Below are 144,179 nucleotides of genomic sequence, written 5' to 3'. Positions count from 1 at the left end.
TGCCATGCACCTGGCCGAAAATGGGAGACAGCTATACAGACCTGACACACACACACACACACACACACACACACACACACACACACACACACACAGTGCGAGCGAGAGAAAGGGGCATCATCTCTGCTCTGCACCAATTAACCTGAAATGTAAAGTAACACCATGAAGTTCAAAGTTCAAATTGAACCGCAGGACCACCCCTTTCTTCACATTCTCTTCACTTTCTTTACAAAATAAAAAAAACAATGAAATAGCATAAAATAAACCACACACATATAAAACAAGTTATTTCAAAAAGCACAGATCCAAAATGACATATTATAAAGGGACTGCCATCAGCGCTCAGACTGTCACTAAAAAATATAAAAGAAAATCGCATCTGTTCCTGAAGAATCTTGATGCATTTTGCTACAATCTTCCTTCTTTCAGTTTGCCAGTAAGGTTGAGTGTATAAACGCAGGTTAAACTGTGAGTGAAAGTGTGCTGGCGAAGCTGTTGTGCGATCTGAGGCCCTTGACAGTCCGTCATCTGTCATCACTAGTCATCAAGAGCACTGCAAAAACAACCACAGACACACACTCAGGCTCGACGTGAGGAGGGAAGAGTGTAACTGGAGACGCAACTCTGCCTCAACATTGTGTTTATCTGCTGTTATAATATATAGTTACAGTGCCTGTAAAAAAAAAAGGCCAAAGAAATAAGATTCTTCCATAGATATTTTACTTTATTCACCCCAATTTTCTTAAATCAGCAGTGCTAGAATGTAACAACTATATATTTACTCACTTACATGGGCAGCTTTGACATGCCTGTCCAGAATTTCCATTTTTAAACTTTCACATTCCACTTCATCACATTTTAAAGGGATAAACGGAGATTTTTACTTCAATTCTCTTATTTCACCAATTAAGAAGAGCATAATCGCAACATTATTGATCAAAATGTGTAGCGCACTCTTCATTGCTCCTACATCGGAGCATCTCCTGCCTTCCCCCCACCTCATTTGGGACGGTTACTAACCTTTCTTTGTGGTTGTTGTGGATATTCTCTTTTACACAGCCTTTTCAGAGTGGGAATATTTTGCCACTGTGGAGGTGAAATGGGTGGAACAGATCATTCTGCCTCTGATCTGGCAAAGGGCAGTAGAAGTAACAGAACCCAATCAGTGACTGTGTAAAATAGAAAGTCAGAGAGAGCAGCTCTTGCTGATGCTGCCAGCATTCTTTCTCACTGGGTAAACATGTATTCAAATGACTGTTTTTACTTTTTACTTTATTTACATACATATTTTTCACATTATTTACGTTTATACATCGGATAAAGGATGCAGCTCAATTTACATTTTGCGAACAGATTCATGACAAATTTTTGATGCAGAGTAAAGGGAAAGATAAGGGCATCTTAATGTCAGCATGTTTGTTCTTTAAATGATGAACCCTCAGATTTTGCCTCTTGTAGTTGCTCAAGGTGATTAAAGGACCCTTTTCCTGAAATTAACATTGAAAGAAGATTCTCCTCTAACATCGATGCTCCTTGTAGCAGCCCGTTTCAGCTCGAACTTTGAAGCTCATCTCTTTGATTCAGAGCAAGTGTTTACTTGTACTTCACTCCCCTCTCGCTCTTTTGTTATTCCTCCCTTCCCTCTCCTCCTCATCCCTCTCCCTCTTTTCTGAGCATGTGCATGTGTATTTCAGCACATGCTTCTTCATGTCTGTGTGTGCACGTGCAGGTGTGTTTTTGTATACGCATGTGTATGTGTGTGCAGTTGCTGGAATGTTGACCCACGCGGAAAGAAGGTGAAAGACTTCCCAGACATCAAAGTCAAGGTAGCTGACAAGGAGAAGGAGGGCCGATAAGTCCAGTTGGATGATAATAGACCCCAACGCACACCTGGACTGTATGGAGGGGCAGTGACATGGAGAGAACTGCATACACGCGCACATACACATGCGCGCGCGCACACACGCACACACACACACACACACACACACACACACACACACACACAAAAAGCGACATATTCAACATGTTCTCATTCACTTCCCTGTCTATATGCTTCAAACACACACACATCCTCCTAAGCACCTTCAAGCACTTAGCTCGTTTACCATGCATGTCTCCGAAACATTTAGCCTACACGCTTCCTTCAGCCTACTTGTAACCCACCCATATAGACCCCCACTCCATCCCCCGACCTCTGCACCTGCAGGTGTTGGGGTCTTTGTCCTTGGACATGTGTGAGCAGCCCGGTGTTGTGACGAGCCCTCAGCCACCCTGACGTCTCCTCTCTCAGGTGCAGCAGGGTCTCTGCTAAGCCTGGGGGCGGGGGGGCATATATATGAACTTGACTCCTGACAAGACTTTTAGTTTGTGCGCTCAGACAAACAGAGTTTTTTTCAAAGCTTAAACTCTCTTTTAAGATTGTTTTAAACATTCAATTGTCCATGTTTGCCGTGATAAATGAAAGTATTTTGACTATTTACCTCCTATTAGCACGTGTCACATCCCATCTGACGCCTGATGTCAATATAAAATATCATCCACTACACGTTGGCCTGTTTCATTGTTTCACCTCCTATCACATCACGATAGTGCGATACAATGCTAATTCTCAAATGAACAGGTGAAACTTTGTTACACAGAACTGTCTGGAAAGTCCAGAAAGTTCAGTTTGAAAGACAGCAAACATCTTCAAGAGATAGTCAGCAGGTGTTTGTAAATGCTAGCCTCACCAGCAGCCATTATTTGTGGGGACAATTCTTTCCTGAGTGATTGCAATTGATCAAACAATTTCACCAGTTAGCCATTGATGACTGTTTGGTGCAACAAATGTCAAATTTCAAGTTATTTTTATGACACTAAAACTATTACAACCGGGGAATAAAAAATAGTGTGATTACAAAATGGGCTTGAAACTAAGGGGAACCTCTTTTGGAAGATCTCATGTGAGTGTGCATACATTTTCCTGAAAATGATTAAATGTACAGCTTGTGGCCAATCTTAAACTAGCATGTCATTTTTTCACAGATGTCCAAAATTAAAATGCTGACTTCTTTTTTTCCGCATGAACTAAAGGTTAGATGCTGAATTTACCAGCAAAGCTACAGTGATACAATGTCGTGACTGACAACCTCTTGAGAGATCAGCTGTAGATTTGTTGGTCCTTGATGCCGTTGCGTCAAAGCATTATAAGTTAAATATGGACCATTGCTTGCTTGGTTAGGGTTCCAAAATTTACAAACAGTACCAATAAGTGCATTACAAAATGTGTTTGTGGGCACACAATTTAAATGGCATCTTTGTTTCCAGAGCAATTCTGTATAACTACCTCCACGCATGTCAAACGCACATTAGACGTGCATCACAACGACTTCCACAAAGATTGAGACTAATGACTGACGTGACCAGAAGAAAATGTCATCATGAAAACGTCTATTCACATTGAAAAAGACGAGCAGAGTCAGAATGGCCTCAAACAGGCCGAGAGGTACACAACTCTTTTTGGTTTTGACTAAATACTTCAGCTAATTTTAGATGTTTCTAGTAAAACAACAGAAACGTGCTCATCTTGTGCATAACATTGGATATAGAGTACTTTCACTGTTTTGATTTCAAAAACTGCGTGATCCTGAGAGTTGGTCTTCTGTATGTGCAGACAGGTGTTTTGTCTGATAACGACTAGGCGGGGAGGAAGAGAGGGAGATAATGCAGATGATAGAGAAAGTTGGATTAACAGTGACCTTCTCCAGCCCTATCATTGTGGAGTGGACCGGAGTGGGAGGTGGGGGGGGGGGGGGATCAGACACAGCTGGACTTGTCTAGTCTTGATTTCAAAATGCTATCATAAGTGTTAATATACAGCAGGAGGAATAAGTTTTCAGTGGATGCATATGTATGGCTGTCAAATGTGCACTGAGATGCAATGCCTGTTTGTTTGGAGTGACACAGTCCCATTAACGCTCATACCAAAACTGAAAGAGGGGAAAGGGGCGGAGCTGCCACCAGCCTCTCAGTACCTTTCTTATCTGAGTGCACGCGAGTAAGGAGGGGTCTAATCAGAGTCGCTCCTTACCCTCTTTTCCTGTTTTTCCTGCCGGGATGTCCCGTCACCTTGGCGACCCAGTGGCACACGCAGCCTCTCAGTACCCCCCTTCATCAAAGGAGACGGCTGGCCTCAGGAAATTGGTTTAAGGTCTCTGAGAGAGAATCAGTCCATTTCCTAATGGGTACTCATTAGAACAATGGCCAACAGCCAAGTCCACGCTGACTTCAGTGTGACGTGTTTTCCTTCTCCTCGTTGATTGTATTTGATTCCCCACCTATTGCGTGTCCCTTTGTTTTCCCCAACATCCTCACTGACAAGCAAAACTCTCATGAGACTGAAACATCTTATTTTGCCTTTATTGGATGATCTGTGAACAGCTTCAATGTATTCTTGTAATCTAGAAATTATTGCTGCGATGGTTTCTTTTTAAAGTAAAGGGCACACAAATTGAGCGTTGGTGGAAGTAAAGCTAGGAATGCTTAAATCTAGTGGGCAACTTACAAATTCAGTAAATTATTTTTTTGTTTGTGACTGTGGAAATGATTTTAATTATATCAGTGCATTATATCTTCAGTAACTCAACAAAAACAATTCATCGTTGTAAGTGAAGAAAAATAAATTAAATGGAATCTATATGCTATAATCTTAGAAACAGCCAGTGTGTGTTACATGACTCCAGACAAATCTGGCATTCCGCAAAGTACCTTATTGGGCTTCTCTGTATTTTTTGGGAGAGGGAGCAGAAGTTCAGAGAGCACAGCAACTACTAAGGGTAACAAGTCTGTGAAAGAGCTAATATCAGAAGCAACCTGGTTGAATCAGCTTGAGATAACTTTGTATTGGAGTTTTTCCAAGTTTAAGGTTATAATACCTCCATTTGATCACTTGCAGTTACTAGGGATGGAAAGAGATTTGTGTTTATATTTGAATATAAGTGGAAATAGATGTACATAACAATCAGTTTTTTTCTTTTAATTTCACTTAATATTAAAATGTATGTATGGTGGGGTTTTTTTTGTTATTTTTCTTTGTTTTTAAAAAGACACCACCCACCTCCCTTAGAGCCAACTGGATGGGAGCCATTGATTTACTGAGGGAAGTTTAAAATGGAGGAATGACATGAAATATTTATGTATAAAATCATCACGAAAAGTCTGCAAGAAAACGGTGCTCATCTGTTCATGCTGAGATATTCTGACGACTGATGTGTCATGTTTTTCATTACTGAAACTCACTCGAAGCAGAAAATCTCAGGAAATGTGATGTTTTAATGAACTCCAGACTGAGGATCTGTAAAAACAGACATCTGAAAAACAAACGATGCACATCCTGCAAGTGAAACATAGTAAACACTCTGTTTGGGAAAGTAATTGAGAACAGGTCACTACTGACTAAACATGTGACCGTTTATGCTGATTTGTTAGGAAAGTAGGAGCAAAGGCAGACTTGATCACTGAGCTACTCAGCGATGCACGTGCTTCCTGCGCATGTTAAGCAAGCGATGCTAAAGATTCAATATCAACTCATTTAAAAAGTACAGTTGTACTAAAAAACATGTGTTTGTCAGTACAATTGTACTTTTGTAAATGATTGGAGGTGGGGTTGAGTTGGACAGCGAGTAAACCTGCCTCCTGGTCGTTTCCCCAGGGAGGTGTTGTAGGCTGCAAGGAGGAGGCCACGGTGCAGACTGAGGTTACCTTGCAAATCAACTGGATTTGCAGGATCACGAGGTCACACAAGATTCCATCTAACCGGCATTCAGTGTGTGCATTAGTGCTCTCAGTGAGCGGTTCTGCCAATCAGTGTCCTTTGAGGAGAAAGTGTTGTTGCTTAGGTTTGATGACTGCCCGCTCAAAACAGCAGCGGTGGTTCCTGAAGAGATTAGCTGGATGCGAATGTGGCATCAGTTAAATCAGAAATTCAAGAATTTGTCTTCTTTAAAAGAAGAGGAAAGAATGCAACCGAAGACTTCTCTCTATCAGCTCTTGGGTGAGTTCGTTGATCTGAATGGTTGAACTTAACTTGATAGATGGCAGGTTAAGACTGAGGGCCAGTATAGCGCCACACTGCCCTCTCTCTGGGTCCCTGTTTTCAAAAAGTTCATACAAAATAATGATTCATACAAAATTAAGTACCAGGTACAGATCTGGCTTCAGGACGTGACAGCTTTTGTCAGCGTCAAACACAGGTGTGCAAGAACGTGGTTGTTCCCTGGAAGCAACATGTACTTTTGCAGTAAATACCAAACTCAAATACTAAACTGTTTCATCTTCCTCTTTTTCTTAAGAAGGACCCTAAATCCCCCCATGTACCCCCGAGACTTTTGTCTTGGATACTGCCCGTTCTGTCAACACATATTGTGGCCATATGCTTGTCTGAATTAGGTATGACTGACCTCACATTGCACATGTAACATCTGTCAGTGACTCAGTCTGGCTGAGATTTCTGACTTTGTAGCTGGTAAAGCATTAAATTGAAAGGACACATTGGTCTTATATATGTGTTCCATGGCACTTATGGGTTCCTTTAAGGTCATTTCAAATGTTTCACGTGAAATTTCAAGTTTTGATCAGAAATCTATAACTGATTGCTAGTCATGTTGTGTTAAATGTCTGAGTTTAACCTCAGGGAGTCATTTAGACTTCCTCCCCCTTTCATTCATAATGAGGTTAACAAGATCTGTCACCACCTCTCCCTGCGTTTATTATGAGTGGACTCTTTCCTGTGTCAGGTAAAAATAATCCAGTACGACCAGTGATGCATTCGGCCATTTGGGTTCCCTGATGGCTGATTTGTTTTTATTGTAGATTCTCCAGGGGCAAACGGGCTGGATGGAGTAGAGAACAGAGAGGAAGTGACTTTAACTTTTAGGTCTGTAGTGAGGAATGTTGCCACCACCTCCTCAGGTTTCTCATCTTACCTGCTTAATTTAAACACACTGAAAAAATGTATAAGTTTGTGGTCACTTTGTTAAAATTCAGAGACCATCCTTCTCTGAAAAATGACAAGGTAAATGCAGGCTGGAAAAAGTGATCTATATTTATGTTTCAGTGACAGATTTCCTCAAGTGTCTTTAGTAGAAACTGATCTCACAGAAATTACTTTCTAACACCAAATTATGCGCTGGTGGCAGCGGCACAGACACGAGGCTGACCAAAATTCAATTAGGACCCATGAAAAACCCTCTGGGTCAACAACGTGACTCTATACAGGCAGTGGTTAATGCATTGTAGTTTAGAAAGCAAGGTTTTATTTTTATTTACTGACAAAAACCTCTTAAAATGAAATTTTCTATTGGGAAATGTCAGTCGAGTCAGGTGCTGCTTGGGTTTAGGAAAGCATTGTGACTTGGACCTGAACACCTGTCCTCTGTCAACCCCCGGATCTTAACATGGATGTCCTTGTGCTTTAATTAATACGTTATTATTTGCGTGCACTATACGACCTTGGTGAGTCAGGGGGAAACGGTCACGACTGATTTTCACTTCATTAGCGCGGTCACGTGCCGCCACCAACACCTGATGCAGTGTTAATATTTGACATGTTGTAAGTGAGTCAACTGACTTTTGTAATTATAACCAGAACAAAGAAGGAGAAAGCTCTGATGTCTAAACACTAGTGATCTCCGTTTGATGTCGTGCACATTGGAAATAAAAAAAAGACGCTGGTGCATCATCAAGTGTGCACCATCAAGACAGCCAGTGGTGGTAGGGGTTTAGTCTGATATGACCCAACACTGGAAACGTCCTGCCCAGCCTCACTACAACAATGTCAATCCCTCATTTACCAGATGCCTACAAGATGCGCTGTGTCTCTACTCTGTAATTCTGTCAGAAATAATCTGACTCCGTTCCCACCAAATGCTTTGATTCATAAGCCTCCTCGACCAGCAACACACACTCATACAGCCAAGAATGCCTGAGCTGATTATTTAACGCACCTGTCAGCAAATTACAACACCTACGAGAATTCAGACTCACACACACACACACACACACACACACACACACACACACACACACACACTACACACAGAAGCTGTTTATCCCTACAGACGGAGCGATGTCAGCCCATGTAGGCCAATGTCAGCATTAGGGGAAACAAAATATTTTCATTGCCAGGGTATCTGTTTGTGTCAACAATCTGATAGGACACTGGGTCGAGATAGGTGGTTCCCATGAGGCCCGTGGCCTCGACTGCAAAGAAGAAGGGGGAGCGGGGGAGTATTTAGGGTGACGAGGGGGGTGGTGGGATTGGTTGTACCCAGCTATCAGGAACACAGTGAGTGTCAACACCTCCAGAGGGACAGATAAAGTTAGGTCAGGACGTAACAGACGAGCGATAGCCGCTGTGATACAGGTGATTGTGTAACTCCTTTCTACTTGAGCAATATTTATAATAAAAAAAATTATCTTACAAGGTAACATAATTTGAATATCTTTGACAAAACAAAACAAAAGCATTATAGAATTTTTGCAGTTTAAAAAAAAAAAACCTCTGGTGACTCACTTCTTTTGTTTTCCTGTCTAGTGTTTCGCTACACAACACAATTTTTGTGTTGTTTTTCTGCATCACTATCTCATTTCGTCCTTCGCAATTTTATTGTCTTCTGCCTTAATCCGTCTTCTCTCATTCCAATTCACAGCCCACCTTCAGTTGCCCTTGTACATAAAAAAATGTCTTCTTTAATGGCCTGACTGCAGAAGTGAAGGACAACTGAAATGTATTTGTTTAACAGCTTAAAGTGTTTTCATAACAATCTCTGGAAAAGTGGCCCAGGAGTGTATCACACACTCTCCGAGCATCCGTCTGATTCATTTCTTCTGATTATATAACAAACTCATCCACACATGAAGGTCGACATCATGTAAATTGATTGGAACGGCAAATCTACCTTCTCTATCCCATTACCACGGATGTGTCTTTTAAACACTCCATTGCGCTGTCATAATATTGGTGTTACTTCTGTCATAACATGCGGCAGCGTATTATGCCTAAGGCGGTCTTGGAAAGTAAAAAAAAAAAAGGATTATCCTGGTAATCATTCCTTCAACTTTTAAAAACAATAATCTTCGCTATGGTTGGGCTTCAAGAGTAAAGCGCGGTAGAGGTATCCTTTATTCAGAATCACACTCGAGGCTGTTTGTTTTTACATGTTCCCCTTATTTTCTTCAACCAGATTCACAAAACAGTAAATGAGTACTGTAACTTATCAAAATTTATAATAAATTACTTCTCTATATTTAAGGGACAATTAATGGTGAGTTAAGGAGGCTTTTTTGAATCCAAAAATAAATAAAAAAATGCATTGAACTCGTGATCATGAACACCGTAAGGTAATTTCTTCAAATTTGACACTCATGTCCACTGGGTCACAAAGATGAACTGGAAAGATTTTGCTGGTCAAACGTCAAGGTTGGGCAGTGCAGTGGTCAGCACTGTCGCCTCACAGCAAGAAATTTCCGGGTTCAAGCTCCAGCTTGAACACAGGATCTTTCTGTGTGGAGTCTCCATGTTCTCCCTGTTCCTGTGTGGGTTCTCTCTGGTCCTCCAGCTTCCTCCCACAGTCCAAAGACATCAAGAGGGGACGAGGCTGATTGATACTCTAAATTGACTGTAGGTGTGACTGTGAGTGTGGATGGTTGTCTGTCTGTATGTGTTGGCTCTGTGATGGACTGGCGACCTGTCCAGGGTGAACCCCGCCTCTCGCCCGTAGCTGCTGGGATAGGCTCCAGCCCCCCCGCGACCCTTAACAGGATAAGCGGAAGACAATGGATGGATGGAGGGATGGATGGAAATGTCAAGGTCAATGTCCCCACAAATTTGCACAATGTAATTCTCATTCTCATTTGCGTAATGCTTTAGGAATATCTCGAGGGATATTTTTCTCAAATTTAGCACAAATGTCCACTGGTACACAAGGACGAACTTGAACTATATTGGTGATTAAAGGTCAGTGTGCCCTATTAATGATGTCATTCCAATTAGAATGATATCTAAGGAGGTCTTGAGGGATTTTTTTTTTTAATTTGACAGAAAATATCCACTAAAATGCACATTACAGATTATAGGTTAAGGTCGCTGTCCCCTCAAATTCACACAATATCTCATGAACCCCTTCTGACAATTCGGTGCAAACATCCAAAGGGACAAAAGACCAAACTGAAATTATTTTGGTGGACAAAAATCGAAGGTACCTGGACAGGCAAACACTGCAGAGGCAAACAACTGCAAATCTCGTATTTCCAGCTCTTCTTATGTAAGTGGGAGTTTCCAGGCTGCCTCAATTGCATCCATACTGAGATCACCTTTTATTTGACCAAAACAAATTTAGGCCCTTTGCTACTCACCACGGACTGAAGCACTTTTCACACCTGATTTTATGGTTCAGCCAAACTGAAAACTCAGTTGATCTGCACCAAACTGGGAAGGATCCCGTAGTTTAAATGTGACCCGATGTAGTGACCCGACGACTGAAGTCATCAGTCCTTCCAGAAAAATGCAGTTCTTTTTGTGATTGTCACAGGGAATCCTTGATTATGCGGCACGTTTTCTAAAAAAATTCAATGGAACATCCAGGATATTTATGCAATTTATGCAATGAAATTGCGGGACTTTGCAATAAATTTGATGAATGAGGAAAACAAAGTGATTCCCCCAACATTCGGTTCTCACTAGGTGACTACCTTAATGTAAGGAGTGCTTATAATGACTTCCTACGAGAAGCAAGCATACTGTATCACAGAAAGTGCTGGGAAATATTAAGTTCCCATCTTGTTTTATTTCAGACCTAAAGAAACACAAGGCTCAAACCTACAAAATGTTGACCAGTCAAAGAAGTTCCAAGCTTATTTTCGTTGGGAAACGAAACAGATTTGCAGACTTCATCATGTCTTCTTTGCAGCTTTTCGATGATGTCACTTCACAACGTTCCCAAGGCAACAGGAGGAAAATGTCTGTTCTTGTGTGAAGTAAATGCAACATTTTTCAACTTTCTGCAAAAATGTGTGACTTTTTTGCGAGAATTATGAAATCATGCAAGCCCCGCATATTTTGTGCATTTTGGGTGGAAATCGGCTATTTATGCGGGCAAAGTGCGCCATCTTTGGAAAAAAAAACGTGGCCCCCCATAGTTGTGTGGACTTTGGCTGATTATGCATTTAATTATGGGATCCCATAATGGCGTTTTTCTGCAGGGACTGAGTAATCTTCTAATAAGCATATGTGAAAGTGCAGACAGCAGTGCAGCAAACCAAGGTTTTACCCTTGAGGTTCATTTGGAGAACAGCCGGTTCCTCTTTGATCTGATGTCTGTGACAGTCTCGGTCACACCGCTGGTCCATCACATGACACACCAACCTAGCTGATGGCCTTCAATGAGGAATGTTTAGCCTTAACTGAGTAGCAACAATGTCTAGAGGAAATATTTGTGTGTTTAAACAAAGCCTTCATCACAAAAATTGGTGCAAAGGTCAGAATTAATTTTGATTAGCAGGTTGCAAATAATTACAGAACACTGTTATTTCACTATTGTCAATCACTGGTTAAGTGAGCCTATGGAGGTTTTACCGAACAGCAGCAGTTACTAGGGCTGACAACCATCGCTTAAATAAAGACTTCTTCCGTATTTTAAAACTCAAAGACATAAACCCTTAACAGGATAAGCGGGAGAAAATGGATGGATGGATGGATAGATGGGTGGAATTCAACATAATGAACAGTTGAGCCGTTATTTTGCACTGACCAAATAAACTGACTGAATGATAAACAGTTACACAAATATTTCTATAGTTCAAAAACACAAAACAAATAAATCTCATGTGTATTTGTCCTTGACCATGAGCCTAAATACCATACGTATCTGGTAAGTTATTAAGGGCATGGCATTCCCTTCATGTGATAGTGGTATAAGTAGCATGTATAAATAGCACATCTTACATCCGTTTATGTGTATTTACATATTTACATATAGCGAGTGTAGTAATAACACAGTAATGCAGGTCTGGAGTCGTCAAACTTTCATGCATATGCCCTTTCCAGCAACAACCTCTATGGGGGGTGCAGACAATATATTGTAGGTGCATATAATAATAAAAGAAGCCCATGGCTATCAATTCTTTTAGTCACAGCTAAGAGAGAGTTGAGGTCTGAATGCACCAGAGATGAATCAAGGTTACATGAAGATAACAAACTATTTTAGATGTGTGCACATAAACATGTGCAGGGCCACACAGAAGGACCGCCAACAGAAATGTCATTCTCTGGTTTTCTTGGATGAAAGCAAGGAATACACCCATTCTGTATTGTTTTGATTTCTTCTTCCTTTGATTTATTTCAACAGCACCAGGAAAACATGGCAGCATCCCCCCCATTTAAACAACACATTTGGTCTTCACTGGAGACAAGTTTTTATTTGTGTACAGATACAATCACCCTAATGCCAGGTGTGAATAGATGTACTGCATCTGCTAATGATCGGATCACATGAGGAGCACGTTAATGTCAGGTCTGAACACAGCCTGCACTGCAACTGGGAACGGAGTAGAGTGGAGCTGGGATGGTGGGGTATATCTTCAGAGATATACACATTTTGTTTGATAATCTCCACTGCTGAGCACCACGTTTATGTTTTTTGAAACATGAATGTAATCATTCTAAGTACAAAGCTAACGTTAAAGTATGGACAAACTACACTATGAACGGCACGATTTCAACAATACCATGTCTGACTGTAGCCACTCGTTAGCAACTGCCACTCTTAATACATATTCACACCCTGAATTTCACAAGAAAGGAATTAACTCTTGGGGGGTGTTGTTGTTTTTTTCATGTCGAATGAAATGTAAAAATACCCTAAGCTGGTAGGAGCTTCAGATTTTATGTCAGTTATTTATTAAAAAAAACTTACTATGAAATGAGGGAACTCGACGTTCAACAATGCCAACTGCTACATCACCTGGTAATATCATATGGGCAAGCGTATCGCACAACTCTCTACAGGCAGACAAGTGCATCAGTTAAACAACAGTATCTAACAGCTATAACCAATATGCTAATGCTAATGCTAATATGCGGTCAATTCCACTGATGAGACCTGCGTGCGATTATTGAGCATACTTTAACTTTGCATTTTTTACAAGAATGCAAAATGTCTATAAAAAACAAACAAATGTAAAACTGGCTGAGCTACATCTTGTAACAGGATAGCGCCACAACACTTAAGGTGCCAGCTGCACATGCGAGTTAAAAATGTCAGTCTCAGTTAAACATCATTAATGAACCCAAATGGCCCGAGGCAGCTGCACGGACAGACTAATGTATAATCTGCACAATAAGGTTTAGAGTTGGGTGTAATTTTGCTCTTGAGGTTTTGTAAGATAGATGAATAGGACTTCAGACAGACGTTCCATGTCACTGCACCCAAACAGCAAGTTTGAATGCTTTAACAACCAGCTTCCCTCCACAGAACTCTTTGATAAAGTCACTGTGCTGATGTGAATGTGTGCCCATAGAGAAGCAACGCATACTTCAACGGTGTGTTATCCTAAACAATGTCTCCAAAAACGATGAGGCCGATTTTTACCAAATTTGGTGCGGGGATGCTGAAAAGGCCAAGGAGGAACCAAATAAATTTGGGGCCAGACAACCTGGTGGCACCATGAAATTTTGTTTGGGGACTTTTATGCTCTCTTCCTAGTTGGTTGACCAGATCCAACCCAAATTTGGTCAGAGGAACCTTGTGCTAGGTTACCTGCATGACTGTGAGTTTTCATTAACCAGTGCTACGATTGCAAGGGGACCTGTTTTACTATAAAACACCAAACTGTAGTATTTGGACTCTACATGGTACATTTTCCTTGTTTCCCACATTTGATGTAAGTCCAGACCTGAAGGCATTTACAGATTGTATTTAAATCTCTGTTGTCCCAATGTGATGTGCGGAGATAGAATATACGGTGAATGTGTGTTCTCTGGCGCCAACTATGTGCACACATTGCTTGCTTCGTGCAAAAGCAACGGACAAAAACAAAGTATTGCAAGAGTTACACCACCCTCTCATTCTATGGATCTCCCACACTGCAACAAACGCAGGGGTGCAAGGGCCCGCTCATCACTGCTTGGGACTTTAATTACGGCCAGAACGATAGGCTCATGCAGAAAGTTTGCTTTGGCAAAGATATGTACTCTCTGATGCCTTCTAGTGTGGGTGTCATTTCAGAAACTGAAAGAAACTAAAGAGGTATTTGTATTTTCTGCGCATTATGTCTGAAGTATGTGATTTCATGGATATTTTCACGTGTCTTTCATTCCCTTTTCATTTTTGTTACCCTGAGCTGAAATATAGAAAGAGTTCATACCAAGTGAAAGAAAAAGATTGACAAAGAGGGAAAGAAAGAAAGGGTAAAGGAGAGGTTAGCTGGGAGGCAGACATAGGAAGGAGGAAGTCCATCCACCTGTATCTGATTTACAGCAGTCGGATATAATCTCCCTGACCAGAGAGAGATACAACTCTCTCTTTTTTTTATTCAAGCGCTCAAACGGGACTACATAGGATGAGGCCTGTTCTTGATATCCGACAACAGATATGAGACAAAGGAGGTAATAGCATTGCGCTACAAGAACCGTATGGCTGCCCCATTGAGAGATCAAAGAAGTGAGAATTCAGCTGGCTGAGATTTGTTTTGTTTATCTAAAAGATAAAATATATCGAGAGATAATGTACAAAGATTTACGCAGTAATCCATACTGTCAACATGCCTCAGGCCCATGACTTATCACATCAAAATGTAAACTAGCTTAATTCAAATGTAAAGTGACGTTTTGGAAGACGTTGAATTTAATTGTTGCCAAGATGTTTCCTACTTGCCTTCCTAGCTTCAGCAGAGGTCAAAGGTCAGATTCAATAATTCATTTTCTTGCTCATGGGCAGCAAAGCATGAAGCTGGCAGTCAAATCATTCGATCCCAAACTTTACCTTCTTAGGGATATTTGTGTAGTCTAAGCTCTTCTTGGAGTTATTCTGAAAAAAATGGACCTTCCTGTCACCTCTCATGTGTTGGTCTTTTTTTGTTTGTTTGTTTATGAAAGAATCCTTCAGCAGTTCTATTTTGCTCTCGTGGACAATAAACAACTTTTAAAAACCCAAAAATGTAATATTATTATTATTATTATAAGAAACTGTTAGGGCAAGAGTTAGATAAATCCCTCTCATTTTAGCTCTTTAGTCCACCAAACACTCTGTAGTCATTAGGTGTGCATTGTATTGATCCGCTGCCTATTGTGTTGTCAGGATATCAACACAAAAGGCGTATTGAATGACTGAAATTGACTAAAACCAGCATGTAAAACTTTTGCAGCAGTGAAGAAAAGCTGAGCTACTTTTCTCTCGAGGTTCATCGTGAGGGACTCCTTTCCCTTAACGGTGAAAAAACAAAGAGCTGCAGCTGTAACTAGCATGCCATCTTGTACTACCGCTGTTTACCTAAGTAGGCGATAGTGAGGCAGAACTGACTCTGCACGGAACGCCAGGGTTAAGCTAAACCATCAACTCCACCACCACCACCATTTCAAGAGAAATTTGCATTTATCTGCCATGATGATGCCAAACAAATTTTCTACCTCACCCTTTTTACCACCATCATGAACAGGTTCCTGAACCATTTGACCCCATGTAATTTTAATGTAATTTTCATCCCATATTGACTTGTGATTAATGAGAAGAGTGTGGTTTTCGTTCCTCTTCCGAGCTGTTTGTGCACATGATTTGAAGAGACAGTCCGTGAAACTCTCCCTTGTAGTACTGTATTATCCTTAAATACAATACCTAAATGCAACCTTTCAGCCCTACATCATTTACAAGTTTAATCAGCAGCTGCTTGTCAAAATCAGATACCAATTTCAAGATAAGACTTTAACCATGAATTGAAGTGCACGCAAGAGCAGGCTACACGTCAAAACTGAGAGATTAATGAGTCACGGATGAATCCTTTTATGAGTAGACTTGGATTTTTGAAGTTTGTTCTTTTCAAGTTAAAGGCCTTCTCCATCTCCAGCAGATATCTATGCACGGAAGAACTAATCAGCAATTAGAGCTTAGCAATGTCGTGCCACCGTCGTAACCCCACCACAGTGACATTTCCTGGCGGCTGGGTCTCTGCTGACTGACACCCTCCGGTTGTTTCACTGTTACACATCAGATGAAGCAAATATGGCTGTTCACGATGTCGTCTGTGCATCCGTGGCCTCCTCTTCCCTCGCTCTTTCTCTAATCACGAACCTCAGCTCTCAGAACAAAGGGCAGTGTTTGTTTTTTTGCAAGCCTTTTATTTCAGGCGTGTTCCTCCATTTGCGTGCGCTGGTCTTTGATGTATAACACAGCAGCGTTGGGCTCAGTGAATGATCCAGGCCCTCGACAAACCTCGCAGAGCCGAAACAAGGCATACAAAGGAGAGGAGAAGTGTTTTCTTTCCTTCTCAATCACTACTAAACTTTTATACTATTGTATGTTTTACCCTTTCATTTAGCTCCACTCTGCTTCCACGACAATGAACTTTTCAACTGCAGCAGAGCAGACCTGATGTGGGCCATAGCTAAATATAGCTCAAACAAGTTAAACTTGATGGCTCTGGTTTTATATTTGTTTTTCCCTTGTTCACTAAAAAAAACTTTTAAGGCATGAACTTGATTGACCCCAATTTCAGAATATCTGTGAAATACTTTTATGTTTTATTGTATTAGTCTAGACAGAGTTGTTCATGATTCCTGTAAGAGCAAAACAATGCAAGCAAGTTATGACAAATGTCGCTAAAACTCACCCAGAGCTCGATCACGCTGATCGTTTGATAGTAGGGAGTCCCCCTTGCTGCTAGAGATAGACAAACACATGACAGATAAGGTGGTGTTACATGATGAGTCCCCCCAAACACACACACTCACAGTCACACACACACACACACACACACATACACACACACCTCTTCATAGTCTGCTGGATATTACGCTTGAGCAAACATGGAGAATGCCTGTGTTTTGTGTGTCTATCTGTGTGTGTGTGTGTGTGTGTGTGTCTGTGTGTGTGTGTGTGTGTGTGTGTGTCTGTGTGTCTGTGTGTGTGTGTGGCAGCAAATCAGAGAAGGTGTGAAAAGTCTGACTCCTAATTCACCTCCCTCTGCATAGGGGCTCCTTCTTCCTTTCCATCCGGCTTACTGGAGATTTAAGGAAAAGGGGTCTGAAGCGGCAACAGATGTGTAAATGCCTGTATTTCTGATTGTTTGTTTGCTGTTGTTTGTTTGTTTGTTTGTTTCTGTGTTTTGATGGGGAGAGTTACCTTTCTCAAATGGTCTTACTAAATCCCTCTGTAACTGAAGTTGTCTTAGTTGCATAAGCATTTCAAGCACAAACATGCATCTCTCTATCTGAAGAGAGCATACATTCACGAGGTCTTGCAGCCCAGTTTTCTGAAGACAGGAGCAGTTCATTATAACACGTCTATAAATATGGCTCCTTATTACATTGTCATGCCAAACAACTGTCAAAAAGCTCTGTCTCTAAAGCTGTTTAGATGCACTGTTCCACAAGGGGGCAACATTTGTAGGCCAAATGTGTGACATACTGTAATTATTATGTCCTGGGTTGTTTTTATTTTGACCCCAATGACTAAAATGCCCTCTGCTTGGAAGCAGATTTTGACAGAGGTGCTTTGATACCCTTTGGAGGTAAGCAGAAACACAGGAAAGTTAGCGTTCACATTAAAATGATTTTGATAGTACTCTGAAACTAGAGCACGCAACTGTTCTGCAATGGACAAAAGAAATAAATGATTCATGAAAATAGAAAATGACCCGCTTGATATTTAGAAGCCTTTTTTCTTTTGCAGAAGCAACTTGTTTGGTGCATATTTCCAGTACATAAATAATAAAAATAATAAAGTATGACTCAGTAGGCAACATAATATTCGTGTTCCAGTGTGTCAGAGAGAACTGGGATGCTCCACAATAATTCATGCTGAGTATTACAGGTCACACATCTTGTTGGTAGATCTTTCCATCTATGGACATGTGGAAGTTTGTGTCATACACAGGAAATCCAGTTCATTAAACCTTTGTGATTTACAATTTGTTTGCAAACCTCCTCCTTCCACTTCTTTTCAGTAGGCTATCTGGGATAAAGTGAAAATTGTGTGCTTTTTGTTGCAGATGTCGGATTGACTTTTGATTTGTGTGCTAGCAAAAACAAGCTAACAGGCTACAAGTCAGCTCCATCACTGGCTTTTGCTGTCTCTGCTGTTCCATGAAGTCCATTCATTCCTACAGAAATCTTTGAGATCTCTGATGTGTGAGCCAAGTATGTTGATAAAATGTTAACTTTTGCTGCTGATTCTGGAGAGACCAGAGATGAAGTGCTGGCAAAAAACAACGATGAGTCAGCAAACAGGCTTGTCATACTTAATTTCAATTGCGTGTGACGACTTTTTTAAAATACAGACTGTGATTTGTGTAATGTTAATGTTACGACTTGTTTTTTTTTTTATCTAGCCGTATATATAATATTTCTTTGCTCTATGAAACATAATCTGTGATTTATACAAAATGAAACACCCATATTTTGTAACTATTTTAGAATTAATATCAGAGAATATAAGTATAGCTTATTCTTTCAATTTTTTTTGTTCAAACTGCAGTTGTTGTGATTCAGACAGCAGCCATAATACTTTACATTACTTTCCTGGGTGGCTTTAGATCGTTTTGGGCGAAACAAATGTGTTTTAGAAGTAGAATCATCGTACAGTAGCATGGAACCGTGACGCTGATCAGCTGATGCCTCTCTGAGCTCAACGTTGTGGCCCAACATCTATGAAAGGAAGGGCGGCATGCTGGAATTATACAAATCTTAAAACCTCTAACTCCAACATGATTTGATATCAAACTCCCTCCATCTCGCTGTGCTGGTAGCCGCTCTGGTAATACCATACATGCCCTGTAAAGGCTCATAATTGCCAAGCGCTATTAGATGGCCAAACAGGATTATTTCTTCAAAAGAAACATTAGCTGCCTTTAGGAAGGGGTGTGAGGGATTGGATCTAACTCCCCTCTCCCCCAGCCCTAATCTAGCAGGGGACCCCCCCAGTCACACTTCTCCACCTGGCTCCCATTACCCCTCCTCAAATCCCTAATCCCTCCGTTTGTTTTCCCGGATAGAGACTCAGAAGAATGGAGGAGCGAACAGGCCGAGGAGGAAAGGGAAGGCAGGATTTGGGGTCATGAGTGTGATTTGACAGCTATTTGGCAGTGTTGATTTACAGCTGCTTAATCTGTGCGTTAATAACTCATAAACGTTGCTCCCATTTATTTAAAGGGAAGACATTTTCTGCTCATGTGCTTCTCTCGTGTGTGATTGTGTGTGTGTATATGTGTGCGGCTGGACTCAGCGGTTTCTTCCCTTTAATAAAAGTTTTGTTTGTGTTTCTCCTGATTGGGAACACATTGGGCTTGGGTCGGGCCCTGTTAGGGCTGGGGTCCAGGGTCTGGGGCAATCCAGGGGTCCTGTTCTCCGGGGGTCTCTCCTCTGGTCCTTCCTCTTCTCTCCTCAGAAGTCCTGTCTGCTCGGGGGGCCACGAGGGGCGACGGGGTCGCCCCTGAGAGGTGTCCTGCCGCGGGATGACCCCTCACTGCCTCTATCGGGGGGTAACCTTAGTCCCCTCCTAACGGACCCCCTCCCCTCCCTGCAGGGATGTAACACACACACGCACACAAGCCAGCCACCAAACAGCCACACAGGGTGATGAAATACACGTGCCTCACCAAAATCGCATACCCAGCCATTGTTCTCTTTGTGCCAGACAGTGAAACACACACACACACACACACACACACACACACACACACACACACACACACACACACACACACACACACACACACACACATCACACCTTTCTACTCTCCCAGGCCCAGAACAGACAATTTTCAAAAACATCACCAAAGACACCATCATGCAGGTTGAACTCGGCTGCTTGTGTGGCTTCAGCTTTGTTGTCTTGACGACGCGCTGTGTTTGAGATCCCCACATCTGATAGCGTTAACATGATCAAATTCAAGCTGAAGGAAGGACAGCAGTGAAAGATAACAGAAAAAAAGCATTCAAATGTCCCAAATGATTCATCACGAGAGCGTCACGGCACATGGAGAAACAAGGTGGGAGAAAATGGTCATTAAAGGAGAAAGAAATCGAAGTAAGGGATGCAGAAAGAATCCCAACACATGGAGTCTATATTAGCTCATGGAGTTAACAGGCAGGAGCGGCGCTCTGGCATGAGCTCATGTGTTTGGACAGATCTGCTGAAGTTTTAAGACCAGTACCAAAGCCTTATCTGATCCAGAGATAAGGTCTCACACTAAGAATGAGAGGAAAACGCACACAGAGGCAGTCAGTGTGGATGAATGGCCACAGAGAGAGAGAGAGAGAGAGAGAGAAATGCGTCTGGAGAGGGAGAGAACGATGAGGGGAAAGAGCGGAGACTCACAGAGGGTCCTGGGAGACCCTCAGACATCGAATGAACGCTGGGTGTGTGTTGATGATGATGTCAGTGTGAATTACTAAAGTGAGGATGGATATGAGAACAAAAGTCACCGAGAGCCTCAGCGTGTGTGTATATGTGCATTCTTGTGTGTTATTTGAAGGTGCCAAATTTTATGAATGAATGTCGCACTTGGATGAGTGCGTGATACACAGTGTGTCCTGTATTGTATTGTTCTATTTACTATCATTTCTGAATAGTAACTCAAATTGGATTACTGACACTATGACACGTTCCAGATTGTGTCATTAGGATGAAATAAGCTCATTCATTTCTGGTGCATTTAGCAATTTGGGTGTGTGGACTACACCTCAGCTGACGTTAACCCTTAAACAACTGTAACTTAACTTTACTGTGCGCTTGCACCGTAATGAACACGTCAGTTATAGTCACTGCATACGGACACTAAAACTAAAGGTATTTCTCCTGACACTTCGGTGTCACTTTTTTCAAATGCAAATGTTTAATTGCAAACAAATATTACTTCTGTCCAGAAAGTGTGTTTGTATCTAATTTTGGATTTGTTTGTTGGTTTCTGGAGATCAAGATTTAAAACAAGGGACTGTGGCACATTACCTGTGTATGGAGAACTTGTATCGCCCTGTTTACATGTTCTGTAGTGACATGCGTGTAAAATTGAAATTGAGGGGGGGAAAAAAGCTTTAAAATATATTTTCATTTTTCTGTTCTTTCTTCGATACAACGACAAAATCAAAAAGTGTTTTTAAAAAAGAAAATCTAAAATAGCCGACTCTGGTACTACAAAAGAATTAGATCATTCATTTTAATCTTTTCATACATGTTCATAACAGTACTATTTCTGCTTTCTTACAAAATTCAACAACTTAACAGTGTCCACAACTTGCAGGGCTTCTTCCAAGTCTCCTGTCAATTAGACATTTTGCACATCTGTATTGTTCCATTAGACAGCGCACATCATCAGATCTGAGTAGCTTGCGCTTGCCAAGGCTTTGGTGCCCAGCGTGATGTTGCTTCCTGCAGGAAGAGGGAGAGCAAAGGAAAAGCAAAACAGGACATCTTCAGATGTGTCAGGGGAGCAGCCCCTCTCCTCCTCTCTGCCCTCGGGGGACAGCGCACCAAAGGAAGTGCTCACTCCCTCCTTTTATCCCCCTTTTTCTGCCCTTGCCTTGCTCCGCTCTCCCTGGGATGTGCTGTCCCTTCTAGTACTCCTCTTTTCCTGTGAGAGTCTAGATTAGACAGAGAGATGTCACTACATGATCTGCAGCTATGACACACACCATTTCTCACTCTACCTCTTCATCACTAGTGGTCATACTTCCTTGGATGGCTTTTCAGTATTTTTTACACCACAATGAATGAAACAAGTTTTATTATTATTATTATTATTATTATTATTGGTTTTGTTGTTGTTATGTAGTTGTTGTGATCCCTTCTTACTGTGATAGTTGCCAGCTGTCATCTGATACCAGTGTTTGTATGTGTGTGTGTGTGTGTGTGTGTGTGTGCATGTGTATTTGCGTAAAACTTTATTTGCATTTTTTATCTCCTTTGATTTGTTTGCAAATATGTATGTAAATTTAAGATCAATTGATCAATATATCCCTATTACCACTATTATAACATCACCATTAATAATAATAAGAAGAAGAAGAAGAAGAGGAATATAAGAATAATTGGTCAAAGCAGAATACTGAAAAATGACTGTCTTTGGAACTGCCTCTGGTGTCACAGCTCATAGCTACATGCCTCAAACTCAAACGAAGACCAAAAAAACTGTCCAGATCACACACTTGTGATACACAGAGAAGCTCAAGGAACTATAACTAAAGCACATTGTTCCATGGAATGGAAGACTATGAGGATAGCTGAAAAGAACAAATAGCTCACATAGTTGGATCAATAGTCCTACTACCTGGATCTCTTTTTATGGACATTTTGGGGAACATTTTTCAGCAGTAGTTTGGTGATTATGACGGGTCCAAGTGGAGCCAGAGGGGATTCTGCAGTGTTCCAGTTGGAAAGAGTAACCCTAAACTCTCATCCCCAGCTTCTGGCTAGCCCACTCTATAACCACTGTCAAGGATACCGCAGCCACTGTGTGTGTCTGTGTGTGCGTTCGTGAGTGTGTACGCGCATGCATGTTTTTCAAATGTCAGTGATTTTTGTCCCTTCGTGCCTGTGTGTTCTGTTGCCTGGTTTTCCTGTTTGTTATTGCGGTCCTGACAGAGGCAGGAGAGCTGGAATTGAGGAGGTTTGTGTGGTGTGCTGCGTGGAAGCTGATCCTACAGAGAATGACACACTGTTGGCTGCACACAGTGTGTTTTAGTGGTGTGTGTGGTTTTCAGATCTCATCTTTATACTATGTTTACTGAGTCTGTAGGCTCTGTATGAAGTCAGCAGTGGTGACCTCTAACATGATGACTGCCAACTGCAAAATTTCTGTCTGAATCTGTGATCGACTTGGTGTTTTATAAGTTTGTTTGCTTTATTACCGTTAAAACTTTATTTCTGCGCAAGTATATGATTCTCCACCATCACCCTCATACTCGGTTGAAACCCTTTAGTCTGGCAGAATGAAGACAGTTTCGCATTTCACAATTTTACAGTCAGTCTCATTTCACTTCTTTTCTTTGCTTGTTTGCTTCTCTCTTTTATGTTCAACCATCACAAACACTGCTGGTATGGTAGCACAATTGTACCTGTATTGTGCGGTGGAGAAAAAAAGATACAATGTAATAACAAGTGAAATTAATTTGACATTTTAAATGTACTCTGTGCATCAAGCCCTACTCAAGACTCCACTCACAGCAAGCAAAACTTTTGAATTTGCAAGAAGAAACCTTTGAACTTTTTAAAACCCAACTTTTGATTTGCCAGCAAAGCATTTTAATTGGCAAACAAAGCCAATAAATTTGCAATCAAAAATCAAAATGTGAATTTGTAAGCATAACTTGGATTTCCTAAACAAATCTTTTAAATTTGCAAGCAAAACTTTTGAATTTGTCAAAAGAATATTTTAATTTTATAAACAAAACTCTTTTTTTTTTAATTTTCCAATTGCAAGGTTTCATTTTGCAAACAAAATATTCAAATTTGCATTCAAGGCTTTTTAATTTGCATACAAAAGAAATTGTAAATAAATTCTATGAATTTAAGTGTAAAATATTTCAACATTTCCCTAACAAAGCTATAGAATTTGCAAATAAAATGTTTCGATTTTCAAAGCAAACATTGGGAGCACAAAGAAAAGTTCTGCGTTTGCATCAATTTATCCATTACTTATTCATCTGCATTACGACATCAAACAATGGCCTTGGCGTTTGGCCTTGAAATGTATTTCTTGCTCGCAAAACTATTGGGCTTGATTGCGCAGGTAAAGATTGTGTAGCAGCACATTAAGCTGTAGTGAAGCAATCTCTTGCAACATCTTCTGTGGCACCAGTGAGGAAGACTGTCATTAGCAAAGTAGCATAGCATGGAGCTCGAGGTATATGTATAATCAAGTGATGGGGAGATAAAAGAGCCACACAAGAACAATATGAAGCACTGATGAGAAAGGGAACGTAATAGACAGCTGGTGTTCAGAGGAGACTGTCTGGCTTCCCGTTGCTCTCGTTCCATGTGGTGATTAGATAACATCTCTTACCTTATTCACCGAAACCCACATACACTCTGCTCTATTATACACTGGTAGGCTGGCATGTTAGGTGAAGGAAGAATAACCTTGCCTGGTCGCCCTGACAACATAGTTTTCCAAGGTAGGCCGAAGGTTGTGTGAGAAAGAGCACCAGGAGGAGCGACATCGAATGTGTTTCATAAGGGGCTTTGCTGCAGAATTGGCCTGAATCAGTTAGAGGGAATGGGAAGGTGTTTATAATATTAATTTCAAAATGTTATTGCCGTAAAAAGAGATGTTTATTTTGTCATGCACCCTTGCTGAGAAAGGTTACAGCGGCAAAGTTAAGATGACGTGAAACTAGGAGCAGGTAAAGCAAGAACAAAATAGATCAACAATGACGGATAACACATCCACCACGTCTCATCGTTCCTCACCAGGCTGACACATAGACCACCAAAGCAGGGTTGCCCTCCCACCACACACACACACACACACACACACACTGTCTACTGTTATGCTACATTAACACATACAGTGTTAAATACAGTTGAACTGTAAAACTCACTTTATTCATGTCTGATTCACCTGCCTCTATTAAAGGGGCATGAGCACACAACCAACCACCCCCCCCCCACACACACACACACACATGTTTGCATGCTCCAATAAACACACATAAGAGAAAATGAGTGTTTAACAAGCCGCTGTTTGAATGTTCTGTTCCAGCTCCTTGTCAAGCCTGAGCTTTGATCTGTCTTCAGCGTGTCAGCTGGCAGCCATGTTTGTTTGCCCAGCGAGGTAGGCTACCTGTGTAATTACTTCTAACGAAGTGACTTGTTTTGATTTGGCCTGAAATCTAATCCCCAGAGCTGGGATAAGGATGTGAATGGGTTTGGGGTTACTCAGGGATTTTGAAGTGTGAGTTTTACTGCGGCTGTAATGATTAAGTTGTTTCATAGGGGAAAAAAAAGGTTTGTGGAAGTTTATAGAAGAACACTTTGGCTGTAGAGCTTGGCTTGTTACTGACTTTTTTTTTTTATTCACACACACCCAGAGTTTTAACTAAATGGCACATCTTCTCTTTCTCCTATTATTTCCTCTTTTTCTATTGCTGACATGTGCAGAGACACACAAGAATCTAAACACACTTACATGTTGACACAAAAGTTCTCCCTCAGCTCAGACACAGTACACTCGTATATCTGCTCCTGTGAATCATTTAAGTCTTGGCTGCAGTTCAAGAAAACCTCAAAGAGAATCTTGTTGGCAGGAGGCTGCAGCACTTCAACCCTCACTAGAACACAATGTGGCTCCTCTGTTTTCACCTCGCTCCTCACCTCCTTCTGACTTTTCCTTTGCAGACGTTCTTTTCTTCTACATTCATCCGTAACTTCAAAATCCTATTTGTCTTTTTGCACAGAAGTGATCACCGCAGTTGTCACCTATAGGTGCACGTAAAAAAAAAAAAATGTTTTGCTCACTTGTTGAGGAGGGTCAATAAACCGCAGCCATGACTGTTGGATTTTTAATGTCCTTGTCACAAAATGACACTAAGCTGTAGAGCTTCCTGTAGGATTGGAGCCAACAAGAAACTCACTGCGCCACCAAAATACAGGTCACCCTCCACGCTGGAGCTAATAAAGGGTGATGGGGTGGGTGGGATCTCCTCTCACACAATGATCTGTGTGTTTGAAGGCAAGAGGATGGACTGTACAAAGTAAGGAAGTGTCCCTCACACACCACCCGCTGAACATCCCCTTTAATAAGATATTTTCCTCATGGAAGCACATGAATGTACATACAACACCTCAAAAGTGATACCATGTGTCAATATATGTGTTTATAAATGTGAGTATCCCACCACCACCCAGATCCAGCATCCCTCCCCCAACCTTAATCCAAATGGGTGGGGATGCAAAGGAGGTGGAGGGAATCTGGTGGTCATTGTTTATTTGCTCTATCTTCTCTCTTCTCTCGGAAAGGAACAAGAGCCATGTTGGAGGCGCTGCATGAGGGCTAAGGGTACATCCTTCTTCTTAGCCTTTGCCTCATCCCTCTGTTCATCCATCCATCCCTCCTCCTCTTCCTCCACCCTGCCACCCCCCCTCACCTCATAAGGATTCCATTGAGGAGAGCTGATGTTTAATCACGCAGGCAAGCCAGATGCTAATGAACCAAAGATCGGCCCAATGAGATGGGACAGCGTTTTCCTATCAAGCTTGAACAATATGAGTAGTGTTGCAGTCGACACACACTGAGCCGTACACTCACAAAATCAAGCTGCTGGCCGGAAACAAAAATAGTCCTTCAAGAGGTTCTTAAGACTTTTACGGACTAGAAAAACATAATTTCTCTGTGTGTACATGTCACATCTGTCCTTAAAACTGTTAAACGTTACAAAAATCCTGGAGGCAGCCTCTTGATCGCTGTGTGTGCTGGTCCACATCACTGCATCTCACATGAAGGAAGTGCTTCATGTGCCACAATGACTGCTGGCAACACCTTAATGTCCATGTCACTGTTCGTATACTGATGAGAACATGTAGTTGATAATTGATGCCATGATGTGTTTGATTTTTACTGTAAAGTTTTTCCCCGTTTAGCACGTGTTCATATAACATATATACGTGTTCAAAATTATATATATATATATATATTTATATATATATAATTTTAAAAAATTATTTATTCCAATTCAAGTCATTTGGTAAATAAGCTGCTGCTGTAAGACTGCAGCTGCACTAGCACCACAACTACGATTACTGCTTTTATACTACTACAACTACTATTATGACAACTACTACTGCTACTACTATGAAAAAATATTTTTACTCATGTGTGCGCCTCCAACTTAATCAAAAAATAATGTGTAATGTAATATATTTTACACCATGTAGATGTCAGTATTTTATTATCTAGCTTGTATTAAATAATACATGTCATTATTATTATTATTATTATTATTATTATTATTATTATTATTATTATTATTATCATTATTATTATGTTTTAGTATACTAATAAAAGATTACTTCTAATAATATGCCACAACATATTAATGTTATAACGGATTGGTGTAGGCAGAGATTATTATTATTGTTATTATTATTATTATTATTATTATTATTATTATTATTATTATTATTAAATGTAGGCAAACTCTTACGCACACATAGATACGTTAAATCTTACCTGACCTGGGTTACTTTGCCGTTGCCAGAGCCGGACTGAAACCACTCCAACTTGGGTGGTTGTTCTCCGGTCCCGACCTGACCCGGCGGATCCGTCCGTCACATTCCACCCGCACGCGCTCTCATAAACATCCTAGTCCCGGACCTGCAAGGGCAGGAAGTGCGCGAGGACAGGAATTCCACTCTTTCAAATTACATTACGTCCCGTTACAATGATGTCTCTCCAGATTGGTGCAGGCCTGTGACACGTTCACATGTAGGAAAGACTGGCGCGACTGATAGAGGACAAATATCACAACAAGCGTCACGTCACACACTGTAAAAAAAAAAAAAAAAAAAAAAATTAAAATAAATAAAAGTCTTACACATTGTGACGTCATCCAGTCTTTCCATTGAACGTAAACTCTGATTGCGGCCACATGTCAAATACGAGTACGACCACAGTGAAAGACATTCGTGGTGACGTGAAGCGGCGAACATGCAAGTCCATGAACTGATGTGCACGAGCTGATCCTTGTGATCGAGCGATAACTTGAGAGGGATTTTTAGAGGATGTGCATTTATCCCAAAAAGAAAAGAGAAAAAAACACGGCCTCCTGTCTGCCTGTGATACCAACAACAGTTATTTCATTTAGCCTGCAATATACAGGTCGAACACGGCGGTGGAAATGACATACATTTAAAACAAAAATTTAAATAAATTGAATCAAACACATTTCCCGAGGCCTTGTTTAGGCTAGTTTAGCTAGGAAAACTGGGCTTTTCGGGTTTTTCTCATCTCGTGAGCTCATTTTAATTATAATCAATCGATGGTTTTATCATTCGATAAGTTTGGAAATTGTGAGTTACTTATAAATTGACAAAAAAAAAGGTGAGAACAAATACCATATTGTGCATTTATACATATATGAGCCTGGGCTTATGATTGCGTTTCACAGTCATCACTGCACCCACTTTTTTTAAATTTGATGCCCCATGTATTATTCTATATGCCAATTTGACTTCTGCCATTCAATATTTGTTTTATGTGTTGGCTATCAAAGCTCTTTCATAGGGGAAACAAGCTCTTCTATCAAATTAACATTCCTCAGCGCCTCGCCGAATCCTATAATCAGTTCAAATTTCAGGGACTTTGTTTTGTTTACAGATTGTTGACATGCTGCTTTGTTGTGACGTGACGCGCGTGACTACTGGAGCTCTAACCCGGGAATGACACACACACACACACACACACACACACACACACACACGCGCGCACACAAACACACACACGCGCACACACACCCACACACAAACACACAGGCCCACGGGTAGGTTGAAGGCAAGTAAAACAGTTTTTAATGAGAGCAAATATTTCTAACTAAACTTACGTAGCATATAGCGGACGAGTGAAATGAATGCGTCACGTTCTGTTTGACCCTGCTACAGGGCCTGTAGCCTCGCTGCTCTTGCACAAATTTGCTCAAATCCGTTTACAAACCAGTCTGTTGCCTCTAATGCGAGGCGAACTGTTCCTGGATACATCTTTGCCATTTTAGTTCTAATGATGATGTCAGCTGACATCCGGGCGTCTTAGAGGGGCTTCCGCTGCAAAATGTGATGTAACATAATGACATTTATGAACAGAAATAAATGACTGGCAGTACTGATAAAGGCCAGTCTGCTGTAGAGAATTTTTTTTTTTTTTTTACTTTCCGTTTATTTTATATTTTCGTCATGTTCATATGTTTTATATATAAACGTTGACGGTTTGTGCTGAAGGAATATTTAAAAATGCAATATCGTAACTTCAAAATTGATATTGTATTCAATTTCATTTTTTTTGAATGCAAAACCTTTAACATTTAAGAGGGAAAAAAAATACAGGAATCGTAAAGTACGTATTTTGTGAGAGCAAAGTACTCCGCAGAGGAGACTCCTATCCGCTGCGTGGAGATGAGAAATAAACGCCTTTAGTTGAAATCAGACTTGAGGGGGGAATAGAAAAAAAAAAAAACGCGATCGTAGTCTTTGCAGTACTAAATAACAGAAAACTGATATCATAAACAAGCGTGATAATACAGGCTGAAAATATCTCGGAATATCTCAGAGGTTATTCCTGCTCCAGTTGGAATACTGGTCATTTTACTGATCCACTGTGCTCATCACAGTAACTCGTGCAATTTGATAGGTGCATAAATGAATAATCAGAATGACATAAGGTTATTGTTGTTGTTTTTTTTCCTCTCTAATCAAGCCAAATACAAAGCAATGGGTGTTGTTATTATCGGAAAGATCTTCCTATTTAAAACAAAAATTAAAAAAAACCGCTGTGACAAGGAATAACGTGGCGTTGGTAACGTTTGAAAGTGTGCGCCCGAGATAATTGCACGTTGAGAGACGGTTGGCTCTCTCCGCGGTTCAGCTGCTGGCCAGGCTGCAGACTGGCTGCAGGGTGATGACACACATGCCAATGCTGCTCCACCTGCACAGACTCCCATAGCACGGAAATACACTCCTAGAGAAAGCCGATGGGACCCTCATGGGTGGCCGAGGGAAATGTATACCTCTCCCTGCACTTCCCTCTTGATGTGAGCTAATTAAGCAGCACCGCTGTGCAAAGTTTGCATCCTTGTGCAAATACAAGGAGCTTCATCAATTTTCGCTATATTTTTGAATCGAGTTGTGAGGAATTTTTTAAAAGCATGTCCAGACTGGGAATGAGTATTCTTTCTTTCTTTTTCTTTCTTTCTTTCTTTCTTTCTTTCTTTCTTTCTTTCTTTCTTTCTTTCTTTCTTTCTTTCTTTCTTTCTGTCTGTGTCTAATAAAGAAACCCGGCTCCTATTCCAATTGCTGCATTACTGAATCCTGTTTAGAAATAATATTCTGCTTTCACAGATGACATCCTTCACTGACGTCCATCGTTTACAGTTAATGTCAACTTTGACTGTGAGAAGGTGTTTAATAAGAATCACCGTGTGCTATAAAAATGCTTTCAATGTGTAACAAGTTGGTGGTTATTATTTCATTCACCGCACCACCGGAGGCGGAACTCTAAGGCGCACAAATCACGAGGAACTACGTCGCTCCACGAAGAGAGCGCTGGAGCAAAAACAGCCTGTCAGTGGACTTTGTGGGGAAAAAAAGAGAAAAGGGTTGGGCTTGTTGAGTCACAAACCACAACCTGGGTTGCCCCTCCATCAGAAACCAGTTTAGAAAAATCCTCGTTGAAGAGCGAAGACGGTCTTGTGCATGTCACCTACTGAGCCGCAAAATAAAGATTTCCCAGCGCGCAGTTTGGACTTAAACTTCGCTGTGCATCCGAGAGTTCTGCAGCGCGTCATTCCGTCGTGCGCAGTAATACGCACCAAGAGAGTTTTGCTTACAACATTTGGACTGGATTTGTTTTGTTTTGGTGCGCACAATGATGGCCACTTACCAAAGCCCGGAGGATGACGCAATAGCCTTAATGATCCACGACACGAACACAAGTAAGGAGAAAGAGCGACCGAAAGAGGAGCCGGTCCAGGACAAAGTGGCGGAGAAGCCGGATCCGTCTCAGAAACCGCCGTACTCCTATGTCGCTCTCATAGCCATGGCAATCCGGGAGAGCTCCGAGAAGCGCCTGACTCTGTCTGGTATCTACCAGTACATCATCAGCAAGTTTCCCTTCTATGAGAAGAATAAAAAAGGCTGGCAGAACAGCATCAGACACAACCTGAGCCTCAACGAATGCTTCATCAAGGTTCCTCGGGAGGGCGGCGGGGAGAGGAAGGGGAATTACTGGACGCTGGACCCGGCCTGTGAGGACATGTTTGAGAAGGGGAACTATCGGAGACGCCGCCGAATGAAACGGCCGTTCAGACCCCCGCCGACGCACTTCCAGCCGGGGAAGTCCTTGTTCGGTGGTGACGGCTACGGTTACCTGTCCCCGCCCAAGTACCTGCAGTCTAGCTTCATGAATAACTCTTGGTCGCTAGGCCAGCCGCCAACTCCCATGTCCTACACGTCTTGTCAGATGGCCAGCGGCAACGTGAGTCCCGTGAACGTGAAGGGGCTGTCCGCCCCCTCGTCTTATAACCCCTACTCCCGAGTGCAGAGCATGGCGCTCCCCAGCATGGTAAACTCTTACAACAGCATGAGCCACCATCACCACCCTGCGCATCCCCATCATGCCCAGCAGCTGAGCCCGGCCACTGCTGCACCGCCTCCGGTCTCCTCCAATAACGGAGCGGGCCTTCAGTTCGCCTGCTCCCGCCAGCCAGCGGAGCTCTCCATGATGCACTGCTCTTACTGGGAACACGAGACCAAACACTCGGCGTTACACACGAGGATTGATATTTAAAGTTTACCGAATGCGTAAATGTAGGACTCTTTGGGGGTGACAGTTCATTCCTGTGATTTCAAAGCAGAACCACCGTGAGTATTTTTGAAGAGACCATCTTGACGCGCTGTTTGGGTCCAGCTGACATCCACAATGCCCATGGAGAGGTATGCTCGAGAAACTATCATAAAATGGAACCTGGAGGTTAATGGGTTACCAGGACAAATCAGGTAGCGGAACTCGAGGCCCCTTTCACGCGCCTGCATTACACTTGGACTCAAAAACTCATGAAAATCATTTCCATTTTCACGGAGATGATAGACGTCTCTGACGCTTCAGTTGTGTGTTAATTGCGTAACGGTGACTCTCATCTTTACGCACGTCTTATCCTAACGTTTGCCAAATGAAACGTCAACGCAAAGTGTCCTAATTTAATCCGTGCTTTAACATGTAACTGAATCTGAGCTAATTTTGGCTTCCACACCGAGCCAGGCCTGCACGGTGGAACTTCATGGTTGTGGACTTTGTTCAGGTAGAAGTGTGGCTAGAGAGATACATTGCCAAAGATACCATTCAGGGTGTTTCATATTTCTTGATTCTATATGTATGTATGACATAATTTCCAATAATATGACTCCAGCCAGTGCCAGGTTTTGTTTATCTTTCTATTTTTTTTATATAAACGTGATTAGTTGTCTCAGTCATGTTGGGGCCATGTCTCATTTTAATTAGCACTTTTCCCTATTTCTAGGTTTTGTGAATTTCTTAATAAACTTGTATTTGTTAAAACAATACAGTGGTCATGGAACAATCTGTTTTTGTACTTTAGAGAATGAAAACCACTGTTGGCAAACTTTAAATTTACCTCTAGACTAAAAAAACAGTTAAGAGATTCGTAGAAATGCCCGGGTTTATTTCGGTTTAACCAAAATTGAGGGCGAGTGAGATTAACTGCGTATAAGGAACTCCTATTTAGGTGCACGTTTATTTGAAAAAGAAACGTGTGTGAAATGTCAGTTTGACATTATTTATTTCCATTGCAACCTGAGGGCCAGTTTACTCCAATATGTGTAAAAATTGACAAGATTTCACCTTTAATAATAATAATAATAATGATAACGATAATGATAATGATAATGATAATGATAATAATAATAAAAATGATAATGATAATGATAATGATAATGATGATGATGCATTTACTGTGCCAGGAATTCTTTGCTTTACAAATCTGATATTAATAAGTTTCGAGTATCAGGGCTGTGCAGAAAAAAAATCCATGTATACAACTGAGACGTATCTTGCGCTGCTCAGTACCACAGTGTAATATTTTGTACTTCAGACATTATTCTATTTCTCGTGCGTCGTTCTATCACAGTAGAACTAACAATTAATAATTCATCTAAAGTTTAAAAACTTCTGGTTTTTTTTCCCCCTTCGCGTTGATTTTACGATTCCGAAAAATATGAAACTAACATAATGTATTTTAACCAAAAGCAGCCTACTTTCTTCCTCCAGGTACAATTCCAACATGTAATTATCTCCTCTTTTGATTTAAATGAAGAGTTTGAAATAACATGGACGCTAAGACCTACAGTCAAACAGTAGATAATCGTTTGAGCCTACAATGACAGGAACCGGGGTTGGTAAACTTCGCTCGTATAGTTTCAAACGGTGACGTCACTGATGAAGATGAATTCGCCCATCCCATGTTGTCCTGTCAGAAATATTGCCGTTTGCTGACAGTGAGTCTCCTCGGGGGATGAAAGTATAACATCTAGGCAAACAGCTCATTTTTCTTCGCTGTGTTTTCGTCTGAGAATGTTGAATTACCCCGGAGGATCATCTCTGCCCCGCAGGCCAGCATCCACTTATACTCGAACAGACATGTTGACGTGAAAAACCTCCTCCACACACCGACTGATCTCAACCTCGTCCCCCCATTACCATGATCATATTATCATAACCGGGACATGAGTACGTGCGTCTGTGCGTGCGCGTGTGTACGTGCGTCTGTGTGTGTGTGTGTGTGTGTGTGTGTGTGTGTGTGTGTGATAGAGAGAGTGTGTGTGTGAGTGTGTGAGCCAGCTGGGTCTGACTTTAGGGGATGCACCACTATAAATGCGCTCATCGCATTTATCAAGCGCGTGTAATCATTGTTTGAAAAGAATCCGACCCAATGCGGGATATGACTTCTTCCCTCGTCACAGCTCGTTGTAAATTAGGTTACGGACTCACCCTTCTAAGATCACACGTATTTGGCGCCGGAGATGACGAAGAAGCACAGCGCAGTCCTGTGTTTCTAGTCTGGGGGTGTGTGCACACACTCACCGCCCTATGTGCCACACTACGACTGTCAAACACACACTCATCACCCAAGTCCATAAAAAAGCCTGTATGCACTCGCGAGTTTTGTGCTGCAAAAAAAAAAAAAAAAAAAGAAGTCAGATCTAACAAATTCAACACGTAGTTATGATATTGGTTTGCATTTGCATTAAGTTTGCAAATTAAGTTTGATTCAGCATGAAGTTCTGCATGAGGTTTTACTCAGCCAATCAAATACTGCAGCTGACTCTTATGTGAATGGGATCATGAATGTAGTGCGGGGATGTCCTAATGAGCTAATGAGTGGTGAACACGGGTCTAGTTATTATACTTGCAAATATAGACTCAAGCTAAAATTCAAATCCAAGGTTTTTTGGTCACATAAATCACAGTGTTCAGTGAAATGCCTGTAAATTACACAGTTATGATATTTTTTAACAGAAAGCACACATTTGTGTGCATATATATATATATATATGTATATATATATATATATATATATATATATATATATATAGAGAGAGAGAGAGAGAGAGAGAGAGAGAGAGAGAGAGAGAAGTGAAGTGGATAAAGGTTGAAAAACAAAACAATTAATGTGCTGACCAATAGAGGTAGAACTGAATTAAATTGTGACTAATCGCGTTAATTTATGAACATATAACATAACATATTACTGGAGATGTACACACCAAAGAAATGTCATACAAATACAAACCTGCCTTTTTTTACAGGGTTTTGTTGACTAACTGTTCTCAATTCAAGTTTTTATTATCATTATTATTATTATCATCATTATTATTATATTATTTAAATTATATTATTTCAAGGATTTCCATTGAGAAAAACTGTACAAAACTTTGTAGAAAAACTACGACACTGCTTATCGCCCAACTCTTTTATTGTGTTTGGTTTCTTTAGGACTTAAACATCATTTGCCTTCACCCCCCCCCCCCCCCCCACCCCACAACCTATTCCTTGTGATGCAGTAGTAATACGACTGATGGTCTGCTGATCCCGATATGACCAAAGCGCAGGATCTTGGTTCGCTTAATGGCAAGAGGCTGTTGTATTATTTTATTTCATTCTATTTTATTTTAGTCCAGCTATATGTCTGGGACTGACTGAAGACCGTACTCCGTTGTGATCGTGGGTTGTGCAGGTCAACCAGCGTCGGTGCCGCTCACCGGACCTCCGACTCTTCTCCAGCTTCACGTCTGTGAGCACACGGAGCGTCCAAGCGAGCCTGAAATGTAGCTGTGTGCGATTTCTGCTTCCTCACATTAATGTTTTGTAAACATTTAGGAGATAAGGGTGCGTTTGAAAGGCAATTGTATTCTAAACACCCGCCTAAAAATAATAAATACATGTGTTTTACCAAAAAAAAATGTCTTGGCGTGCGTAACTTTACGTAAACTGTTATACAACCACGCAAACACTGAATGAACTCAAAGTCCTTCTAGATGGTTGAATAAAACAGATTAATATCTAAGTACATCGATTCATCAAACCTCCATCACGGTCCACAGCAAAACCTATTTTGAGGTAAGGCATATAGATTCAAAATAATTATTATTTTATGTGATAAAAATAGGAATCGATTTATTATGGGTGCTACCTTGAGATTAAAGAACTCGCTGTATTCAAAACATACTGAAGGTTAATTAGTTGCTTTTTTCAGTTCTTTTTCCAGCAAATTTGTTAACTATCTCCCTTTAAGAAGAGCCTGTGCAAAACACACACACACACACACACACACACACACACACACACACACACACACACACACACTTGAAAAACACACAGACTTTGGGTTTTATACTCTCCCACGTGTATCTACCCATCACTATTTGACGTGAATCTGCCGACACACACGGCAGGTGTGCATTCGCTCAGAAAGGGTTGACAGCTGAGCCTGGCGGCCGGGAACAATGGGCCTGCATACAGGATGTCGCAGGGGCTGAGAGAGAGATAAGGCCGAGGTTCATGCTCCTGCACAGGCCGAGCTGCTTTAAAGTCTTCCTTTACACTGATGATAAAGTCAGATCATCAAGCGCAGCCATACTTGTTTGTGGAGAAAAAAAAATCAAAACTCGGTATATTTATTGGAGCAGGAGTTTTAGAAACACTGCAGCTTCATTTTCTTCAAAGGTTTTAGATTACAATAAATATATGTATACTTTTCCTTCTTTTCTACAAACCGAACACACAAACTTTCTCGGAGATGTTTTGTTTGATTTCAGAAGTGGAGAAAAAAAAAAGAAAGGCTCATTCCATGAAGAAGAAGAAGAAGAAGAAGAAGAAGAAGAAGAAGAAGAAGAAGAAGAAGAAGAAGGCATGTTGGTGTCAGCTTGTGCACACATGGACTTTACGCGAATCATTAGACGAACAAAACCCTATGAGGTCAATTGTATTTCCTAAAGCCAACAACCTTTTTGCGCGAGGAGGTAATAAATGGGTGAATTATCCCTCTTGAATTAAAAGGGTAGAAAATGAAATGATTTTTTTTCCCCCTGCGAGGTGAAAAGGTTTCTGGCGATGCGTACTTTTGTTTTCATGCGTCTTTTCCGCTGAGCGCGCGGTGAATAAGCGTGATTGTATCCTTTGTTGGGCTCTCGGAGTTGACAGATTATAATCAACAAGACGAATGAGGTCAGCTCATTGTAGAACTAACACATTTGACCCTTTTCGTTCGTCTCTCTCTCTCACACACACACGTTTACACACACCCGAGCGTTTATACCTGGACTGGTTCCGGGTTTGATCGCCTGCATGCTCGACGGGACACCGGCGATGCGACCCGGCCGGTCAAGTCACACGCAGGTTGCAGGTTTCCCAATGCCTGCACACAATTGAATTCCTGACATTCTCACTGGTGTTTGAGAGTGAAGAGCAACCGTTTCCACAACGTGGCGGCCCACGTCACCCCAACCCCATTGAAAAGGAGAGTGGGGGGTCAGCTCTGTTTGGTATACATCTGCTCCAAACAGGAAAATATGCAAAGATTTGATTCGCAGAAAATCCGGCGATTGTTCAAATCAGCATGACCTTTTTTTTCCTCTCTCTTGGGCTCGGAGCATAAATACTAGAAGTTTCACTCCGTCCGCTGCGTATCTGTTTCTTCGCTGTTTATTTTCTAAACGCGTCTTCTGGTGAATCTCCAATCTACGTGATGTTTCTATGATTTCTATCTTAATGACACGCAGGCGAAACAATAGATAACATGCAATAATTCTTTATTAAGCCCAAATAATTACAATAGTGTGTGTTGATATGGTCGCCACAGTTTATAAATAGGAACCGCGGTCAACAGAGGTTCAACAGATGTCTGGAAATACACTGTCTATAAATACACTATCTATTCAAGGAGAAGATTCACAGGGGGGGAGAAAAAATCATCAAGACCTGACCTGACTTTACCCCCCGGGAACCACCGGGGCCCTGCAGTCACGTGACTATCCGTCATAAGAAGATGTGAGGGAATTTAAAATAAAACAAAAAAAATCGCTATTTTATTTAGTCACATATTAGTTCCTACTAAAATAACAACAACAAAAAACGATCACCTCCACCTGAGTCCTGTGACGTTCCGAGCAGCATCAGCATCGGTTCATGCCCGCGGTGGACGGAGCGGAACTGGCCAGCTTGTACTGTAAAGGGAAACGCGATAAAATGCTTCCGCCCTCTTGATTATGAGCTGCAAATTGCTTTGTCGGGATTTAAATGGCAAGTCTTTTCCCATCGTGCATTGATGGCAGTCTATTTTTACAAAAAAAAAAAAAAATCCCCCTTTCCTCTCTCGCCCCCTCCTTCTAAAAACTTCCGCAGGGTTGACAACAAGAGGCTATTAGGATAACTTCTCTCCTGTTAACATTCCAATTAATCAAAGATGAAACTGAATTCCCACAGAGATGTTTAAGGGCCAGCACCTGTTCTTCTGATAGACTACGTCATAAACTGGGTTGGTCAGACTTTGGCTGACCGCCGAGTGGTGGGAGACATGTAATCTCTGCAGGCCAGACGTACATTCTACAATTCTACAATTCTACAATTTCATTTAGCAGACGCTTTTGTCCAAAGCGACGTACAACACAAGCAACTACATCATTTTCACTCCCGCTGATGTGAATCACAACATCGCTCCAATTGAAGGATTTTCTTGAAACTGTCAAGAATGCAGAGAAGTTCACAAATAGCAATATGGACATCAAACCTATTAATTCACTTTCTTTTAATGACTGATATGATGTTTCAGTCACTTATAGACTCGTATAAGTGTAGTCTGACTTTGGGACTCTGTGTATCACTCGTGCAAAGCAGTGGGTTTTCCCTCAGTCCTGAACCTGGCCCCGCCCCTCCCATCAAGCCCACATGCCAACCCATGTAGTCTCAGGTCAGATCCAATCCAATTTCAGCCGTATTTCCTTCAAGCAATTACATACCTCTTGGTAAAGGCCTCGCAATTAAACAAATGATTATATTTTGATATCCATAATTATACGCATTCTCATAAAGTACCCTTTCAAGTTGAATATGTTTTTTATTACACGCCTATCATGTGTGATGAGATTATGTGGGCTTGGACTAAGTTAGGGTACATTTAATTGAATAAGAGGAGAGTAATGGAAGCATGCTGGACCCTGAAGTAGACTGCATGGGCTGCTCCCTTTGAGCCCAGCAGGGTTTTCAGACAAAGAGAATGTTGTAAGGGGGTTTGTGAGGGAGAGTCCTTGACTCCTGCCCAGCTAAAGGTCAACCCGACAACACATGACATAGACCAACTTCTCTACCACGCTGTCTCTTGAACACATCCCCAATGGAACCGGCATTTCTGGAAAAAATATGTTGTTTTTTTATTATGTTTTTGAGCTCCATGTTTATCAGTAACAATGAGAATGTATCTTTTGTTTGAAACAGTTTTTTTCCCCCTTTCTTTTTTCCTTACATTAGTCACACAAAAGTGCTCAATCAGTAAGATTATTGTTGGGTCTTAAAAGCTGGCTCTGAATTGGTGCTGTGTGGGTCTCTTCTGCCCCCTCGTGGCAGTGGGGCAGCGGTACATGGGGGATGTTTGCAAGTCTTACAGTGAAGCAAAAGAGCTCTGTTTGTGTTTGGCTGGATCATCCAGCCTGGATGATTTTGATAACTGTTCAGTTTTGCACGTGCATTGCTGGTGCCTTCAAGTCTCTGGATTTTCTTCACTGAGCATGTCTGATGGTAGAGGAAAGCTCGGGGCCTGTACTCAACAGTCACATTGTGAGCCAGTTTCTCTGCTTCCTCACTGATCCCTGCCCGAGATGACAATCGGGATTCTGCATAGCTTTGACAAGGGCAGGGCCTTTGCATGGAGGTGGGACGGTTATGAAGGTGACTGGGGGCCTTCTTGTGAATTAACTGCAACCACAGATGCAGAGCTGATCGCCAAGTTTCACCATCACACAACTGTTGACCATCTCAGGAGCTTCCACTTCACCTGCCATGTGAACTCCTGACATCATAAATGAAAAAAAGCACAAATGGTAAAGTCAAATAAAATTTCAATAATTCTCAAAGGGGGTGAGCACAGTCCCCTCACAGCAAGGAGGCTCAGGGTTTAAGCCCCGGCTCACACAAGATCTTTCTGTGTGGAGTCTGCATGTTCTCCCTGTTCCTGTGTGGGTTCTCTCTGGTACTCCAGCTTCCTCCCACAGTCCAAAGACATCAAGAGGGGACGATGTTAATTGATACTCGTAATTGACCGTAGGTGTGACTGTGAGTGTGAATGGTTGTCTGCCTCAATGTGTTGGTCCTGTGATGGACTGGTGACCCGTCCAGGATGAACCCCAGCTCTCGCGGGAAGGCATCTGGGATAGGCTCCAGCCACCACCCCCTTTGACTCTTAACACGATAAGTGGTAGAAAATGGATAGATGAACAGATAATTCTCAAAGGTTAACATCCCCTGCAGCATTCTATATTCTAACAGTATACTAGTCATTTGCTTGGGTAGAAGTACTAAATCCACACTGTAAAAGCAGTTGATCCTAGTCAACTGCAGAAAGGCTGTTGGGTTCACAAACTCACTGGTCTGCGGTGGAGGGTGTGGAGGTTCACCACAAGGTAATAATTAGGTCAGACTTGGTCAGTTAAATCTCTGCTGGGTACATGAAAGAGACATGTGGCATCGTATTGAAAGGATCATGAAGGCTGGGTAGCAGCAGGATCATGCCTCTCCAACCAGCCCAGGTGCTGATAAGAAATTTATGTTTGTCAAAACTAATTTAAAAAAAATAGTCGAGAAAACCCCCGAGGCCTCCCAGGCAGAAGTGTTGGGTGTTTCACTGTAGGGGCCTTGGACCCTCTAGTTAGAGAGTATCATTCTACTTCATGTGAAACATTGTCATTAGCATGCATCTGCTGCCGTCTGATGATCCCGGCAGATTGGGGGAGAAAGCCGAGTGGGAAGAGCTCTCTCTCCCTCCTGATCTCCCCCGGGAGGTTCCAGAAACGATGGAGAGACCTGTACCCAGGGATTCACCCGTGCCAGAGAGGTCCCCTATGTTTCACACCTCAGTCACTGGGATGTCACTACCTGCAACCTCCGTCTGAATGGCGGCAAAAGCAACAACAACAACAACAAAAACTAATTCACCGTTGTGACTCTTGTGGCGACTGGCAGGCGCCCATGCCAACTATCGTAACCGTCATGCCGGCGTGCTCGACGCACTGCACACTGTGGAAGAGGCTCAGAAACAAGAGACAGCCCAGAAGGCAGGTGGAGCCCCGGCGGACCACGCAAACGAAGACCGGCTCGAGTCAGACTTCTCCCCTCTTCACGACACAGACGCGGTAGCTTGAATTTATAGTAAAGATGCGGACCTTAGAGTAGCAACTGTCAGGTGTCACGAAAAAAAAATACAGCTTCACGATTGCGCATGCGCACGACAAACCTGATCGCGGTACCTTCTCGAGGGCGTAACCAAGAGGAACGATAAGCCGGTGCAGCTGGCCCTAAGCGTACGAATGAGAGGCGGACGTAAAAGAAGTAAGGACAAAGTGACTGTAGGACAGTGTATCGACCAATCAGCTCGTGGGGATGGCACAGTTTCATTTACATAGTCACACACTGGCTCGATACAGTGGTGAGCAGTACGTCAAGTCAAGACAGTACCGGTGTTTGACCAAAGGTCCTGTTCCAGATCCTGATCCTATCTACTCGCAGTTTTTACATCAACAAAGAAGTCTTAATATTCTACTTATATAAAAAAAATCTGAATTATGTATATCTTTAAAAATCATTTCAAAGGGTTGGGCACGCATTGTAAAAACATATTTTATAGAGAAATGGAAAAAAAAAATTGTATCACATCTTGTGGTCCGTTTACTTGAAAAGGGAGTTCCTGATATGTGGTTTGCTGTGCTGATATGAGCACCACAGATTCTGATTCATGTGATGAAAATGTACTGTGTACATTTGAATTTTGAAGAGGAATGATCATTTTAAAGGGAGATTTGACAGGTCATCCTTGAGTCCTAATGGAGCCTATCCCAGGATCCTTTGGGCATGAGGTGGGGTTCACCCTGGATGCGTCACCAGTCCATCACAGGGCCAACACATAGAGACAGACAACCATTCACGCTCACAGTCACACCTACGGTCAATTTAGAGTATCAATCAGCCTCGTCCCCTCTTGATGGCTTTGGACTGTGGGAGGAAGCTGGAGTACCAGAGAGAACCCACACAGGCACAGGGAGAACATGGAGACTCCACACAGAAAGATCCTGTGCCTGAGCCGGGACTCGAACCTGGAACCTTCTTGCTGTGAGGCGACAGTGCTAACCATGACAGTGACCCTTGACCTTTTACCACCAAAATTCTTTCAGTTTAACCTTGAGGCAAAGTGGACATATGTTCCAAATTTGAAGAAATTCCCTTGAGATGTTCCTGAGGTATCACATTTTCACAATGTGAAATTCACCTTTGACCAGAAGGTTTTCACTGCATCCTTGTGTCCCAGTGGACCTTTGTGGCAAATATGAAGAACTTCCTTCAAAGTAATGTTGTTCCAGATATCAAGAGATACCTCGCCAACAACAATGCAATGAGATGGACAGACAATCTGAAAACAAGTAGTCACCTGCATGGAGGTAGAGATACCTCACTTCAAGGACCCAGTCAGCTCCCAGAGACTCTCTCTCGCTCTCTCTCTCTCATACACACACACACACACACACACACACACACACACACACACACACACACACACACACACACACACACTCACACACAGAAATGTTGTCTACATCAACCTCCTGCTTCTGTCACTTCTTCTCTCCCTGGAGGGCTGCAGTTGCCATGGTGACACTGCAGGTGTAACCGAGTTCAACTGGTTCAGATTTATGAACAGTTGTTTACTTCTAAAGCCATGACAGATCCATGACAAAGTCTCAAATTAAAATAGTGTGTTTGTTGTTATGTGTTTGGGGATTTCATGTACTTTTATTATCAAGCAGCATTTTCCTGGACATTAGCCTCACGACAAACTTGTGGCCCCTCAGTGACAATTTCATTACTGCAATCACTATACAACAGCTTCAGTTTCTGAGATTAATTTCATTACAAAAACTGCATATTGTTCTCATTAGATGTTGTTCCATAACTTTTTGGCAATAACAGAATTCACCTAAGATAATATTGTTTATAAAATATATAATTTTACAATCTGTTTGTTTTGAAAAAAATGATTTAAAAAGAGTCAATTTACAAATACCGCGAGGTTTGTAAAGCAAAATTGAAGTTGCAGAACTAAATATGCAGAAAGCTACAAATAAATACAAGAATTTTGCATATTCCCTGCCTAGGGTGCTGTTCTATAACCTTCCTGAAGGGGGCAGCATCACACCAAACATGCCGCAACACACAAGCGAGCAGAACTTTGGAAAACAATAGTTCCCATCGCGAGATTTTTTTTTCCCCCTGGCTCTGGGAGTATCCCTTTCTCCGTCTTTTGTCAGTGATCGAACCTCATCATATCATTCAACTGTTTTTTGTTTTGTTTTGTTTTTTAGAGGGGAGTCATTTAAAGAAAAATTCACTGCTGGAGTCTGATTTGAATTCGAGCGAAGGCCGTCAACGTCGAAAGAGGACCACGAAGAAGAAGCAGTTGCGGCAACCAATGACAGTTGTGCGGGGCGAGGTAAATGCAAATGATCCCGGAGCCGTCTGAGAAAGAACAAATTTCATGTCCTGTCCACCTGCGAGCGAGGAGTCAGCCGAGCAGTCACCCCTCCGTTACCCAGTCTCTCTGCAGCTGCATGAAACTACTCTGTCGTAACCGCAGTATTGACCTTCAGCTGTTCATTTTCTCGGTAAAGTCCTAAACGAGACAGAGAGAAAGGTGAGTTCGCACTTGTTTGTTTATCCGAGTGATTTGAACGCCAAACTCTGTTGATGAATCTTGACTGCCGACGTAGAACCGTTAAAAAAATGTTCAAAGCTGCCTTGGAGAACATAATAAAGGAACGTTTACACTGAATTTAGAATTTTATGTAAACGGGAAATTAGAGTTAAACAACCATTTTGAACGAATAAACAGAAAAATTGTTTGTTTTTTTTATCAGATAACGCTAAACTAATCTGACATACATTAGGCTTAGTTGGACGTCATCAGCGAAAACTGTTCTTGAAGTGGACTTAGATCGAACAGACGGGCTCATACCAAACATGTATTCATGCCGAACACAACGGGAGATTCTGTGGTTTTGTTGAGAGACAAACATTTGTCATAGAGTCGTTGACTCACTCCGAATACGGTGGCAATACTAAATTGGACGATTTAGAAGCGGAGTTTGGCGAGTGTTCGATCCTTGCTCCAGCGCGTGGTGTGATTAGCTGCTTTTATTGCCGCTACCTGTTCATGTTGACATGGAAATCGTGTTCCCCTCCTCTACCTGACCTCCATTTGGACATGGCTTTACTTTAACATATGTAATACTATGAAGGATTATTAAATGTTTTTTAATGTGTTCTGGACAAAAAGCTGAAGCTTGTAACAAAGTGATTTGTGTCACTCGGCTGCGTGTCGTCATTGACTTGACTATCTTTTTTGAGAAATGGACATAAGGTACCTAACAGAAGGGGATGTGAAACTTTGGACATTATTGGATGTTGTCAGCCTTTCTGCCATCATTTTTGGGTTCATTTGGTTTTGTAAGGGCAGTCAGCAACAGCTTTAGTGAGCTGAGTTCCTATATGACCCCCCCTAATCTTATCTGAAACGACATAAAGTTTCTGTAATAGCAAGAGGCAAGGGTTGAATGGAACCTAAAGTACCTTAAAGACATAAGGTCTGCTGAAGAAACTCAATCATCCTTTTTCCTCTTAAAATGGACAAGATGCTAACATGTATGGCACGTTTTGTATCTCTTTACATCGAAGTTGTGGCTGATTTGTATGGGCTGGCATGCTGTCACGTCCTTGCACGTGCTGAGTTTTTCTTAAAAGTAAGCATTACGGTAACACATGGATTCATAAATCAGAGTCTGAGAGGGACTGGGAGTAGTGAGAAGAGGATGTAACAAACGCAGGTGCAAATGCAGCACTACATGACAGTCGAAGTGGTGCAACAGGATTGGTCCTCCAGCGGTCACCATCTGTGTATTATTTCTGCGGCAGCAAGATTTCCATGGGTTAATTTAATATTCACCAGGGTTACATTATAAATGTTGCGGCATTTTAATTTGGCGGAAATGTGGCCCTGTTTTGAAATGCATGTGCAGGATTAGTTCTCAAGGGGACAGCATTAAAAAGTAAAGGGTAAAGCACCAGCTGATGTTCAGACTACTTGCTGAGGTGGCGTGTGACATGTTAAGCGGCATATCTTTTTGTAGTGTAAACGCCTGATTGCTGTGAAAACTGAGCGTTGGGCTCTTTGACTTTGTAGTCAAAAGTTTTATGAAATTTGAACAAGTGGACACGTTTGGGGATGCATGATAGACACAGGTGATGTGTCAAGCTGTCCATGTATGATCCATGAAACTTATTTCAAAACAAAGTAAGCATGGGTGATTTGTGGGACGATGACCTCACTGTTATGAAAGCCTGACAGGTGTGACATTGGCTGCTGATTTTAGTTTGTTCTTCCTTTTTTGTAGCACTAGCTCTTTTGGAATTGCAGTTGTCCGATCAGTGTTTTAATGGTGGTATTTGGATCATGCACTGGTTAGGGCAGCGCTTTGTTTGCTGTCAGGCTCCCTCAGAGGTAAAGTTAGGGAACACTGATAAGGCAAACTGACGTCATTCTGCCGACATCAGCCAACAATGCAGCTATTTACCCCCGGCCAGCTTTAGTCCCAAAGCAGGCCTCTCCTGAGAAACAGAGTGCAAATGAAAGAAGATGATCTCTAAATTAAGTGATTCATTGCACCCAAAAAAAAAAAAATTATGTAAGTGTAGTAAAAACCATCCTCTGAACCAGTCTTGCTCCAGTTTCTGATTTCTTTGAATAGTGCTGAAGGATTGAGTTACACGAATGAAGGTGTTTGGAGGGTGAGTTGGTCTGGCATCCTCCATGTTTGAGTTGACTGACAACTAGGCCTGCATTTCCTCCTCCTGAGTTATTTTTTGCTTTTATTACCTCCTGGTTCTTAGTGTTGAAATAACAAGTAACAGAGAAGGAGAAAATATTTATTTGTAAGTGGATACATTTGATTTCCGAGAGAGGAACCAGAATCATATCCTCTCCAGTCAGTCTCTTTCTTTCTCTCATCTTTACAGTAAGAGGCTTGCGTATGAGCAGCTTCCAATGAGCAGAATCTCAGGGAGACGCTGTGTATGTGTGATCATGCACAATCTGACTTTCACAATTTCTTTTTGGGGGGGGGGGGGTCTGCTAGTTTACTTCATGCAAACCCTCATCCATCAAGCAAAAGGAATATTCAGTGTTACCCTTTGCGCAAGTGGTTCCCTCCTGCTCAGTATGAAACTACGGAGCGAAGTGGAAATGCGATTGCAAGAAGGGAACAGCCTGCTGGAATTCTCCGCTTTGCTGCATAGCAGGCCAAGACCTGCCAAGGAATGCTGGGAGACAGCAGGAGAGGATGAGCGCAGGGAGAAATCTCTACAAGTGAGCTGTGGGAGGTTATATAAACCAGCCAGTCTCCCCAGTAACATAGCCAGGGTTTTCCCTGTATTTGTAGAAGCGAAGGCCAGGGCATATGGGGCGCAATTGGTTTGGACGCACACCTTTCGTGTGTCCTGCGCTGAAGAAAATAGAGTAACAGTCCAAAGTGTTGGCAGTAAAATTTATATCAGGATGGAACAAAAAGATGGCGAGTGACCTAGAATATTGGAACACAGCTGTCCATGGTAAGATCATTTTTCATATGACGGCGCTGTTATTGGACTGTTTGCATCATATAAACATTATTAGAAGGGGTGTAACGATTCATTTTAACAACAATTCGATTTGATTCGAATCACGATTCACGGTTGCCGATTCAATTCAAGGACGATTTAAATTCATTTAGAACAATACGATTTGATTCGATTCAGTGTCTTGAAATTGATTCAGTAACTTTTTGCCAAAACTTCAACTATTGTGACTGTGAAATATACCTGGATACTGGACAGCTCAGGTGAAGTTTCATAGATCTCTGCTGTTTGTTGTAAGGGAATCGGGTTTAAAAATAATGGATATTTGGATATTTAGTGTAATTTCTCTTGCCTCAGCTGAGTTTTGGCCGAGTTTCTTTGTAAACATGCTAGCGACACTCGAGCTTCCTGCAGAGCCGGTGTTACCTTGCTTTGCTGCAGCAGCGGTAACGCTGGAGGAGTTGCGTGGACGGTCCTGGCCGGCCAGTGCGAAATCCCATGGCGCCTCAGTAGGTGGTTGAACAGATTAGTCGTGTTGCTGTTGTTTTTTATTTCACATTTACATATTCTACAAACAGCAGCCGACTTATTTAAAACTCCTCCGTCTTTATAAAAGCCAAAGTGTTTACATACAGTTGACCGAAACGATGGCTGGAAAATTTCTTTCTCTCCTCTGCCATCCGCCATGCTGCGTTGTTGCTGAGATTCGCGCTTCTGCCGGTGTGTACCGCTGACGTCACAGACAGGCATACTCAATCGAGTAACGTTTAACGTGTCTAAAAGCGCCAAAAACACACAATCTCTCAAGTTTAATTGATTCTTTTCCATTTAAAACGATTTTTAATCGATATGCCATTCGGAAGGCCAATTTGCCGAGCACAGATTGATGCAGTTGAATCGTAGGAATAGAAATCGATTCATCGATCTATAGATGAATCGTTGCACCCCTACTGTAATATTAGTTTTAAAGAATTACTGTATATATTTTTGAAGTACAGTTTCTATGTGTTTATCCAGAGTTTGACTATTATTCCTACAAACACTGGTATTTGGAATTGATTCTAGTTGTTATCAAATTTATTGTCAACTGAATTTACATCGTTTAGCATATAAAGGTGATCAGAATTCTACAGTATGTTTGTGATAGGGTCCCATGGTGCTAAACCTACTACCAAAGTCAACACTTTCAAAAAAAGGATGTTCCAATTGTTCTAAAAATAAAATGCATATAGGTTCAGCATTATTCTTTTATTTTGCTAATTATTTTAAAGGTGTGTTTGTTTATGGCATACATACACGGAACAAAATAAGCAAAAATGCATCATAAACATATAGAATGAGAACTGAGAACACGTTGCCTCTCCACCAAAGGGTAAACCTACATGGCATACACACAACTTTATACACATGCAAACTTCAATTATTTTTTGACAGCCCCAGTACTATTTTTACCTTGCAATTTATATAGTTACAGAAAAAAATTCCACAAGACATGGTGATGTCGTTTTGAATATGTAGCACCCTCCTCTGTTTTCAACAAAAGCAGCCCACCTTTGAGTCATAGTTTCATTTCTACTTATTCTTTTTGCACCCAGACTGTGAAATTGTAACTTCAACATGCAGCCAGGCGGGCACTGTTCTCACCGAGGGCAAGTGAAGGAAGCAAACTATCACTCTTGTCTCATGTTGTGCCTGACCAGTTTTCTGTCATTTTTGAAGGAGACAGGATCTAGTTATTACCAAAACAATATGATCTTTTATAAGATATGCATGGATTCCTTGATGGGAGACGTGCTACACAAGCTTCCTCCTCTGTGTTGGTGTGCCAGGTTTGACTTTATTATTGCAGCAACTCATCTGTAAGAAAATAAAACCCAAAAGAGAAGAAGAGAACAATAACAGTGTATGTTAGATAGCTGAGCTTCCTCCCCGTCATCCTCTCCACTACGACCTTGACTCACTCTGCAGTCTGTCCCATGACAAAGGTGTATTTGTATAACGCTGCATATTTTTATTGCCGTAATTAATGGCGCTCTCTGAATGTGTGTTTTTCTTAAATGGGGTCCCATTATTTACTCAGTTAATGAACTACCTGACCTGATGTGATGTTTCAAAGGAAAGGAGAAAGTGTGTCCTCCAGATTATTATGTTAGCATTAGCAATGATCGCATACCCGAATTAGATATGGAAACATTTAGTAAATTCTGGCATAAACAAACTTGATGACATGGGATATTTTCTACTGTACTGGACCATCTCATGAAAATTTTAATGATACCTTGAGTAGAGTAAACGCTAACTTTTAAACAGTGATGTTTATGTAAATCGTTTCCTGAAGAGCCTTGATGTGCAGTCTCGCTCGAGTACCGTACCTGTTGCATAGACAGGGGCTTCAGAATGGAAACGGAGAAGGCAAAACCTCAGCTTTGAATCTCTGTGGCAATACTTTCTCCAAACACAGGTGTCTGTATGAAACTGCAGATGACAAACACACACACCTGCAAGTGTCGAGCACTGTGGTGTCTCAACATGCACCATGGCAAATTAAAGGAAAGATGAGGACGGAGATGATGACTTAAAATAAGGTTTATGTTGTACTCAGTCATTCAGGAATCTTACATAGCTGTTTATTTGTTTGTTTGTTTGTTTTTTACCTATCTATGACATCACTTGGGCATGTAAATACTCTTTACAAAATCCAGCATGCATAGCGTCTTTTCCTCATTTGTTGCTGGTTTACAGCTGAGTAGCTTTGGAGAAAGAGATGTTCCCATTTGTCTTGAACTGCCTCAAAGTGCTGAGGGGCGTCATCGGACTTGTTGCTCTGCTGCTCCCATGATGTCATTGTGTCCTAAAGTGCGCAGGTCTAGACAGTGTTTCTTTCTCACTTCTGTTTTCCCTTCCCATTGTAAAATGATAGGACATGTGACTGATTTCAGCCCACTACATCATCCCGTGTCTGTCTGTGTTGTAATTATGGTTTGACAGTTTAGACTTTGTGTCATCGTGAGTGTGTGTGTGTGTGTGTGTGTGTCCGTGTCTGTCCAGAGTGATCAACAGTGCTGTCCCCTTGGCTGGGACAGACCTTTGCTCATTCAGGCAGCCGGAAGGTAGCTGATTAACAGCATCTGAGGGGAACTTTATAGAAGACACACGCATACTCCACCCACCAATGACCTGCTTCACAATAGCAGCCATAAACAGAGATTGAAACAGCTGAATAAAGAGAAAGAGGGGGCTGAGTGGGTCGAGGGCAAGGGTAGACTCAGATGTCTCAAATAGAAGCAATCAATTGAAAATATTGGAAATACTTGGCTTTTTAAACTGTACTTGACATCCAGCAGCAGAGCTCATCTGTGTGTGTGTGTGTGTGTGTGTGTGTGTGTGTGTGTGTGTGTTCCTTATGTCTCTGTCATGGAATGTAAACTTCCTAGAGTTGTAATGGGTGGGAGTAAGTGGTTTTTGTTTATGATAAGACAGTGATGGCGCATCCTCAGATCTCATGGTTCTTAGGACTGCAGTTGGTTTGTGCTTGGATCATAGTGTGCCATGCTGTTAACATCTTGAGCGAGATGTATGAGCTAGTAGTCAGTTTCTGCTTGGATTACAGGCATCCTCTCTCAACATACGGATGATATAATCACAGCAACAGCGACAAGGGTAGCTTTCTGTACATACAGACAGACCGTTAAATAAACTTGTTACACACGGTATCTATATTCCCTCTCCGTTAACGTTAGACTTGACAGGCTGCAGTCTAATCAGTAAAACCGAAAGAGTAGACACACAAGATGACATTGTTGCTTGTGTGTGTCATTTACAGTCACTATCCCGGGACTGACAATAAGCTTGAGCTATACTTAGCAAGGCACGCTGCCATGCTGAGTTAGCTTTGCAGGTGGAACTGGAGCTTGTGTTTCACATTCATCACTTTTCTCACATACGCTACAGTTTGCTCTCCAACACAAGCACAGAACCAGAATGTTTTTTGGATTGATTTACACCATAATACTGTAATGTATAAATTAAATGTTGGTTTTTGTAAGTATTTATTTGATCAAGGTGCTGCTGTAACTGCAGGTGTGTTAAAATGTCTCAGTGAAACAACTGTTTGTGGAATGTCAGAAATCCCTCAGTTACACTTGAATTACAAGCTGTTTTCATCATTCTCCCAGTGGCTGGATTGGCTAGTTAACACCAACATTCACAACTTCAGTAGAAAAAAACGGAACAATTGAAAGGAAAGTTGCAGAGGCATAAACTGGAAGATATTAGAATAAGAAAATATTAGAAATTAGAAAAGCTGAAGGTAAATAAAAATGAGAAGACACTGCCTTAAGGTTAACTTTGCATTCTTTTGTATCTGTATTCATTCATAATGTATTTGACCATGTCGTTTTTTTTGACGTGAGAATAAAATCCACGAAAAGATCCATAAAAGTGGTAAATTCTGACTATGAACATTGGCTAATATGTTTAGATTCAGACTGAATAAATGAGGAAATGAACGGTGTGTTTGGCTCAGACGGGGCACTTTTCTGATAGACCAGCTTAGTCCCTGCACATAACAGTAGAGGATGGAAAAAGTGATAAAAATAACCATTGTCTTTGCCAATTTTTTTGAAAATGTGGTCAGAATTTGTAGTACGTGTGTGTGTGTGTGTGTGTGTGTGTGTGTGGTGGTGGTGGGGGGGTTGCCCGAGAGACTTGGTTGCTGATGAAGCCCTCAGTCATTTTAGGATGGTGCATTCCTCACATACCTCTTGTAGAGGATGGGTGGAGGAGAGGAAGGGTGTGTGTTTGTGTGTGGTTACGTAGGGAGAGAGAGAGAGAGTCATATCAAAGCTAGACCATGTTCGCTAGATAGAATACAGTGATGAGGGTGACAAGAATATGTAAGGTGACCCTGAGGATGAGAGACGGTTTCTTTAGATTGTGTGTTCTTGTTTCACCCAGACGATTTATGGGGTCTGAAAACAGTGAGCTCACTATACTTGTGTGGACCGAAATGTTGGATTCCACAAATATATAAATGACAGAGTTGAGGACTAAGACTTAGTTTTTGGGTTGGGTTTGGAATATGTGCGTGTTGGACCTTCAGGAACCTAGAAGAGTAGTACATGAGTTTTTGTTTTTTTTACAATGAATCTTTATTTTCAATTTCAGAAAAAAACAACATGGCAGGCATCATTCCATAATACAAAAAATGAAACAAAAAAAACAACAATACACCATCAGAAAAAACAAACATACATACCAAGCATCATATAACCCAAAAAGATAAAAATAAAAATATTCCCCTCATAAAATCATTAAAAGAAAGTGCGGACAGTACGGAACATAAGTAGAACATGAGTCCTTCTTCTTTCTACACAAGAAGTGACACAAGATACATACTTGGCACAGGAAGCTGACGTCACCAGCCACTATTCTTTATGTTGTGGTTGGCACTGTTTTCTCAGTGGGTTCATTGGTTTTAGATACTCCATCTGACCGTAGTCAAGTGCGTCATCACCAAGAAAAGAGAACAGGGGTCCTCCCTTACATCCATTATAGAATGTTAGAAGATGGATATATTGATGACTTAAATGCTGAATAGGATCAGGAGGTCATTGAGGGATTTACATATTTAGGCCACATGACCCTCAACATGTAGCATTCATACACAGACGAGGTGAGAAACAAGGAAACCAGTTGAAAAGTCGCAATGACTTGGTGGAGATAATATTCTGTGTAATACAGACAGCTGCAAGCGACAACTCTTGTGTTTATGCTGCTTTGAATCAAATGTTGTTTGAGATTAATCTGGTGGCTCAAACTCGATTACTGCAGAGATTACATCTCCTCTTTTTTTTTTTTTAATCCAAACCTATTCAGAGTTGACAACCGTGTTAACAACAATATTAATCTATACCTCTCCATATAAATGAATTAAGATAAGAAATGTGCTCTCTCTTTTTATGTATACATTATCCACCTGGCCTCGATGAGGTCTTATAAAATCGTTTGCCCGGCGAAATGGTCAGTGTACCACAACTTCAGAGTTGAGCCCTCATGAGAGGATGGAGCTCAACCCTAAACAGAAGCTCCCTCAGCTAGTCCACATTACCAAATCTAGCAAATCTAGCATGTGATTTGCACCATCACATGCCAAATTCTGTCGGAAGAACGGTGAAAGCCGCAGAGAAACTTTGTTTTTTTGCTCACAGCGTTATAAACTTTGAGAACCCATCAGAAGCCACATGGTTTTCTGATTGCAGAAGAGCAGTTAGAAAACAGTTCTAATCGGTTTGGTTTCTCGTATGGGTTATAGAATAGGAGAAAATCCAGATGGAGCTGCAGGGCTCATCTCTACAGCTCTCAGGATACACATGGTTTCACCAGGCTGACAAAAAATATCACCACACAGCCCCCCATTCTGGCGCCAGTGTATCAAGTTAGAATCTTACTGGTTGTTTTATGTTCTCTGGCTGCAAATGTAGGATATTATTGTCCATTACTGTGAAATTAGGATTTAAATAGGTTTTTTTTGTGTGTGGGTTTCCCTGGAAAGGCCCAAACGTCCCCCCAGTAGACCCAACGTTGAGGCCTCAAAGGAAATTCATTTAGAGATGTGTGTGTGTGTGTGTGTGTGTGGGTGGGTGGGGGGGGTACCAATTTTATAAGCTCTGATTTAACACAGACTATTTTCAGCTTGATCCCAAAAAACCATTGATGTTCTAGCCCTGTTGTTCCCATAGAGCCATGGCAGAGCTAAGTTTGTGGTCAGCCCTCCAGCGAAAGTGACATCACTGCACCGCTCTCTAGTGAACCCTATGTGTGTCTCGCGCTCCTAAAATCATTGTATACATGCACGCTGCGGGTCATGTGACGCTTTTAACTGAAACCAGTGCCGGAGCTAAACATCGTCTGTCTCTTTCCTTAGATTGTATCATTGTGTGAAATGGCGTACTTCCTGGAACTGTTAACCTTGTGTGTGGTTATACTGAAGTTGTGTGGATCAACTGCATTTTTTTAAATTACTGTGGAGAAACTCAAGTTACCTCTTTCTGTGAATTTGTGCTCAAAGCTTCTGCGAAAGCGGATTTACTCTTTACTTACTCTCCAACACTCAGCGCAGTTGTTTTTGTGTGTGTGTGTTTGTATGTGTGTCACCCTGGTAAACAAGATACAGCATCTTAACCACTGGGGGAAAAACAGGAAGTCTTCTGCCTCAATCAGAGTGAGCATTGCGTGTCATCAGTGTGTTGGGGCTTGCCGTGTTTTTATCCTCATTATATTTGCACACCTTATCCCTCACAATCTTGGTTTCTTTGAACTCTAACTAGATGGTAGTGATGCTGAGGCCTACAGACAGTCACCCTCCACATAGAGGGGCCCAGTCCTCTGTCGCTTCCATTTTAATGATGTTTCAAATGTGTTCATATATCAGATTGTGTAGACCAGAGATGTCCAGTGTGAGACGGTCCTCACCGGGGGATGGGGGGGGGGGGGGGGGTTCAGTCATCAAGGGACATCATGTAGAACTGCCTAATGTATAATAAGGATATGGTTAAGTGATACAGTACTTTACAGGGATTTCTCTTTCTCTGTGTAAAGAGAACTCTCTGACTCAGGACAGGCTATGTCCATGTGTTCTAAGCTAGTTGTAGTTAATAGTTTAATATCAATAAGATCAAATACTATATAATAGTATACTATATAATATAATACTATATAGTTTCATATCTGGCTAAGTAATGTTAAGGGGGGCAAAGTTTTCCAGGCTTTGCTCTTTCAGGGCCAGGACTTTGACTTGGACTGGATTGTTTTGAAGCTTAAACTAAAGCCACATTTTGAATGAGACAGGTCTCCCATTTTTCCCAACAATTCATGTTTTCACATAATTCTGTTGGCCACTGTTGTTTCCACATTTTTTTTTTGTCCAAGATTTGATGAAGAATTGGTTTGTTACCACTGAACTTGATGTGTCTCCTCCACCAATATTTGAGAGATCACTTAATTCTTCATGTTTTTCTGAAAAGGCAATTTTCATGTTAATTTCTTTAAAAAAAAAAAAAAAAGCCTGCAACTACCACTTTGATTTGAAAATCAACTTCAATGTAAGATTACAAAAATGGTTTGGATTCACTGATCGATTCAGATCCATCAACATGGAAATCATCATTTACATATCCATTACTTGAGCTGCTACTGTATACTTTTGTAAGAAACAAATAACGAAGTAACTAGGCACATCTATAACAAACCAAGTAAAAAGCAAATATGAAGGAAGTCCATCAAGGCATGCGTGAGATCCTTGAGATTGTCTAACATTATAAAATCCAGTATGGCTGCCACAGGAATTTGGCAACAATGACCCAAAATGATGAGGATCCAGTTTAGACCGCTGTGTAAACATCCTAAGTTTCAAAGGATTCCCCGGCAAACAGGAAGGGGTGGCGTGAGGGTGAATAGGCTACATTTGGCAGGTATCCCAGGAAATTGCCATCAACCAATATTATATTACCATCTCCAAAAACAAATTTGCTAGAGATATTAAAATTACTGTTTGAGTTGAATGTTGTTCAAGACTTGAACTGTGAGTTACAAAAAAAAAAAAAAAATTAGTGGTATGATGAGTGAATGATTACAGCAGGAGTATTTACACATTGACAAAATGTAATTAATTGCACTACTGATGTATTTTGCTTTCGTCAAACACACACATTTAATAAATAAACAATTAATGCTGGTGGCAGGTCATTTTGGAGTAGAATAGCACCTGCTGTTCCAGAGACAATTTCTCTTTATTGATGGTGTGGTGTATATCTTGTATTATATTTTATTTTGTATTGTATATATTTTTTTCCATATTTTTGTCTTATGCTTCCTCTTCCAGTACAATGCAGTTTTCTGTCATGTTGAACTACATTGAGTAAGTCTAACATGGTAATAAAGCAATACTTAAGAAGACTGCTTGGTGTTCCTGAGTTGACCTTTGTCATCTTCATTCTTTCCACTGTGCAGGAAATGCCTGACAGATGAATATTCCTGCACAGAAGATTTGCTTTCTCAGTGAATCTAAAATTATCTGACCCTGAGTAACTGATTAGGTATCACGGAGGATGAGTGGCGAGAGAGCGGCTCAGTAAAGAGGTTGGCAAGGGCGCTTTGCTTTGAGCACTCTTTACTTGTCTTATCTGGAATAACCGGGCATCAAGGGCCCCTCTGAGTGTGTGGGAGCCTGCAACAGAGTTCAGTGTCTATTCTAGTGCTAACAGCAAGTTACTCTTTTGTTAGTAAGTTACTACATTGTTCATTTTTCACACCCATTATTTTTTTTAGTTTACTGTTAAGCCACAACTCATGAACATTCTACCCAACCCTCCCTTGACAGTGTGTTTTATCCTCTCATCCATCAGATGCAGTGTCCAAGTCCCTATCCAAACTCCCCCAGCGAGGAGCAGAAGCACAGAAAATAAACTCCAGGAAACAGCAGGTGAAGTGAATGTGTGTTAAATTTGTGGATGTGTGTGCGTGTGCGAGCATGCACTTGCCTATTTCACCTGGGTTGCCGCCACGCGCTTCTGTGTGGAAGTGGGAGAGGAGGAATGGAGCGCTGACTTGGCTGGAATCTGGGAGAGTAGGCTTCGTCCTGACAGGCGGGGAATGTGTGGAAGTCGGCCAGTGTGCTCTATTTCCATGTCAAAGATCACCATCATTTCTGATTCATTATTCTGAATAGCTGAATTACCATGAAGCTTGCCTGGACTGTACAACAACAGGTAGCTGGTGTTGCAACTTTCTCCTTTTTAATGAGTTAACATTATAAAATTTTAAGTGCTTTTTTGGTTTTCGATGATTACTTCTCTCGGCAGTCATTTAATTATCTGAAGTATTAGACTGGGACTTTTTATGTGTTGTATGGAATTGCAGCTGTCCAGAGAAATGAGTAGCAGGAGCTAACAGAAGTGACAGGGGGAATAGCAATGACAGTAAACAATTTAGCTACTTCAGTGTGCTTACAGGGAAAAAAAGGATATATATTGTCTTCGTGTGTAAAACTTGACTTCTAACATACAGGTGAACACATTAGCTTGACTGAAATCATGTTAGGTCAGTTTTTTCAAATTCCAAACAACATACCAAGATACTGCTGGTGGGTATTGAACTTTTACACGCACACACGACCAGTCAAAAGTTTGGACACACCTTCTCATTTAATGGTTGTTTTTTATATCTTTATTTTATTCATGACTATTTATATTGTAGATTCTCACTGAAGGCATCAAAACTATGAATGAACATCCATCCATCCATTTTCTATACCGCTTGTCCGTTAAGGGTTGCAGCGAGCTGGAGCCTATCCCAGCTGACATTGTGAAAGAGGCAGGGTTCACCCTGGACGGGTCGCCAGCCCATCACAGGGCCATCAGGAGCAATAAGGGGTTCAGTATCTTGCTCAAGGAATACTTTGACATGGTCAGTGGGGGAAGTGAGGATCGGTCACTCTACCTCTGAGCCATGCCACCCCTATGAATGAACACCTAAAATTTTGTTGTTAACAAAATGTATGAAATAACTGAAAACATGTTTCATATTTAAGATTTTTCAAAATAGCCACCCTTTGCTGTGATAACTGCTTTGCACACTTTTGGCGCTCTCTCGATGAGCCTCATGAGGTCGTCACCTGAAATGGTTTTCTAACAGTCTTGAAGGAGTTACCAGATATGCTGAGCACTTGTTGGCCCTTTTGCCTTCACCCTACGGTCCATCTCATCCCAAACCATCTGGATTGTGTTCAGGTCAGGTGACTATGGAGGCCAAGTCATCAGGTGCAGCACTCCATCACTCTACCTCTTGGTCAAACAGCCCTTACACAGCCAGGAGGTGTGTTTGGGGTCATTGTCCTGTTGAAACATAAATGATGGTCCAACTAAATGCAAACTGGATGGGATGGACTGTCACTGCAGGAGGCTGTGGCAGCCATGCTGGTTCAGTGGTTCAGCAGGTATTCGACCATCAAGGCCTGATTGGCGCCGTCTCCTCTGAACAGTTGATGTAGAGATGTGTCTGCTACCAGCACTCTGCATGGCCTTTATCTGACCTCTAATCTGAGGTGCTGCTAACTTGTGATTTCTCAGTCTGGTGACTCGGATGAACTCATCCTCAGCGGCAGGGGAGACTCTTGGTCTTCCTTTGGGAAAGCGGTCCTCATGTGACCCAGTTTCGTTGTAGCGCTTGATGGTTTTTGCGACTGCACTTGGGGACACATTCAAAGTTTTGGGAATTTTCTGGACCTTCAGTTCTAAAGTAATGATGGAATGTTGTTTCTCTTTACTCAGCTGATTGGTTCTTGCCATAACATGAATTCTAACAGTTGTCAAATAGGGCTGCCGGCTGTGTACCAACCTGACTTCTGTACAACACAACTGATGGTCCCAACCCCATTAAGAAGGCAAGAAATTCCACAAATGAACCCTGACAAGGCAAACCTGAGAAGTGAAAACCATTTCAGGGGACATCATGAAGCTCACTGAGAGAAGGACAAGGGTTTGCAGCGCTGCCAACAAAGCTAAGCACTTTGAGGAATATAAAATACAAAACATTTAATTATTTAACATTTTTTTGCTTTGCTACATAATTCCATATATCTCGCTTCATATATTTGATGCCTTCAGTATGTATCTACATTGTAGAAAGTAGTAAAAATAAAGACAAAACATGGTATGGGAAGGTGTGTCCAAACTTTTGACTGGTAGGGTGTGTATAGAGCGCTTCAATCGGCCTTCAAACTGGCCTTCTGCACATCCTCTGTAGGTCCTGCTGAGGTATGTTATAGGGGAACAACACATTCATTAATTTCAGTGTAAGATCTTAGACACCGCTCCTCACAGGCTGGTGTAGAAATAGAAAGACAACATGAAGTGGGCATGGCGGGCTTTGGTTTGGGGCAGTTTTGAGTTTAAAACAGATGAAGCTCCGTGTTTAAATGCAGTACAACAACACCCAGGATGACATACCACTTGACTGTCTGTCTCACTCTTTGTTGGGCATTTGTCAGATTTGTTACATCATGAGAAAACAGTCAAATGATATATTGTTTTGGTCGGATCATTGTGATACATATTTTTTTTTAATTGCCTTGACAAAGTTTTCTGTTGTATTAAAATGTCTTCCTGTAATAAAGGGTTCATCAATGGAAGAATAGTCTGTATTAGATTAAAAAAAAATACAATGAAGAAATTGATTGGAGAAATGTGCTGAATCGTTCATCACGCTCAAAATGCCCGCCCCTGCTTGTGTCAGTAAACCTTCCCTGGTTTTTGTTCACAGGAAAAACAATCGTCGTCCAGTTCAATGAGCGTATACTGACTAACTAACCAATGTGTTCAGTGTGTCACCAAGATGAACATGTGAGCGTTGTGTAACATTGGAACAGATTTCATTGCGGTTTGTCTTTCTTCTCGCTCCTGACTCACTACACGCCCTGCTGCTGCCTCATGTAAGATGCAGCCCTGATGCTTTTGTAGTAAGTGGATGAGCGCAAAAACAAGCAGGGCATTCCTCGCCACAAAAGCAGAGTAAAACACTACAACATCAGCCTCATCTCTCATAATGTGCTGGTACAGGTGCAGCTTTGACATCTGTCAAGGATGATAAACCCATTTCCTCCTGTCACTCAGTGCTGGTGAAACCAATCACCACCAATTTGCCTCCCACCTGCTCGCTTTCTCCTCTTTATCCACTCCTACACAAATGTGGAAAAATAGCTTGATCCAATTACTTACGCTATGTTCTGTCTCGAGTGATCTGACTCTTCCCACCAACACGGCCTTACTATCTTAACACCACCACAAGATCATCGCATAGCCTCTCATAAGAAGCCAAATAAAAATGCCTGAACACAGGAGATTTTTTTTCTTCCCTTTTTTCTCCCCAGAAATATGCACTTAAATGTTCTCTTTCTTGGTTTTAATGTTTCATTCAGACAATCCAAGGAAGCCCTGCCCTTTGGTGCATTCTTCTGAGAGTGTTTGGCTAACATTATCTTTGTGCCATTGGCCTTGGTACCAGGCTTTGACAGATGTTGTGTATAATTAGACTACACTGTGTGTTTAAGCAGGACAATAGAACATGTGCTACAACAATTCACTAATTATAGATGGACAGGCAATTGACTTCCATACATTATATTTCCTGTCTGCTGTAACAAAATATGTTACTGTGTGTGAGTCGATAACAAAGATAATGCATCATATTTGGTATTGATTCTTGTGTGTGCTGTTTCAAGAGTTTAAACTCTGTGTGTGTGTGTGTGTGTGTGTGTGTCTGCCCCAGACAGATGGATGGATGTATTAAGTAGAGAAGCGGACATCAGTGTGTCATTTACCGCAGCTAAGAGCTCCCAGCAACCCAGTCACCTCTATAGCAAGCTGATGGCCAGAGCTGAAGCTTGTGTGTGTGTGTGTGTGTGTATTTGTATCATTCATTGCCAGTGTGTGGCCCTTTTGTTCACAAGGGAGATAAATGGTGGCTTGGCAAGATGCTGAGAGACCAGTAGTTAGAAATTAGCAGTATGTGTGAGAGCCATCCCCGCTACAGTCAAGGCAGCTCAGTGTTATTTTGGTGTCTGTGTCTTGCAGCAGCGTAATCAGCGGCTGCCATCTATCAGAGGCTCTGTGACAGCCTGGTATTTTCTTTAAATCTTTTTTCTTTCCAAGTTTCCTACGTTTTTAAGAATCCCTTCACAGTGTGTTGTGCCTCTTTTCTTAGACCTAAAACAACCCCTTGACTATCTCTGCTGTTGCTCTGATGAGCTCGTCTTTCTTGTCATTCATCACATTCCTCATTTATTCATTAACTAGATGCCTCTATGACGTCTCTGCGCAGTGGTACGGAAGTGCATTGTGTTTGTAATCATGTCATATTATGATGGTATATTTGATGTTTTGGCTAGCGCTGTCATACTGAAGTCAATTAAAACTGAAAACATTGATTAGCAAATTGGTTAGTTGATCTCAGGAAAGCTTCAGGGCAGTTTCTTCAAATTTGGACTCACTTGGAATATTCACTGTGCAGCAAAGAGTGCAGCAAAACTTAATAGCAGCAAGTCACACTTAAAGAAGTAAATCAACCACATGAGGTATGGAAGTCAGTATCAGTAGTGTTGGTGAGTGTATGGATGTGATGGTCAATGTGTGGTGCATGTTGTTAGTGTAAAACAAGGAAAAACAAAAAAAGGAAAAAACGCAGCACGCTGACTGCATGCAAAAGGGAGAGAGCAATGCAGAGCAGGGCAGAGAGCTCAGGCGTCTGGGAAGGCGGGGTTAAATAGTTCTAACTGGGAACGCTGGCCAGGTGCTCCCAGTCAACCTAATGACCTGGCTGCTTCAGACCTGCAAACACACAAACACACCCAACAGTACCCTGAACACAGAACACTACATAGAACCCAGGCTTGGGGCCGTCACAATATAACCTGCCAACTTAATTCACAGATTTCAATACTTGCTGTTTTGTTTTGTTTTTTTCTTTTGGGGTTTTTTTTTGGGGGGGGGGGGTGACATATTTTGTTTTGGCGCTGTTCAGGGAATAAAACTAGCAAGATAGGACTTTTTTTAATGAGGCAGATCATTGAAAAAGCTGGTTTAATCATTAGTTTAGCTTCCATATACTCAGGATAAAACTGACTCATGTTAACACCTCAATCAGAATGGACGGAATTTTCAATCCCATTGCGAGACGTGGTTAAAATCATTTAATAATTCATTCAATAGTCAAATATAAATCCTGCAAACATCAAGTTTGAATCTTTAATTTGAATGATTTCAATTAGATTGAAGCAGTTGTCCATGTAACATACTGATGGAAATCTCAACCAAGTATCTACTTGTTTGGATGAGAGGACCAGGGGGGAGAGTGACACTGTGAATAAATTAAAAACAAAAAACAAAAAAGAGGATGTTACAGGAGATTTTGCACAGCAGTTTTTTTTTCATTGTATGGAAGTTAAGAAAAATAATCATGTAATTACAATTAACTGTACAACTAAACTGAAACTGTCAGCAATGACATGCACAGTTTCGTTGATGTGGGATTTATGTACATTATACCATAATAGATTTAGGCTGTACTCCTTGTATAAAAGAATTCTTTGTCAGAGTATAAATATTGTTGTAATGTTGTAAGCTTTTTCATTGTTTTTGATATGCACCAAAAATACTGAACTGAAAGCAAATGAAAACTAGGATGCCCTCAGAGAGCGCATCCCCCTGCCATGGCAAGTAACCCCCTAAAACTAAATAAATAAAACACACACATTCTCGCCGTGTAAGATGGATCCACCCAAAAATTTAATGGATCCTTCCTTCAACTCCCCACCATCAAGTTTGGTGAAAATCTGCCTGTTAGTTTTTGCATTATCCTGCTGACACCCAAATGAACAGTAGTGACAACATGACCTCCTGAGGTAATATTTTACATTGACAGTTTTAACATGCTGAATGGAAAACTATTGCCTCCCAACAACAACAAAAAAATTAATAGCCGCTCATTGTTTCCTCTTTGTCAGAGTTTCCAAGGAAGGCTTCCCCTGTACATTTTCAAAAAGAAGCTGTTGTGTCAAACGGAACAAAGGCTAATCCTTATGTCACCCTCACAGGGCAGCTTAGCGCACTGTCCCACTCACCATCAAAACAGGAAGAACCACGTTGGCCACCTTCAGTCAGCGTGCACGTTGTCTGTCATCACTGGATGCTGAGGGAGGAGCTCAGACATGACAGACTTTTAAAAGAAGAAAGTATGAAACGGCCCCTCCTCTTTGAATGATTTCAGGCATATTTATAGTAGAGTGATTTTAATTTCAGTGGCTGTCAAGTTGGAGAGGGTTTTTGTGTGTGTGTGTGTGTGTGTGTGTGTGTGTGTGTGTGTGTGTGTGTGTGTGTGTACGCACATCATTTCTTCATTTCCTGTTTCACAGAATCCGATTGACAGGGTGAAGTTTGCATATGTGTTTTATTTCCTCCAATATTTCTCTGTGCCTGTGTTGTGTGTCGCAGCTATTTTTGCATTGCCTTTGATTTTTCAGTGAACTTGGTGTAAATTGCTTTGGTGTTTTGGTTATTTTGGAACTTATGTATTTCTCAGTTGACCCTTATGACTGTGTGTGTGTGTGTGTGTGTGTGTGTGTGTGTGTGTGTGCGCACACGCAGATGCTAGCGAAGGTGTGAGTAAAGCCACCTGAGGCTGCAAACTACATAAAATCATGTGAGTGTTGCGTCTTTATCATAGGGGAGCTGTGTGACTAGTGCCATGTGACCCTGTTGCCCCCTCCAGCCTCAATGCTTTTACTGGAGCTCAGTTTGATTCGGGCCAAGCTGGTAGGGGTGTGTGTGTGTGTGTGTGTGTGTGTGTGTGTGTGTGTGTGTGTGTGTGTGTGAGAGAGAGAGAGAGAGAGAGAAACTGAGAGAGAAACTGAGAGAAATGTTTTGGGGGGGGGGGGTGATGGGTAAGCCAAGGGCAACACAAGGACAGTGTTTGTGCAGGGCACGGGACTGACCTCGCTGGCACGCATGTACATATACAAGCATACTCACACAGTTGCCAAAAACAGAGGCTTATTGTGTACACCCATCTCAGTTTGGTCCACCCACTACAGTCACACATTGTATCACACTTCGCCTCCCTGACTCCCCCTCATCTCTCTCTCTCTCTCTGATCTCTCTCGCTCTCTCTCTCTCTCTCTCTCTCTCTCTCTCTCTCTCTCTCTCTCTCTCTCTCTCTCTCTCTCTCACTTCCTTCCACTCTATTTTTGATCTTTAAATGTTTCCCTTCCATTTCTGATAGTATCATGACATCACATCAACGCCTAGCAGAGCTCAGTTGCTCGTTTTCCTGCCTTGTTCCCTTACTGAAGGCTTTCAACTTGTTTTCATCAGACTCAGACCGCTTGACAGTCTCTGCGAATTGTCCTCTCTTTTGTTCTGAACTCCAGGGGAGCTCGCAATCGTCTGGCAGGAAAGATTCATGCTAAGTGCTGCTTATGTCTCTGATGATGCTCTCTAGTGTCTTTTCACACACACACACACACACATTAAAAAGGTCTGCATAAAATAAACTGTTAATCCATTTTTATTATGCAGACTATCCGCTTAACTTTTATTACTGTTAAATTTATTGCCACTGTGATTTTACAGCTATTCTTAACATCAGCACCTTGTATTTTGCAATATTGTACTTTTGCCAGTACTCTGTCATATCTGTGAATTATCTATGACAAAGAGTTGTTAGCATGGACACCAGTACATCATTGTTTGTATTATCTAATAAAACCGTTAAATCCTAATTGCTCTCTAGTTTTTTAATCTCCTGAAAGCAAAAGCACACAGGATGTAAGGGGTTGGAAAAGTAGTCCATTAGGGTAGTATTGTGATATATTCTCTTGTGCTACATAATTGATTCTCTGACATCCTAATGCAATCCCTTTCAAGAGTTCGGCTTAATTTTATCTTTCATTTGCTGCAAATATTTAACAGCTCTTCAGCTGCTCAGAATCTACCAGTTAATTGTCTGCTGACACCTGACAGCTCAAGTACACACTGGTGTGTGTGTGTGTGTGTGTGTGTGCGCTTCAAGGGCATTTTAGTTCAGGGTACATTGTTATGCACAGAAGAATGCTGAGAGGAGACAGCTGAAGAAGTTTGTTTGCTTATAAACTTCTTAAGCTTTTAATACACTGAAAACACTTATTGAAGCAGTGGATAAATAAATCTGAATCCTTTTTTTTAATATAATAATTGACATTTTAGCGGTGTATGCTTTCTCTTCAGCCACCACCAGGCCTGGGTAGCATTTGAAAACCCTCAATAGAAGTATTGATATACTGAATGAGGAAATGAAAAGACTGAACTCAATGCTTGTCCCAACTAATATCTGCTTCACAATGGCGCAAGTGAAGTGGAAATCTACATTTTCTTCTGCCATCTTGTGAGAAATGTTCAGAAATTTGCAACACATTTGAGTGACGTTTAGGGATTACACTCATGAAAACTTCAGCAAAGAATCTCTTCTTCCTCTCCTGATCCCTCTCCATCACTTCATTCCTCCTCCACTCATTCAATGACCTGGTTCTCTTGATGTAAAGACAACACGACCACTAATGTCTTTCAAACTGTCTGTTGTGCAGACTGGCATAGTGACTCATTCGTGTCACTAATAAAGGCATGTTGACATCCTAATGGAGTTGTCACAAAAGATTTTCAAGACATGGTTAGTTGAGGTGTGGTGTTTTTCTTTTCCTGCCTGTGATTTAACCAATAAACTGATTGAATACCCCAAAAATCTGCATGTGTAAGGATGAATGTAGCTACCCAGTGAGACCTGATTTAAGTGATCACATTACTCATCAACACAGCACTGCCACGCAAAAAAAAAAAAAAAATGCCTATGCTATCTGATGTTGTCATATTTATTTGACTTAAACACAAACTCTTTAGGAATCAGGATAGCAGCTCAACATCTGATTCACCCTTCATCAGCTTTTTATGAATGACTGGTTTGGAAGTTTTGCTCTGGTTATTTATCACTCACTTCCTGCCTGGTGTCATTGCTTCCTCTCTGAGCAGTTGGTGCCGCCTGTGGAGGTGGTTAGTACGATGGGGTACTCTTAGCAGTCCGGATGTAGTTGGTTGAGACACACACACACACACACACACACACACACACACACACAACTTGTACAAACACAAACTCCCACTCAATCACTTCATTCATGTGTCCGCTCAGATAGAGATTGCACGGAGACAGTTTGTTCCTCTGTGGCCGTGAGAATATAATTTCAGGGAATTTGGTTTCAAGACATTTCCAGCTACTGCTTGAGGACTGGGCATGATACTGCTCTTTTTTTTCCTTTTTTTTTTTTTGTCCAACCACATTGACATGATGATTTGGACAGTGGCAAAAACTGATCCCCATGGACAAACTCGAGCATTTAGGCCACAAATGTTTACAGGACAGGCAGCAAAGATATAAAAATCACAAGCGTGTAAATGATGGAATAACATAATGAAGGAAATGTAACATGCTAAATGCACAATCTTTTCACTCATTGAGTTTGGGTGAAAAGATTGAGCCCTCAATCTATTCTGTCAACCCTGTTTTGTGTATATGCGGATGGACGTTTGTGCCCCCGGCTTAACCACAAGTTGTAGGAGCTCAAAAACATTTCACTTGAGTGTGTGTTCACTGTCTTCAGCCATCACTTGTGTCCGCTCCTAAATACCGTAAGCGCTGGAGTTGCTCAACTTGTGACTCATGCACACGCCCCGGCTGACTGCTTAGCCACAAACACCACTCAGGAAAGCACACACTGGTGAGCTTAACAGATTTTCTGCTCACACTTGAAGGTCAAGACACGAGGTGTCATGAGTACAATAAAAGCCATAAACAAGATGAATTAAGAGTCTATTGAACAAGCAGTGGCTCTAAATCACCACAGTTGATTTGGTGACTGATCAAGAACTAAAAAGAAACCCAGACTGGGTGGCACAGGCTCGCTACTGAGAGGAGGAGAATTAAAGGGAAGGCTGTGATGTCATTTCACCCTCAGTGAGCTTGGAACAAAACTACACTTCCTCATTCAAATGGGAAAAATATGAATACATCGGAAGCAGATTTTAAAACATTAAAATAAGCCACTTTGATTAAGAAGAACTACTAGTCCTTTTTCATGGCGATTCAATGAGTTAACAGCAGCCTGAAGTCTGTCTCATGGGTAACATCTGGTTTTTGTTTGAAGTGGGAACAGGTTCAATTGACATTCTCTCCTCGGTCAAATGACCCTGCAGTAGACACGTGTGTTTATCAGCTCTGGTTCCAATCAGCTATGTGGTCATTTACAGCCAACTTCCAATCACCGACACACGTATTGGTGCTGGGGGTTTCACCATCAACAATATATACTATGGAGGCATTGAAAGCTCCCGTGGCATGACTCAAGAGGTAGCGTGGCCGTCTAGCAACTGAAGGTTGCTGGTTTTGATCCTTGCTTCCACCAGTGACCATGTCGAAGTGTCCTTGAGCAAGATACTGAACCCTTAATTGGTCCCGATGGCTCTGCGACAGACTGGGGATCCATCCAGGGTGAACCCCGTCTCTCGCCCAATGTCAGCTGGGATTGGCCCCTTAACGGATAAGTTGTATAGAAAACGGATTGATGGGATGGATGGCATTGAAAGCTCGTCACCTTCATCACCTCCACCTTCACCCTTCTCCCAGTCCTTTTTTTTTTTCCCATGTTAGCCACAAATTCAGTCCCTCTGCATTCAAGCGCCACTGTTACCATCATTCCTCGTTTGAAAAACAGGCTGCAACTGCAAAACCGAGAGTAGTGACCACAGGAGAACTGTCTTTGCCTTTCAGGCTGCTTTCTACTATACTGTTTGTTTACTCTGTTTTCCACTGTGTTGACTGCGATCATGACCCCCCCCCCCCCCAAAAAAAAAAAACCCTGTCTGTTCTGAATAGGAGGGGAATCAATTGGCTTTTATTAGCAGGTGCACTTTGGTTTAAAAATAACCTGTACAAGGGTGTGTGCAGTTGTAAATGAATTAAAATTGCAGGGACAGAAGCCACTTTTGACACGCTTTGCCGTACTGGAACATTATGCTGCTTGTTACACTTCACCATCTGTATAAATACACTGAGATGGGATTGAGGAACAGATCGAATCATAACACCTCTATTGATCAATCTATAAATCAACTAATTGTTTCACAGCTACCAGCACTTTTCATGTCTTTGTTGATAGAAACACACACAAACTTTTGCTTTCCTGGCAGTGCAGATGCTGACACAGGCAGTCTCAATATCGCTGGTATGTATGCCTCCATTCATTACTCCATTATGGGAGACTAGTGTTTGTAGTCCAAAGGTGAATAACTCTTGGATCCTCTTTTATTTTTAGTGCAGTGTGGAAGAAAATGTGTCACAGGACGCTTAATCAGCAGGCCTGACCTTTTACACAGACACACACATTTATATTAGCCCTTTTTTATTTTTTTTCATCAGTTACACACACACATACACACACACACAGAGGCACATGGACACACACTCCATTGTGAAGAGCCTCACAGGCTTCTTACTGTCAGACAGAGGCAGCTTCAGAGAGAGAGTGCTGAGTAACACCAGTGTTTGAATAATCATAAATGCATCTGGGCATGAAAGCCTTCACAACATGTGCCTGTCAGTGGTTCAGAGGAACTGCTTCCACTGCGAGCAGCTATTTGTCCCTCCTTGTTTTCAGAGGTGACTTTATGTCTGGCTTGGTTTGTTGTAGTCGAGTGTGAGTTCATCAAAGATCATGTTGTCCCATGTGCTAATCCTCCTCTTACAGTCATAAAACCAAACTGTTGTGCTGTCAGGTGCAAGCGTCCCTCTGATCTTCGACTCTCCTTTGATTTCCAGACACGCCCCTTTTGGTCTGCAGATATTTGAGGACACAATCATTCAAAGATGTGAACAAATGACTCTTCTCTTTTCATCCCAGACAGCTGCATTTGTGAAAGGAATAAAGGAAGGGCTCATTCGGGTCTTCAGCACACTGCACTTGAAATCTTGATTCCTTCTGCGAGTTTTGTAACATGAAGACAAAAACTGTCAAGGTTGTGCCGAAAAGTAAACAAGTGGAATCATTTTTCCTTTTCCCCTCCAGATACTCACACTCATCAAAATGTGCAAGGAGAGCTATGAAGCGGTGGTTGCATGGTGATACATCACTTATGTCTGCTAATGTTGGAGTGATCCCTTCAGGCTCTTCTGTCTGCTGTCACATGAAACTCTCTCTTTCTCCCTGATCTCACAAACTCACTTGGCCTCCCACTGAAACCTGGCCTGTCAGCAGATCTCTGGCTGTCTGCCACCACATCCTCAATAACCCCGCTCACCTGGTGTGTGTGTGTGTGTGTGTGTGTGTGTGTGTGTGTGTGTGTGTAAGACAATGCTGGGAGAGAAGGGCTGACTGGTCAGGCATCACAACAAGATGAGACACTTTTCAAGCTGTCTAGTGTGAGAACATCAGTCATGACTGTGATTTATAAGACCAGCGTCTTTGCACACGTGCTTGTTCACGTCTTGTGCGCCCGCCCTTGATCCTGGTGTCATGTTACTTTTCATGTGTGTAACTGTGCACCATTGTTACATTGCTGGCTCACCATTGTCTGCCCTCTTAACTGTTCATTTGAATGGCTTCTGTTGTTGTTGTGGTGTGTGTGTGTGTGTGTGTGTGTTTGTGTTTCCTCTTCCATCTGGAGTAAAACTGTGTAGAGGTTGTTCCTGACATAAAACATCCCTGTGTCGTACAGTATGTATCACATTCAGTAGATGAAAAGTCCCTTTTACAAGAAGTTCAGACAGTTCGAACTGCTCACAGAAGCTCACTCAAGACTGTTTCTGTTTGCATGGTTAATAATGTTAAGTGGCTGATATTGTGTCTCCAAATGCACCACAGATGCAGCGTCCTCAGTCACATGGTTTAACAGCGGCTCATCTGCTGCTAGCTCGAGCACTTAACTTGGAGGGGAAAGACCATTAGAGTCAATCAGTTCTGTCATTTTTAATGGCAAGATCAAGCCAAAATGGAGATGGACCTGAAGCCTAGTCAGAGTCTATGCACTGTGCAACATGAGGCTTCAGTAATGAGGAAAAGGGCAGGTGGAAGTGATGTGACGGTGCAGCTGTGGTCCAGAGACAAACTCAAAAGGAAACCAGGCTGTGGGCTGGTAAAACCAGCAGGACTTCTAATTTATCCAGGTGTATAATTTGAGTCTATCTGTGTACATTTTGCTTTTTGTCCTTCCCACTATTGAGTGCACAGTGTGTGTGTGTGTGTGTGTGTGTGTGTGTGTGTGTGTGTGTGTGTGTGTTCTGCGCCAGGTTGTCAAATGAGGGGACATCAGGCTGACCTTTTGTTCTGTTTGCTTAGTGGGCATTCCTCTGAGCACTGGCCGTCACCCAAGTTAAAGCCACTGGATTCCCATCGGACTCAGCTCAGTGCTGCCCCTACTGGGACTCAGAGGTACTGAATCCTCTGATGAAAAAAATCATGGCAAACTTCAACACTGATGAAAACTGTCAGTCCCAGCTCTGCTATGTTATTGACTAGTCTCCCAAGTAGGATGTATTTTATCTAGACTATATTTAATCTGTTTTGACAATATCAACTGTTCATTGTTTTTGGGGTCAAATTTTATGACCGATGATGATTGTAATATAATGCTCCTTACTTGAGCAGCAAAGCAAATTGGTAGATTGGTTGTCAGATATTATCACCAAACAATTGATTGGGCATTTTGAGTTGGTTTTAAGAGGGGAAAAAAAGAATAAGTGTTCTTGAGCAGGTCCACTTGGCTTTAGTTATTTATTTTTAGACATTTCTTGACATTTTCTGACATTCTGAAGAAGACAGTTCAAATCAAAATGACCATTAGCTGCAGCAGAGGTCAGGATGTCCCATTGTAGTGTCTCAATTTAAGACAAGTGTCTTGGTTATTCTCCTTTACAGTTTTTCTTAGCCTTTTATTATTCATTTGAATTTTATTAGTATTTGTATTTTTTTTTCTGTTGTACTGCAGTGTTGTTTAGGAAGACAAGCTGATCCCTTAGGTGTCAGCTGATAAGGATCCTAATGATAAACTAAAGCCTGCGTGAAAGGAGAGAGACACACTAGGAATATTGTGACATGGCTCATTTACAGTATGGTGTGCGTGTTATTTGAATGAGCACAGACTCTTGAGACATCTTAACCTTTAGAATGAATCGTGTCTTTTATTAACAGTCTCTGGATTAGTTGGAAGTAACTTGATTTGTGTTAATTTTTTTTTTTTTTTTTTTAGGTCTGATCATATTTAGGTCTGATTTATGGCAGATTTGAATTAGCCTGATCATATTTGTAGTTAAATCTGAGGGATGGCTCCAAGGAATTTGCAGAATACCACACTGAGGTGATGAGAACATTTGATTAACATGTTTGTGTTTCGCGTGTTAGCCTCGAGGTATGTCGTAGTTCATGAAGATGATGCACAAGTCATGCTACCATTTACTCTGTTAGCTCTGAAGTTCTGATGACTTAAGTTTGTAAATGCTGGGTTGTACTTCTCCTCCTGACCTATTGAGATATAACAGGAAAACTCTCTTTAAGCTGACATATAGGGTTTCTGTCTCCCTTGCCTCCAGGTCCTTATGGTTGAGGTGGTGTGCAGTGCCCCTTGCCATGCCTCCTGCCATGACAGACCTCCTGGACATATGGGCGGCCCATTCACCGCTGGCTGGCCACGCTCCGGACCAAGTCACTGTGGACTTTTTGTTACCCACCGGTATCTACATCCAGATGGATGTTCCACGCGAGGCCACCATTCAACACATCAAACTGGTAAGTGGCAGGCGTTTGAGCTAAAATGAGACTTCCAGGCATCCGTTCTGCTGCGAGCCATACAGTGTTAAGGTCTTCAGCAGAATCTAAATAAATCAACTTTCAGAATACGAAATTGAATGAATTGGATTGCTTGTTTATTGTCCTGAAGTTATAGGGGGTCTATTTGCATACCTACCGTTCTTTTCCTGCCGTCTATAGCAAACACACACACACACAAAGATACTCAATGATACACAAATAGCATTTCAACATTATCTATTTGCCTGGATGTTGTGGTTGGCTGTTTTCAGGTGGTTATGGATTTCTGAATGAAAATAACTCATGACATCAGACACTAAATGATACTTCAGCTCAGTCAGGGGTCAGAGACTCCACTGGCCTGTTAAGAAGCTGACTTCATCCAGTAGCTGTTATTGTTGACCAAGTGTCTCTCTGACAGTAGTAATGTATGCCTGTTTGCAATAGGAAGGTTACCGCCGCTGCTTAGTCATCAACGATGCTATTAGGGCATCGATTGACACCAACTCAGAAAAATATGACTTCCTAACTAGAGGATTCCTTGGAGGTACAACTTCTACTACTTGAAGATTCAGACGGGTCATTTTAACAAGGAAATATATGGGGGTTACCATGAGAACATCGAGAGAGAGAGAGAGAGAGAGAGCGCAACTTGATCTAGTCTTAAGGTGGACCATTTGTTCTCATTCCAGTTACAGGCCCTGTCAAATATTTCCAGTAGTAATTGGTGCACATTTCATAATATAGATGATGAATGAGACTTATGCCCACCTTCAGGCCTTTTTAAGTTGGTTTGAGTATGGGAGTGTATAAGCATGTGTTTTTTTGGCACATACACGTGCGAGCTCCCCAAGGGGGGTGTTTGCAGAGGCAACAGAAAGCTCAAATTAAACATCACAAGGGACAACGGAGAGCAGTGAGACTCCACTGGGCTTTTAGAAAGTTGAAGAAAGGACACAAGTGAGGATGCCAGGAGCATATTAGTTTAACCAAAGTGGAAAAGATATTCTTTTGAACTTTGCAAAGCTTTTCAGTGATTAAACTGCCAGAAAGTGCAGAGATGTGAATGTAATGGTTTCATTTATTCCATTTAAAGCCTGAAAGGATTTCCAAGCAAGTAGCAGCCCTCACACTTATCATTAGAAAATCAAAATTTTCAGACTGTTGGCTTTTTAACCTAAAGAAAATGGTGTTGATCTCTGAAATCATAGATGAGCCAAATAATTGCATTGTTTACACATTCTGCTTCTATTTTGGGGGCAAAGACGGGATCAACATACCAAACAAATTGTGAAGAATGTATTAGTTGTGAGGGCATTACAGTTCCAGTAAGCTGAAGCGTAACGCTAAGACCTCAGACTTGTGATGGTGCTGCAGGGGCCCCGGGATGTGAATCATACCAAGCCTGGATGCTGGAGATGTTGTTGTCGTCTATTCTCTGTCCATTAGTCAGCCCCAAGCTGTGTCATGTTGCCATGAGTCAGTTGTTCCTCTTTGTGAAACATATACTTTTGCATCATATAATGTTGTTATTATTATTGTTGTTATTATTATTATTATTATTATTATTAATTGTTAGGCATTGTTTAAAGAATGTACTTTATGTAAAGCCATATTGTCATGTTAGAAGAGTGTTCCAGCCTTGTTGAGATTAGATAACTTCATATAATCATGGCCCTGATGTTAGGAACAAGGATGCTGTTTATTCTACTGCTGTATTATAATCTGAGTTAGAATTATTTAATTTAGTCTAATGGAGACAAAAATCAAAATAACCCTCTGGCTTTGATGTACTAACGCAATTAAGTGAAACCTCAGACAAGTGCGCATGTTCTTGCATGTACACTCACTCACTCAAAGTTCTTCTTCTCCCTCCCAGCTCTTATGGAAGCAGGCTCAGACATTCCCACTGTTTCCCGCCCTGGGTGAGATGGAGAGCCACATGTTTGAGTGTGTCAACCAGGCCGCTGTACATGAAGAACTGGAAGATGAAACTCGCCGTCTGTGCGATGTACGCCCTTTCCTACCAGTCCTCAAACTGGTGACGCGCAACTGTGGCCGAGCAGAGCGCCTGCTGGATTCAAAAATCGGTGTGCTCATTGGAAAGGGTAAGGAAGCCTCACTTCCTCAATATTTTGTTTACACTAATTTAAAAGCTGAGACACACATTACTCCCCCCGATTGGTTCATTTACTCGCCCTCTCATAATAAAGAAATGGTAAATGGGACAGTAAATCATTCCATGCACTCAAGACGCCATATGCACCTCCTCCAGTACGCTAAGTAGCTTTTCTAGTGTACCATCACAGCTGAGCCCATCTACAACTGTTTGATGGCGTGAGGCCTGGCTGGACATGCCCCTGATAAGTCTCCATCACCTCTCACTCTCCATTATCTGGTGAAGATTAGACCTTTTTAGAGGTGCAGAGGGAAACCACTACAGCTGTCAAAAAGACCCAGTGTCCAGCGCTGGAATTCACCATTAGTTGAAAGTGTAACACTACCTCAGTCAGTGGTTCAGAGGAATACATTTAATGAATGATACTTATAATACATTATATAGTTGCTGCCAAAGATTTTCTGAACTCACAAAATATCTGAAGTAGGATTATCACAGTTGATGCATTAACTCAGATTCCAGCAAATATGCAAGTGGGAAGCATATGAATCAGCATGCATAATACAAACATTTAGTTCATATAAGGTATCGTAAAATATAGTATAATGACAAAAATACACGATCAAATATTAAAGACATCTGTATTTCTTCATGCTCGCATCTTATTTCATTTTTCCATTTTGGCAAAATGAAGGTTAACCTAAGTAACTTTAGTGTATTTATTCCTAAAATAAAACCTACCTATCTGTGTGACAGTGAGTCAGAAATGATCTTGAAAAGGTATTTTGTCAGAGTATGTAAAGTGTCAATCTGTAGACAACCTGATTTAATCTCATTACATTTGAGAGACACTGAACTTTCTGCTTTGCTACATTTGCCTCAAACTCATTCCACCTTTGCTCATCTCATGTGCCATTTTCAAGCCATGCAGCAGATTGAACTTCTGGTTTTTGAATATATTTTAGAGGTTGTTCTTGAAAACTCAGACAAAGAAACTATTTTCACTTGAGTATAGACATTTAGTACTTTGAGCACGCCTCTTCACAGGAATGAAGGGAATGAGGGAGTGAGGACGCTCTGAGTCTAATTGGAGGAAACTCAGACGATATTGATATTCTCCCCTCCTGGCTCCACTTCAATCTGACACAATCTTTGAAAGGCTTTTGTCAGAGAGAAGTGGAGTTTCAGAAACAACCCCACAGGCATGTTTGGCTCAACCCAAATGAAAACACGTCCCTACCTCTCCTTGTGCAGTGTTATAAACTACTAATACATACTCACATGGCCAGCCATGTGTTGTCTTTTTAACACTTATACAGAACTGTTTTTTACACAGTGAATGTGGTTCCCCAGTCATTCTCTCAAAGTTGAGGGTCATATGAATGTTGAATGGCTTTGAAAGTCAACTTGGTTGTTTTCATTACCAGAGGAGTTTTGTGCAACAGCCCTTAAGAAAAATAACAAGACAAAAGCTCAGCAGGGATGAGAGATCAGGTATTATCAAGCCAGCAGTGCTTCAGACCTCTGGATTTAAGCACCCATGTGAATATAAGCAGGCTCCTGGAATGTGTTTACAGACAGCACTGTCACAGGTGATCTTATGGTTGAAAGCCCGTTACTGTATTTATGTAGCATTTTTTCTGAGCCGAGAGCTCAATTAGCTTCACAAGATCACGTTACTAAAACTCTGCCAGTACCTGTTTCTTTGCAAATTAGCTTTTTATTTGATTAAGTTATCATAACTTGCAAATGTCTCGTCCCATACCATATTATACATAATCTAATCTGGTTGTTTATTTAAATTGCATTGCATCCTACTTCCCATGAATGCTCCAACTATTTATTTTTTTTTGTTCCAAAACCACATCCAGGTCTCCATGAATTTGACGGCATAAACGACCAGGAGGTGAAGGACTTTCGCAGTAAGATGTTTCGTAAAAGTGAAGAAAGGATGCAACGTCTCCAGAAGATGACATGGACAGAGTGGCTGCAGGCTTGCTTCTCCCCGCAGCTGGAGCCTGCTACTGGGACGCCCGTCACTGATGGGCTCAATGAGCGGCCAGCCGACTTGAAAGTCACTATCCACTTCGACCAATCTCAGGTGATTATACCTGCGCATTTCCCTTACACACATTACTAGATAAAGTGGCCCAGGAAGTGTAGAAGCCTGTTATGCTGCTCACCAACACAGGGAGTGGCTGGTTTGACTCCCTCTGTTGGCTCTTGCAGACACGTCTGCAGGTGGGAAGGTGGGTGAGGGTAGGTGCCCTGGTTGTGTCCCGGTTGCCTCCAGCCTCCTTTTCATCTGCATTCAGGGAACATCACTTCAGCACTATAAAATAATTACTCTCTCCGGATTGTATGCTGGTGCTTTCCCTTAACTCACATTTCGGCCACCATAAATCTACTCTGGCCACCAGATTTGGTGCTTGGTGGTCCAAGGGTCAAGTGCATCACTGAAGTAGAGACGATCATTTCATAGTTACTAAAGTCAACGAAGGAGTGAGCTGTGTGCACACCGTCAAACCCCATAACTTGCTTCCTTTGTAGCATGTCTGTGTATATAATGTGGTCAAAAATAACTGACCATTATTGCTCAGCAGACAAAACCATCACTTGTTTACAAGTGGTAAAAGCCATGCGACTCCCACCATTGCAGGAAAATGTAGCTCAGCCTCTCCTCTTTTTTTTTTCTGCTCACTGTTGGCTTTTCTGCAACAGTCACGTGATTGAGACCAACTAGCAAGTCATGTGACACCACTAAGTGGGTCAAAACTATCAGCAAAATGATTTCATCCACACAGAGACACACACACACACACAAGTACAGCAGCTCAGGGGAGCCAACGCTGGTTAAAACGAACCTCTTTCCCTCTCCACTGAACTTGTTGTCCATCTTGTTTCATCAGTCTTTATCTCTCTGTGCCTTTCTGTGTATAGAAATTATGTGATTTAATTATAAAGCAGATGGTCATGTCCCTCCAGAGTTGTGGATATCAGCTTTGATCAGCATTAAACACACACATGCACACACACATGCACATGGACAAAGACAGGCCATCTGTGCCTCTGCGCTCAGGTGGACACTGGCAGGAAGTCTTATTTGGGAGGTCAGACACAATAAGCCATATTATAGACAGGAAGTGTGCTAGTGTGTTTTATTGTTCTACTGAGAATACGAGCAAGGTTCAGCGGTGAAGTGGTGAGCACTCCTTGTTCACTTAGTCCCTCATTGCATTAGCATTTACATTTGATCTAATTTCAACTTCCATGGAACATTCAACTAAATATGTGCTTTTAAAGATCTGCCATAATGTAGCCTTGTTCATCTTTTATTGTTAATTATTAATGGATGACATTTCTATTATACCTCCAGGAAATTATAATTCCATTTCAGGTATCAGGTCAGCACTGAGCTATAATTAGGATGAAGTGATGAGCCTCGCTGTGGCACTCATAACATATTGGACTCGCTGTGGCAATGTGTAGAGGACTCACATGCTTCAATCAGTAGGAGCACGAGTTCGTGCTGCCACCAACACTCGTGAACTCATGGTCTATGCATGTTTATTTCTTATTACACTACTGTTCTTGTGTCCTGTGCCCACATGTCAACAGCTACAGAATGGTTTGTTCCTTCCAATCTGCACACACACACACACAAATAAATGGACACTTTTCTTTTATGACCTAGAAACAAGGCACCCAGTGGGGCAGCACGACTGCTGCTGCTTTTTTTTTTTTTTTTAATTCAATATCAGAAAAATTACAGTTTGTGCTTTGCAGTAGTCAGGTTAGCATCAACCCATTTGCTTTTGGAAGAATTGCAAAAAAAAAGTGGTTTTAACCTTTTTTTTCCCTTTTTTTTTCTTTTTTTTTTTCCTTTTTTTTGCAAAGAGTAAATGTGAAAAAACAGGAAATGGAAAGCCCTAATTTGAATGAACCTATATTCCCACATTTCACCTACATTACAACTGAATTGTCCAGCTGCAGGTTATTCCTCTCCACCTTTCCCTGATAGACAGCTCTTCTTCTACACTTACAGCCATACATCTTATGGCGGTATTACACAGCCTATTTTAGGAAAATGCAGTTTTCTTTTTTGACATATCAACAATTTGTTTAGCGCGACAATCAATGATCAACACCAAAGCTCTCTTCTTTCCTTCTCTTCAAGGATTCAGCCAGTCTCAAGGTGCCATCGTCCTCCACCCCCGCCGAACTGATGGAGGTGGCCTTGAGGAAGTGGCTGACCACCCATGGGCCTGAAGAGGAGGTTTGGAGGGGACAATACGTCCTGAGAGTCAGCCATTGCCTGGAGTTCCTCTGTGGAGACCACCCTCTCAGCCAGTATAAGGTCAGTAGCTGCCCACTTTGTATACTGAAGGATATTCATTGGTTAGTACGGCTAAGTGAACTGTCGCGTGTTCCAGGGGCTTTACCTCGTAAATGGTCATTTTTGTCTATCTACGATTTATAGCCACTACAGTAATCTTGCGATAATATTTTTTAAAGGCTTTTTTGTTGTTTTTTTATCATTGGATTTTAAACATACACACTCACAAGGTAATAATATACACTGACATAAATAACCCAATTTATCAAACCTTGTCTTTAACTCCAAGAATAGACATTGAGGTCTGATGTGGGGAAGTGTAGATAAAATATGGAATTTTCAGGCTTCAAACAGTTTCAGAGGAAGCTCAATGAAAGGAAGAGAAAAATACTACATCAAATTACATACAATATTAAATCTATAGGGCAGCAAATATAATAGCCTGAAATTATATAATTAAGTTAGACAGAGAGAGTGGAAAGGAAATGTTTGGGGGATTTTTTTTTTTTCCCCCACTTTTCCATAGTCAGAAACTAATGTATCAGGACAGACATTTTTCATGTGTTTAGTGTTGTAATTCTGCTGTCAAACAGCAAGATACTTTGTGTCAGCTGAGTGTTCTCATATCAAATGTTACAATGATTAGCTAAGAAACATCTTGGTACATTGTGAAAATAAGCATGTATAGTAAAGTTCAGTGTTTATGGAATCTTTTTTGAGTTTTCCTTATGAAAATTGGTACTCTGACTGGGGTGGTATCCTCACGAACCCTCCTTGGTTTCTTCCCTCTCATGCACAATGGTCAGGTTTTTATCTTCTCATTCATTTGGTTGCGTTTGCTGAAAAACTAAATTGAGGAAGCAGGCTTTATTCTATGTTTACCTAAGAAGAGAGTTTAGAAATGCCTTGTCTAACATTATTCAACTCTCTCTCTGGACACAAGCATTCTCTTTTATTGTTTCACTAAATGTTATTACAGTTTTATCTGAGAGAACAAAACACATGATTTATAATTGTAAGTGCAAAGGTATTAGTCTAAGCAGGCTAGTTTTCAGTCGCTGGGCGATCGATGGATACTAAAACTACTAGATAAGGCTGTAGAAGGGTCAGAGCAGGTAAAGAGTACATTAGCGCGGAGGGTAAATGAGATATGGAGGCGGGCCGGAAGTAGCATACAAATTTAAGGCTTTTAACAGCAACACTTCCTGAGATTCTCATTGAAGAGGAGGACTGATGTGTACTAGGGAGATTTTCCGCACATGAATGAGTTTATAATGAAACCTGAGAGATAATTATTGTGGACTTAAAAGTTCCCTTGTTTGCGCCCTCAGTGGGTTTAACAGTGTTAGGTGTTCAACGTGAACTTGTAAATGGTTCAGATCAGTGCATACTTAAGCAATAGTTTACACAAGAGTAAACTACAAAAGCACTAAAAAGCAAAATACAGATTTGTTAAAAAGGTTATCCATCTGCGTGTTTGAACGGGAATGTTCTTAAGGTGAACTAAGGTATGATTTTTCACACTCTGCAGATCTTTTCCTGATAATGTATGATGTTTAATCACATATAACACCCAGGTAACTGCAACTGCTTCAGCTCTTTTCCACATGCAGCTTCGTTTTGATTTGATGAAACGGGCTGTCTGCATAAATCGCCCTTGTTATGGCTCACTGTTTCCATCTACATATTTCTTTAGCTGATTCTTTGTAGAAAAAGCTGCATTTAGTGTCTAGATTTATATTTATTCTGTGAAAATGTACATATGAACAAAAAAATTAAAAGGTACAGCTTTTGGCAAATTACATTGATTTGTCATCCTCTCTAGAGCCAGAATAGAAAATACACTTATCACCCACTATCAATCATTGTGCTCAGCCAACCAGCAGTCAGCTTGTCTCTTATGGGTGTCAGCTCCCTAATCTATCTTCTTGTCTGGTTCTGGGGAGGGCAGAAAATTGGTGTGTTCCCAAAAATCTTGGCATGTTTCTTTAAGAAAACAACAAATGGGACAAACGCAGCTGTAAACATTCCTGTTCTGTCTTGTGTGCAGTATATTCGCACTTGCATGCAGGCCAAGGAGTCTCCACACCTCACCCTGGTCCACAGCAGCATCATCAAGGCCATGTTTGACAAGGAACTCTCTGCTATTGGGGATGTGGTCAGCCGCAAGTCCTCCAACCCACCTTTACCTCTACCTCCAAAGAGAAGAGTCCCCACGGTAAGAATGTGTGTTTGTGTGACGCTATTGTGTCAGTGTATCATCTTCAACCCCTGGTGTACTGGATCATTTGACAGTAAATTGAAAGTATTCTTATACACACAAGATACCCCTCTCTTAATATCCTCCAGTGTTTATTGAGTTGTGTTCTCGGTTCACAAATAGCAAAAACTCCTGTGTGTTTGATTCACCTGTACTGTTGGAGGCAGGTGTTCATGTTTACCAAGTAAACATGTCCTTGACAGCTGCCACCTGTCTTTTATGAGGCAGTGTTCCGAGGGAGTCGCAAGCCTGCGTTGCCCTGCCAGCACTCGCCGCGTTGCCAGTAAACATCTCGAGCTGCCAGGTGAACCGTGACATCACCCCACCTTGTAATGCCTGCACTTTTTAAAGTGTTGGTTTGAATTTAATAGACCTTTCATTAGCAAGTTTCCTGGGGTTTTATTTGCCTGATCAACAGCATATGAAAAGAAACTATATTGAGTTTTTCATAGTAGCGCTGGAGCCAGTATTTCATAACTCACTCCACCTTTTAAAGCGTCTAATGTGTGAGTTAACTGTCAAAAGAACAACCAGTCCCCCCCCCCCCCCCCCCCCCACACTTCCCTATTTCAAGTATATTCTTAAGCATTGGATGGTTTGACTCAAGGCAGTGTCACACTTACTGTAAATCATCAGATGTGATATGACCCATATCGTATGATATACTTATCAATACGTAAAACTGTTTTTTTTATTAGTTTCTCAAGCCTCAATTTTCTCTTGTGAGTTAAATATAAGTGCTTGATTTAAAAATGTTCCTAAACAAGTAATTGTTTACTGCGTCTTACCCAGTTAGAGATGCACCAATTTGTACTTCTGCACTTCTCACCGGATTCAATACATTACTTTTTTTTCCCGGTTTTTATCTGATTCTGATATACATCTACCAGAAGAGATACCAATTCTGTACTGGACTTACCAGTATAGTTGTTGCCAGTAAGTTCAAAGGTTGCATCATTAGGCTATCGTAAACAACACAGCACTTCTTTTTAATTGAGCAAATGATACAGGCATACATGAAATTTAACTGTATTCTTTGGCAATTCATTGGAACCGTATGGATCAGTGACGTGTCTCGTGTTATGCTGCGGTGGTTTCATGGTCCAGCACAAGCTATGGAATGGGACCTGGATCTGTACCATCATTCTGATCTCTGATCTGTAAATAAAGTCAGCTGACAGGTGAATGACGTCAGTATCTGCACCGGATTCCGATACTTCCGAGCTTACGACCCTTGCCTTATCAATTGATTGATCATTTTAGCTCTGAACTCGTCGGTGATCCTGTGCTGCGCCAGTATTGAGGCCATCTTTGACTGCATCCTCTCTCTGCGAGAACACATCATAAATCAGTTTTTCAGCCTTGTTTTCATCCACACAGAAATAACCGAGACAATAACCTTCTCTATCCATATCACACGTCATCGTCACCTCCACGCACACCCTGCTGTCTAGTTTGAGTAAAACATTTCCTGTTCCTTTTTTTTTTTTTTAAGTTGAAATATGATGTGATTGACCAATAACAAGAATTTAGCAGTTTTTCTGTTAATGTGTTTACATCAGGAAGTGAGATTTATTTTCAGGAAATGAACCTGCTGGTGGATGCCTTGTTTTTGTGTTTGAGGAAATGTTATTCGTCAAAGCAAAGCAAGAGATGCTAGGGATAAGCTGTCATGATAGAAGAGGCAGACACAGAGTAGCATCTTATCTGACAGGCACACACACACAAGCGTTTCTATTCACCAACACACATTCATGCACTAAGAGCAAGGCATAAAGCAGCAGGAAGTATGCTAGTTAGTCATGTAGAGAGGCTCTCGGTGTCATGTGATGCTGCCCGTCCTGCTGACTGCTGACCCTTGCAAACCTACTTGGATTGACATCAGACTGACCTGCCTCAGTCCCAAACATTGTTTTTGTGTGGATTTGTGTGAGTAGTGACCTTGTGGTTGTGGGCGAAAAGCAGTGTGTTTGTGTGTATATTTTCTTTGCATGTTAAGCTCATCCTGCTGGCTCGTCACTAGTTCTCTCCTCACTTTTTCTCTGCAGCAAGCACATACGTGTGTGTGGGACGTGTCCAGCACATTCAAGATTGTACTGATAAAAGGCATCAAGGTGAATGCAGAGGAGACTGCCAAGGTAAAAGCTTGCTTTTTTTTCTGCCACAATAACACTATTAAGCTTGCAGGTTATGGATGAAAAATTTGGGGTTGGTAAACGATTAATAAATATGACTCAAGGTAACAAAATTCCACCTAACCAGGTCCAGGTGAGGGCGGGGCTCTTCCATGGAACAGAGCTGCTGTGCAAACCAGCGGTGAGCAGTGAGAGCAGCTGCCGTTCAGATCACACATGGAAAGACAGCACGTTGGAGTTCGATATATCCGTCTGTGACCTGCCACGCATGACCCGCCTCTGCTTTGCCATCTATGCCGTCATGGATAAGGTCAAGAAGGCGAAGTCCACCAAAAATGCTCATCCAAACAAATACCAGACCATTCGCAAAGCAGGGAAAGTGGTGAGGAACGCAGACCTTCAGTCGATGTGAATTTCCACCATTTTTCTGGCATTCTTCACTAATAATTTCCTTCTGGTTCTCGCCATGTTGCCCAGCACTATCCTATAGCCTGGGTCAACACCATGGTGTTTGACTACAAAGGCCAGCTGAAGACCGGGGATATAATACTTCACTGCTGGTCTTCCTTTCCTGGTATAAACACCGCTCTCCTGTTTACTTTACATCTTCCTATACAATTAAACCAAAGTTAAACAAGCTCAACAACAGAAGATAAATGCTCTGTGGGGGTGGGTGTGGGTGTGGGTGGGTGTGTGTGTCACAGATGAACTTGAAGAGATGCTGAACCCCATAGGAACCATTCAGACCAACCCATATACCGAGAACGCTACAGCACTGCACATCAACTTTCCGGAGTACTCGTCACATGCCATCATCTTCCCTCCTTTTGACAAGGTCAGACAGACATTAGGCTATTTGTTTTTCAGTCACAGAAACACACCATGTTGCCTACTTTTTGCACATGACTATGAAATTATATCTGTCAAGGCCAACATGATTCAAAAGATTTGACTGCGGTTAAATTTGTCATCACAGTGGCTTAGAGGTCTTTACAGTAGTGATTATGATCAGGATGCACTCAACCTGTCCTTTAGCTGAAAGTGATGCATCACTTCATTCACACCGCTCACTTGTTTACAGATTCTGGAAAAAGCTGCAGAACTTGCTAGAGCGAATGACTGTGCATCTATGGTGAGTTCGTGTGACTATTCTGGAAAAATGTGCTTTCTTCAAGAGTAGCGCAGGTGAAAACCAGGTGACTGTCGTCATAACCTCTATAATAGGCCCAGCCTGCTGGTTTCCTTAGAAACCCATTGTTATCTCCACAGCAGGCTGGTGCAGAAAAATATCTCAGTCCCCTTCCAAGCTAAACTGCAATCAGATTACTTGGAAGTTTTCCTGTTTTACTGCCCCTCAAACTAAAACCCACTCTTGGGCGTGTTGCAGACACTTACATAATCTTGTGTTATGTGGAGGGCATGTCTGAACGCAGCCATGTGTCGACTAGAGTCAACTGCAAGTTTCTTTTACAGTACACCAGTTTGTGCCTCTGCACTCAGCTCTACACAGCTACGAGTGTTATTCCTCTCTATTGATTTGGTAATTTAACCGGGCTTATCTCACCAGATCAGTCTGGCCTTTAATGTACTTGGAAGGATTAAAACAATTTACACCTGGTGTAAAGAGAAAGCATAGGATTATAGATCTTGGAGAAAGTGAATTCAAGGTGGCTTTTCAAAAACTTTGGGGGGACGCTTTAACTCACTTCTGCCATCCTGTGGTCCTCCTCACTCCTTTCACTTCCTGCCTCCCTTGGGCATTTCTCCCATCGTTTTTTCTCAGGGTCGCGGAGGTAAAAAGTTCCACATAGAGCTGAAGGAGATCATGGAGCGGGACCCGCTCTCACAGCTGTGTGAGAACGAGAAGGATTTGATCTGGACACTACGCTATGACTGTCGAGAGAATTTCCCTCAGTCGCTGCCCAAGCTGCTACTCTCCGTCAAGTGGAGCAAACACGAAGACATGGCCCAGGTTAGCCCAAAGCTGCATGCTTAACTTGTTAACTTGGCTAATAGAACTTAGGTTGTGCAAAAATTGATCCGACACCAGCTCAGGTTTGATGATGTCCTATCAGGTTGATGGAGGTATTTGCTCACAGAGTGCTCTCTTGTTTCTGTCATTTGACTACTGCAGGAAGCTGTAATCGGCAAAAACGACCTTTTTGTCAGTTTTTTTTCTCTTTACTAAAGGGATTCTTGTTTCAGGATAAAGATGAGACATGCTAGTTAAGAGACTTGACCTCTCACTACTGTTGAGAAGTTGTTTTCTGGGACTGTTTTCTCTTCATTTTCAAAAAATGATTTCTGCTGTTAAGGACTAGTTTAACTGCACCTAGGAATCTGATATTTAGAATTCCTCACACATAATCACTTGCTGTGATCAAGTTTAAAAATAAAATGTGCACATGTGTGTTCCTTAGCTGCAGGCACTTCTTCAAATTTGGCCCAAACTGAGTCCCAGAGACGCTCTGGAGCTTCTGGATTTCAACTATCCTGACCAGTATGTGCGAGAGTATGCTGTGGGCTGCCTGTGTGACATGAGGTAAATTCACTTATCTACACGCACGCAAATATTATGTGTTGCATTATGGCCTCTTCAAGTTTTCCTTCGCCTCACAATCAAGCTTCAGAAATTACATCTTTCACTAAACCAGCACAGGTTGTTGAATCTTTGTGCTCAGAAAAATCTGAAAACTTGGCAACTGCTCCAATACAATATTTACCAGTGTATAATGCTGAGTGTGGTAAAACTGAGATATGAGAGTGGAAACCTAAAATTGCACCTTTGTTTATCCACCTCTCTCATCGTCAGTAATGAGGAGCTATCTCAGTACTTGCTGCAGTTGGTGCAGGTGTTGCGTTATGAACCCTACTATGACTGCGCCCTCACCCACTTCCTGCTGGAACGTGCCCAGGGGAACCGCAAGATAGGACACTTCCTCTTCTGGCACTTACGGTGTGTACTGCCACTCAGATGAGAGTATGCCTTCACTTGTACTTGACAGAAAATGAAAGAGCAACCTTCTGCCTCTCTGCTGCCCTCCACAGGTCAGAGATCCACATGCCTGCTGTCTCTGTCCAGTTTGCCCTCATCTTAGAAGCATACTGTCGAGGCAGTATCCCTCATATTGAGGTTCTAAAAAAGCAGGTATCACACACACACCATCTTTGGTTTCCTGTAAAAAAAATTAAAAAAAAAAATAAAAATCACCTTGTTTCCAGCATATTCATGCTACTTTGGCTTTGAACCTGCCTCTCTTGACTTGTGAGTGACCAGAATAGAGCGTTTGTGTTTTCAACTCCGGCAGGGTTAGATTTATTGTATTTTTAGCCTGTCACAGCGACAATAGCCTGACCCCCCCTGACCTTTAACTTTTGCCCTCTACACTGTCGACTGTGATGGCCGCTCCTCTGGACACTTCCTCCTACTTCCTCATCAGCACTGTCATATATCTGCTCACTTCCTGTTTTGAAAAGCATACATGTAGTGGTTCAGGATTATAATACTGCTGACATGGTGTGTTTGTGTTCAGTTGTCAGTCACATAAATGAATCTGTTTGTGAGGGTGGATTCAATACAGTGAAGTTGTGCTTTAATCATTAATGTAGTGATAAACATGGATATTAATTGCATAAATTTAGGACATGAAAATATTTTATTGTTTTTGTGTCACCCAGGTGGAAGCCTTGAGTAAGCTGAAGTCAGTCAATGAGCTAATAAAGCTAGGAACCATCAAGAATGCTCGGAGTAAGACCAAGGAGGCCATGTTGACCAAAGAGGCCATGATGACTTGCCTGAGACAGAGCGGCTACTCGGAGACTTTGTCAGACCTGCACTCACCTCTAAACCCCAACGTCCTGCTGTCTGGCATGAAGTAAGACAACACACTCCCTTTGTAAATGGAGATCTTTGAAGTTTACTGCTCTAATTCTCTGTCATTTCCTCTCTGTCAGTGTGGAAAAGTGTCGGTACATGGACTCCAAGATGAAACCGCTCTGGATTGTTTACAACAACAAGCTGTTGGTGGGCGACACCCGAGGAATCATCTTTAAGAATGGAGATGGTAGGAGGAGTCACAGGGCACTTGGGGATGGAGAGGGGTTTATTAAACCATGACTCTACTCTGCTGACGTCAAACATTTTTTGCTTTTGAAAGTATAAAAGCGTTCTCCCTCGTCTCCCTGTCTTCTGTAGACCTAAGGCAAGACATGTTGACCCTTCAGATTTTGAGGTTAATGGATCTGCTATGGAAGGAGGCTAATTTGGACCTCAGGTGAGTTGTTATTAATGCTGCTCCCTGTAGGAAAAGGGAAGACATTAAAATGACCCAGTGCAAGTTTGACCCCCAGCCTTTTGATTACTCTAATCTTCAACACGCCACACTCTCTCTCACACACACGATACACGTATTACATCCTAATCAAATCCACACTTTTGCAGTTTTGCGAACCCTCTCCCTGCTGTCATGGTATACCAACACATCTGGAGCTGAGCAGCGGAGGGGGTTGTTTTGAAACTTCAGTTTAAGGAGGGTTCCTCGGGTTTCAGGGACGCTGGCTCAGAGTCCGAACACAGTGATGTGATAATTAATGGTTGGGAGCGTGTAATAAAACCTGTGTCAAGTTGAGGATTTGAGTTTGTCCAGTGATTTCTTGCTCGTACATTTTACCTCATGTGTTCTTGGTTGATGCTGTCATCTTGAGAACTTATAGGTGTATTTCTGTTTCCAAGTACTCCCAAAGAGGTGCCTTGAGCTCACAAAGAGGGTTTTTTTTTCAGTGCTGCTTCACTTGTTTGTGACTCACTCTGGAGCACATAATGAAAAGTTCTTGTGGGTGAAGGATTGTTTTATTGCAGCCTGGTGAAACGGCCCAATTTGGGGAGGTTGGTCTTATGCCAGATAGATTTTTGATCCTTCAGTGTTCAATAGGAATTTTTTGAGACAAATCTGTGTTTTGTATAGGGGTGGAACACTTCAACAAGCCCAGGGTTCAGTTGGTATTGTGTTTGGGGTTTTTTTGGTCACACTTTTTGGTTCAGTTTATTTTGATTTGCACATTTTGAGCAGGATGAAATGAAAAATAACAGTAGTGTAGTGTACCCTCCTTATTTGGTGTTCTATTGAAACCAAGGAATTTTCCAGCTCTCCCTCTGCCTGTCAATGAACTGTAACTCAATCAGCATCATTGCTGCTTCTAAACATCCACAATTACTATCTATACTAGTACTCTGTACTATCTATCGATGTGTGTGTCGGGTGTTTTCTATCATTCATCTATCTTGTGTTAGATATGTTCACAGGCTGCCTTCAGATGTCCTCAAATGAAACTTTATCTGCAACTCTTTCAGAATTGTTCCCTATGGTTGCCTAGCAACAGGAGACCGGACAGGGCTGATTGAGGTCGTGTCCTCAGCAGACACAATCGCTAATATCCAGCTGACCAGCAGTAACGTTGCAGCTGCCGCCGCCTTCAACAAGGATGCTTTGCTCAACTGGCTCAAAGAGAGGAACTCTGGGTAAGATGAAGCCTGGTGTTTGAATGAGCCTCTGAGTAACACTTAGTCTTACCAGTGCTCATGTGGTCTGCTTCCGTGTCTTGTGTGTTCTGCACTGACAGCGACGCTCTTGACCGGGCCATCGAAGAGTTTACACTGTCATGTGCAGGCTACTGTGTAGCCACATACGTCCTGGGCATCGGAGACCGCCACAGCGACAACATCATGGTCCGCAGCACCGGACAGGTGTGAATCATCAATTGACATCTATATTGTCATACATTGTTGTCAGACTGTGGTTGTGTTGGTTCCCTCCCGTTTCCGCGGTGCTCAATTGCTGTCTTCGTGTCTGCCCGTCAGCTTTTCCACATCGACTTCGGCCACATCCTGGGCAACTTCAAGTCCAAGTTTGGCATCAAGAGGGAGCGTGTACCGTTCATCCTCACACACGACTTCATCCACGTCATACAGCAGGGCAAGACAGGTTACACAGAGAAATTTGGCAGGTAAGTCTCACACTGCTGTGGAAACTCTACCTCATCAGTTAATTACAGCATAGCCAGGAGGTTAAAACATGCGAGGCAAGTCTTGCAAATTTTGATTAAACATTATAACAATGTGTTATTTAAATATATATACATAAAAGGGACTCTTGATTTCAAACATCATTCTTGGAAATTATTACTTCTGTATTGGTTGAATAAAGGCTAGATGATGCCATGATACACCTGTTAAAATCGTAAATTTTAGACAACACACAAGTTTTATTTTCAAATGGCCCAACTATATTACTCAACAACATCAGTGTTGACAAAGGCTTTCATTTCGTGAACCTGCAGTCAACAGTACCTTCCCGGGCGTTTTTCTCTGAACAGATTTGGCACTTCTCTTTGCGTTTATTTCTTTCCCATCCGCACGATTATGCCTTTATAGAACTTGGTGTCGCATAAGGTTGTCAGTGCATTTTGTTTATCCTCCAGTAGGTGGCAGCAGAGTCTGTTTATGCGCTGGTCAGAGACTTTCCATTAAGCAGTGACTCAGATAGAATTTAGAAGCATTGAATTAAAAATCATCAGATATTTCACTCACCCAAATGGCAACACAGACACTTCATATAATAACTGAAGGAAGTATATTCCTTTTGATGGGCGATGTGATGGTTATATCCACTGAATTTTTAATTTGACTCTCTCCAGTGACATGAATTTTTTTACTGGTTCAGGCTGACTGAATAGTTTAACCCTAATTAGGCTGTCTACAAAGCAAATCCTCACGAATATTCACCACGTTTACTCACTTCCATTATAATTTCAGTGTACATTCTCACTGATGAGAAATGTTTTAAAAAATAACAAAAATTGCACAATCGCATAACAATGAAAAGGCATGGAGAGTGGCAGCACACCCCGATTCTGCAGCTCCGCAGATTGTTTACCAGGTCGAGATCAGTAACAGAATGTGTAGACGAATCATTTTTGAGTACGAGGAAATATCCATGTGTTACTGTTTGTTTTTGTGGCCCACATCCTGTACTCAGAACTGCTGATGGAACAATACCCATCTTATCATGTCTTATGTTCCTTCTTAAACAACTTAACAGCAAATAAAACAATCTTCAAGGTTGCGCTTTGCTTTGTCGAGCCATCTAAAAACATCACGCTCAAACAAATGAATCAAGTCTTGTCCTCCCCTGCAGGAGGAAACTGAACGTGATTCATTGATGCAACACTCCTGCTTCTCTTCACTTTTTCACAAACACCTGAAAGCATCATTTAGCTGGTCAACATTCAAACATGTATTTATTTATTTATGGAAGAGGGACGGTGCACATTTATAAACATTTCCACTTTTACATCCATATTGATATGCCAGAGTTAGCTAGAAGGCTAATTTCCCTGGCAGGTCATTCTACTATACACAACGCAATTACATAAAGCAATAAAACCATGTAGACAATGGGGGGGGAAAAAATATCACTCGACAACATCTAAACAAAAAAAAGTGTGTGAGTGAGTGATGATCCAAAGCTGTTGCCCTGTCCCTGCTGCTTGGGACAGTTCAGGACACTGGACAATGAACACTACATATGCAACAATACGATACAGTGCAGTACAAAATAGATGACAAAACGCATACCAGGATAATGAGTACACACAGTGCTATTTAATGAATTAAAGTGATTTTCTCTATTAATAATGGCAGTAAGGAGACTAAATATTACACCAGAGAAGCATTGACTGTTTGTGTAGTGGGAAAAATGGCATGAATCAAAATCGAATGAATCGTCAAAGTGTTGTCGTGCAGCACGTCATATCCTGACGTGTCTGTCTTCTGGCCACCATCGAGTCAGAAATAGCCAAGATCCTTAATTGTTCACACACTAAATAGATCCAAGGACAGTGGAACTGTCTCCAGGGGACTATCGGCGCTGACCAGGTTGTTCAGTTTAAATCAGGTGGAATGATGGTTGATGAGCAGCCAGGAAATGCTCTGTCACAGATAAATTCCCTCTTCTGTCAAAAATGTTTGTCTGTAGATTTGAACACTGCTGGTGGGGCATTGCTGCGTCTGCACATGTGGCAAATGGGGGTTCTAGACATGACACATTCTGCACTAAGCCCACATCCAAACAACCACGATTGAACAACTCATTTTTGAACGCAGGAAAAAAAACAAAAAAACATTGCTTGTATACAAAATTTTGAACTACTGCTAAATTAACAGAAAAACAATTCAAGAAAATAAAACTAATATATTGTTTAAATAAAAAAAATAATATGGTCATTAACTCATTGGCTGCCAGCCACGTTCAGAGGAGCCAACCTCCTACTGCCAGGCATGTTAGAGAATTTTCATTGATTTTCAAGACCCGCAGAATATTGTGTGCTATGAATATGTAAACACGAACCCTCCAAAAGAAAGATTACATTCTCTTCTTTCATCAGAAAAAAAAATTATTTCCACCTTTTCCCATTCTTTAGTTGTAGGCAATCGAACATAGGGTGGTTTGACCAAAAAACCTAGAAAACAAGCTTTTTGTAAAAAGAAACATAATCCAAGCAGAACAGTGACCATCAGTAATATTTTTGGGGATTTAGTGACACCTCAATGTGTGTCATTGTCATTGACATTGTCAGAGTATAAAATTACAATGACAAAAAAGTTATAAATATAAATAAAGTATAAATATAAATAAAGCAAAGTGAATGAACAACAAAGTATCAAAGTGTCAACAAAGTACAATTTTGTCATCTTTTCTGCTCTTGACCAAAAGTCATCCTTCTCTCCTCATCCCCCTCCTCCTCACCTCTTTCTCTCTTCCTCTTCAATCTCTTTTCCTCTCCTCATCCTCATCCTCTCCTCATCCTTCTTTTCTTCTCTTTTCTTTCATCAAGAAAAAAACTATTTCTACCTTTTTCTGTTCTTGACCAAGTCACCCTCTTTGCCTCATCCCCTCCTCCTCACCTCTTCTTCTCCTCCTCTCTTCCTTCTTTTTTCTTCTCCGTCGCGCCCATACTCGGCCGTTGTCGGTGACAGGGGCCGTGGGGGCTACGCCGCGACGAGTAGGAGGGCTGCCGTGATGAGCACGGAAGCTTAGGGCGCGGGCGTGGGTGTGGGCGCGGGTGGAGCCGCCGCAGATGCAGATCTTGGTGGTGGTAGCAAATATTCAAACGAGAACTTTGAAGGCCGAAGTGGAGAAGGGTTCCATGTGAACAGCAGTTGAACATGGGTCAGTCGGTCCTAAAAGATGGGCGAATGCCGTTTGGAAGGGCGGGGCGATGGCGCCCCCGGCCAATCGAAAGGGAGTCTGATTCAGATCCCCGAATCTGGAGTGGCGGAGATGAGCGCCGCGAGGCGTCCAGTGCTGTAACGCAAACGATCCCAGAGAAGCTGGCGGGAGCTCCGCCCGCTCATTTGCTGGTCAATATAATAGTGTCTACAAGTGGGATCAGCACCATATTCACACAGAAGGTGGATGAGGCTTTCCGACACCGCCCCCACTGAAAAACGTCATTTGCTCGTCACTCTCCTCAGTGGCAGTCAACGTTACAAACCAATTGACGAGCAAAACTTGTCAATGGCAGTGAATGAGTTAATAATATTACAGTATCGTAGTAGTACACGGTCTAAAATGTGTTTAGTTCTGTTTTGCATGTATCAGATAAATGTTGTGCCAACATACAGTGAAACTGCTTTTATCTCTTCAGATGTTTGACTCAAAGTCGGCGTGCAGTGACGTAGTGGGTGGTTGAAACAACAGTCTTTTAAATGCCACAGTCAAGAGTGTGCGTAGGCAACTTGAAGCAGATGTAACTCCTCACACACGTTCATTTACTGTGTCACTAAATGCGGGAAAAATAAAGAACGGTGGAGGTTGTTGAGTCGTCTGTGGACCGTGTGTGTGTCAGAGATAACTAGTGGTGTGTATGTGTTGGCAGTTTCCGTCAGTACTGTGAGGAGGCCTATCTGATCTTGAGGAAGAATGGGAACCTCTTCATCACCCTGTTTGCCCTCATGCTGACTGCTGGACTGCCAGAGCTTACATCTGTCAAAGATATCCAGTATCTCAAGGTATCTCTCACACACATGCACGCTCTTTCTCTCACTCTCACTCTCACACACACACACACACACACACACACACACACACACACACACACACACACACACACCGGATCGATACATACAAATATGCAGGTTGGTCAGATCTATCCAGATGGATCTTCAAACAGTGGAACCTTAAATAAAATGTATCATGTTTGAATCACTCCCGTTCATCACTTGGCAGATACACTAAGGACGCGTTTCCACTGGCTCACATCGGGTTGGTTTGGCCCCGTTTCCACCAGCCCCAACGTGTTACTAACCGTTGCCATTTTGGTCCCTGCTCCACTGGGGTTCCAAAATGGCCGAGCGGGGACTAAAATGTGACGTAAACACATAGCAGGGCACTAATTGGGTAACTTGCCTGCTTACGTCCTGTACTTGTATCATCTTGGCCTCGGCGGAATACTGGTTGATCGCTTGGTAAAGTCTTTTATTCTCTTCTTGGGTGTTCTGTTTCGCCGCTTGAAGCCTTGCCTGTCTGTCGTCCCTTACTTTTGGTTCAAGCAAAAACCACTGACCGAGCAACAGGCATTACGCTGTCTCAATGTCGTCCATTGTTGTTGTGCCACACACAAATCACACCGGGGAACTCTCAGCCGGTGAGTCCACCCACACTGACGTGGTACCCAGTGCTCGTTTAAACACACCCGTACCGACCCGAGCCGAAGTGAGCCAATGCAAAGGTGCCCTAACTTCACTCACCTGTCCGATTTGGATGTCTAGGAACAAAAGGCCTGTAAATTTTTTAGAAGTAGAAAAAGAAGAAAATGGTTTCTGTGCCTATTTCATGAACTTAATCATCTGCTCCTCCCTCCAACCTCAGGACTCGTTGGCTCTGGGTAAAACAGACGAAGAGGCGTTAAAACAGTTTCGCCAGAAGTTTGATGAGGCCCTGCGAGAGAGCTGGACGACCAAAGTCAACTGGATGGCCCACAACGTGGCCAAAGACAACCGCTCCTAGAGCAGCTGAGACCCGTCAGAACCAGGGTTCCAAAGGACACAGCGGGGGGAGCATGTGGGATGGCCAAGGTGTGCCAAGGAGGTGGGGTGACAGCCACCCATTTTTAAAGAAGGGAATCTAGCACAATATTCCGAACAAGAGCAGATTCACCCCCACTCATTGCACGTACTGAGTAAGTCTGCTGCTCCCTTACTCACTGTTCCCATCCCGGCCTTGTGTCACTATGGCAGGGCCCCTGAAAATTCAGATTTGTGGTCCTGGAACATTAATGTGGAATCACAGTGGGTAATGTCGCTGCATGTTTTGCACAACAGCTGATGGAGCACACAGCCAAAGGAAGGGAACTGAAGCACCCACTCTGCCCACACTAAACCATCAGAGGTGAGCCGGTTCCACTCCGTCAAATGGACCTGAAACTCATCTTGGACCTTATAGCACGTGGTCTGACCACTGGCCTGTGCTGTTTTAAAGTACAGCCAAGATAGCAGACATGTGGAAAATTGGAAAGGATGAGACATTTTCCTTTGTCCCCCCCACCATCATGTGCACGGCGCCCACAGGAAGTGCAACTTTCCAGTCTGGCCCTGCTGCCTCAAAGTGTGCCTCAAACTGTGGGAAGATTGTATTTTTATACAGAGATTTCTTTTGCTTTTGCCATTTAAGAAATTGTCATGAGACTTGAATGTGCCAGACTACTTTACTAGTCCACAGAGGAAACGTGTGTGTGTGTGTGTGTGTGTGTGTGTGTGTGTGTGCGTGCGTGTGTGAGGGAATAATGAGAAACAAAAGGAGCACCTGAGCCCGACGGTGCATGTGGACTGTTGAACACTGGAACATATTTGGAAAGACATTCGAGAGCGTCTCATCTTCAACAGTCTTCTGACGAACTAAACCATTTTTCGGTTGTTTTTACTATTCGTTGAAAACATCAAATCAAGTGCATTAGTGATCATCTGTGAAGCATCGCTACCCCAAGAACGTTGATCTTAAAAGGATGTCCTGCTTGTAAGGTGCCATCCGTCTCACGCTATGAAAAATAAACTCACTGAAAAGTAACCAGTGCTTGTAACATGTTAGGACCAAAACAAAAGTTTTATGTTGTTTATACAGTGTTTTTAATCTGTCTCCGAACTGAATGTGCAAACGTGTACAGCTCTCTTTAAGTGTTTTTTTTTTTATATGAGCAGGCTAGGTGGAGTTCAGGGCCTCTGTGGGCGGGGTTATCAGATGGGCCATTACACTGCGATGCGTAGAACTACTTCCTGATGTCGACCTACGGTGCTCCTCCAGCATCTGCATCTGTGATTGTCGTGCAATATCCAAGTATACAAACCATATCTCCTGATATAAAAACATATAATGGTTTTCTCTGCTGGTTTATGTGTTTGCACCGCTAGCCCTCTGAGGTCTCAGACACTGGATATCGTCAAATGTACAGGCTTTTCTTGTTTTGCTGTTTTGTTTTTTGGGTTTTTTTTGTTTTTGTTTTTGTGTGTTTTCATAGGAGTTTTATTAAAGTTATTTTCCAACGTGCTGCATTTCATGCCATGGTCTATTTCTTTGTTCAAGACGTGGGTTGGTGAGACTCTTCAGTGAGGAGTCTTCACCCACTCAGGGCAGGGGTGGAGGTTGTCTAAATTTGCTTCATTGACGTGCAGAAGAGAAGAAAAGAAGCATTGCCAAGGAGAAGGAAGTGATGATAGTTTCATTGCTCCTCTTTATAGAACTATTGCTGTACAGTTGCAGCTCAAAGTATCCTGTTAAACAAACGATACTACCCACGTGACTTAAAAACCCAAGGTAACCGCAACATTTGCCTGTATTATAAGATGCTGAAACAATTTTATCACTGTACGTAAGGACTCCTCAGGTTCAGGTCAGTCTGTCTGAAAGAGGCTCAGTTCCACAGTACGCAGATGAAAGTATTTGGATTAATAGGAGTAGGTAGCCAAAGCAGACATTTTGTAGTCAAAAGTGTGAAGGTTCAAGCGGAAATGGAGTACAGTATGAGTAAGAGCAACTGTTTTCCCGGCTGTTTTTGTCAATCTGCACAGGTGTACACTTGTGTGCAGCGCCGCATGTATTCACTTATTGTAGACTGGAGTGACGGGGGGAGGTGCAGGGTGTGAATTGGACAAAATAGTTCCTTAGTAGGCTGACTTTTATGTGTCTGCCAGCCTTAGAGCCGAACTGAGCAATGATGCAAAATTAAAAAGCTTTATTGAAAATGTATTGAGAAGAAAATACTATTTGTGTTAAAGTATATTCACTGGTAATGTACTGACAGTGGTGGAATAATTGTTTTTTTTTTACCCAAGTATTGTGCCTCAGTACATTGAAATAATCAGAGCAATACAACTGGAACACAAACACCTTTAACATGACATGTAGAAGTTAGTAGATGACTTATTAGATGTTCAGGAAGACACCAACATGTTGGATGTGTATTTTTACTTCAATAATTCTCTACTTAAGAATTTTGAATGTTGAGTTTTACCAGAGTACTATTTTACCTGAGTAAAGCAACTGCACATCTTCCACTAAAGTTATCTTAAAAAAAAACAACTAATGAAGTATTTACACCGCTGGTTTTACAGAAGGGTTTTGCTGCCTAAACAGAATTTCTACTGATGTGAAACTGCAACGGGTAAAAAACTTTGAACTCTTTATCTTAAAATTGACATGAAGAAAAAGCTAAGAAAAACACTCTGTTGTGGAAGTATGCCTCCAGGAGTTGTGCCTATCACAGTGACCTCCACCTTTGAAGGAATTCCTGAGATAAGACCTGAAAGGATTTAAAATGCAGAAATAACTGTCTTGAATTTGAGCCTCTCCAATGGTAAAATGTGTCCTTATAATATGGTACAAGATCACGGAACGTGACTGAGATCGTTGCCAAGGTTTCAAACGGACGACCTGTTGTGAGTACCTCTAGTAGAAATAAAGGATATGAAAGGGATCTTTTCAGACGCCGTGAATCTCTTTAGAGCACTCAAGTGGTTTTTTTTTTCTTTCCCCGCTTCTCCTCTCAGACAGGAAATGTCTTTCTTTCCACTGTGCAAAATGTAAAGTTTCAGTTATCATAATTTATGGATCGTCTATTACTCCAAGCCCCTGTTGTTCCTGTGTGAATCATCTGCGTCTGCTGTTAGTTATGTAATACAATAACCTGGTAGCTCTCCGACACCGCAGCAGAGACCTCCCACTGGAGGTGTAAGAAAGAGACTTTAACATAACGGTATTTACTACGCGCTGATAAAATTCGTCTGAAAGGAAAACTAAAGAGTGTGAAGGACGAAAATAAAACATGTATTCATGTCTCCACCATGAATTAACCTGCGGTAATCAACAACTGTTGTTGTTTTTTTCAGCTGGTTGCATGTTGCATGGCCGTGAATGACAATGCCAGCTGGGTTGTCAAGGTTACGACGGTTTACTCTGTCTGTGCACAGTTTCTTCCACTGTGGCCTGTACATACTTGATGTTGCCCTACTTTCATAGATTTCATACGTTACCTGTGGAGTTCCACTTGTCTGGGTGGAGCATGGGTTGTGTGACGTCACATCTAAATCTGAACTGAATTATGACTGTCCCCATGTTATCTTTAAGTATGCGTCTCCAAAGCTTGGTTTTGTCATTTCTAAAGCTCTCAAGAGTTATTTGAAATAATTGAGTCAGGCAGATGTACAGAGATCCAGAGAAGAGCCTGGGGTTTGGATCGATTTTGGATGCAGGGGTGTACTTGTTTGGTTTGCAGCAATGTCACATATACAGAGATTTCTGGCTGCTCTTTTTACAAAAAGAGAGCTGCACTGTGAAAATAGTGGGTTCTTGACAGTAATGTATGTCATGTGCAGAAGCAGGTTCACAAATCACCCCGGAAATGAGTCAAAATTGCAATATAACTTTGAATTCCTATCATGGATTCAGAAATACACCATAAGTCCAATCCTGAAACTTCTGGTTACAACCTTGGAAAACTTTCTTTCTTTCTTTTTGCAGTTTGGAAGCAGGTTGTGATGACTGGCAAATGTCTTTAAGCTGGAGGATCCACATTCAAGCATCCATGGAGAGAATTAGGATTCAATAGTCTGATTAACATCCATCCATGCATTTTCTGCACCGCTTACCTGTTAAGGATCACGGGGGGACCTGGAGCCTATCCCAGCTGACATTGGGTGAGAGGCAGGGTTCACCCTGGATGGGTAACAGTCCATCGCAGGGTCATCAGGATCAATTAGGGACTCAGTATCTTGCTCAAGGATCCTTGGGTTGGTAGACGTCCACTCTCCCTCTGAGCCATGGCGCCCACTCTGATAAACAAGAGTTGAAAAGATTTAAATAATGCTGTAAATCTGTTTCAGAGCTGTTTCAAATCTTTATTTCATCAATCTCTCAAATTATATCAGTGGACAAATTCTGAAATACTTCATTTTGTTTGTGTAAACTGTTTATGCAAGGATGTTGACACATTATTACTAGTTGCTGTAGCAGTTTTGCCATTGTATTATGCTAATTATCAGGATTATTTTGTCAATTCTTTAATAATTTAGCTTTTTCTTTTCTTTTTTCTAATCACCTTACTTTGACCTCTGAGTAACTGAGCGATGCAAAGCAAATATTTCCTCCAGACTGTCACCCTGTCATGCACACTGATGAACATTCTAGTGTGCAGAGGATTTCTGGTTAGATAATCATGCTAATCAGTGTGCCAGTCAAAGCTCCTGAAGGGCCCACATCATGACTCACTATTGTTTTGGGAATTCCACCCACCTGCTGCTGGCTTGGTAGGAGCTTCCAGAGGAGAAATGAAATCGGAGAAGAGGAGGCGGGTCAAGGTCTGACCCCCCCCCCCCCCCCCCACACACACACACACACACACACACACATCTAACTAGTAATGGTCATGAATAGACTTTAAAACCTCTCCTATCAGCTTCTTCCCTCCTAAACAAGCCAGATAAGCCTTTTTAGTTCATGGTAGGATTAGCATTGATGCTGTTATGCTAACTTATAACAACACAAATCATTTCAAAGCTTCTTAATACCAAATGAACAGTGAACAATATGAGACTTTTTAAAAAGAAAAAGAAAAGCAAAAAGAAAAAAAAATAGCCCTTTCATCTTAATAGTAAATATGATCGCACTAGCTGACAAATCCATCATCCATGTTTCTGTAAGACCTCTCAGGTCAGGAGCAGTCCCTGACCCCCAAACTGATCCGCCTGGCACTTCTGTGCTAAAGATGTGTCATGGCATCATGGTTGTGTGCCACTGACCTTGACCTTTGATCATCAAAATGTCATCAGGTCACCCTTTAATCCCAGTGCATGTTTGTGGCCGATTTGAAGACTTTCTCTGGAGGTGCTCCTGAGTCGCCACCATGCAAGGGGTGACAGTGACCTTGAATTTTGACCACAATTCATCCAGTGGACGCCTGAGCTAAATTTGAAAACAAAAAAACAAAAACAACAACAACAACAACAACAAAAACTGTGAAGTTGTTGATGTTAAAAAGCCTGAGACAAAAATCTGAACATACATTGAACAAATGCACAAACATGGAAAACAAATCGACATCAGCGGCAGCAGCTTTCCCTGAATACAGAACTCCCTCTTAAAACATTTGAGACATTTTGGGTGACCTTAGGATCGCACAAAGGAGGTTTATTTTCTCCGTCTAGTTACACAACAAAATGCAACAGGTTCCCTCCTCTCCTCTTGTTAAAACTGGAATCCAGATTAAGGTTCCCAGTGTGGAGTGGATGCAGGCAAAGAGAAGGTGGATGTTGCTGCCCCACGCTGAGGCGATGAGTGGCTTTGAGCATCATCAGGCAGACAGAAGGGAGTTGTTGACTAGAGTGCAACCTCAGCAGGGAAACTGACACTTATTCACAGAGCCTGCTATCACATAGTTGCACTATTTCCAAGGGAGGGTTTTTTTTGGGCTGAAAATACGGTGTTGTGGCTACCATGCCAGCATGTGAAATGACACATTTAGTTTCCGGTCTCGGGGACACATGATGAATTCACACTATATTGTGCCTCTCACATATTCAGCACAACAAGCCTGTTGAATAAAAGCCTCCCTTTCCCGACAGTACGTAGTGACTCACGTAGCGGAGGGAGACGGCAACCCAAGCATGCTTTTTTGTGTGTGTTTCATGTGGCCCTATCATTTGCACATGTATGCTTCATGTCCTCTGCGAAGCAACAGCGAGCCAGCCTCCTGTCAGAGCAATAGCACAATTGTGACGCATGTAACTGTGGAAAAACATGTATGACGCTCCAGCTACGTTGCCACTCGATGGACTCTTGAGTTGCTTTTTTTTCTTGAAAGACACATGGCTACGTCTCTGTAACAGGATGTTAAATGCTACTCAGTTGCTCTGTCGCGTTATTAAATCATGTTGTCGAAGCTGTTGTGATGTTTACAATAAAGTCACAGAAAGTTAAATGTGTGTGTGTGTGTGTGTGTGTGTGATGGTTTCCAATAGACCTTTCGCTGTTTACTTCTTCATGTAACTTCATGACTTTTGCATTTATGTAATTTCAACACTCGAAACGTTGTTTTCGACTCACAACTTCCAAAGGCTCACACCGCGCGAGATACATAACATGGGATTCCACGTGCGGTGGATGGCTTGTTTATGTAAAACGACGGACAGCCCTCTGAACCAATGAGCTCCCCTCGTACTAATTCCGTCACGATTCCCATGGAAACCCTTAGCTTGTAACCAATTAGAAAATATTGTAGGCGGAGTCTGAATTGAGGTCGCGAGTCGAGCTCGCTGATTGGTCGGTGGGCTGGAGTTGGAGCGAGCCGGGGAGGAACTGTAGACTACTGTGTCAGCCCGTCGGAAAACCGTCTCCCATTGAGGAATACTGGGTCTTTAACTCTATGCTTCTATCCGCAGTTGATTTTTGCTTTTCCTGGACCCCTTCGAGATCCAGGGTGGCTGTTTTATCTCGACAGGACAGGTAGGTTTTTATCACATTTCACCTTTTTTGTCGCTTCGGGATTTAATAATCGAGCGCAAAAAATAAGTTGCATAACGTAACCCTATGTGCGCATGCGCCAAAATCCTGGTTGCTCTACTTATTCTACTTTTTCCTTTAAAATGCCAGTTTTAAGCTTTCTTTTCTGTCGTAAATTTAAGCAGTATTGTATACTTTATTGACACCGACCGTCCGTGGTGAAGGGGTTGGTGTTACTTGTAGTTTATAACCGTCATTGCTACTTTTACATAACTGTGTCAGTGTACCGTGCACTGGATTGCAGGTCAACGTGTGTGTGAATTTTGAATAGCAGGTCAATGGGAGTTAGCTGGGGGAAGGGACGGTCGCTCCAGTTCTAAATACATTTTATTTCAATTTGCTTTGATTTAACCTTTTATTGTATTTTGAAAATACTATTTGTTTTACTACTATGCCTTATTTTACTTCAGATTTGGTTAAAAATAACTACTCTGGTAAGATGAATTAAATTCGTACTAAGCATACATGTTTATTTCTAGCTTTTAAGATCCTCTGAGAGACCTAAAAATGTCCCTCTCGCCTCACTGTACTGTAAATGTCCCATCAATTCAGTTCTACATGATGAGAATAATGATACCAGTCCCTCAAATAAAGACTTTCCCTGGTTTTGCTCCTGAAAATGTATAAAACATCTACACATTACCCTTCTGAAGTTAGAATAATACAGTAGTTGACTCATTTTGCCAGTGTTTTAGCTACAGACAGGATTCCACCTCCAAAAGCTTATTTTACTGGATGTATATTTCACTCAATCATATATTTAAGTATTATAGTTGTACCTATACACCAATGCTGTGTTATGACTTGTGATGTGAGGTCATGTTGAGAGAAATATTGAACTGTTAAAAACAAATGTGCTCAGAATTATCTCAGCAGATGAATAGTATATTTAGAGTATCTCCCTTTATATCACACTGAAACTTATTTTCCTTGTCAGTACAGTGGAAATCATAAGACCAATCATCCATTCAGGATAAAAATGCAGCATTTCAGAAATTGTTGGAGCCTGCGATTTCATGAAAGAGCTTAGAATAGAAGTGCTGCACTTGGTTTCAGTTGAGAGCATGAGCTTTTATGAAACAGGGCTGTAATGGCTCCTGCTGCACTTGAGCCAAATCCATGTGACTGGAGCAGCATTGTATAATTCCTGAGATCTGTGCTAGTGTGTTGGGCGCAACAGTGCTCTGAAGATACAGGGCTGGAGCTACTAACAGGAGGGACTTCACTTTCAATATGTCATTCTTGTGCACTCTTTTGGAGAGAGTGTGTGGATGTAAGATTACCCCAGCATGCGAGATATACTTATTTTAAGTGTGTGTGTGTGTGGGGGTATTACTCTGTCAAATCTTACCTGTTGCTGTGTTCCATCGTGTCAGTGGAAGACTGGGTCTCTGTAAGCTCCTACTCACATTCTGTATTCTTTTTTTAAGTTAAGATACTTAAAGAATGTATTTTAGAAGTTATGTACTTCTGATTGTGACATTTGCTTTCAGCTGATGCTGCAGTCACACTAACATCAACTCGTTGCCACAGTGAAGGACTAAACCTTTCTTTTGCTGCAAGATTTTGTGTTTATAACAGTTAAGTTGCTTCTAAATCTGCATTTCTTGAATTATGTTGAAGAAATTTGGATGTACTGGCTAATGTATGTATGGAAGTACTGTGTAAGGAGCTTGATCACATTCCTCCCATAGTTATGAAACTATCAAACCTGTCTGTTGACTTTATTATTACTGCTGTCACCTCTAATGTCCACTGATTGGTTGACATAGCTGCAACCTATTGTCACTCCTTACTCTCTCCTGACTGGCTATTTCGAGCAGCCAATAGGAAGTCCCCTATGACGGCATTGCTGCTGCCTTTCAGGAGTGGGTCATTAGTCAAGGAGGCTGAAGGCAGTGGATGTGGGTGGCTGAAAAGTCTAATAAGCTTTTTGTAAATCTTAAAATATTCTTATACTATCACTAAAACTTTGAGAAGTTATGTAAAAGTGCTTATGTAAAACATGAGAATAGAAAAGTAGCCTAATTTGCACACTTACATAAATAGCTTCAGTCTGATTGTGGACAGCTGAAACAGTGCAATAGTTTGGATTTAGCTCTAGTACCTGTTGCCAATATTTCCTATTAGCTGCAATACCCATGAATAGCTCCAGCCAGTGCAAGGGGGAGTGTAGGAGGACGTGCCTGCAGAGCTTTTGCAATCTTGTATTTTTATCTGGTATCTTCTTTTTTTTTAGCAGAACAAGATTTCTTTTTCACCTCTGTACAATTTTATTTTGTGTTAAGTTAAATTCTTATTGGCTACAAGTATATTGATAACTACCCACATTTGCAACATGGATTTCATGCAATATAACAATACATTGACATAAGGTTGTCTGAGGTGACTTGAGTAATTACTGAATGTGGTGTTTGACCGGACGCCACATTGCTCAAGGAAGTTTCCACAGTCATTAATATGCTGTACAGTCAGACACATATTATACTATGCAGCAATGCATCTTTCTATCATGTGATTGTGCAAATGATAGATGATAATACTTTTATTTCTTGAAACTGCTTTTCCCTCTTTATTTGTTGATCTCTGAATCAAAGGTGTCAGCTTGAGCAACTTGAAAGCGAAATAAAGCATTTTGTCTGTCAACTTCTAAACGTGTCGTGGTGGGTTGAGCAGGGCGAAGGCTTTTGTTGTCATCAACAATGTGTGTGTCTTCAGAGATGTGTTTTGATCTCTTAATACTCACCTTTCATCTGAAAAATCTCTTTTGAAAAACTGCTCTGCTCTGAGGCTTAAATCCACCTGCAAAGGGCAAACAACAGCTTATTTACTAGGCAGACCTTTAGATGGATGGCATGGCAGTAGCCTTGTGTGAGTTTGGGGGGGGGGGTGAACAATAACAATATCACTTTGTGTGATGCTGTGCCCTTTTCTTTAGCGTTGACTTTTGAAAATGCTGACACCCCATCCAAGGCCCCACTGGCTGGTCAGATCAAAGCTGATTCCTATCGAATGATTCTAATTTTAAGGGCTACATTTCTTCTGTGGTGGTATTTTGTCTGTGACAGTGCAGAGCAATGAGAAATATGAGAGGTTTAATGCATTTTTTTCCATTTTCTTTCTGCCTAAAGATCTCATCATACCGAGGCAAAACTCCATTCACCTTCCGCTGCTCTGCATCACTATGAAGAAGATTACTTAATCTCACAGCTTTTTCACTCTGGCCCATCCCATGTCTGAGAACAGTGACCCAAAACATTACCTGTACTCCACCCTGGACGGGTGCAAACTCTCCTGTGAAAGGGTCAGCTTCCAGGTGGAGCAAAGGGAGGATTCTTCCTGCAGCTCCATCAGCCAGCTTCACTGCATGGCCAGCAGTTACAGTGAGGGTTGTGGTGGACAGGATACGGTGGAACTGGAGCCGGAGTTAGGCTTGGCCTCCGAGGGGAGCGACAGCAGCCATGATCACCCTGCCTCACCTGGCTCTCCTCACGATGACAGGAAGCGGACACACTCACCCTTACATGAAGATGTAGAGATGGGGGGCAGCGGTTCAAGTGGGAGTGGGACAGAATCCCATGGCAATGAGTCACATGGAAATGAGTCCCATGGCAATGAATCTGTGGGCAGCTCAAATGGCAACTGCAAGGATTCCGCTCTCTTGGAGTCATCAGGAAGCAACAAGAGGTGAGACCACACCAAGTGCACTGAATCGTTGTAAAGTACTTCTTTTCTCGCCGTCGTGGGGGAGCGGACCATAAAGGTCACGGAATTACGCTTCATTAAATATACAAAAGGGCCATTTTCCCCTGTATAAGTCATATTTGGAGAGAACCATTGTTGTGGAGAACCTTGTTAATGTCTCAGACTGTGGAACATAGCAGTCAACCTAATCCTCAGCAAAGATTATGCACAAAAATGTTAATTGGGCAAGATAATTAAAAATCAATCAAATAACACTGACTTCAAAAACCTATCAATTATGTACTCCAGTACATCACCTAGTATTGGCCCACCATCGTTCGTGTGCTATTATCCCTCTTCAAATGCAATTATGTATTGTCAGGGTATTTCAACATGCGACACATCGTACATGTAGTTCTTCTTTTTTTTTTTTACACTACATAGACTTGCATTACTTCTACAGTGATGGGTACTGTTACACAATAGAATGGGCTTGGTGACTGAATACAGGATTTTGCCACACACCCCAGGAATGGTGAAAATCCACCCTCCGTGATAGAGGAGCAATGCGTAAGACGTAGCGACATCTAGAGGTCAAGTTGCTCATCTCGTCCTTATCCATACAAATGTTACTATGCTCTGCTGGATCTTTTATCCTTTATTGTCAAAATTTTGAGCTCTTAAAATTCTGACAACATAAAAATTAGCAAATCTAGAATTTGGAAAAATGACACTCATCTATAATTGCTCCAAACACAGTTAGAAAAGCAGAAACAGAGCAGCGGGGGCATCTCTCTGTGCCGAATCTATTTCTTCATCAACAGTAGTGTAATAACTGGAGAGGACTCAGCTTAAATAGGCTACTTTTAGCCCAATTTGAAAGCAGTGTGACAGGAGCCAGGCTACTTTTATATCTGTTCCGGGCTCTACCTTCTCCCTATGTGGATATCCAGCAAGTACCTCAAGGTAGCAAAAACACAATTGCAATTCTGAGTGGTTGTACAGAAATGAAGTCATCTTTATGAATATTTCATTCCCGTAATTCCAAAAGACCCCTCTTACCCTACACACTGTCCCTACAGTTATTCAGGTTCTGTCCCGAAGCGTGTCACCGTGTCACTGTTAAACTGGTTTTCAGTAGATGCAGATGTCAGTGTCATCAGGTCATAACAGTTTTAGTTTCTATAGTTTATTCCATGACCAATGCAAATAATTGACAAAAATTACACACAAAAAAAAACCCTTGCCCTGTGAGTTTATAGTCACGCAGTGAGGTGTGTCTCTGCTCAGATGAATTTAATACATTTGAGGAGGTAACACGTAGATGCATGTGTAGGATACAGAGGAGGTGCTTGGCTGCACTGTAGCCCCTGTCAACTTTAGTTCTACCTCTTAAATCAGCGGGACTCACGTCATATAAGATTGTTTGATGATTTATGAACATTTTTCAAAAGAATCCCTTAATGTCGGTACTCTGTTGCTTTTAGCTTCTAAGCTGTAGATGAACATTTAACACCAAGATAAGCTCCCCATCAGCTGAAGGTCGCCATCCGCCTCCTTTCACTCTGCACTCCGTGCCTGATGTGTCTGGTTGATTTGTCCTACCACAGCACCTGGTGTCTTTGTGTTTTACCTTCAGCCGTAACACACTCTGGAGCCCGTGCTAACACTTCAAACTTTGTCTGAATTTTTTTGTTTGTTTGGTTTTTTTGTTTAGATGAGTTGACATTCTTGCGTTAGCTGACAGCTGAAGGTGAAGGGAATAAAAGAAGCATGACATGCAGGATATTTAGGTTAAATTGTGGCATTCCAAAGATGATTTAACTATTTAAATGATTTAAGTTTTCAATTAGTAAAGAAAACACTCCTGAAAAATACTTAATATCAAAACAAAGTTTGGTGATATATGATTTCACTGTCAAATTTTCCCAACATTTTATGTTGCATCTCCAAATTTTAATAATTTCTTTCCTTGTCTTTTGTCTCATTAGCAAAAAACTTTTTACATTTTCAAAAAAGAGTCAGCGGTTCACTACCTGATCCTCTTCCTACTCCTCCATGTTTGCTACTTTCTCCTCACTATCACTTATGAATGAAGGGACTGATGTTTATAACACTCTCAAACATGCCCTTGATTCACTTCACCATGTTTCGTCTTAACTTTTGTTTTGGTGCTCGAACTGTTCTTTCACAATGCTAATGTTTTATGGGAGGTTTTTTTTTGTATCCTTCCTCAATTCCAATGTGTTGTTTATGGTTACAGCTCCAACTCTCACAGTCCATCTCCGCCCAGCAGCTCCAACGCCTTCAGTCTGGTGAGCTCAGAACAGGACAACCCTTCAACTAGCGGCTGCAGGTTGGTAGACATCTTATTTAATGGTTAGATGAGATCTGCAAAGAGTCTATATGTTGGGAGTTTATCAGTGCATCAGCTCCCAGTTTAGTTAACAACCCACACGGTTAAATACACTTCCTCTCCTTTTCTATACATTTTAGTTGGTAAATATTCCTCCCTTTATATAAAACACATTTTCAGTGAGGATTTGTTGTTCCCCATGCTGGAGAACCTGTGACAGCATGGGTGAGAGTGTCATCCTGACACACGTGTTTCTGTCTCGTCTACCCACTGCAGCAGCGAACAGTCAGCCAAAGCGAAGACACAGAAGGAACTCTTCAAGACGCTCAAGGAACTAAAGATGCACTTGCCGATTGAAAAGAAGAGCAAAGGAAAGTCCAGCACCGTCAACACACTAAAGTATGCCCTGCGATGTGTCAAGCAGGTGAAAGGTAAGACCATTTTGTCTTGGTTTTTCATCCACGTGGTCATAGATGGATAGATAGATAGAATAATATATGTGTGTATGTTTACATGTATACTTCCCTTGACCACCAACACATTTCACTGATCTATTTGCAGCCAACGAGGAGTATTACCAAATGCTGATGATTAATGATAGCCAGCCGCCAGGGTTCGAAGTATCATCCTACACCATCGAAGAAATCAACAGCATCACTTCTGAGTACACCCTCAAAAACACTGTAAGTACCTCTGTTCTTCACCCCGCCATCCCTATTGCGTCATTACAGTGAGATGACACATTTGAGGCAGCAGTGGCACATGTTTGAGTTCGATTTAGTTGTCTGGAGTATCATGAGTCACGTTGTGTTTTCATGTATCAGTCAGGTTGTGCTGATGTAAACGCACGGTGAAAACAGCTTTCTTAAATGTTAGAATTTATTTGATGATAAAAACAAACCAGTTTTACTATGTTGTATCTCAAGAAGTTAAATATGGCTTGGACTAAATAAAGAAACCTTTTTTTAAATCTTATTTCCTGCAGGATATATTTGCTGTAGCCGTCTCGCTCATCACCGGGAAGATCGTTTACATCTCGGACCAAGCGGCGTCCATTTTGAACTGTAAGAGGGAAGTGTTTAACAATGCCAAGTTTGTGGAATTTTTGACACCTCAGGACGTCAGCGTGTTCTACAGCTTCACCACACCGTACCGCTTGCCCTCGTGGAGCATGTGCACCGGAGCAGGTACCAGCCATCTGCCAACTTTTGTGTGAATGAAAGCCTGAATGTAGTGAATGATATGGATGAATGATATTTTTACTCACCACTAAGAGCACGTGGATAACCCACAGGCAACACCATCACCCGTACCACCTGCACACATACAGTAAGCACCCATTTCCTTCACATAATCCACCTACCGACACACACACACACACACACACACACACACACACATATACACACACACACACACACATATATACACACACATGATCTTACACACATAGCACATGTTTCATTAACATCTTCATTCACACATATGTACTCCCACACATTTGGTGAAAACATAATCACAGCTATGAGGGTGATCCATGTCTCTAAAATTTGAATTGTTTTCTAATCTGTTTCTAATATAACAACATTTTTTAAAAAATCTACTAAAATTAATTTGCAAATAAGCACCTTGAATATATCTGACCTTCCTGTCTATGTGAATCTGAGGCCACTGAATGTGTGTGACAGGACCCACTGGTGAATAGAGATGACTAACAGATTAAACAGATGGACCATGTGGAAATAGCCAATCCGAAGCGTTCGATGATATATTCATCTTGTCCTCTCTTTCTCCCCTCTATCTTATTCAGAGTCATCTCCCACGGAGTGCATGCAGGAGAAATCCTTCTTTTGTCGCATCAGGTGAGTGACAGTGACAGGCAGCGACTGTGATCCACAGTTTCCTGCTCAAACAAGCTCTGAGTCAGCAAAGTGTTAGTGAGCAGCAGATGAGATGAATCAAGTGGCCAGATTGGATGCTAATGTTGGAACAAAGCCTGTATGTTCCATGTTTTTGTCAAGTATTTACCAGGATTTATCATCAAAAAATTAGAGCAACAATGATTGAGGCCTCTTTCACTTTGGGCCCCAATGAATGAAGCCATCAGAGTTGTAATTTTAATTCCCATATGTGTTTGTATTTTAGTGGTGGAAAGGAGCATGAAGGAGATCTGCAGTACTATCCGTTCCGTATGACTCCTTACCTGATGAAAGTCCAGGACGCTGAGTTGTCTGAGGAGCAGTTCTGCTGCCTCCTGCTGGCAGAAAGGGTGCACTCTGGTTATGAAGGTGAAACAGATCTACTTAGATTGTCCATTAAATAATTCTGATGGCAAGTGGAATGTTTTTGTTTTTTTAATGTTTATCAGTACTATAATTTTTTTTCTTCTCCATCCACAGCACCCAGGATCCCTCCTGACAAGCGTATCTTCACCACCACACACACTCCTAACTGTGTTTTCCAGGATGTTGATGAGAGGTGAGTGATAACAAACCTTTTATGAAGTAAACAAAATCTTGTAGCTTCTTTGCTTTTTTTTTTGTTAAGTAGGCCAGATGAATCAGTTCTTAACACTCTGTAAAATGTTGTTGTATCTCCATCAGAGCTGTCCCTCTGCTGGGTTACCTTCCCCAGGACTTGATTGGCAGCCCTGTGCTGGCCAATCTGCACCCAAGTGACCGGCCTCTAATGCTGGCTGTGCATCGCAAGAGTAAGACGAACTTTCATTCCCTCTGTCCTCAAGTATCACCTAAATATGGAGCATGTTAGTTTCAGTTTATGGAGTGGGAGGGATCTTTTTTTAATTTTATGGTGCTCAGGTCCTTGTTTCTCACACACTCTCTTCCCTCTGTCAACAGTCCTGCAATATGCGTGTCAGCCATTTGACCACTCCTCAATCCGCTTCTGCGCAAGAAACGGGGAGTACGTTACCATTGACACAAGTTGGTCCAGCTTCGTTAACCCCTGGAGTCGCAAGGTCTCCTTCGTTATTGGGAGGCACAAAGTTCGCATGTAAGTATGCACACTGCAAAACTTAAACTTTTAAACTCAGTCCTATATGGCTCATGTGTCTGATAGTAGAGATAGTCATATTGATTGATAATGGTGTGTATTCTTCAGGGGTCCAGTAAATGAAGATGTTTTTGCTGCACCTTCCTTCCATGGAGGCAAGATGATGGACTCAGACATCCAGGAAATTAGTGAACAGATCCACAGGCTGCTACTCCAAGTATGTATGCGTGCACACACACACACACACACACACACATACATACATACATACAGCGCACAAAAAACATACTTTTCATTCATGTTGTCATCAGTTCCTGTAACAGCCTCTCTCTCCACAGCCAGTCCACAACATAGGCTCCAGTGGTTATGGGAGCCACGGCAGCAATGGCTCCCATGAGCCTCAGGTCAGCATCAGCTCGTCCAGCGAAAGCAACGGGAACCTCATGGTGGTGAACACAGCAGAGGAAATGGGCAAGTCCAAGCCTCCCCGGACCTTCCAGGAGATTTGTAAGGGAGTTCACATGTTGAAAAACCAGGACTCCCAAGTCTGCCTGCGCTCCCCTCCTTCCTCACCCGCACCTTCACCATCCAAACCTGAGCAAAAGAAGACTACAGACAGTGAGTTCAATTCAGTAACATCCAGGACTCTATTTTAATCCCTTTAGAAAGTCCAAAAGTTGACTTAAATGATGGTGAACTAAAAATTCATTTCATTCCACATTTCAAAATAATTACAATAATAACTTTTAAGTGCAGACATAGATACAGTAAGATCGTGGATTGAAACAGATGTGTTCCTCATTAGCGCATCCATCTATGTGCCTGTCTCTGTGTCTGTTTGTGACACTGTCTTTGTCTGCAGCAGCAGCAGCTCAGAGGAGTCCTGCCCTGCGGCTGAAGGAATCTGCGCCCCCTCTACAGGGCAAAGAGAGCACTGCAGCCAGCATGGAGGATTTCACCTGCAAAGACCAGACTGTCTGCTCCTACCAGCAGATCAGCTGTCTGGACAGTGTCATCCGGTGAGCGTGTGTATACAGAAATGATGATGATAAAGGTTGTGTAGAAAGCTTGCCCTCTCTAAATGAACCCCTTTATGTTTCTCAGGTACCTTGAGAGTTGTAACATTCCCATCACAGTGAAGAGGAAGTACCAGTTCTCCTCGAACACCACTTCCTCCAACTCTGATGATGACAAGAAGGAAAGCATGCAAGTGCCAGCAGGTGCAAACACAGGCATGTATATTTATTATTTCCTTTGAGTTGCTTTTGGTTAGTTGCATTCTCTGGATAGAATGCATAATCAGCAGCATGGAGTTAACCAAGAATCTCTCTTATTCAGATCCTTTGATACCGGAACTGTCTAACATGAAAGCTCCCAAGAAACCTCCATCGGGGGCAGCTGCTGTGGTGGGAGGCCCCCTGGCCCCTCTGACCCTGCCCAGTAAGGCTGAGAGTGTGGTGTCTATCACCTCCCAATGTAGTTACAGCAGCACCATCGTCCACGTGGGAGACAAGAAGCCCCAGCCAGAGTCTGGTGAGTTTCTCTGTTTGGTCTTTAAAAGAAATGACATTGAACTCACACAGACAAACATCTGTCATGACATCAGATGTGTGTTCATCCAAATGTTAGATAATTAATTATCTTGCTGATGTTTCCACTTAACAGAGATTATTGAGGATGTGGCAGAGAGCCCAGCACCCCCGGCTCAGCCTGTCAGTGTGGTGTCCCCACTCAGCCAGGAGAAGGAAGCTTATAAGAGGCTGGGACTGACCAAACAAGTGCTGGCAGCACACACCCAGAAAGAGGAACAGGCGTTCCTCAACCGCTGCCGAGATATTCGGAATGCCAGGACCTTTCAGAAGGAATGTTCTACGTATCTGCACAAGCATAGAGGTCGAGCCAATGCTGAAGGTGCAGAATGATTGAATTTACTTTGATATCCCCTACTTGAAAGTTTGTTCTGTACTATAAATTAGTGGTTGACTAAAAGACCTTTAGCCAGGTATTAGTGGGATGAGGTTGCATATTTCTGTCTGACCTTTTCTTGTGTCATCTCAGAACCATCTGGACTACAAGGTGCTACCAAACTGGGCTCCACCAGGCCAGAGACTGGGACTAAGAAAGGCAGCCGTAACAGGAAGTCCAAGAAGCCTCGTATGAAGCATCCTGATTCTTCAGACAGCGCTGTGTCCAACCGCAAACCCCGTCCCCCTCTCCAGGGTCTCAACCAAACCTCATGGTCGCCATCAGAAGCATCTCTGTCAGCTTTTAATGTCTCTTACCCAACCATGGTGCCTGCATACCCTCTCTACCCCCCAGCACCTGCTGCTCCTGCTCAGGTGCCCCGTCCTGACCCTACCCTTTCCACAGGCTTTGTAGAGCGGCAGAGCACACAAGCACCCCAACCTGCCACCCCATTCCCCACCCCTATTGTTACACCTGTGGTGGCATTGGTGCTGCCAAATTATCTTTTCCCCCAAATGGGACAATTAGGCCAGATGGGACAAATAGGGGCTGCTCCTAGATCAACATTTTTCCCTGAGCAGACACAGACACAACCTCCCTTCACTGGCCAGCAGTCCTTTCAGCCCCCCCAGGCAGCCTTCACCATGCAAACGCAACCTACATTCACCAACCAACCACTGTTTCCCGTGCAGACTGCCTTCTCCCCCCAACAGCCTTTCCAGACTCGTCAGCCTGCCTACAACCCCCAGCAGTCCTTCGCTGCCCAGCCCTCCTTCCCAGTACAGACTCAGTTTGTGGCTCAGCCCCCATTTCCAGCTCAGCCCTTCACTTACAGCCTAAACCCAGAACCCCCGAAAGCCACTACAGGGGAACCCCGAGAGGGGGCAGCATCACGCTCCTCAACGCCTGCATCTGGAGCACGAGAGCCTGCCACATCGCCAACACTGTTTGAGTCGCGGTGCAGCTCACCGCTTCAGCTAAATCTTTTGAGCATGGAGGAGGGGCAACGGTCAGTGGAACGGCAGGAAAGCACAGTACTGTCTGGTGGAGGACAGGGGAACAGCACTGCAGCACTGACAGGAGCTGCAGGGGCTTTAGGGGAAAAGATCAGTGTTTCAGCCAAGCCTGACAATCATCACCAGGTGAGAGACTCAAAATGATGTAGAAAGATGTATTGTCATAAACACAGCTACTCACAGGGCTTTTGGGTACTCTGGGTACTGGGGGATTCTGTCTGACCATGTGGTTCCTTGTGTTAAAGGTGGACCCTCCAGAAGATGGGGGTCACAGTGATGGTAACTCCTCATCTTGCGACCTACTGGACATCCTACTGCAGGAACAAGAGGACTCCCACTCGGGTACCGGATCAGCAACATCTGGCTCTTTGGGCTCAGGATCGGGATCCAGATTGGGCTCGGGATCTGGATCAGGTTGCAATGGCTGTGGAACTTCAGGTAGTGGAGCCTCAGGCAGCAGAACAGGTTAGTTGATCAAGTTTGAAGAATTATCTATAAAAAAGATTGACATTTTTCCTTCTCAGCACAGACAGTTGATTCACTTTTAACTGTTTCTCTAATACTCCACACAGGGAGCAGCAACACTAGCAAGTACTTTGGCAGCATTGACTCTCCAGAACCCGGCCCCAACACCAAGACCAAAGCAAAGATGAGGGGGGAAGGAGACTCTCAAGGTGGTCTGTTACAAACCAAGGTCTCATCTAAAGGGGAGGGAGAGCATTTCATCAAATATGTTCTCCAGGAGCCCCTCTGGCTGCTGATGGCCAATGCTGATGACAAGGTCATGATGACCTATCAGATGCCTTCCAGGTGAGTTCAAGATTTACACGGCAGCAACAGCAAAAACAAAGGTTTTTAAGAAGAAATTGTTAATATTCAATCAAATTGAACTTTTTGGGGAAAATAATCAGTAAATTTTGTGTCACCTGATCCACAGGGACATTCAGAAGGTTCTACGGGAAGACAAGGAGCGCTTGAGACAGATGCAAAAGAGCCAGCCCCACTTCTCCTCCGACCAGCGACGAGAGCTGCTGGAGGAGCACCCTTGGATGAGACGAGGGGGTTTGCCTTCAGCTATCAATGTGAAGGTCAGTAACACACACAGATCTTGTGCATTAATACTGTATACTTTTGGATTTGGTAAGTATTTTAGTCGTGGTAATATTTGTTGCATCTGGATGTACATTTTGACAACAGTCTTCCCTCATCAACCAAAAAGTCAGTTATATGGAAACGTTTGGATTTAAGGAAATAGACTATCACCTGACTACTAGCAGAAAGTTACCAACAGTATGGGTGTGTTTGTGTGTGTTCAGGAGTGTGTGTACTGCAAGGATGCAGCAGCAGCCCCCATCGAGGAGGACCTGCCCGACATGGACATGGGTGAGCTGGGTGATGAGATGGGCCAAGAGCAGCCAAACAACCAAAGCAAATCAGAGAAGGCTCAACTGGACTCTGGTTCGTGAACATTTGGATGACTCTAGGAGGGGGACTCACTTGACCAGCCATGGAGCCTCATGATGCCCAGACACACACAGATTGTTGAATTGAGACTTTACAACTGTGTGCCTGTGGCAACCTTGAAAACTACACTCTCATACACACCATTGACTCAAACAGAACTCTCTGTTGCAACGTGGTAGTGAGGATACAGCTGAAGCGTCGGTGTGTGTGGGGTGGGTTAAGCATAGGACTGCTGTTCTTAATGTGCCCCAAAGGGGGCGCCGGTGCATTATGAACAGCGCACACAAACTCTCTCTCTCTCTCTCTCTCTCTCTCTCTCTCTCTCTCTCTCCCTCTCTCTCTCTCTCTCTCTCACCGTCATTTGACATTGTATAAATATCTCTATATATATATATTGGTCGCTTTGATATTCTCACAAAACAAACATCATTAAATGATTTTAAAATGAATATGAACTAGCAGCCCAGGACTGTTGTGAAAATATTCTGCTGCCAGACATGTTTGTGTTCTCTTGTTTTACCACCTGGTCACATGTGCACCCTTCAAACCGGCGATTCCCTTTGTTTTCCCATCAGGAAGTATGGACAAACATTGTAGGGTGGATTAGATGAAGTATGCTGGGTCAAAGGGTCAGAGGTGGTAGAACCAGACTCTACAGCCAGTAGCTGAAACGCACAGTCAGACTGTAGTGACAATCTGATGCACACAAGACGGTCATCAAATGAATTATTTATTTTGTAGCAGAGAAAATATCTAGAGATTTTCACAAGCTTAAGCCAAATCAGTTCAACTGAAAGACAGTGCATATATGAAAGATGTGTGTGTGTGTGTGTATATATATATATATATATATATATACGTGTGTGTGTGTGTTTGTTGCATGCCAGGAAGTCATTTTAGTCTGTAGGTAGCTTATTATTTCTCAGTCAAACCTCCTGATGTATGAAGTTTCTGCAGAGAAGCATCGACGCGGTTAAATAACCGCTTAAAAGATTTTGCATTGAAAGGATGAAATCTTCTAAAATCAAAAAAAAGAAGTGTGTTTCAGGCACCATCACAAAGCCTCAAAGTCTCTGCGTGTGTGTGTGTGTGCGCGAGAGAGAGAGAGAGAGAGAGTGAGTGATTGAGTGAGTGAGAGTGTATACAGCGGTACGATGAAAGCTGCCAGTAAGAGTGGTGCATGACCAGCTCTGAAATCTTCAGGATGTTGGGTAACAGCGTAAGAAATGTAGCGAACAATGGGACCATGTTGCCTCAGTAATCCTAAATAGGAAGCTGGATTACACAAGAAAAATGGCGACATCCTTCCAGTCGTTGATTTGCAACCCTGCAAATTCATCAAAGTGTTGAGGGAATGGATCCACATTGGTTCTGTGTGCTTGAGAATTGGGAACAAAGCTGGTGCTAAAGCAGAGAACCTGTCGAGGCGTGTGAATGTAACAGTGACCGGACCAAGAACATCTCAATGGCTTTGTTTGTTTCTTTTTTTTGTACCTTTTTTATATTCTCTGTATTTTGTTTTATTTGAAGAGCTTTTCAGTGTCACCTAGGATGGACCCTACCTCTATGAATCCAAGGTCATGTTACTGTGATTACAGAGTAACCAACTTAGCACGTGTATGCGTGTGAACAATGCGTAATGGACACAGCGGTCAGATACTTACGTGATTCCGGTGAGTGATGGGCCTGCACAGACTGGCTCTGTCTCTGTGAGTGAATGCACCCAGACGACGGCGCCCGTCACCACCTTTAGCAACTCTTGTCTCTTCTCTGTGTAGAGTATCTCAGAGGAGGCCTCCAACACTCACCCGTGTATAAAACATTTATTCTATAGGAAATGTGCTGAGACAGAAAGTTAGCCTTACTTATTCCTAAAAGAGGGAATCCATGTTTAAATGATTTAAGTACTGTTGGGGTGTTGGAAGCCCCCTGATCTGTAAATACATACACACTGTACTGGCACATGATTTTGTGTATGATGCTGTACATGTGGTTCATAGCCACTGTATGAGTCTGTGGTATACGCAACTAGCATACTTATTTGCTATTTTTGTAGGTGAGATTTTGTGTTGTTTGAGACATGGAAACGATGTTGTAATAAAACTACAGAAACATGGCACTTTCTGATGTATTACTTTGCTTCGGTGTCTGTTGTGAGTGCAGCTCGACACGTCTCCTTTTGTTTCAACTTCAATTTTTTTCTTCCTAATCATTCAGTAATAATTCAGAACTTTTTTATTTTTTTTAGATTAGATTTAGAAAATGGATGGGTTGATTCTTACGGTTCTCTGAGGTGGAAAGAATTATCCAACAATTTAACATTGCTCGACTTTTGTTAAAGAGTGGCAAAAACTGGAGAGGTCTATAAAACATACAAAAAGAATCAAACATCCACGATCATGATAAACTAAAAAAAAGATGTCGGTGTAGAAAAAATATGAATACACAAATACCCAACCAACCCTGACTCAAGTTACAGCCTTTTAGTCTTGTAGAAATCAGGAGATACAATTAGTTCTTTGTCAGTTTGTCCCATCTGCGTGGAACTAAAACCTTTCAAGGCCTTTAACACAAACTCATCTGCCTATATTGCTGGCAGCAGTTGTCATTTTTTGCTAAATTTCCCTTTTAATCTCTCTTCAGTCGCTAAAGATCTATGAGAGTCGACGCCTTCCACGAGCCACTCTCATCGCACGCATTATTCTGGCGTACAGATGATGTTGCTGCCGTCCAATCAGAGGTGACTGCCCTCTCCCGGTCAAAGGCAGTTGAGGGGGACGGCAGGTTCCCCAGGGATCTGTTTCAGCACCATATGCTCGCCTCCACCGTTAAATCTCTCTAACGCCAACTGTTGCAGTACACTGACCTTTAACCTCAGAATTCATATGCACGGATGTCACCAACCCGCCGCTGATGCATGTGGACGCTCCCTCTTGTCTGAGGTTTTTCTTACTTTAACTAAAGCTGCTAATGTGGTCAGCGTGTCGTCCGTCATTTTCAATTAGCACATCGGAATGAGAGAAGAGGTGGGTGGGGGGGGGGGGGGTCATCTTCCCACATGTCCTCCAAAACTGACATTGTTATAAGGATGACAGAATAAAGGTGATCACTATATTTCCCTAACACTTACTTAAATACAGCTTTACTCACTGATGGGACGAGAGCATGTGGTTTGCACAAGGATCCTTCAGGATGCATTTATTTGCAATAAAGCCCATAAACATACAGGTTTGGACCGTGGAGCAGTTCAAGTGTTTGGGGGTTAACGCAAACATCAGACTAACATGGAGTGGAATGGATTGTTTTGCTTCTGAAATATAGCAGATGTTGTTTTGCAAAGTTACATAAAAAAAACTAGGTAATTTGATTGAACTTTTTGGTTGTCAGTGTCCAAAAGTAAATACATTGCCAGTTTACTATTGAAGAGAACATTTTGCTAATAATCCTTCCGTACTTTTACTTTTAAGTGTGAACTTTTACCCCTAGTGTAATGATGAACACAGGAAGTGCTACTTTAACCTAAATGTGAGATCTGATGCACCACTACTTTACAAACACAGCATCCCTGAATCTTGATGCTGGAGCGTAAGCTAACCTTGAAGCGTGTGTGTGTGTGTGAGTGTGTGTGTGTGTGTGTGTGTCCATCCCTTTGAAGCATCTGAGCCCACTTGTGTCTTCTTCAGTGTCTATTCAGCTCTTGCTGGCTTTGACACTTCTCTGTCAAATGGTCACCGGCAGCTTTGATCATTGTGTCTCCCTTTTCAAATGTGTTTCTTCAGACATTCACACCCCTCCACCATCTCTCCTTGTTAATTACTCCCTCAAGACTCCGAGATCATCTGACAGCAGGAAAAGCAACCACATGAGCACCGTGCGAGTGCCACCAAATATCAAATACACCCTTATCTGATAAAATAAAGGAAAATATCCCACTTTGTTTTTTTTCTTCCTTTTTACAGCTGGTTACAACTTTTTAACTTCCCATGAGGAAACGGACGTTTAGTTAATGAGGCAGGTGGTTGGTGGGTCCAGATGGCTCAGACAGGATCTAACAGTTCTTTGTTATCACAATTCTGGGGTGAGAGAGGAGACACTATCTGAGGTGTGACTCTTTCATGGGAACCAAAGGGACTCGAGAAGAGGATGTAGTAGTGGGGAAGACACCCGGGTATAAATCTTGAAGACCTGTTGTAGATCATCTCAGACAGTCCTTGTGAACACCTGATCACATCTCAACTTCAGTGCTCCTGTTCAACTACGATTTAGTTCTAAAATCCTGCATAGTAACTCCCGTCAGACACATTCATGATAACATTTTATTCATCAAGTTCAGACATTTTCCAGGCAAATCATTTCTAATCATCATTACAACATTCTGAAGGAGGCTACAGGTCAAATAAACTACAGGTCTTCATGGAATACAATAGAAATATTTATATTATTAATCAGAGGCAAACTTATCGGTTTCTACAAGAGCTTTTCTCCTCATACAAATGCTATATACACAAACATATTGACACAAAAGCGAGTGAACATCCTGAGCTTGTCAGTCTGTCGCTGCTGGGATATAAGTGAAGGTTGAAAAAAGACTCCGAGGGGACTTGTAGTGGTCACTGAGAAGGAAAAATCCACTCTTTCGATGTATATCCAAAGTACTTCAGGAGTGTTGTTCTCTCACTCAGTACATTCCTTCATTTCCCAGAATGCAAAGGGAGAGATGTAAAACTGCAGTGCCTCAGGATGAAGAGAAAACCCCAATCCGTCAGTCGATAAACTGATCCCTCTGCCTCGTCCTGCAGGTTTCATTACTGAATGGCGATAAATCCATGAATGTGTCATGTAATTCCCAAAGGCAACTGAGCCCAAAGTTTTTTTTAAGTGATCGTGTGTTTTAGGGTGGAATTTTCCATTTCTGAAGGAGGCCCACAAAACCTGCATCAACAGCTGTATCTCCACCCAAGCCCCTGCCCCTACCAGGGTCTCCACATGCACTGAGGGTAGGTCATGGTGGGCCTGGCGTCCAAAGCTTCAGTGGAACTCTGGTTGTGCTCGCTGTCAGTTTCATCCAGGTCAGAGCACAGGTCCTCACTGGATGTGGTGGAGGGGGCTGGGGAGAGGGCCGAGGAGGAGCCGCTAGATATGCTCCTACCTCCAGGTGAAGCCAGGGTTGAGTAAAGAACCTCGCCACCTCCCCCGTGCCAAGTGGTGCCATTGTTGCCAGAGGTGTCCGTGATTAGATCCATCAGCACATCCTGGAGGTGGTCTTCATTCAGGGGCATGCACTCCAGGAGGTGGTTGAGGAGCTCTGCTGCCACCGTCGCATCAATGCTGGGACAGCTGGACACGAACATGTGGACCTCGTGCATGCACTGGATGTAGCCGGCGGCGAACCTCTCGCTGGCTTCATGGCTGAGCGCGTTGCTTTCTGCGGGCAGGGACAGTATGAAACTATATTGAACTGGTCCAAGCATCACAATCAAATCACTTGGGTAGTTTTCTGTGCTTCTCTGGAGAATTGTTATACTTCCTTTCCATTGAACAGAAAACAATACTTTTTCATTCCACCTTTAATATCCAGTGCCTCATAATTTATGCCCAACCTGTCAATTAACTTACAAATTTATTGGATCAACAGTCAACCATCATTCCTACAATGGGTTGGACAAACACGAGAAACGTTTTATGCTGATTTGATTTTAGCATTCAATGCTACTTCCATGTGATCATAAAACGCACATAAAATCAAAACCACAAGAGTAAAAATTACAAATATATATAAATAAATGTACCCTCTTATTTAGGTTCTTTAATTGAAAAAACAAAGAGCATTCTGGTTTCAAGATTATTTTTGTGTGTTTTCACATGTGGCTCTAAAGCTCTTTTTTAAATTAGCCTTGTTGAGTAATGTGCATTTCTCAATTTCAAGGAGTCATTTCATGTAAAAAGTTATAGAAGTTCATGTAAAATCCTGAATTTTGCTTTCATATCTGATAACATCTAATCCTCCACGACTGACTGCATCATTATTCCACTGCTTTCTAGTCAAATTCCACCAAACGTGGATGATACTCTTTGTTCCGACCACACAGGATCAAAAGGTGATGTGTTTCCTATTGTCAGACTTGGGCCCCTCATCCATGTCCAGTGTGCAGACCTTGCGCTCTGTTCTTCAGTATGTCCTCCACCTTTTTCACCGTCATCTCCAGCACCTCTGCGTTCTCCATCTTGGAGTTAAACTACGGGGAAACAAAGTCCGTGAGAACCCGAATCTACAATCGCGGTCACACAGGTGGAGCTGTGGTACTCACGTCTGAGTCCGCCAGCAGGGTCCGCAGCTCCTGCAGACTCTCATTGATCCGGGCTCGCCTCTTCTTCTCCACCAGGGGTTTCCTTGTCTGCAACGATCACAATTCATTCAGTGACAGAAGCTGTGAGACTATGAGGATGTTGAATGCGTCCAGTTAAACTGCGCCACATCACTGCGGATGACACCAGTGTGTTCCAAGCTGTTCCCCCATCACCACGTCTACCTTTCTGTCCGTTTTCTGAATCCCATAGTAACCCTCGTCCTCCTCCATGCCAGGTCCGGTCTTGCTGGGCCGAGCCGAGGGGGCCATGTTGGTCTGATCCGTCTCTTCTCCTGCTCCCGCTGCTGCTTTTTACTCCGCCAGCGAGGAGCAGCTGGCAAACGGAACCGGTCACAGCGAGGAAAAATAAAAGGAGACTCGTCGTCCCTGTGTTGGTTATTGTGCACCCTGAGTCTGCTGCTGGCGCTGCCTACCCGACTGACTGTTGTTAGTATTTATAGGGGCTTATTAACATGTGAATAGGGGCCGAGCTGGTCTCGCTGGGGGACAACAGAGCGCACACTGGCGGAGCCAATGAGCGTCCATCCCTTTGTCTCCGGTCAACTCCGGTCTGCGCCCGGAGAGCCGCACGGGCTTTAATTGTAGAGGTTTCTGCGTAACGGCAACGACCACTCCGTTTTTTTCCCCCTTTGACTATGGAGGAAGAAATGAAGCGTCTATGTCCCAAATCAGACAGAATTACGCGTTGGGAGACTCAAAACTTGTCATTTTGTTTTGAATGCTGTAACTAATTCATGTTGATTCTTTTTGAATATACGTTATTACACTTCAAACAGGGGAAATGTACATACATGGGTTCTAAAAAAAAAAGGGACAAATTCAGTACAGTCGCTGGTAAATAAAAGGTGAAAAGTATTTTTACTCAAGTACTACATTTGATGCTGATGTAGCTATGTTTTACTGTAATATTTGCATTTGCATTTGAGCAGGCTTGGTACTTTTTTCTCATCCACATATCAAGGCAAACGTTGTACTTTTTAAGCTTTAATGACCCTCAGTGGTCGATGGATCAATTGTTAAACGATTCCAAGCACTGGTGTATACAAAGATCGCGTAGGACGTGTCTTCTTACTATTGATATTTAAGTTAACTCAGTATCAAATACTTAGGTTTGTTTATTTGAGTCGAATTTTGAATGGAGTCTTTTACAGAATAGTTATAATCTCTTTTCACTTACTTTAACGCAGTAAATGAAGGAGCACATTATGTTCTACACATTTTGTCACAACTGTTCATTTCTTAAACCGATTTATTTCCCCGCTGCGGTTTGGCAAAGTTTCCCGCCCTACCGCTCGTCTCTCCTCCGTGGGCTGTGACCGAGCCTCAACAGATCCTGTTAGGCGGATGTAATGCGATGCCTTCAGTTGGCAGCTGCTGCCGGCGGCCCCTCGGCCCAAACTGAATCAGCCCGGGGAATTAAGGGCTCCTCTCCAAAGAAAGCGACAGGTGTTGTCCTGCGCCTCGTTTGTTCTCCCCGTTGTTTGGTGACTTCTGATTTGTGCGCAGCCACATTCTCACGTTGCCTCCTCTGCTGCGTCTGTCTGGGGTTGAGTTGGCTGACAAAGCTGCGCCATGTTCTCACATGGTGTGTATACATAAATAAATAAATAAAGAAAGAAAGAAATAAAAAGGAGGAAAAAAGTGCAGAATATGAATGAAAATTTCGAACTTAGTTGTATGTTGAAACAATATGGAGCACTTTTTGTCCATGGGTGGGCTAGATAACATTTGGCGTACAATTTTACTTGTTAATGCCTAATAAACTCTCCTCGACATTAGGTACATATGCATGTCCCGTACACGGTATTGAAATACAAAGTATCGCCACAAAAGAGCTGTTCTAGCTCACTGAAACAAGAATCACACGATAAAAGCATCCAGGTGCTTTTACGCACAGCAGTTTCGCAGCAGCAACGAAAAGCACCACAAATGTGCCCCAAATGAAGGAATATTTTCTGGCCTTTGAAGTGGAGGGGGTCTGGCATCAAGCCACCCCCAGATCCCTGCTCCAGATCTTTAATGGTGCGGACTGCGCAGAAAGGGAGCAGCTGTCTGTGGCTCGCCTTTGTTGGACGGCTCGCCGAGGAACCAGGCGTCCCCCTCTGTGCCTGTCCCTCTCCTCACCCCCGCCGCCTGCTTCCACCAAGCGGACAAACACAACCACAATAATAGCGGGAGAACGGGCTCATTGCTGGTCTTGAGATCCCATTCATGAATGTCATTAAGTCCACTCCTGACTTTCGATTGAGAACTCAAACGGAGAAGACAAGTACCCCCCCCCCCAAAAAAAAATCATGCCACAATAACGTGTAACGCAGCCTTACAGATGAAGAATGAACGCACGTACCAAAGATTCCTGATGATCAACTCACCATTTATTGAAGTTTCGATTTTTAGAGTAAGAATGAATGATTTTAATCCACATTTACCTCTTACATAAACTCGCTTATCACCAAAATGAGTACCAGAAATACTTTATATTTAAAAAGAATCAAAGATGAAAATATGGAGCATTCACAGAGTCCTTATGTGTCACCGGTGGGGGTTTGTATCATTTTTGTTGTTTGTCATATTGGGGGAAAAATCCCCAGCAGATGAGACTTTATTTTAGGTGGCACAAACCAGTATTTGGTATTGGAGACTTTAAACTGGTGTCTTATTGCCAGTTTTGAGAGGCAGATCAATGAATGGATGACGTGTTTGTGAATTAATTGATTACTTGATGATTGATTATACCAAACAATGATGACTCATGCTTAATCTAAACTTTGTGGCCTTATTGTCAAGTGCTATACGTTTATTTTTAGTAGTAGTAGTAGTACTAGTTGTTGTTGTTGTAGTATTGATTATTGTTATTAGTAGTCATAGAATTTATTGACGTCAGCATGACAAATGTCACCAAATATGATGTATAAGTGAATATATGTAATTAATACAAATATACAGGTCGTGGGCATAAAGAGGCAGTTTTCTTAAATTACAAAATCAATATTTTGTGCTGATATAATAATGCTGATTATATTTCAAGATAACTCCAGTATCAGCACCCTCAGTTGAGGCTACACGATCAACCAAGACGCAGTCCACTTGAGAACTGATCCCATTCAAGTTTTGTTTTCCAGTTCACAGTAGGAAGATCACAGGTGTTTTCAAGAACATGAGAGATGGCTCCTTTTCATTCTAGTAGTTCTATTTCACTGTACAGAACGGGCTGCTAGACCACCTCTGACGTGGACATCTCAAATCCTCTCAAATAAACACATTGCAAATAAAACAAGTGGATGAAAGAAACTCTGCTGTCATGATCTTTTCCTTGTTTTAGTGACAAAGTGAATGTCGCACCTGAGGGTTTGAAGAAGCTGCCGGACAAATGGACAGTCTGTCGACATCCACTGTGTAAAACCCTCGTGTACGAAATTGTAGCAGATTCACAAGTGTAAATAATCGATGTAACTTCAAGTGCTGCTGTACAGTCAAGGTTTACTAACCTTTGATATTATCAGAAACACCTGACTCCTCCTAAAGTGACATGTATGAAAAATGTGTGAATAACATGGCATGTGTATTTAAACTGAGGCCTGTTAAATCTGCACAACAAAGCGATGCTGGAAACACAGTGAGATAACATTGTGAGATAAAGATGCTTATTGTAAAAAGTAGGCCTTTTTTTCCACCCGGTTAACTGTTTTCTCCACGTATTTCTGTAATTATGTCGCAACAGAATTTAATTCCGAGTAAACAGGTGTTTTAATGGCAGGGAATCCTTCTTGATGTGAGATTCCCTCTCACTCATCTTTCTGTTATTTTATACTTGAACGGCCAAAATGTCACAAGATCCTTCGTGTGCTTGACAAAACCTCAAGAGTATCAAGAGTACAAAGTTTATTAATAGTAATGTTTAGTTAATTACACAGCATAAGGAAGAAGACATAAAAATCTATGCAATGCCAAGCAAGTGGTCTAAGAAGCAAAGCCATGCCTTATAATGTCAAATAAATAAGCTGTTAATACAATAAATATATGAAAGATTAGGAGAATAGGAGCCTTCTATAATGCAGGCTACAGGAGGTCGACTTCTGAGGGAAGTACATAGAAAAGGTCTGTGTAGAATCATCATAGCACACCTACAATAATAATAATAACTGGAACAAAACCGCCCCACGTGCTTGTCTTCTGAGCAGCATATCTATAAGATACATAACAGAGGATGTCTAACAATAGGGAGAATCATCAGCATCAGTTCACCAGGTCACCAAGGCCTCCACATCTCTAGCATCCCCAGGTGGGAGCTGTGGAGCACTGCACTCTCCAGACGCACATGGCAGTTGGGCTGGTCTCTCTGGAGCTGCCTGGGGTCTCCTCTTAGAGGTGTTCCAGGGAGTCCTGGACTGGCCAGAGGAGGGACATCGAGTCTGGCTGTGGGCTGGAGAGAGCGCTCCTGGGTGGACCTGGGTAGGGACTTGAGGAGGTGGTTGAGCAGACGGGAGCCGAGAGTTTTGTCCATCCAGTCACAGGTGAGGAGCATGTTGTGGACCTCATGCATGCACTGGATGTAGCCCGTGCTGTATTTCTGCTGGGCCTCCAGCCCTAACGTGGGGTCTGCAGGGGAGACAGAGTGAGTTGATAGCGTCCTCTGGTGGCGACAGTGCAACCTGCATCCATTAAGTCTGTTTCCTATACCAGTTAGCTTCACACAAACTTTCTTAAATATTGAAAACAACTTGTTCAGAATATTCTTCGATAATTACAATTGTCCAGATGATCCCATTGATACTGAGGATGATACGTTTATGTGCTGATGCTGCCCCCTGCTGAATAATGACGTCATTGCTCACCGGATGTCAAACTATATCATGAATGATCCCGAAACCTAAACTTTCACACTCAAACACTTTTTTTTCCCCCCACAGCCAGCATCAGTTCATTGTAAAATATACACACTTTTCATGTTACATTCGGCCCAACAGACACACGTCAGACGCACATGCACGTGCTCCTTACCGTTACGTTTACTGCTCTGGATGTTTTGCAGATGTTTCACGGTCATTTCTAGAATATCAGCTTTCTCCAGTTTGGATTGCTGTAGAGAGATGAGCAGCCTTGAGGTTAAGTTTATTGTTTACTTGTGGTGGGACAGCGGGGGTGTGGGGGGGGGGGGGTGCGAGAGTTTGAGGACATACTCACATCCAGCCTGAACGCTCTGATCACGGTTTCCTTGAGCTGATCCAAACAATTGTTTATCCTCTCACGTCGTTTCCTCTCAATCAGAGGCTTTCTCAGCTAGTAAGGGCGAGAAAAAGAAAGATGATGCTCGGTTAACGGCGGGAAAGATGGCGATGCGTCACGCCGGTGCGCACTGGTTTATCTAAGAGGAAATGATCCGTCGTAAGTCCGATGGTAAAATACCTTTCTTTCCTCCTTGGCATTGGGATGTTTGTGCGCCATAGATGAAGCAGTCATGCTGATGTCGTGTCTCTTCTGCTCTGAATCTCAGCGCGTCTCTAGGGCCCTCCGCGCGCCGCGGCCCTCTTATTTATAGGGCGCAATTAGCATGTGAATGCTCCAACTCTTTGGCTGCGGGATTTTCCCACACACGGGGTCCCATCAGTCAAGACTGACAGGTCAGTGGCTCCATTCAATAACCGAGAGACCCAGGCTAGAAAAAAAAATCACACACAAGCGACAGATGTCCGGCCTGAAACCAAGCCTCCCTCCAGCCTCCACCCATGAAAACTGCAGTTTCCTCCTCTCCCAGAGATGAACAAGAGTGTGCAGTTACCGTGTTTTGCCCCGGGGAGCCCCTCGCCCATTCTGAACAGTGGCAATGTTACACTACCTGCAAAAAAAGGCCAACCCTTCTCCCTTAGCGCTCACAGGACGACACAATAGGCTGACAAATCGCCCGAGAATATGTCAGCTCACGTGTTTGGCCTGTCTGTGAAATCTCAGGAGCCGTAATAACCTCAGTGGAAGCTTTAAATGGAAATATCTCAAATCATCAATTCTTCTACATCTATATGACATAGAAGCACGTGTTTAACAGCTGGCTGCAGCAGGAGAGGACAGCCCTGCTCTCCGAACACCTGTGGCATGTCCTGCCATGAAGATGTCCTGCATGTATTTAGCCGGCTTGGATCACACTTCGCGTTTTCAAGTACCAGGCATCTGCTGTTCACTGTTTTCGTGAGCAGATGTCAGATTGACCAGATGTCCCCCCACCTTTGGGTCCCTTAAGGCGAGGGCCTCCTTTTTTTCTTTTTTTTTTTCTTCTTTTTTTTTCAGAGCCACGCGACTGCCAGGCGAATGCCGGGTCGTGGGAACAGGAGTCCAACAAAGGGATCTATTCATCTAAACCTAATCAGCATGAAGAGAGTAATAACCTCCAGAGAAGCTGGACGATCCTGCCGCGGAAGAGGAGGCGGAGCAGGAGCGGGAGGAGGAGGCCTTGGCAGGTGACCAGTGCTGACCAGTCAACTTGGTCTTTGTAGCCGGTGCCATGGGCAACGCATCAACTACCTATTTAACCTCGCTCTTATACTTGTGTGTATCAAAGGAATCAGGCTTGCATGCATAGTGTAGTAATTAAAGAAACGCCCCCTGTTTCTAAAAGTGTTGAAAGAAATTGAAAGCTAATTGGTGTCTGAAACTCTGGATGCAAAAGAAGCTGTCAAAGATTAAACTCTACTGGACCACAGTCTGCTAAAAAATGGTCACCTCAGACATTTTTACATCCATAAACACAGAGACACTCAACTATTTCTTCCTTTTGGGTGATGAATATGATGAAACCTTTCTTGGGGCCAACTGAAGGTCAAATATCTCAGTGAAGCGAGTAAATAGAGACCAAGGTCCCTGTTGAAGCTCACGGTGGATGGAAGAATCTTCCAGCTGCATTTCTTGAATTCTTTCAGTTTTCTGTTGTAGTTTTGCTCAGTTTAGACAGCATTAAAAGGTCAACATTATGGTTTGGGTTAAAACAGAAACTGAAAAATCCAACAGGCTTTTAAAATGAATGACAGACGCATGGAGAAACTAACGCCAGAGAAAAAAAAAGGCAAATAGATCAAGCAAAGGCAGACTATAAAACCAAAGTGGAGCAGGTACTTAAATCCAGCAATGCGAGAGAGGTGTGGCGTGGAATGAGGACAATGGTTGGCCTAATTGTACAAGGGATGGACAGTGGTTTCGCCAATGAACTGAACTGCTATATTTGCATGTCAGGAGACTGTTGGACTGTCCAGAATGTTTTCAACCGGGAAAGTGAAGAGAGGATGGCACACGGGTACTTGTACCATCAGATCCCATGTATTGACCGAACTCTTTCAAGTCTCATTGGACTCACAGACAATTCTGAGATTATGGAAAGAATATAAAATAATCATACAACCCACAAATGAACAATCCCATTGAATTAAATGATTTTAGACCAATAGTTCTGACGCCAATAACTCTGAAATATTTTGAGCATATAGTTTAATCCTATTTGAAGTCTGAAACTAATTTCAGATGGACACTACAATTTGCATATACCGCAGAGAAACAACTGGCAGCAATTCACGATGCAACAAAAGTTTTAGAACAATGCAGAGAAAAGTGCAGCACAGTGAATTCCAAACACTTTGGTGGTGTCTCAAATATTTACCATGTCAAATCTCCATGCATAGAATGTTATAATGATTTGGAATGTTGGAAATTGCATCCAGTCTTGCTGCAGGACACTGACGTGAACAGGTGGGTAGTGTGACCTATCCTGCTCCTCCTCCCCTGATACCTCAGGAAGAACAAGCTATTTCCCATATTTAGACCACGAGTGCAACAGAAAATGATCTACTGAGAACAAAAAAAAAAAATTTGCAAATGAGTATTTAATCCCCAGGAAGTCACATTACAGACAGGCTGACTACCCCATGACAAAATCGCCATATTTTAACTAAATCCAACATGATCAGACAGATACTTGTGTTGTTTATTTAGAAAAACACATGACCCTATCTGAGTGTTCCTGTTCCAACCTCTTCCTCAGAAGTACAATGTCAAATATTCATAAGCTGCCAAAGCACCTGAAGACAAATGAGACAGCAGACAGTAACCAGCATGCACATGTTTGGGACTGCGTCCTCCATTCTACTCCTGCTCCTACAAATGTCAGCCTGCCCATTCCCAAATGTTGAATCACCATTTAGAGTCTGATGAGCCTGCGGCACTGTCAAAAAGCTGATCATTTTTGGTCCGATGTTAAAATAGCAGTCTATTCCATCCATCCATCCAATCCATCCATTTTATTCTGCTTATCCTGTTAAGGGTCACAGGGGGGCTGAAGCCTATCCCAGCAGCCTTCAGTCATGAGGCGGGGTTCACCCTGGACGGGTCACCAGTCCATCGCAGGGCCATCAGGAGCAATTAGGGGTTCAGTATTTTGTTCAAGGATACTTGGTCATTGGGTGACGTTAGGATCGAACCAGTGACTCTTCGGTTGCAAGATGGCCACTCTTACCTCTGAGGCATGCCACCCCTGTCTATTGTACAAAAGAAAAAGAAAAACAATCCAACATTCTGTTACTGCCATATTTTTCTGGGTATGTCATTGAAAACCAGATTCTGTGCAGTTATGATGGAGCAATGTATTTACCTCAGACGAATGGAAGCAATTTCTCAAATTTTAAAACACACAGTGAACTATGGACAGTCCAAAGTAGTTAGCAAATGTTAACATACTTCCTCCTTTCACCTCAGTAACGAGGAATTCACAGACGGGCTGTCATTCATGATGTCACACCCATTGTTCTTGCATCAGATAACCAATCCAAGCTAAGCTTATTTGAATAATGAACATAACATTATAATCCATCAGTGCAAGAAGAACTGACAAAACAAACAAACAAACAATAATATTATGTATACTTTTAATGGTTTGGTCCAAGTAACAATCGGTTTATGACCTATACTGCAGCCAACCACCAGGGAGCGATCAAGACCTGTTGGCTATTAACATTCGCCTGTTCATTTTTATCTAAGAAGTTTCAAGACCCAACCTTTTAACTGTGTCGAGCACCTTATGACGAATGTAAAACCTTTAAAATGTATTAAAGTCAATCTAAAAAAATGTAATTCTCACTTGTCCCAACCCAAACCTTAGATCAGGTATAAACTACTCAAATGGCAGTAGTTTTCATACAAGTATTACTGATAGGGTATTTGTACTTACCATTCACTTGGGTGAAAAGCCCTGCAGTCGGTCACAGAGGCTTGCATGGGGACCTTATATGATGACAAATATGAAACCTTGGAGATGTAGCCTCTAATTTGTCAAAATTCACAAAAATGACACAAAAAGATAAACACAATATCATTTAAAATCTACTAAAAGGAAAATATAGTCTGAGTTTGTTTGTTTTTTTAAGATAGAGGCTTGGCTGACTGTAAACACAAGAATGATTTGTTAAACATAATGAATTTATCTGATTACATTCAACCCTTAGCCCACACAATGCATATTTAGTTAACACATGGTGTAACTGGGGCCAATATGTTGTGTTTAATGCTCAGAGAGAGGGATAATGGAAGCCACTGTGGCACCAGATAAATCATATCACGAGGGCATATTTAGAAAAAAAAATGTTTAATTTAATCAAAAGTCAAACTGCAAAGTCAAATTGTAAACATTGTATTCTCTGGGCCTTCCCATCATGGCCCTCCTCGGGATGAGCGCGCCCCCCCACGGACACCTGCCAGTCTCGCAGTGAGAGCAGGACAGCCACCAAGGTTGTCGTTTCACCAGACGACCAGAGGGGGCGGTAGGCGCTGCCGTGACAGCCGCTGTTAACGGTACTAGTTGGGTCCAGAGAGACAACTAGGAAACAAGCGCTGCTCTAATAACTACACTACAAACGGGAGACGACAAGCAAGGCCAACAAAAGAGTTTTTGTTTAAAGGAGCACCAGAGTGGGATTTCGCTGTCTTCACAAGCCGGGTGACACAAGTGAAAACGCCGTTCACAAGGTATTCGGTTGTGTTATCAATTAGTATTTACATGCAATGTAGTGTAACAATAAGGCTACTTTAGGTAACAACAGTAACGTTAGGTTTAGTGATATTTATCAGGGTAGGGGACGTGCCAGTAAGTAACATGAGAAGTGTTTTAACTTATCAGAACTTAGCCTATTTCGATGTGCTAACGTGAGGCATGAGCTTAATTATGCAGGATACCGCGCCTCTGCCAGGCCTGGGTAGGCTAAGTTAGCCAACCTCGCTAGCCACAATAACTCCGTTATGAAACGATGCATCATTAATGCACTTTGTTCACGTAGCTGTTGTAAATTTGGGTAATAACATGGCAGCTACAATGATTTGGAAGCACGAGGCCCGTCGAGGCCCTTTGAGTGTCGACAACACACACACACACACACACACTCACACTCTTTCACAAGTAAGCTAGCAGCAGCACTGTGGTAAGTGGTTGCAACACTACAGGCCGCGTTAACTTACAAATAGATACGAAGGTAACCGACTCATAAAGGGCATGGGTAGTTAAACATATTAGCACCGGCCTACGCCGGAGTTGCCGTGTCTTGGCGAGATACAGAATAACTCGGCATGCATCCATTTTGTTGGCTTTGCACAAATTTGGCAGGGTTCGCACCATCACAAACCAGGCATGGATAACCCAGAGGGGCGGTGCTCACTGTCAGCTTCATGTTGGACAGTTTACTTGGCACTGTCGTTGCAACTTGTTTGTTTTAGTTTGTTATTTGTAATATCGTCAACGTATTATATTTCGCTTTTGAATACACAAGGCCCTATGTTAATAAGCTAAAAGCCCTTAGCTGCTAACTAGCCGCTTGCTAATTTACGGCCAAATACAAGCGGTATAAAATTTTCTGGTGTTGGATTGAAGGCTGGGAGTGACATTAGTTGATGTCAGAACAGTGTTGTTCGTGTTCTGTCTTGTAACTTTAGCTCCGAGCCAAGTGTTATGTATCATGACAAATCTTAAGGTAGACTCTGCTCTGGTGAACAAGGCTGTATTCTATTTGGAAAGGAAAAAAAGTCGCCCATGGTTCTGGATTTCCTTGCCGTCTTTTGGGCTTCACCATAGGCTAATTTGTGTGGGGAAGTATGCCCATCACACAGCAAATGTATGATTGTTGACTGAATATTAACCCACTCCAGCAGACACTTGTTCGGTGCGAGAGTGTGTTCGCGGTCACTAGCTGATTGAGCCTGCCATATGTGATGCCTCCTGCGTGCGTCACTGCAACTGAAGCGGGTCAGGAACAGGGAAACGGTTCCGCTGCCTGCTGGACACATTAACAAGCATTAGCCTCTGCGAAAGACGGATTTGGCCACCTGGCGAAGTCGAGGTGTGCCTAGATTAATAAAGATGGAACATTAAGCAAGCGCTTATTAGGTCACAGGTGTTATCAAGGGTAGGTCTTATGTTTCAGTGCCGCGAATACATGACACATCATTTATGAATGGCAGGCTGCATCTCCTGCTTCATTTATATTCTTGGCTCCAGTGGTTGTTTCTAAATGTGGACGTCCTGCCAAGGCACAAAGGTACGAGTGTGACTACTCCGAGGTTTGGGCTCAGGGGTTAGAGATGTGAGTGACTCTTAGACCAGCGTGATGTGAACCTGTGAGGTCCCTAGATTATTAGCAAGAACTTAGAAGAACTGTCATATTCAATATTTCAAAGGGCAACATGATTTATGATGGTTTTGGGTGTGCGTCAACTAAAGACATTGTCGAAGACAAACTACATAGAGATCATTAAATCCGCGACTAGACCATTTGTCACAGGTTTATGATGTTACTTGATTTAAATATATATTGAATTGTTTGTGAGCAGAGTTTATTGCCTTGACAGCCGCAGTCTGACTGGTTGCTTGTGGACATGGATAGATGATCAGATGGACTATTATACAATCTTCACTATCATGCTGCCTTCTGAAGTGTTGGTGTTTACCAAGACGCCACAGGAGTCAATATGGATGCTCCCCTCTTGGGGCGTTCACAACCTCGCAAGTGGAAATTTTCTAAAAGCTCTGAATTCTTTAACACATCTTCCCATGTCACAGACCCAAGTTTGCCAGTTCCATTTGACAGCAGTGTGTGTCTCTGTGATTAAACTTGTTGCACTACACCTGCTTGTGATCCAAGCACTCAGAACAGCATCCATGAGTCAAAAATGATCAGAGGCATGGAACATTTCTGCTCTACATGTTCAAAGGTGTCCCACTAGTGCACACAGTTTTGTTTTGGTTTTTTTTTCCCTTGGTTGACAAAGACTTTAAACATTAGTTTTACCGGGCAGCTCTGATTATTTAGCTAAAATGATACTGTAGTTTAGTCACCCGCATAGCCGTGTTGCTAGTTAAAACACAAACCACCATTAACTAGTTGTGATATCTCAGGCCCCCTTAGCCTGGCCTTCTACTTATCTGTTCAGAAAACTTTGGCCTCATAGAGAAACTGAGGTGCATGGGTGGGTCAGGGAATGGTGGAGATAAGAGGCCTTGTTAAGTAACCTTGTCAAATGAGCTGCGGTGAGATAGGGTTGTCACAGCTGTTGGTTACATAGATGATGCCTTCACTAAGTTGAAGTAAGATGGGTGTAATGTCAGGTTATTGTAGCATTAAAATGTCATGCAGTTACAGGTGCAGGGCTCCTCACACTAAGTTCTGAGGTTACAACCCATCATGTTGCAGCTGGCCTATGTCATAGTAAATGTCACCTGGTAAATCATTTACCTACACTGACCAGAGGTCTAATTCTGCTTCATGAAGCAGTGACGTTCAAATCTATATAGGATGTTAACAAGTTATAAGTTTGCATCAGCTTTCCTTTGTGAATTTTTTTCTCTATGAAGCATTAGAGATCAGAAGAAGGTTCTGGGACTTGACATGCAGGTGAGCAAGGCCTTCAAACAAGTTCTGCTGCACATGACCACATCAGAGCTACAAAGAGCATCATCTGTATGAGCTTAGGAATTGTTTTTAAAAGAATTACAATCCCACATTATACAAATAATTTACTATGCAAACTTTTAAGGCTGAAATGTTTTTTGTTTGTTTAGAATTCTCTGTGAATAGAAATCTCCCATTCAAGAATAATCATCAAGGAGCTAAGAATATGCTGAAGCACACATGCATAAGCTATTGTCTGCCTGGTTGTAATTTTTACATTTTTTCTTTCATTACTACAGATAAGCTATGCACATGGTTTAGTAACTGTTAAATTTACAACCTGAAAGTAACTACAGAAGACCTTTTAACACAGCTATACCTGTAGTGAATATAAAGTTGAACTAGTGTGGTGCAGAGGCTCTTGATGAAGCACCACGTCATCATAAAATCTGTTGTCCTGTCTTTATTGGTTCTGTCGTCAACATCTTTATCCGTCAGCCCTTGTACTGACAGACTTGCCTAATGTCACGTCAGCATGAGTGTGATTTTGGAATCATTTGCAAGTCAAAAGCACCTACTGTTGCACTTTCCCTGAACTGCTTAGACTTTGGTAGCTTTAACAGAGAGTTGCATTTATAGAAATGATCCGAGTTGTCAGGGTCATGAGGTTAACAGGTTATCAGTTTGCATTTAATTGTATGTAAAGCAACAATATTGGCATAGGTTCCTCTTCATTATGTGTTTCCTCAGGTGGACAGTCCGCTGCCTGGTTGCTCGTGGTAACTTTCCGCCATGCCTTTCCCCTTTGGCAAGTCCCACAAGTCACCGGCAGACATTGTCAAGAACCTTAAGGACAGCATGACAGTGCTTGAAAAGCATGACATCTCAGATAAAAAGGCTGAGAAGGTGGGGGGACTTTCACAATTTTAATAATGTATGCATCACGTAACAAGATATCACATGCATCACATAACAATATATGCATCACCATTAAAAACCTGTGTGTGTGTGTGAGTGTGAGTGAGTGAGTGAAAGAGAGTTTATTCTCACCTAGAAGGTTAGGATACATTGCTGATTTTCTTTTTGTATATGAAGGATGAGTTTTAGGGTTCTCAAAGCCTTAAGTGTATGTTTTATGTACATATTTCAGGCCACCGAGGAGGTGTCAAAGAGCCTGGTGGCCATGAAGGAAATTCTGTATGGGACTAATGAGAAAGAGCCCCAGACAGAAGCAGTAGCCCAGCTTGCCCAGGAGCTCTACAACAGTGGCTTGCTCAGCACCCTGATAGCAGATCTGCAGCTCATCGACTTTGAGGTAAGACCCAAATGTGTCTTTGACAAGAGTTTTTAGGGGAAATGTAGCGTTTTATGAACATTTAACACTGTTCATGAGGTGAAATAGTTGTGTATTTGAGAAAAGAAGTTCCTACATTTGTATGTGGGCTAACTCACGTCTCTGCAACATCAGACTGTTGCGGTTTAGTAACTGCTGCTGGTTACCCTGACTCACCCGATTACAGCATGAATCACATTTGTGTGATCTCACGCTTCCTCTTTTATCCTGTGGTGAAAATTGTAAATCACAAGAACCCAGCATAGAGACGTGGAGATGATTTTACTGGTGTTTAAGGAATTTGTGCAAACATTTATTGATTTTTTTTTTATCATTATTTTTTTTTAACTCCTGTGTGCTCATCTGGAATTTCCATTTTTCCTTTCTCGGTTCTCCAAATGCAAATTAAAGTTTTATTGCATCAGCATAGAAATTAAACATGTCAATGACCTTTATCAGCCAGTGTGTCACATTTCTACAAGACCTTGTCTCAGGGTTAGAGCTTAGGTATTTTGGCTTACATCTAAAAAATGCACCAGAATGGACTGCAAGTGTGGTCATGTGTTGTTGGAATTTTGGGCTCAGTAATCAGTATTAAGTGTTTTGACACATTGCTGCTCCATACATCAAACACTGAAGTAATCTGTATGTATTACCACAGGGTAAGAAAGATGTGGCTCAGATCTTCAACAACATCTTGAGGCGTCAGATTGGCACTCGGACACCCACGGTGGAGTACCTCTGCACCCAACAGAATATACTTTTCATGTTGCTGAAAGGGTAAGGAGGCACACCTGAGCTGATAAGATGCAGACAATGTAATGTAATTTTCATTAGATATTCAGTGTTTTCTGTAAAACCACGTGTCATCTGAGTTACTGCACACCAGTGGATTCACGATATATACGCTGTCATCCTGCTCTCACACATCTCAATGCTTCAGTCATCATGGTCGCTGCATGGATGGGCACATCTTTGCTGTTGAAATAATGTTGTAAGATTGTTTCGACAGTTACGTCAAAGGGTTGCCGTGGATACATTTGTTTTTAGAGTAGTGTTCTTAGAAGATATCCTCATTGTTACAGGACCAATATTATAGCCATTTTGATATGTTACTGCAGTACAAATAACAGTTGTATGCAACAGTTAATGAGCCCTTGTAGCTCTTACTGTGTGTCTGTACGCATGGATCCGTGATGAAGGTAGCATCTACATGTTTGTGTTTGTCGTGTGTGTGCAGGTATGAGTCTCCAGAGATTGCCCTTAACTGTGGCATCATGTTGAGGGAGTGCATCAGACATGAACCTCTGGCCAAAATCACGCTGTGGTCTGAGCAGTTCTATGACTTCTTTAGATACGTGGAGATGTCCACATTCGACATTGCCTCTGATGCGTTTGCCACATTCAAAGTAAGTGTTGTTGGATTCAATTTTGATATTTCACACAGATTTCTTTCTTCTTCTTTTTTTTAAATTTATGTGGTAAATTAAAAAATGGCCAAACTTATTGTACCAAAGACCAGTAGAATTGCAGCATTCTGTAGCACACTGAACATTCATCAGGCTGCTCTTTTGTCTATTTCTGGGGAGGGCTTTAGTGCCTAGTGATTTCCATGATGGAATCACAGAATTTGACAGCCCAAATGTGGATTTGCTTTGTTAAAAAAAAAAAATCAGGACTCCTCCATCTTGCCTCAGCATTTTTTTTTTTACAGTGCCTAAACAGTGGGTACATAAAAAAACCTTGCTGAGTCTACAGAGGTGTCAACGGGGCTGCTGCTGTCTGACATCTGTCGGAGTTTCAGTGAGGGTGGGGCTTAGTCCCTGCTCACCCACACTGAGGGGCCAGCAGAGAGGACAGGCAGTCAAACATCTGAAATAAAAGATAAAGCTTTACTTGAGTAGATGATAATACTTAGCTGTGCGTGCAGTAAATCTACGCTTGTAAAAGCTGATAAGAGCAAATTATCAAACTTCAACAAGCAAAACAGGAAAAATACAATATATTTAACAGCTTTGTCAGAACCATATTGTGGCAACCTTCTCCTCCACTCCCGACTTATGATATCAGGGGTCTCCTGTTTCTTCGGTATTCCATGTCAAGCTCATTGCTCCTACTCAGACCTTAGTATTGTGGCCCAGAGTTTACATCACATTATAGTTTGAAGCGTGGACAACAATAACTCAATACTCAATTCATATTGATGTCTCACATAATACAGAGATCCTTTAAGAGCATTAACTGAGCAAAAGTGCGACCACAAAAAAAAAATACAATAAAAATCTAGCTGCATGAATTCAAAATAAAAACTTCCGGTTCAGTGAGACAGCTTGTTTGTTAGTAACTCTTCTCCAGTTGCAGTGTTGCTTCTGCACAGTCCTTAATCTGTTGTTTATATGACCAGGACAGCTTGAGAGGGTGAAGTAGCAATGTACCACTGCAGAGAAAAATGGGGTTAAAAGAGGTTACAACAACAAAATAATAACCTCTGTGACTACAAGGATATCAATCAGTGTATTAGCAGATTGAAAAGTAGTGCAAAATTCTCTCCACTGCTCATATCAAACTAAAACCCTTCATGTGCCTTGATAGTTTGATGATCTATCACGCATCGTTTATATGTGCCTGCCTGTCATGCAGTTGAGGCAGTTTGTTTTTAGAGGGTGAATAAAACCAGAATCTAGTACTGGAGGGCTGTGTCGAAGTATACTACATTTGTATAAGAGAAGCAGAAGTGCTCTGTCATAGGGATTTTTTTTTGTTCTGCTGCAGTTTTGCACAGTGTGTCAAAGCTCTCTCATCAGCCCGCTGTACTCAGTACTAGAGGAAGATAAGAGCATGTTTCTGTTTAATTTCACTGCATTGTTCTTTTTTAAGTTCTTTTTAATTATTAGAATGTCTAGGTGAGTCCACTATAACTCTGGAAATACATGGATGTCATCTCTGAGTGCTAGTTCTGAGCCAAGTTTCTTAACCCATGTATTTCTCCTGACGTCTTCAAACTAACTATTGCCTTTCAGAAGGACCATTTAAAAAGTACTTAACGTAGTATAAGAGCAGTTTCATGACATATCTACTCACTGTCAATCATCCTCTCCTGCCAAACACTTACTGTACTATTTGTGTACATAGAATAATTAGAAATGCTGTCCCTCCAGACAGCTCCAGCAGCGAGCTGAATAATGCAGTGAGAGCAAGACTCTGCTGCTGCTCCTGCAGTTGTGACCACACAAACAGCCTTGGAGGCTTAGAAAATGGAGCCAGCGATGGCTGTAATACTGAGAGATACTGGGTTATGATAAACAGTTCTGTCACCATCATTAATCTGATGGGTTGGTTTAAGGGCTTTTTTAACTTAACTGTTCCTGGCTTTGCTGAGTTTGTTCTGCATGTCCCAAACAGAGTCAAGGGCAGGCAGAGTCAGAGCCAAGAACCATTAAAACTGAATTTATGGCTCATATTCTGTTTTTTTTTTTTTTTTTTCTCTCTCCCCTTAAATGAAGGACCTCCTCACAAGACACAAGCTACTGAGTGCTGAGTTCTTGGAGCAACATTATGACAGAGTAAGTCTGCACCCAAGTCCAGTCAAATCCAGCCTGTTGGTATCTCTGTGATATGTGAAGTGCTCTTAGGCAGATTGTTCAAGTGTGGCCCCGACATCAAAAAGTGGAGAAATGCTCTCTTTACCACTAAAGTATACAGAATGGATAGATGATTACAATCAGGTTAACCTCCCTCCATCCATCCATCCATTTTCTATTCCGCTTATCTGTTAGGGGTTGCAGGGGGCTGGAGCCTATCCCAGCTGACATTGGGTGAGAGGCGGGGTTCACCCTGGACAGGTCGCCAGGAGCAATGAGAGGCTCAGTATCTTGCTCAAGGAAGCTTCGACATGATCACTGGGTGACATTAGGATTGAACCAGTGACCCTTTGTTTGCTAGATGGCCACTCTACCTCCGAGCCATATCCCCACCTTCAGTATAACCTGAAAGGGGTGAATTTATTATTTTTTTTATTTTGAATATTAAAAAAGATTAATAATACCTGTGGGTGCTGCTAAGCTTCTTACTATTATTGCAAATGTACTTGTCTCAGACCTTTTTAGATGAACTGAACTGTTTCTATTTCAAAATCTGCATGAAAATTAAAAGTGTTGCAGTTGGGGTGTTGAGTGTGCTGCCATTTTTTTCACTGCACCAAACCAGCCATTTGGGGTATCATCAGCAGCCAGTGAACACAAAGTAGCTGTCAGACTGTGAGAGGAAGTGTCTCATTTTCTTATCAGTGTGTTTGTATTGGAGACACAGATGCTATTGTGAAAACCATTATTTGACACAGTTCGATGACTCTCTCATGGCCAAAAGCTAATCTGTGTCTTTCACTCTCTCTGTAGTTCTTTAGTGAATACGAGAAGTTACTGCACTCAGAAAACTATGTGACTAAACGGCAGTCCCTCAAGGTAAGACCCTGTCATAGTAAACAGGTCTCATGACTCCTCTCTGTCAAAGATCTTTTTTTAAGGTGGTATTTGAGTGTTGGGTTTCTCTGAACCAATTTGTCCTTTATCTTGTTGATAGCACCATCTTGTGGTGGGAGTGGTAATTTTGTGTCGGACAAATACTAGTGTTTTGGGAAGCCCCTCACCAAAGGTTGTTGATAATTAGACGATTATTATCCATCCATCCATCCATTTTCAGTACTACTTATCCGTTAAGGGTTGCAGGGGCGCTGGAGCCTATTCCAGCTGACGTTAGGTGAGAGGTGGGGTTCACCCTGGACAGGTTGCCAATCCATCACAGGGCCATCAGGAGCAATTTGAGGTTCAGTATTTTGCTCAAGGATACTCTGACAGGGCCACTGAGAAGTGAGGATCAAACCAGCAACCCTTCGGTTGCTAGACGACCACTGTACCTCTGAGCCATGCCGCCCCGCTACAATTATTATATTAGGTCAAAATCAGGAAATAGATTGAGTTTCAGGCTGGAAAGAATGCTGTAAGTAATATTTTAGTAGCGTGGTTTTTTTTTCCCCACCAATGCATACATACATATATACATACATATATATACATACATATATATATATATATATATATATATATATATATATATATATATATACATACATATATATATATATACATATATATATATGTATATATATATATATATATATATTTTTTTTTTTTTTTTTTTTAGGTATTGCAGGCACTTTTTATTCCAAACTCTTTTTGTTAATTAAAATGATGCTGACATTAACAGTCTGGAAATAATTGCACCTTTGTAATGCTCTTAATACATTTTTCGCAGACCATTACAGTGAAGAGAGTACAACATTGTCATGTTTTGGTTTCTGAATAGTTCGCATCCCAGATTCATTACTTCAGATGTTGAATGCACATGTTCTTCAGCCACCTTGATGTTTATGTTACCAAACGCTTTAAGCAGTTACTTTGTCAGTCTTTCGTGCTTCTGGTTTGTCTGTCCTCATGACTAACTGAACTGTGTATTTCTGTTTCTCTGAATTGATGTAGTTACTGGGGGAATTGCTTCTCGACCGGCACAATTTCACCATTATGACGAAATACATCAGCAAGCCAGAGAATCTTAAACTAATGATGAACCTGCTACGGGACAAGAGCCGCAACATTCAGTTTGAGGCTTTCCATGTTTTTAAGGTAAAATCAGCAACACACCTGGCAAATGCTTGGGCTGCAACGTTAACCAAAATCACAGTTTCGGCACATACCTCAGTTTTATATCACAGTTCAGTTCACTTGTGGGACTGTTAGGGTAAGGTATTAAGAAACACAAATACCCTTTTCTTCTTCTTCTTCATTATTATTATTGTTGTTGTTGTTATTATTATTATTCCTTAGGCTCAAATGTGTTTTTAAAATAAATACAAGACGTCTGCAGGATGGAGCAGGTTGTTTTCATTTGTTAACCGCGTCCACTGGCTGTGTCAGTGCTCTGGAACAGAGCGTCTCCCAGCCGTGTGCTCTGGGATTTAAGCTGAATGCGCTGTTCTCCTGCTGTTTGCATCACCAGTGTGTTCCACGCAGATTATCATCCGCATGATCTCCATTGATAGATAGATGATAAGTCATCGATAGCAACTTTAATGCAGAAAACAACACCCAACATTGCTCTTATGGCCCATGTTGCCTCTAATACAGCCAGATATTAATTTTAATCATTTATGAACATTCACTTAACAAGGCAGCAAACAACTGACCTGCTGGGACAGAGATCCCTATTGCCATGTAATGCTTGAGTGTAGATTCATCAATCACCAGTTATTGTGATCCATCCATCACCAGTTATTGTGATCCATCCATCCATCCATTTTCTATACTGCTTATCCATCAAGGGTCGCAGGGGGGCTGGAGCCTATTCCCGCTGACTTCAGGCAAGAAGAGGGGTACACACCCTGGACAGGTTGCCAGTCCGTCGCAGGGCCATTGCAATAATTGTGGCATGAAATTTTCTTACCGTTACATTTCTAGTTGATAAACTTTTGTTATTTGTCCCAAATGAACTTGGTGCGTTTCCAGTTGCCAGTGTGGGAGCTCATATTTGAAGTGTGTTCTACATGGGAAAACTGTATTCTTTCATTACGCATATTTATCCGTGATCATCCTCCTCCTTCAGGTATTTGTTGCCAACCCCAACAAGACGCAGCCCATCCTAGACATCCTGCTGAAGAATCAGACCAAACTCATCGAGTTCCTCAGCAAGTTCCAGAACGACAGAACAGAGGATGAACAGTTCAATGATGAAAAGACATACCTGGTCAAACAGATCAGGGACCTCAAGAGGCCTGCCCCCCAAGAGGCCTGAGGAAAGATGCTGAGGTGGGGGAAGCAACCACCAGGACCATGTCTGGGCAACATCCAGACAATGCCTGTTTAACGGACCCATCAGCAGCCGCTGTTCTGGTTTCTGAACAAATATAGAGGAAACAAATGAAAAAGAAACTAATAACAAATGTACCCATATCAAGTCAACAGGAAGTTGCCCTCAGCTCCTCAGTGAACATTTTATTTTATTTTCAGTATTGTCCTTCAAAAGAAATGAGAACATAATAGATGCTGCTGCTTTCTTGCACATTGAAACATGTAACAGTCCATCAAATATGATAACAGAACATGTCCGTACATTTATAGGCAGACTCCCCGATAGATGCAGTCACAGAGAAGAAAAGGTATCAGTTTACACTCATTCATATATTAGAACACACACACACACACACACACACACACAAACACTCGCTGCAAGAATATTGGCTAAAACCCTTGAGATGGAAATGGTACGAGCAAGTTGAATATTGGTGTGTTTGCTGCATGCCTTGAAATGTGACAGATCCACGGCTGTAACCTGGTGTGGGCTTGGTGACAGCCTGCCCAGTTTGGTCGCCACGTTCAGTGCCACAGACTGCACGCGCATCCCAGCAGCCACTACAGTTCGCGTCTATGCCTTCATCTGATAAAGCAACAGTGGTTCATTGCGCTGATTGGTGGGGACAAAACCCCAAACCGTTTACCTCCCGTGTGCTTTGCTACAAGCAGCGCTGAAAGCACACAAGGGAAGAGGGGAGGGATGTGTATGGAAGCCCGGAGGTCGGCTCTCTACTGTTTCTGGGACCGGGTGAATATGTACATATGCCTTTTATTATTTTTATTTTTTTTTTGCTTTGTAGATTTTTGTTTAACCTTGACATAATGAATATATATATTATATATATTACCTCAAACATCATGTTTTGGGTTAATGGTAATCAAATTACTTTTGAAACCATACAAGAAACAACAGATAATTTAAGTGACATGTTTTTTGCATTTCATTGGACTGCTGAAATGGTTGCTGGTGGGTTTCTTTGTACATAACTAAAAATAAAAAAAGGCCAGCTTACATTTAGCTAACTTTTAGGATATTAACAAAATGTACAGCGGAGGAATGTCATGCTATTAGCTCTGGATCTGTTAATCCTCATTTTACTCTCCAGCTACATTTGGAGCACCTTGCAGACTGCTGAACATGTGCAGGGAGGGATGAGCACAGGGAGAGTGAACTAAAACCTGTGTGTTTGTGCACTTTGTGAGGTGCTGAGCGATCATCTACTGGAGCGGAGGACAGCGGGGAGTTCCCCTCTCCTCAAATTCATTGGCTGAATTGTTTTCTCTTCACTTGGCTTGTGTCCTGGGAGTGATGTGTGGCCCCACAGCCAGTGCGCTTCAGCGGTGAGCTCACCAGGACATTGGCAGCGCAGCATGTCATTCTTAACTCCCTCGTCATGTGTGAGCATTTTCTCCAGAGGGTTTATAATTCCAGTACAAATATGAGCGTAAAGCATTGTGATAAGCGGAGAACTTCAGACATGTTGGATTCTACTCCTAGACAAACGAAGAATTGCAGTGAATGACCCGGTCCATGTAAACTAAAGATCCAAACAAGCAAATAAACTCATAGTCCTCCATGTTCATTGAACATGCATGTCCCTCCACTGGCTGTGCATGATGCTGTACTAAAGACGTTGTACTGGAATTGTTTATTTAACAACAGTGAAATGACTAATTGAACTGTTAGCTATATGGGTGTATGCTGAGTTAAAGCCCAGTTTCAGCATAAAGCGTGTGGGTGCTTACAGAAGTGTCAAAAGGCCTGGGCCCTACAATTGAAATAAAGAAAAAAAAACATTTGGATTATAGCTGTTGTGATTTTCTTCCTGTGAACTGAAGAACTCAATCAGAGGTTTATGATGGGCTGAATACCCACAGTGTCAAATATTAGCTCGAGCAAATTGAATAGTGCTGCAACCGATTATGTTCATTATCCATTTATTTGCAGTTATTTTCATGATTAATATCATTTAGCCTGCAAAAAGTCGTAACAGTTGCTCAATATTTCTCAGAACACAAAGTAACGTGTTCAAATAACTGGTCTTTCTGGCAGTTGAACACCCAAATACTCATTTTTCGGGAATAAATGACAATAAAACTCGGAAATCCTTATATTTAGGAGGGGGAAGGCACTTGAGGATTTCTTCTGATTGATTAATCATTTGTTGCAGTCTACAATGAAGATTTAATAACATATATATATACATACACACATGTATTTGCAATAAAAACGTAGACTACAAATACAACTAATGAGTTCTTAAAGCATGTGTTTGCTCCTGGCGCGCAGGTCACCTGATCAAGTTGCGGGTTTGCGAACCAATTAAATCGCCAACTTCTTTGTGAAATCAGTTCTTCAGTTTGTGTGACTTTATATATCAGACCCCAATTCTACTCGCAGTCACTGTAGCTTCTCAGTTTAGTGAAGCAAAACCCTGCATTAAAGGATTAAATCGGGTTTCAATGGAGCGTATTAGAAGCGGACTGCTCCTTTAAACACGGATGGGGAAAAAAAACCCACTTCCGGTCGAAAAAGACAAAAACAGCTCTACAAGCAGCGCGGTCGTAAGAGGACGGCCAGTCGTCGAGGTGAAGGGATCCATCTCATTGTGGTGTTCCAGTCCGCAGCTAGCGCAAACAGCGACGAGCAAAGACCCAGGAGGACGCCGGTGACCCTGAACCATGGTGAAGATCACCTTCCAGTCTGTCGCGGGACAGAAAGTGGAGAAGGAGAATGATGGTGACAAGACCGAGATCCTCATTCCTCATCCGCTGGTGAGCTGCTGGCCGTCGTTCCTCTTTTTAACAAAGCGTGTGCTGTTTTTTTTTTTTTACTGGTTCTGCGAGAAGGCGATGGAGGCAGCAGCAGCTGCAGCTGTGTGCTCGGCGCTGGATCTGCGGGGCACCTGCACCTGCACGGCCCTTATTCCGACAGTATGGATGCTCGCCATTCGGTTTGGAACAAAACATGTTGGGAGTGATTTCCTCTGTGTCTCTGCCCTCGTTCTAGGCTTGATTCACATTGTTACTGAATGCAAATGCGTTGCAGCGTGGATGTCGCTCTAGGGGGCCACGGCCTCTTATGTTCATCCTTAAATACACATATTAGGAAAGGTAGATTTCAAGAAATCCATCTTTAACAGACAAAATGGCAGAACGGTTGTAGCTACATGCAAGAGCATTTTCCACGTCTCCAAATGGGACATGGACAACAAATCAGAGTATGTAGAAAGTGAATCATGCCAGAGTACTACGGTTGGAGTAACTTCCCCTCTCCATGTGCGGTATGAAGCAGGAGGCAGACAGGCCTATGGCGTGTCACACTCCAAGTTAGTGTGAAAAAGCCTGGATCTCTCATGGTGAGGTGTGAGAACACAAAGAGCTGTCTCCCATGG

General features: G+C 42.1%; 7 protein-coding genes across 12 annotated transcripts in view; 5 read left to right on the top strand and 2 right to left on the bottom strand.

Annotated features, from left to right (window-relative positions):
- The first annotated feature begins 30,757 nt into the window (after positions 1–30,757).
- Positions 30,758–35,383, top strand: foxl2a (forkhead box L2a). The gene has a single exon (XM_086215964.1). It carries the CDS (start codon positions 30,817–30,819, stop codon positions 31,735–31,737), a length of 921 nt encoding a protein of 306 aa, XP_086072090.1. The 5' UTR covers positions 30,758–30,816; the 3' UTR covers positions 31,738–35,383.
- Positions 35,384–43,014: 7,631 nt separating this feature from the next.
- Positions 43,015–94,609, top strand: pik3cb (phosphatidylinositol-4,5-bisphosphate 3-kinase, catalytic subunit beta). 4 transcript variants are annotated; one of them, XR_015118148.1, is made up of 26 exons: positions 43,015–43,414; positions 55,794–55,870; positions 69,307–69,448; positions 70,606–70,801; positions 72,702–72,930; positions 74,813–75,042; positions 77,119–77,298; positions 79,328–79,495; positions 81,586–81,675; positions 81,800–82,054; positions 82,150–82,246; positions 82,377–82,507; positions 82,754–82,804; positions 83,456–83,644; positions 84,093–84,214; positions 84,485–84,628; positions 84,721–84,820; positions 85,351–85,547; positions 85,627–85,736; positions 85,868–85,946; positions 87,023–87,190; positions 87,292–87,415; positions 87,530–87,675; positions 91,609–91,741; positions 92,601–92,910; positions 93,053–94,609. XR_015118148.1 is itself a non-coding variant. In XM_086215962.1 (25 exons), exons 4-25 carry the CDS (start codon positions 70,643–70,645, stop codon positions 92,736–92,738), a joined length of 3,240 nt encoding a protein of 1,079 aa, XP_086072088.1. In that variant the 5' UTR covers positions 43,015–43,414; positions 55,794–55,870; positions 69,356–69,448; positions 70,606–70,642; the 3' UTR covers positions 92,739–94,608. The 4 variants fall into 4 exon arrangements, 3 of the variants coding, with proteins under 3 accessions (XP_086072088.1, XP_086072087.1, XP_086072089.1); XM_086215962.1 differs by having other exon boundaries at positions 69,356–69,448; positions 92,601–94,608; XM_086215961.1 differs by having other exon boundaries at positions 92,601–94,608.
- Positions 94,610–99,542: 4,933 nt separating this feature from the next.
- Positions 99,543–115,417, top strand: LOC147254341 (period circadian protein homolog 2-like). Of its 2 annotated transcripts, none has more exons than XM_086215960.1 (22): positions 99,543–99,719; positions 102,908–103,463; positions 105,724–105,816; positions 106,093–106,247; positions 106,378–106,499; positions 106,802–107,003; positions 107,627–107,678; positions 107,962–108,104; positions 108,216–108,294; positions 108,420–108,526; positions 108,675–108,828; positions 108,937–109,045; positions 109,167–109,446; positions 109,694–109,847; positions 109,933–110,060; positions 110,167–110,361; positions 110,494–110,739; positions 110,887–111,935; positions 112,055–112,274; positions 112,382–112,619; positions 112,747–112,897; positions 113,126–115,417. In XM_086215960.1, the coding sequence occupies exons 2-22, from the start codon at positions 103,009–103,011 to the stop codon at positions 113,273–113,275; spliced, it is 4,482 nt and encodes a 1,493-aa protein (XP_086072086.1). In that variant the 5' UTR covers positions 99,543–99,719; positions 102,908–103,008; the 3' UTR covers positions 113,276–115,417. The 2 variants fall into 2 exon arrangements, with proteins under 2 accessions (XP_086072086.1, XP_086072085.1); XM_086215959.1 differs by having other exon boundaries at positions 109,691–109,847; positions 113,126–115,416.
- Positions 115,418–117,542: 2,125 nt separating this feature from the next.
- her13 (hairy-related 13) lies at positions 117,543–120,235 on the bottom strand. The gene is made up of 4 exons (XM_086215110.1): positions 119,804–120,235; positions 119,582–119,668; positions 119,428–119,509; positions 117,543–118,698 (listed from the first exon to the last, which is right to left on the bottom strand). Exons 1-4 carry the CDS (start codon positions 119,888–119,890, stop codon positions 118,244–118,246), a joined length of 711 nt encoding a protein of 236 aa, XP_086071236.1. The 5' UTR covers positions 119,891–120,235; the 3' UTR covers positions 117,543–118,243.
- Positions 120,236–123,593: 3,358 nt separating this feature from the next.
- On the bottom strand, positions 123,594–125,433 carry her8.2 (hairy-related 8.2). Its single transcript, XM_086215109.1, has 4 exons — positions 125,048–125,433; positions 124,826–124,921; positions 124,643–124,721; positions 123,594–124,240 (listed from the first exon to the last, which is right to left on the bottom strand). Exons 1-4 carry the CDS (start codon positions 125,099–125,101, stop codon positions 123,891–123,893), a joined length of 579 nt encoding a protein of 192 aa, XP_086071235.1. The 5' UTR covers positions 125,102–125,433; the 3' UTR covers positions 123,594–123,890.
- A 3,997-nt stretch (positions 125,434–129,430) lies between these two features.
- On the top strand, positions 129,431–142,811 carry cab39 (calcium binding protein 39). 2 transcript variants are annotated; one of them, XM_086215958.1, is made up of 10 exons: positions 129,431–129,640; positions 132,513–132,552; positions 133,300–133,455; positions 133,700–133,864; positions 134,544–134,662; positions 135,123–135,291; positions 137,386–137,445; positions 138,277–138,342; positions 139,417–139,560; positions 140,537–142,811. In XM_086215958.1, exons 3-10 carry the CDS (start codon positions 133,342–133,344, stop codon positions 140,723–140,725), a joined length of 1,026 nt encoding a protein of 341 aa, XP_086072084.1. In that variant the 5' UTR covers positions 129,431–129,640; positions 132,513–132,552; positions 133,300–133,341; the 3' UTR covers positions 140,726–142,811. The 2 variants fall into 2 exon arrangements, with proteins under 2 accessions (XP_086072084.1, XP_086072083.1); XM_086215957.1 differs by lacking the exon at positions 132,513–132,552 and having other exon boundaries at positions 129,432–129,640; positions 140,537–142,805.
- Positions 142,812–143,305: 494 nt separating this feature from the next.
- Positions 143,306–144,179, top strand: part of itm2ca (integral membrane protein 2Ca) — a 5,493-nt gene continuing 4,619 nt past the window's right edge. Inside the window, exon 1 of the mRNA XM_086215956.1 lies at positions 143,306–143,559. Coding sequence (XP_086072082.1) covers positions 143,467–143,559 — 93 coding nt within the window. The 5' untranslated portion in view covers positions 143,306–143,466. The remainder of the gene's footprint in view (positions 143,560–144,179) is intronic.

This window comes from Aulostomus chinensis, chromosome 10, assembly GCF_037954235.1.
Source record: "Aulostomus chinensis isolate RoL2024-O1b breed Wild chromosome 10, RoL_Achi_v1.0, whole genome shotgun sequence".
In the NCBI taxonomy this organism is placed as follows: domain Eukaryota; kingdom Metazoa; phylum Chordata; class Actinopteri; order Syngnathiformes; family Aulostomidae; genus Aulostomus; species Aulostomus chinensis.
This window is presented reverse-complemented; position numbering and strand designations above follow the sequence as displayed.

Excerpts from the sequence above, each read along its gene's own strand:
- her13 (XM_086215110.1), bottom strand. The coding sequence starts at position 119,890 with ATGGCCCCCTCGGCTCGGCCCAGCAAGACCGGACCTGGCATGGAGGAG. Across the intron at positions 119,510-119,581 it reads CCCTGCTGGCGGACTCAGAC|TTTAACTCCAAGATGGAGAA; the intron begins GTGAGTACCACA and ends GTTTCCCCGTAG. Across the intron at positions 118,699-119,427 it reads ACTGAAGAACAGAGCGCAAG|AAAGCAACGCGCTCAGCCAT; the intron begins GTCTGCACACTG and ends CCCTGCCCGCAG.
- foxl2a (XM_086215964.1), top strand. The coding sequence starts at position 30,817 with ATGATGGCCACTTACCAAAGCCCGGAGGATGACGCAATAGCCTTAATG.
- her8.2 (XM_086215109.1), bottom strand. The coding sequence starts at position 125,101 with ATGACTGCTTCATCTATGGCGCACAAACATCCCAATGCCAAGGAGGAA. Across the intron at positions 124,722-124,825 it reads TCAGAGCGTTCAGGCTGGAT|CAATCCAAACTGGAGAAAGC; the intron begins GTGAGTATGTCC and ends ATCTCTCTACAG. Across the intron at positions 124,241-124,642 it reads CCAGAGCAGTAAACGTAACG|ACCCCACGTTAGGGCTGGAG; the intron begins GTAAGGAGCACG and ends TCTCCCCTGCAG.
- pik3cb (XM_086215961.1), top strand. The coding sequence starts at position 69,315 with ATGAGGGGACATCAGGCTGACCTTTTGTTCTGTTTGCTTAGTGGGCAT. Across the intron at positions 77,299-79,327 it reads ACCCTCTCAGCCAGTATAAG|TATATTCGCACTTGCATGCA; the intron begins GTCAGTAGCTGC and ends TCTTGTGTGCAG. Across the intron at positions 85,947-87,022 it reads GAGGCTAATTTGGACCTCAG|AATTGTTCCCTATGGTTGCC; the intron begins GTGAGTTGTTAT and ends CAACTCTTTCAG.
- cab39 (XM_086215958.1), top strand. The coding sequence starts at position 133,342 with ATGCCTTTCCCCTTTGGCAAGTCCCACAAGTCACCGGCAGACATTGTC. Across the intron at positions 133,456-133,699 it reads CAGATAAAAAGGCTGAGAAG|GCCACCGAGGAGGTGTCAAA; the intron begins GTGGGGGGACTT and ends TACATATTTCAG. Across the intron at positions 135,292-137,385 it reads ATGCGTTTGCCACATTCAAA|GACCTCCTCACAAGACACAA; the intron begins GTAAGTGTTGTT and ends CCTTAAATGAAG.
- LOC147254341 (XM_086215959.1), top strand. The coding sequence starts at position 103,009 with ATGTCTGAGAACAGTGACCCAAAACATTACCTGTACTCCACCCTGGAC. Across the intron at positions 103,464-105,723 it reads TCATCAGGAAGCAACAAGAG|CTCCAACTCTCACAGTCCAT; the intron begins GTGAGACCACAC and ends TTATGGTTACAG. Across the intron at positions 109,447-109,690 it reads GCAAAAGAAGACTACAGACA|CAGCAGCAGCTCAGAGGAGT; the intron begins GTGAGTTCAATT and ends CTTTGTCTGCAG.